Genomic DNA, 144,179 nt, shown 5'->3' with positions numbered 1-144,179 from the left:
ACATTCAAATTGGATTCTCTAAATTTTTTGACCTTAGGCCGAAACACTGTGTTTTGGCAGGTGGAAATGGTACACACAGTGTTTGCATGTGTACAATACATCAAAATGTTAGTTGAAGTTGGCACAGTGTAAATTCCCAGAACTGACGGACCTGAAAAACCAATAACTTACCAAGATGTTTTACAAACAATGGTGTGTGATAATCCTTCTGAAGAATGCTACTTCGGCGAGTGTTCAAACTGCCCAGGAACAGATAGTTTGAGAAATAGTCTGGAAGAATGTTTTTAAGTAAATTCCATTGAAAATGTGACGTACAAACAGTGGGTTCTGATTGATAAGAACACCAGCTTGGAGACTTTTACTAAACCATGTGACGAATTTATAACTGATCTTCTGTAATCCCTTCCGAAACTCCTTAAGCACTCTTTTATAGCAAAGCAGCAATCATTCCTTAATCACATCAAGGAAACAATACTAAAAGAGAGTGAGTTTTTAGTACTCTGTGATTTCAGTGAAAACTACTCCTTTATCTGACAAGATGCTGCTCAGAGATATCACTGGAATAATGCACAAGCCACAATACATCCATTCTCTATCTACTCACAGAGCATCATGGGCAGCAAGTTGCAGCACACCAGTTTTGTAGTCATTTCCAATTGAACTATTCATGACACCGTTGCTGTTTATTGTTTCCAACGGTTACGATTAGAAATCATCAAGTCACACATTACTCCATCTCCATCAAATATATACTTCTTTTCTGATGGATGCGCAGCACAATATAAGAACCGGCTTAATTTCATGAACATGTGTTTTCATGAGGATGACTTTGGTGTCAAAGCAGAGTAGCATTTCTTTGCAACCTCTCATGGGAAAAGTTCATGTGATGGGATTGGTGGCACTGTTAAAATACTAGCAGCAAGGGCTAGTCTTAGTTTTATTTACAATGAGCAAATTATGACCCCCAGGCAGCTTTATGAGTGGGCTAAAGACAACATCAATGCTGCACAACAGAGCAGCACAAGAGTGAGGCAATTTTCTTGAAAGCCCGAAAGCTATCAGCCCGGATTATTGAAGGCACCTTAAAACTACACAGCTTCATCCCTGTGAGAAAGAGTAAAGTGTCCGCTAAACAGTATTTGTTTTCAAAATCATCTAGGGAAGTAGAAATTACAACTGGATGCGATGATGAACTAAACTTTACTGAAATAGTTGGTTTCGTGACATGCCAATATGGTGACTTCTGGTGGTTAGCATGGTCCTCGATTCCTTTGAAGATGAGCAAGAAATCAAAGTAAGTTTTCTTCACCCACATGGTCCAGCTCCACCAAATTACACATAACCTTCGACACCTGACATTCTTCAAGTCCATCGGAGAGACATTCTCACAGTAGTTGACCCTTTAACTGCAACTGGACGAGTTTACAGAGTCAGAAAAAGAAAATGCAAACAAAAAACTTTTGGCTGTAATGCATTTGGGATTTAGGTACATCAAGGTATGTACTTCAATGTACTTCAAATCTTTCATTTTTTTATCTGCAATTTATTTTATGATGGGAATTGGATTGAGTTGAAAATACATAGCATATGTATTAATTTAAAATAATGTGTTTATATGATCCCAATGAAACCCCATCATGAAACTCTCAGAATCCTGTAGCATTGCAGTATACATGCCTTTTCTACTAATAAAATGGTTACTAAGAACGGGTAAGGTTGCCAGTATATTTTATTCTAAATTTATAATTATTTAATAATCATGTTTCTTCTGTCATCCTTTCAACTTTGTTTTGCTACTTATATTTACCTAATATTATGTGTAATGAGTTTTTTCTATTATTTATTTAAATTTGAATATTGTATTATAATTATATATTACATTTTTATTAGAATGCAGATGTTGCATAATGATTCTAAAACAAGGGACTGTGTCTGGGGTGATGTGTAGAAAGAGAGAGGCATAAGAGGCCTGTGAGTGGGAGTGAGATAGAAACAGTGATTCCCCAGTAAGAGAGAGACAGAAACGATATCTCGTCACTGCGTGGGAACTGAGTGATAACTGCTGTCTCACGGTGTTGGAGAAAGAAGGAAAAAGTGAATCCCCTGTTTCTATGTATGAAAATGGTTTCAGTGTATATGTTCTGTGGTCTGATTGGCTTGTGATTTGTAGTGTGAATGAAGCGTGTGTGTGATTGGTCGGTGAGGTCAAGTGACTGCCCTCCCTGCGTGAAGGACACAGTGCCATGATTTCACCGGTCGACTGTCGATCGCTGCACAACGAGGGCGCGTTTGGTGGCTTCTCACTAAATATGTAGTAATTGTGGAATAGAAAATTTAACGTCTGTAGTTCAAGCCAGGCCGAAGATAGTAATATAATCATCGGTTGTTTTTGGAACTCTTTGAACATTTTTAATTAGAAATTGCGGTTACTGACGGCGTTTGGCTCGTGGCGACTGTGTTTCGCCAAGTGCGGCCAGGTTTGAGGCCACACTGATTTCATGTACTTACAGTAAGATGTTACTGAAGGACTTAAGCTACGTTTGTTTTCGTTAATTACCATCGCCCAAGCTGCGAGAAATTCTCAACAGGCGGATATACGTGTTGAATGAGTGAGCAAAACATTGAAAGTGATTAGATGCGGTTGTTTCGTCTTTCGGACAATAAAACTCTGGAACGAAAAAGAAAATCTTTTTATTTCATTAAACGAACTGTAATATTTGGCGGCCCAAATACGGCGGGCACGGATTTTTACACGACCCTGAGAATGAGACGGACATTTTGGCCGTGAATAAAAAATATAAACATTCTTAAAACAGTTCGTGACTACAATAACCTCAAAGAACATAAATTTACAACAAATATAAAGAGTTTATAAGAAAATGGCGGAGAAGTGTATCCAGAACTTTCGGCGTAGCTAGCGACAAAGGGAGAGGTCTACACGGCGGGAATAGACGGGGTGCAACATCAAGTGAAAAATCAGGGTACGACATAGAACAACCAAAGGCAATACATCGTGGGACTTCCAGGACCTCATTGCCAGACATCAGGATCTCTTCGCAGGACATCGTGGGATGGATCGCCGAAAATAGCAAGTGGAAAAATGGAACTAAATTAATTGTGTTCATTTTTTTCTTTTGTTTTGAGCATTCAACTAATATTTGTGTTAAAATTTTTGTACTTTGTATATTTCATTATGGATAACGATAGTAACAGTAATGAAACAGGGAACGTCCTGCAGAACATGGTCAAATTATTGAACAAACTGTAAATAAAAGCCCAATTGAGAAATTTGGGAGGAGGGGTTAGACATGTTGCAGAAATTAATGGAAATGATGCAGGTAATGTCACAAGAAATTGAACAAAACAGTCAGGAAATGAAACAGGGACAACAGGAACTTTCACAGATGCAATATAACATCACACAAAAAATTGAAAATGGTCAAAGGGAAATTAGGCAGGAAATTTCACAGATGAAGGATGAAATCCTTAAACAGGTATGACAAGAGTTAGGGAATACAGAGGCTAAACTTGATAAGATACAAACCAATGTAAACAAAGAAATTCACACTTGTTAACAACGGGTTGAGAGCTGTGAATCACAAGTGGAAAAGAAACTAACTAATGTAGAAATTTGTGAAAATGAATTAATGGTGTCAAAAGAAAATGTTGAATTTATTGGGCATGATGTACATGAACACATAAACATTGGGAATAAATTTGAAATGTTTAGAGATGAGGTGAACAGGGAAATTTTGGATAATTTGGAGAAAAAATTTGTTACAATAACAGGTAATGCACATGGGATCAGAATTTTGTGTAAACAGATGGAAAAAGTAGAGACTGAAATGAAAGCCTTCTCGGAAAAACTTAAGGATGAGTTTGTCGAGGAGGTAATCAGTGAATTGAGTTCTGCAGATTGCAGAGAAGTGATAAAAGGACATATTTTTCGAAACTTAAACAGTAATGTGCCAAAATGTGTTTTGTGTGTACCAATTAGTTTACGAACTGAACTTTGCACACTGATGCATGTGAAATCGGGAAACTATGGAGAGACAAAAACTGTGAAACATGTTCAGAGGTTTTGTGTGTGGAATCATGTGTACAGAACTGTCACCAAAATTGTAAACAGTTGTGTGTTATGGGCACAGACAGAAGAAAGGCATGGCAAATGTACAGGGGTGATGAAACCTCAGGAAACAGTGTCTGTCGACTTGTTTGGCCCACTGCCTAGATGGAGGGGTGGAGTAAAATATAGTTTTATCGTGTTCAATGTTTTTTTTTTTAATTTGTCACATTTTTGCAATTTTTTAATGTTTTTCAGAATTTTTTCTCCTTTGAATTGTGTACTTTTTAATAATGTTTTGTATTTTTTAAGATTTGTTATAGTAGAATATAGGAATGTATACAAACATAAGATTTATGACAGCAAATTTTTAAGATAAATAATAGGGTTTTTAAAGATTAAAAAAAGCTGTACACATACATTTATAAGATAAATAACTATATGTCAATGTGAATGTTTTTCTGTTTTGAAAAAATAACTATGATAATATATCTATAAATTCTTTTGAGTAGACAGTTACTAAATTTTATTTAAAGAAATGCTTTACATTGTGAGAGTTTCATTGCACTTGAATAATGTTTTGTTTGTTTAATGCTGTGTCATGGGAAGAGATTAACTGAAATTTTTTTATGAGTAATGTTTTCATAAAAAAAAAGATACAAAATTTTAAATGGTTAAATGTTTTAAATTAAAGTGCCACACATTTGTAATGGTAAATGTTTGTTTTGGATTGAATGACAGGGTGACAACATCCTATATTAAATGTATGAAATGTAATGCTAAATGTTAATAACAGTCGTCGAGTTTTGAAGCTGCAGAAGCAGTTGTGTGTTCATGATGGCCAGAGTTTAGGTGATTTTTTGTATTGCCCTAAATAAGCAGCAAATGTTTTTTTGTGTAATGTGGTTTGTGAGGCAGCTGGGGGGCCAGGAAGTTAATTTTAAATATGTTTCCCGCATGGTGTCCAATGTTTTTTTTTGGAAGGGTGCGTCCCTTCTCCTTGGTCGCTCCCACCCCTCATCAATGTTAATTTTTTGTGCTGCTGCTGCTGAAAAGGGAGAAGCATACAACTGGATCTAAGAAGTGTTTATGCCATGATTGTAGAATTGTCAACATCTTGTTTGTGGAAAGTTAAGTGAGGTATGTAAAGCTTAAAGTTTGATATATAATGACAAGTGCTGTGTATATTTGGGTATAGCTTTGTATAATTTTTTGTTTTAAATTTCGTAAATAGGTTAGTCGAGCTGACTAGCAGCTAAAAGGGTCATAGTTGGGTGCCCCTTACCTTTTGGCTAGCTCAGGAGCTAGGAATGATGGAGAAGGAAGTTGGTATAACTTTGTGTAATTTTTGTGTTTTCTGGTAATAGGTTAGCCAAGCTGACTAGCAGCTAAAAGGGTTTTAGTTGAGCGCCCCTTACCTTTCGACTAGCTCAGGAGCCAGGATTGATTAAACTGTGTGTAGGATGTAAAAGGAAAAGGAGGTAAAAATATTTGATGATATTTTGTTGTAAGTATTAGAATAGTAAGGTTAAGTATAAAGAAGAAACATGAGTTATGTCACCTAATGAAAATATAACACATACATATGGATTCAAGTTTGTTTATATTATTTATGAAACTGGTAAATTTAAATTTATACTTTAAAAAGTAAAGTTAAATATAATAAATATGGTTAGCAAGGTTTGGTATTGAGAAATGTTAAAATCTTTACACATAACATTTTATGAATTTTGTAAATTATAGAATCCCTTCTCCTTTGCCGACCCCACCACTCATGTGTCGTCGATATTATTGTTTATGGCATTCCGAACCAGGTAAATGTTGAAGAGAATAAATAACACATGTAATGTATCAAGGTAGCTGAGAATTTGGCACTTCAGTTTGTTTTCAAGTAGCATTAGCAGGATCTTAAGGCACAGAAAAAATATATAGTTAACATTCATATTGCTTATAGTTGGTTTCAAGAATTTTTTGCCCCAAATAATTGACATGATAAGGGTTTTACAAATGTAAGAAAACTTGTGTTATGCATTCTAGATCAGAGTGGATATGTTGCAGAATTTAACTGTAAAATGGCTAAAGGTGTACCATTATCAGCAATGTTTGGCTATTTTGTTTTCGAGGCAGCTGGGAAGCAAGGGTTGAATGTAATTTGTATCAGACAACAGGTCTATTTGGTTTATAAGGGCAGAGTCCCTTTCCCCTTCGCCGCTCCCACCCCTCTGTTGAAATGTTTATGTTTATTATGTTTTGCTTATGAAATGGTAGAAAAGCCAAGATTTAAGGAATTCCACTGTAAATTATGAACATTGTTATATTGTACACACACATACACAAGAGGTTATGAAACTTTTACAGCTTATTGTTGATACTGAATGAGATGCATTGCCTACTGTTGGAAATGTGTATAGAATAATGCTTTCAGTTTAAAGAATGTTGTTCCAAGATAAATTTATGTAAACAATTAGACTCTTTTGGTACTTTTTGATTTAATTCTATAAATTTAATCAAAAAGTAGGGGGGTTATGTAGCATTGCAGTATACATGCCTTTTCTACTAATGAAATTGTTACTAAGAATGGGTTATGTTGCCAGTATATATTATTCTAAATTTATAATTATTTAATAATCATGTTTCTTCTGTCATCCTTTCAACTTTGTTTGCTACTTATATTTACCTAATATTATGTGTAATGAGTTTTCTCTATTATTTATTTAAATTTGAATATTGTATTATAATTATATATTACATTTTTATTAGAATGCAGATGTTGCATAATGATTCTAAAACAAGGGACAGTGTCTGGGGTGATGTGTAGAAAGAGAGGCATAAAAGGCCTGTGAGTGCGAGTGAGATAGAAACAGTGATTCCCCAGTAAGGGAAAGACAGAAACGATATCTCGTCACTGCGTGGGAACTGAGTGATAACTGCTGTCTCACGGTGTTGGAGAAAGAAGGAAAAAGTGAATCCCCTGTTTATGTACGAAAATGGTTTTTAGTGTATGTTCTGTGGTCTGATTGGCTTGTGATTTGTAGTGTGAATGAAGCGTGTGTGTGATTGGTCGGTGAGGTCATGTGACTGCCCTCCCTGCGTGAAGGACACAGTGCCATGATTTCACCGGTCGACTGTCGATCGCTGCACAACGAGGGCGCGTTCGGTGGCTTCTCACTAAATATGTAGTAATTGTGGAATAGAAAATTTAACGTCTGTAGTTCAAGCCAGGCCGAAGAAAGTAATTTAATCAACTGTTGTTTTTGGAACTCTTTGAACATTTTTAATTAGAAATTGTGGTTACTGACGGCGTTTGGCTCGTGGCGACTGTTTCGCCAAGTGCGGCCAGGTTTGAGGCCACACTGATTTCATGTACTTACAGTAAGATGTTACTGAAGGACTTAAGCTACGTTTGTTTTTGTTAATTCTCATCGCCCGAGCTGCGAGAAATTCTCGACAGGCGGATATACGTGTTGAATGAGTAAGCAAAACATTGAAAGTGATTAGATGCATTTTTTTTGTATTTCGGACAATAAAACTCTCAAACGAAAAAGAAAGAAAATCTTTTTAATTCATATAACGAACCGTTATCTGTTAGGAAAAAAAAAACAAAAAAAGAATGGAACTGGTTAGACATTTGGAAGATACTTGGCCACGCGGCTGTCTCCTATTGGACTCTACAGGCTGGGGCCTTGGTTTCACAGACTGCAGGCTAGACTTCTTAGACCCGGCATTGTTGGATTTAACTGCCTCGTAGGCCCGACAGTGTTTGTCAAGGAATGCTATGAAGTCTTTAAGATTCGGAAACTTAGAATCCAAATTCATTTCCCACTGTGTCTGAAGAGATGTATCCAACCGTTTACAAACAAGAGGTAGAAGATTGAGATCCCATTTGTCCACCAGATCAAGATTGCGAAGGGCAGATAGGTTTTCATTGAGGACTGTTAACAACTGACGCAAGGAGATATGAGAATCAACAGATGCCGAAGGTGCCTGTAATAGTGCATCAGCATGCACACTGACAAGAAGCCGTTTGTTCTCGTACCAATCCACCAGTAATTTCCAAGCAATGTCGAAATTTCCCTCAGACATTGAAAACAACTGAATCATCCCGAGTGGCTCACCGTGGAGGGCAGATTTCAAATATGCCAACTTTGCAAACAGACTCAATTCGTCGTTGCCTTGGACAAGCGTAGTAAACAGAGTAGAAAAATTAGGCCAATGACGTGGATCTCCTTCAAGACTCCTTCGTAAGACTGATCTTCAGCAACATCACGCGAGACTTCAATTTAGAATGGGTACCTAAAAGATGTTACCGCTTCCTTATGTTCCTCATTTTGGGCATCTAATGTAGCCATTACAAAAAAAAATATTGCTCCTAAACTCCCGGCATGAGAATCTAGGTCAATCCAGTACCTGATGAATCGGTTGCTGCCATTTCTACTGTTACGTAGTCTGCATCAAAATATAAGCGCACCTTAGGAAGATCACGGCTAGTAGCGACAAACAAGTTTTACTTTGTAGGATCGGTGACAATAGCCTACGCGGGATCGTAAGCTCGTGAGGCGGTGTTCAGCGATACGAAGACGTAGAAAGGCCGATTAAGGCTAGTCCACATACCTCGTCCTCGGACAGTGGTCCGCGGACGCCCAACGTCCGCGGACAAATGCACACATTTGTGCTGTCTACATGCTGCTGGTCCGAAGCAGGTCCGAAGTGAAGCTTAGCAGTCGTAACACCAGAGTGCAGTAAATGTGCGAGGCATTTGCTTTTGTCTACATTGAATTGTTTTCATTTAAAGTCGTCTGTTAGATTTACATATGCATAGTTTATTTTGTTTCAATTGTTTTGAAATTTAAGTTTGCAAGTTATATTTTGTACATTAATTTTGACAATATGTTAAATAAATAAATATTACAACATAATAGAATTGAGCTTTTATCATACGTGGCACAATATTAGGTGAATTATTGCCTAAGCAGTTTTAACTTCAGACGAATCTTCATATAGTTTTCAAGACGTCTGCATGTAAAACCAGAGTGTAAAACAAAGAAAATGTTAACAAACATTAACCTCAAGTCGTTCTCTATGCTACCAACTCTTTTTTTATTTCAGGTCAAACAAATCTCTGACTCGTCCGCGGACTAAAAGTTAAAAATTGCGAATGATCTTGGGACATGGGACATTGGGACATTGGGACACGGGGACGTGACGTCAGAGGGTCACGTGCACCAATCAGCAGTTAGCTGTCCGCGGACTACGGTCCGAGGACGAGGTATGTAGACTAGGCTTAATTCCGACATGACAAATACGGGGATGAGAACAAAGACAAACCAAAACCAACGACAAAACAAACGAACTCAAAACCACCAACAACGGCGCACTTTGAGGTTATGCAGCATCAAAAAAGAAAACAAAAACGTGTCCACACAAACTACCATGGTAAAACACACCGAAACGAATTTCCGTCCCGGAGGACCAAAAAATGTTTTTTCACCAACAATATGGCGCGCATTATTCCAAACAAACCACCAATGATTTCACAATTTTATTCGGATTGCACAGCAACGACATGACACGTTTCTCCTACCATTAGGTACCAACAACCAATAAAGAACTGACTGTAGAAACACGTCATTTCCGGGCGGCAGTGAACCAACGAGCATTACTCCTACCAAACGGAAAGAGTGGTAACTTCCATGTTAAATGCGTGTCGCAATAAGCAGACTGATATGGAGCGACCGCAGCGATACCATGTGTGTCGTGGCAAAATAAGAGCTAACGAGCGTGCGGCGCATGCTCATTAGGGATCGTCCATTAATCACGTGAGGCTCGAAAGGGGGGCGGGGGGTCGGGAAAAATCACGAAATATCACAAGGGGGAAGGGGGGGGTTTTGAGAGATATCACATGTATTTATTTTTTCGCGCGATTTATGCTAAACCGATAAGCGACGCCTGACCTTGACTCGCCGTAGCCAGGCAACAATATCCCCTCCTGCCGCAACATGAACCACCCGGCTCGGCTTGCCAATCACCAGTAAGACTGTGATTTTGGCGCCGAATACATGCGTAAATCACATATAAGCCTTTCCTTTATTATTTTTATGCTAGTGAGAATAAACCTGCAACCTTAATGTGTGTCTGGACATTTTTATCACTGTGCTTAATTTTCCAGAATTAAATTAGATTATACCTATATTTAAAGATAATATTCTGAATTTTTTAAAAATATTTTGTACCAAAAAAATACACGTGATTTACTGTGAAGGGGGGGGGGGGGGGGGGGAACTAAGTCTGAAACCTCACCACAAATCACTAGGTGGGAAGGGGGGTTAAAAATTTGCTAAAAAAACATCACGTGATTAATGGACGACCCCTTAGGAGCCCTTTTTTTTTAGCTGTCACGTGCTTGATTTTTCCGCCATACAAAAAATTAAGGATTTGTTTGTAAACAAAGATGCAGAAAAGCAATACTTTATTCACAAAGGATGATACTTTGACGCCAGCCGATAGTGCGCCTCTTAGTCGCACAGGCCGCGATGCCTCTCCGACGCCTCTCAAAGCTGTGTGCCACGAACACGCCAGCGCGTGCAACATGGTGCAACGAGTGTGAGTGCACCGAATGACCCGCAGCTAGCACCACTACCGGCCACCTCGGCGGAAGCACTCCGCCGGGTGTGGCAATGTGCTTCCGCCGGACTATAGCATCAAGGGCACATGTTTTCTCTCACAGACATAAACTATGTAATGTATATTTCATCAAATGTTTTTATTTGTTAATTCCATTGTTCAACGTGCGAATAGGTCCTAAACTTGGCCGCGTCTGTTTCCCGCGCGCTGCGCTTCTGGCGTGCAATTGGCAGGCCTGCTGTAGCGCTGTGCTACACGAGTGAGTCAGTACCCACCGGGAGCTCGAAGAGGCTGGTCGTCTTCGCGCAACGTTGAGAGGCCACCTTCGCGCCAATTCCGCAACCGCATCTAGATCGTGAGTTACAACACCACTGGCCGTGCATCACCGCGCATCACCGCGCAGGTCTTAGCAGCAACGTCCGCCACGTACCGTTCGCTCAAAACTCCCCCCTCTCCATAATAAGCGGGGTCATCGCCGAACAGCCGTACACGCGCAGAGCTCTCTAACCCCGAACAGTCGCGGCCAGGGGATGGATAGCACCATGTAGAGGTTGGTGTGTAATAAAAACCACACTTCACGTAGCGGAGTGCATCATTTGTAGTATAAGGCGTCTTGGGTGGCCTAAACAGCCCAAGGATCACCTCTACGGACACGTCCCTGCCTCCCGCCACTTGGCCGAACCCAAACCCCGAGACCCATCCCGCAAAACTTGATAGCTTTGACGGGGAGGCAGCCGGAACGGTGTCAAAATGGCGCCCACCTAGTGTGGCAACATAACAACGCCGCAAACGCCATCCGAATCGCTTAAAATCCGGCAGAGTTACGCGTAGGGACAGCACAAAGGGGAGAGAAAGCGCGCGCAGACGTGCAGGCGCCGCGGAACGGGACGCGCCGGGGTAATCAGGCCACACCACCCCCCTCCAGCACTAAGATCGTTAGCTCACTCCCTCCCGCATTCCACGGTTCCAACACCCTTCCCCCCTTACACGCGTACAGATCGTTCGCTCACCCCCTCCCGCCTAACCCCTCGAGTGAGAGTGGACTGCCCCGACCGATCGCGCGCCGAGGACCAACGAGCGCGCCCGAAGATCACCGAGCCGTCACCAGCCGCGGCCGCGTAAACAACTGCGAGGCGCGTGCGTGCGGGCAAGACCGCTCGGTCGTAAGAGCAAGGGGGCGCACCCCCGGATCTGCCCGCGCCCGCCACCGACGCTTCATCCCGATGCTCGGGTCGGACAGCCGCGGATCGCGCATGGACAAGAGGCCGGACGTAGCCATCACCATGGAGAGCTATTGCGCCGGGTGCGGCAAGCCGCACACCACCAGCCACAGCACCGGTGAGTACCCCCACCTGTACTGCACATGCGAAACGATACGCGTCAAGACGGAGGGGCAGCCCAGAACCCAAGCGGGTCCCCAGTGCGCCGCTGTCCACTGTCCCGGTTACCGAGGCGAGATAGCGAGATGCCAGCAGTGCGGAACAATTAAACACCGCAGATGCGCAGACGCGCTGGAATTCGTAAATTTCCGGGACGGACTTTTTCTGTGTGGGGGGTGCGAGCGACGCGCACGAGGGCACCCAGGGGGTCAGCTAGCCACCACGTCCCGCCCCCTCACCGGGCCTATTATCCTCCCGGAGTTCGCGGGCCTCAACCACGAGGATCCGTGCGTGTTTTGCGAGCATGCGAGGCGAGGCTCGTGCGGCACCTGATACCGCGGGAAGAGTGGGCGGAACGCGTGAGTTCGCAGCTGCGCGGGGAGGCGCGCGAGTGGTGGGCCCAGGCGGGCAGCTACGACGCAGACTGGGAAGACTTCGCCCGCCAGCTGGAGGCGCGCTTCAATAACACCCGAGCCCTGAACACATGTCGGAGTGAGATGTTCAGCCGTTGCCAAGGGGACGGGGAGGCGGTGGAGACGTTTGTTTATAACAAGCTCAGACTATACCGCCGCCTAACACCCGGGGGTCAAACTAGCGACATAAAGCCCTTCATAGTGGAGCTAGTGTCCCCCGAACTTCGCCCATTCTTGCGCGAAGCAGTGACTCGCGGGCTGGATGTTTTTCTCGCACGAGCACGAGCCGTAGAGCATGACCTCCAATCAGCTCGCAGCGCCAAGGGCGTCGCGACGCCCCGGTCAGCCCCGTCCACCAAGGGGGCGGCGCGCGCAGAGGTCGAACGTGCCGTAGTGCCGTACACGGGCCCGCCGCCGCCGAGGGGCAACTACCGGCCCACCGACCTGTCCGCGATGGGGGAGGGGATGCCCCTACCGGGCCCTCCTCACAGTGGCGCTGTACAGACGCGTCGCGACGACCACCGCGGGGGAACACAGGGCGCCCAGGACAGTCGGCCACCCCGCTGCCGCTACTGCGCGACAGAGCAGTACCACTGGCACACGGTGTGCCCGACCCGCGAGGCAGTCTGGCGAACGCGAGGGGGCGAGGTGAAGCTCCCGGGAAACTCCGTCTAGGGGGCGGTGACGCAGCTGGCCACCACCCCCCAATTAACAGCCCAGCTCCGCGGACAGACGCACCCCGGCACCGCGGAACCACCCAGCCGCCACCCCGCCCACCTATCACAGCTGGAGAGGGTCCGCCTCACCTGGTCGCGGTGTCCGCGTCCCGCCCCAGGTCGCCGGCGAGCGACGCCGTCCACCTGGCGTCGGCGCCGCCCCCGCACGCTGCTGCGGGGGCCACTCAGCTGCCGCCCCATCCACCTGGCGTGGGTGGGGGCGGCCCGCCTCACCTGGTCGCGATGTTCGCGTCTCGCCCCAGGTCGCCTGCGAGCGACGCCGTCCACCTGACGTCGGCGCCGCCCACGCACGCTGCTGCGGGGGCCACCCAGCAGCCATCCCATCCACCTGGCGCGGGTGGGGGCGGCACGCCTCACCTGGTCGCGATGTTCGCGTCCCGCCCCAGGTCGCCTGCGAGCGACGCCGTCCACCTGACGTCGGCGCCGCCCACGCACGCTGCTGCGGGGGCCACCCAGCTGCCGTCCCATCCACCTGGCACGGGTGGGGGCGGCAAGCCTCACCTGGTCGCGATGTTCGCGTCCCGCCCCAGGTCGCCTGCGAGCGACGCCGTCCACATGACGTCGGCGCCGCCCACGCACGCTGCTGCGGGGGCCACCCAGCTGCCGTCCCATCCACCTAGCGCGGGTGGGGGCGGCCCGCCTCACATGTTCGCGGCCTGCCCCAGGTCGCCGGCGAGCGACGCCGTCCACCTGGTGTCGGCTACGCCCCCACACGCTGCTGCGGGGGCCACCCAGCTGCCGTCCCATCCACCTAGCGCCGGTGGGGGCGGCCCGCCTCACCCGTTCGCGGCCTGCCCCAGGTCAGCGGCGAGCGACGCCGTCCACCTGGCGTCGGCGCCGCCCCCGCACGCTGCTGCGGGGGCCACCCAGCTGCCGTCCCATCCACCTAGCGCGGGTGGGGGCGGCCCGCCTCACATGTTCGCGGCCTGCCCCAGGTCGCCGGCGAGCGACGCCGTCCACCTGACTTTGGCGCCGCCCACGCACGCTGCTGCGGGGGCCACCCAGCTGCCGTCCCATCCACCTGGCGCGGGTGGGGGCGGCCCGTCTCACCCGTTCGCGGGCAGCCTCAGGTCGCCGGCGAGCGACTCCGTCCACCTGGCGTCGGCGCCGCCCCCGCACGCTGCTGCGGGGGCCACCCAGCTGCCGTCCCATCCACCTAGCGCGGGTGGGGGCGGCCCGCCTCACATGTTCGCGGCCTGCCCCAGGTCGCCGGCGAGCGACGCCGTCCACCTGGCGTTGGTGCCGCCCACGCACGCTGCTGCGGGGGCCACCCAGCTGCCGTCCCATCCACCTAGCGCGGGTGGGGGCGGCCCGTCTCACCCGTTCGCGGCCTGCCCCAGGTCGCCTGCGAGCGACGCCGTCCACCTGGCGTCGGCGCCGCCCCCGCACGCTGCTGCGGGGGCCACCCAGCTGCCGTCCCATCCACCTAGTGCGGGTGGGGGCGGCCCGCCTCACCCGTTCGCGGCCTGCCCCAGGTCAGCGGCGAGCGACGCCGTCCACCTGGCGTCGGCGCCGCCCCCGCACGCTGCTGCGGGGGCCACCCAGCTGCCGTCCCATCCCCCTAGCGCGGGTGGGGGCGGCCCGCCTCACATGTTCGCGGCCTGCCCCAGGTCGCCGGCGAGCGACGCCGTCCACCTGACTTTGGCGCCGCCCACGCATGCTGCTGCGGGGGCCACCCAGCTGCCGTCCCATCCACCTGGCGCGGGTGGGGGCGGCCCGTCTCACCCGTTCGCGGGCAGCCCCAGGTCGCCGGCGAGCGACGCCGTCCACCTGGCGTCGGCGCCGCCCCCGCACGCTGCTGCGGGGGCCACCCAGCTGCCGTCCCATCCACCTAGCGCGGGTGGGTGCGGCCCGCCTCACCTGGTTGCGATGTTCGCGTCGCGCCCCAGGTCGCCTGAGAGCGACGCCGTCCACCTGGCGTCGGCGCCGCCCACGCACGCTGCTGCGGGGGCCACCCAGCTGCCATCCCATCCACCTAGTGCGGGTGGGGGTGTCCCGCCTCACATGTTCGCGGCCTGCCCCAGGTCGCCGGCGAGCGACGCCGTCCACCTGGCGTCGGCGCCGCCCCCGCACGCTGCTGCGGGGGCCACCCAGCTGCCGTCCCATCCACCTAGCGCGGGTGAGGGCGGCCCGCCTCACCTGGTCGCGATGTTCGCGTCCCACACCAGGTCGCCAGCGAGCTACACCAGCCACCGGGTGCCCCCGGCGACCCTGACAGCACCTGCGGTGCCTCCTTATGCACCGGCGTACCCCGTCAGGACGGACGGGGATGACCAGCGCCACCTGTCAGCGGCCCGCACCAGGTCGCCGGCGAGCTACACCAGCCACCGGGTCCCCCGGCGACCCCGACAGCACCTGCGGTGCCTCCTTATGCACCGGCGTACCCCGTCAGGACTGACGGGGATGACCAGCGCCACCCGTCAGCGGCCCGCACCAGGTCGCCGGCGAGCTACACCAGCCACCGGGTGCCCCCGGCGACCCCGACAGCACCTGCGGTGCCTCCTTATGCACCGGCGTACCCCGTCAGGACGGACGGGGATGACCAGCGCCACCTGTCAGCGGCCCACACCAGGTCGTCGGCGAGCTACACCAGCCACCGGGTGCCCCCGGCGACCCCGATAGCACCTGCGGTGCCTCCTTATGCACCGGCGTACCCCGTCAGGACGGATGGGGATGACCAGCACCACCCGTCAGCGGCCCGCACCAGGTCGCCGGCGAGCTACACCAGCTACCGGGTGCCCCCGGCGACCACGGCAGCACCTGCGGTGCCTCCTAATGCACCGGCGTACCCCGTCACGACGGACGGGGATGACCAGCGCCACCCGTCAGCGGCCCGCACCAGGTCGTCGGCGAGCTACACCAGCCACCACGTGCCTCTGACGACGTCGGCAGCGCCCTTGGAGCAGTCGGGTGAGTCGCCCCACCTGGGACAGTTGGGACCTGAGGCTGGGTACCTACTTAGGATACCGGTGGCCATGAATGGGCAACCTGTGCACGCATTAGTGGACACGGCTGCCAGTCATTCCTACATGTCAGCTCAACTCATACCCGAGGGGGACCTGATCCCGGAGCGTGAGAATGTACAATATTCACCGAGGGGGCGAAGGCACTTACGGTCGGCCGCACCCAAATCACCCTTGCCATTAGAGATCACACCAGTCAAACCACCGCCCTCGTGATGGATGGGCTCAGGGACCAGTTGATTTTAGGGTTGCCATGGTTAGCCCAGGAGGATGCTACAGTAGAAGTGCGGGCGGGGAGGGTGCACGTCGGCAAGCAGGAGAGGCGTACCGTATATGGCCTGGGTCGGCGGCTACCACCTCGGCGAGAGAACCCCATCACCATAGATGAATTGCAAAATGGCGTACCACCCGAGCAGATAGACCTAATTAACCGGGTATTGGCACAACAACCGCAAGTGTTTGCTGCTACTGATATGCTACGACGCACCACGGTCGCTGAGCACGCCATTCCGACCAGGCCACATGAACCCCGGTTCGTCAAACCGTTCGGGTTTGGGCCCAAGGAGAACGAGGTCATCCAGACGCAGATCGCTGAGATGTTGCGCGATGGCGTCATTGAGCCAAGTGAGTCCCGTTACAATTGTTTGATTGTGATGGCCAGTAAGAAGGATGGCTCAATGCGCTTTTGTGTCAACTTCAAGCCAATTAACGCAGTCACCATACCTGCCCCCCCTCCCCTCATCAACATCACGGATGCCTTGGCGGGGCTGGGCGATGCATGCATCTTTACCTCGCTAGACCTAAAATCAGGGTATTGGCAGGTGCCGGTACGCCCGGAGGACCGGCACAAAACAGCTTTCACCGCGCCTGATGGGAGGCGTTTCCAGTTCTGCGCCATGCCGTTCGGGCTGATGGACGCCCCTGCGACCTTCCAGGCCATGATGATCCGCGTCTTGGATGGCTACGCCGGCGAGTTTGCTGCAGCGTACCTAGACGACGTGATCATCTGGTCGCGGTCGTGGGAGGACCACGCACGCCACCTAGGCCTGGTCCTTGAGCGGCTGGCCAGACATGGACTCACATGCGCCCCCCACAAATGCCACGTGGGTGCGCGAGAGATTGAGTACCTGGGACACCTCGTGGATGCCGAAGGCTGTCGGCCGCTGCCCAAACACCTGAACCTCATTGAATCCAAACCTGCACCCAGCACCCGTAAGCAGCTACAAAAACTCCTAGGTCTCTTGAACTGGCTAAGATCCTTTGTACCCCACTTTGCCAGCATAGTTGCCCCTATGACCGACCTATTGTCACCGAAGACCCGGTTTCGGTGGACAGAGGAGGCAGATCATGCACTGGCCACCGTCAAGCACGAGTTCCGGGAGTGCCACCGACTCGCCCGCTTGCGGCCCGACTCCCCGCTATACTTGCAGACAGATGCAAGCCAAGAGGGGATGGGGGCCGTCCTATACCAGGTAGGGGAAAACGGGGAACGCCGGATAGTGGAGTACGCGAGCGCCAAGTTCGGCTAGCCCGAGCGGCGGTACCATGTGAACGAACAGGAGTGCATGGCCGTCGTTTGGGCGATGCGGCGGTACCGACACCACCTGGAGGGCCGGCGTTTCACGTTGAGGACAGACAGTCAGTGTCTAAGCTGGCTGGATTCCGCCCAAGGCCGCAAGTCGAAGTTCACGCGGTGGGCACTCATGCTTCAGAGCTTCGACTTCGCGGTCGAGCATGTGAAGGGGCAGGACAACCAGCTCGCTGACGAGCTGTCACGTCACCCCGACCCTAGGTCCACTTTCCAGGACGACCACAGCTGGGAGGGGCTACTACCCCCACCAGGTACCCTACCTGTCGCCACCGGGGAGGAAGCACCAGCGGTGTTGTGCGCCGTGACCACGCCCCCGGACATTGCCCCAATCCAGGTGTTCGAGACCCTCACTGCCCTAGTGGCGGCCGTGCAGCATGCCCAGCAGACGGACGAGGCCACTCAGACCGAAGTGCAGGCGGGTGAGGGAACAGTCCACCCCTACCAACGGGTAGTAGACGGAGTGCTACAGACACGGGTGCCTGGCGACATGGAGGCATGGCGTCTCTACGTACCCGGGTGTGCACGAGCTGGCGTACTACATTTTCACCACGACCATGACTTGGCTGGCCACCCCGGGGCAGACCAGACGCAGACGGACATCCGCAAAACATTTCATTGGCCAGGCATCACCCGCGACTTTAGGGGTTATGTGCGACAGTGTCAGCGCTGCCAACAGCGGAAGGCGCGGCGGATGGACGGAGTGGAGCAACAGCGCCCCCGTCGACCCCGTGACCCGTTCCACACACTGGCACTCGACATCATGGGGCCATATCCCCGGACCACTCGGGGCAAAAGATTTTTAGTGGTCATCACGGACATCTTCACAAGGTGGGTTGAGGCCTTCCCAGTGTCCAATGTGCGAGCTGGGACCATAGCAGCTCTACTGGACCAGGAAATTTTCCCGCGCTATGGCTTCGCGAGGGTATTACTTACAGACAATGGGTGTCAATTCAGTGGGAAGCGCTGGCGAGCTGACTGTCATTGGTGGGGCCTATACCACCACACCACTCCTGTCTATCACCCCCAGGCCAATCCGACCGAGCGTCGGAACCAAGAAGTAAAAGCACAGTTAAGATTGCGCCTGGGGGACGACCATTCTAAGTGGGATGTACATATACCCAAGTTACTGTATTGTCTTAGGCGCCGTACGAATGCCGTCACAGGCCACAGCCCGGCCGAGCTGCTGTATGGACAGAACCTCGCCCTACCAGGGGAGTGCCGGGTGGCAGCGGCCATCACGGACACTCTAATCCGTCCGGAGATTGAGGAAGGGAGGGAACAGGCCAGGCAACAGCAAAACCAATTCCTATTGGAGCACACACCACAGACCAGTCACCCCCCCAACGCCCCTACAACCTGGACAGTGGGTGTACGTGAGGCAGCACCATCTGTCATCGGTCGCTCGCAATTTCTGTGCGGGGCTGGCCCCCAAGTGGTCGGAGCCAAGGGAAGTGCTCTGGAAATCCGGACCCACGTCATACGCGGTCCGTACCCCCCGGGGACGGCCTGCCAAGGTCCACAGGGATGACCTGCGGTTGGTAGCACCCGGGGTAATGGAAGGCGTGTCACCAGGGCCCAACTCGAGGATGCCTCAATCAGAGGGCCAGCAGGTAACGAACCAGCAGGTTCTGCCAAAGGGCACCGCCCCACCATCTGATGATAACATGGGACTTGAGCCGATACATATTGCCCCCCACCCCGAACTGGAAACTCCAACTGCCCATACACTGAGCCCTCCGATCGACACCGCGGGTGGCTCCCATCAGGACTCCCCGATATGGCAACATAATGACGAGGAGGAGACAGAGGAATGGGATGAGCCATCATGGATGCTGAACATGAGCTTGGTAGATGCCAACCCCCAGATGTCTGTCGACGAGTCAGGTGATGAGTCAGAAGGGGGGGAGGAAGGAACTGACATTGGGGGAAGGTACCCATCACGCACGCGGCGATCTCCAGTCCGGACGTGCTGTCTAGACGAACATGAGTCCATGGATATCACGCCCCTGGACGAGCCCGGGAAATACATAATTGAGGATGTCACCCCCCCGGACGATCCTGAGAGAGACCAAGCTAGCCATGCCTACACCCTGGCCGAACATGGGACATACATAATTGAGGATGTCACCCCCCCGGACGAGCCTGAGAGAGACCAAGTTAGCCATGCCTACACCCTGGCCGAACCTGGGACATACATAATTGAGGATGTCACCCCCCCGGACGAGCCTGAGAGAGACCAAGTTAGCCATGCCTACACCCTGGCCGAACCTGGGACATACATAATTGAGGATGTCACCCCCCCGGACGAGCCTGAGAGAGACCAAGTTAGCCATGCCTACACCCTGGCCGAACCTGGGACATACATAATTGAGGATGTCACCCCCCCGGACGAGCCTGAGAGAGACCAAGTTAGCCATGCCTACACCCTGGCCGAACATGGGACATACATAATTGAGGATGTCACCCCCCCGGACGAGCCTGAGAGAGACCAAGTTAGCCATGCCTACACCCTGGCCGAACCTGGGACATACATAATTGAGGATGTCACCCCCCCGGACGAGCCTGAGAGAGACCAAGTTAGCCATGCCTACACCCTGGCCGAACCTGGGACATACATAATTGAGGATGTCACCCCCCCGGACGAGCCTGAGAGAGACCAAGTTAGCCATGCCTACACCCTGGCCGAACATGGGACATACATAATTGAGGATGTCACCCCCCGGACGAGCCTGAGAGAGACCAAGTTAGCCATGCCTACACCCTGGCCGAACCTGGGACATACATAATTGAGGATGTCACCCCCCCGGACGAGCCTGAGAGAGACCAAGTTAGCCATGCCTACACCCTGGCCGAACCTGGGACATACATAATTGAGGATGTCACCCCCCCGGACGAGCCTGAGAGAGACCAAGTTAGCCATGCCTACACCCTGGCCGAACCTGGGACATACATAATTGAGGATGTCACCCCCCCGGACGAGCCTGAGAGAGACCAAGTTAGCCATGCCTACACCCTGGCCGAACATGGGACATACATAATTGAGGATGTCACCCCCCCGGACGAGCCTGAGAGAGACCAAGTTAGCCATGCCTACACCCTGGCCGAACCTGGGACATACATAATTGAGGATGTCACCCCCCCGGACGAGCCTGAGAGAGACCAAGTTAGCCATGCCTACACCCTGGCCGAACCTGGGACATACATAATTGAGGATGTCACCCCCCCGGACGAGCCTGAGAGAGACCAAGTTAGCCATGCCTACACCCTGGCCGAACATGGGACATACATAATTGAGGATGTCACCCCCCGGACGAGCCTGAGAGAGACCAAGTTAGCCATGCCTACACCCTGGCCGAACCTGGGACATACATAATTGAGGATGTCACCCCCCCGGACGAGCCTGAGAGAGACCAAGTTAGCCATGCCTACACCCTGGCCGAACCTGGGACATACATAATTGAGGATGTCACCCCCCCGGACGAGCCTGAGAGAGACCAAGTTAGCCATGCCTACACCCTGGCCGAACCTGGGACATACATAATTGAGGATGTCACCCCCCCGGACGAGCCTGAGAGAGACCAAGCTAGCCAGGCCTACACCCTGGTCGAGCCCGGGAGATACATTATTGAGGATATCACTCCCCTGGACGAGACTGAGGACAATACCTCGGACAAGTTCTTGCCCCTGAAGGGGTGCCTCCCGCCGAACATCACACCCGAGCAAGCGGCAGCCCCCTCCCCTCCACTGCGGCCACAGAGGACCCGCAGGGCTCCGGTTCACCTTGCTGAGTACGAATGGACCAATCATCAGGGCCAGGCCAGGGACCCTACAGTGCCACCACAGTGCAACTCAATGGAGCTTATCCACATCAAAACATCACTGCCCCTACTGAGGGGGAACGAGCATAGTGAGGGAGGCACACAGTCATTTTCTTGTTTGAAGAGAGATGCTCAGGGCCTAGAATCTCACCCCAGGCATAGTACACCACCCCAGTGCCGCGCTTCGAGTGCATCACTCCCGTGCGATCATTGTGAGGCGTCGGTGCACATAGCGTCCTCAGATAGAGGGGGGCATTTGACGCCAGCCGATAGTGCGCCTCTTAGTCGCACAGGCCGCGATGCCTCTCCGACGCCTCTCAAAGCCGTGTGCCACGAACACGCCAGCGCGTGCAACATGGTGCAACGAGTGTGAGTGCACCGAATGACCCGCAGCTAGCACCACTACCGGCCACCTCGGCGGAAGCACTCCGCCGGGTGTGGCAATGTGCTTCCGCCGGACTATAGCATCAAGGGCACATGTTTTCTCTCACAGACATAAACTATGTAATGTATATTTCATCAAATGTTTTTATTTGTTAATTCCATTGTTCAACGTGCGAATAGGTCCTAAACTTGGCCGCGTCTGTTTCCCGCGCGCTGCGCTTCTGGCGCGCAATTGGCAGGCCTGCTGTAGCGCTGTGCTACACGAGTGAGTCAGTACCCACCGGGAGCTCGAAGAGGCTGGTCGTCTTCGCGCAACGTTGAGAGGCCACCTTCGCGCCAATTCCGCAACCGCATCTAGATCGTGAGTTACAACACCACTGGCCGTGCATCACCGCGCATCACCGCGCAGGTCTTAGCAGCAACGTCCGCCACGTACCGTTCGCTCAAAACTCCCCCCTCTCCATAGTAAGCGGGGTCATCGCCGAACAGCCGTACACGCGCAGAGCTCTCTAACCCCGAACAGTCGCGGCCAGGGGATGGATAGCACCATGTAGAGGTTGGTGTGTAATAAAAACCACACTTCACGTAGCGGAGTGCATCATTTGTAGTATAAGGCGTCTTGGGTGGCCTAAACAGCCCAAGGATCACCTCTACGGACACGTCCCTGCCTCCCGCCACTTGGCCGAACCCAAACCCCGAGACCCATCCCGCAAAACTTGATAGCTTTGACGGGGAGGCAGCCGGAACGGTGTCAACTTTATATTATTTTCTAAACTAGATTGTTCAATTACTTTGATATTGCCTTATAAAACACTTGTAATTAATTTTCTCGGCAAATAATTATGTACTAAATCTAAACAGGCGTAACTCGGACCTATTGCATCTCTGCATGTTTATTTCTAAAAATTACACTCGTTAAATACTTAACCTTCTTTAAGCTTTCAATTGCAAAGAAAGGCTAATATTCTTGTTTAGGTGCCTGATATTATCTGGTTTGTACTGACGTCGTCCGACCGAAGGCCACCCTAAAACCCGACCTGCAACCGCCAGTATTCAACCCCGCTAACGGAATGCGCCCCTAGCCATGGCCCACCCGAGTCAGGCGAGCCACCAGCAACCAAGGTAGAACCCGGCCCCCTAATAAACAGACCGACATTACAGCCGACCACGTTGCAAAAACAAACACAGAATATTAAACAATATTATGTATAAATTATAAGTTGATTAACGAAAGTGCGACGTAGGAGTGCCCGGGCACTCACGTGTTTAAATACGTCGATACGTGTATGAGTGTCCCCCTGGCGGCCTTCTGCCTAGATTAGTTAATTAACCATGTGACATAATTATTGAACCCTTGTGTTCGTTATTAACCCCCACCAGAGCAGTCCGGCAAGAGACGAACAGTCGCTGGTGTGACGTATATTTAGAGGACATAATTCGTTAACATACTAACTCCAATTTGTAGAAGGGACGAGTGATGTTAATTTAGCCTTTATAATTAATGTAGGAATTTAGCGCCCCTAAAATCTCTTATTAACGTGTCACATTAGAAACTAACGTAATGAGGTCAATCCTGGCGCGAGGGCCACCGAGCCTCGGCCGGGCGCCATGACATCACGCCAGTACAGCGCGACTCGTGGACCGGGGCGGACGCACATCCCACGGAGAGACATCATCCATTGTCTGCATTGAACTCACTTCTGGTAATTATAGTCACTCCTCGAAACCTCTTTTTACTTATCTCTCCGTGCGTACCCGGTCCAATTTTCGGTCCAGGACTTAATCCGGCCGCATAACTTTTAAAAACCCCTGCACCACACTTGGTCTGCGGGGTAGTTTCAGCATACGGCATGGGCCGCCTCCTGAAGAACAGAACTTTAACTAAAACCAGTCGCTCCGGCGCTACCACCACCCCGTAAGGGGACTTGAGCGAATTTAGCTGCGTTCCACGCTCCACTACAGTGGACGCGAACACCGCCTCGAGACATTAATATACAGGATTGGCCGCCTCCAATCGCCCTCACCCCTCTTTTGAGTAACTAGGCTCAGAACCGCCTAGTGCCACGCTAATACGTAATATTTAGTAACTTTGTGCGACGCCTTGAATCTAGAATGTTTTCTTTTGTAAACTTGTGCGACGCGCCACCGCGTAACATTCAATAAACTTGTGCAATGCACCTTCGCGTAACATTTTTTGTGAACTTGTGCCACGTCTTATTACGTAACTTTCAAACTAACTTTGTGTAATTGTGTAACTTCTGTATTGTGTGACGTCACCCTCTGTACGACGTGGCGTGTAATCAATGGTAGTACACCAAACCCACAGTCGCATGAATAAACGACACACGTCATTTGTTTCATCACTTCAGCATCTGATTAATTAACCATACGACTCCCAACCACCGCCAAGTAGGGAATTCCTCATAACCCACGCAACACTGCCGACGGTCCTAGTGGGCCACGCAGGGCAACCGACCCCACGACCCACCTATCGACTAGAAACAGAGCTAGTCTGGCGCCCACCCGGAAACACTACATCGACAACCGCCATTCCCGCTAGGAGCCGCACCGGGACTCGAGCCCGAGACCCCGGACGATGGCAGTACCATATGAAACCCTGATATCTGTCATGTTAACCATAATAAATATATTGCCAGAATGGAATCACTTTCGTGAGCATTTTGTTTGGTTTAAGTTACCATGCGCATGTATAAAACGTACCTATATTTTAAAAACATACAGGCCTCTAACCCAGGTGTGAATACATTTAATTACACTTTTGACACATAAGTCAGGAATGTTCTGTTATGAAATGAATCTAGTTATCATGTTTGTTACTAAAGTTTTTTTCTCCTGTAGGCCTGACTAAATCCTACTTTGTTACCAATAAAACCAATTTTATCACAACTGGGTTTACAGTTTCAGGCCAAAATTGCATTTTGTAATAGATTCTCGCTTATAGAATGGGCCTTAAATGTTGGCCAGCGAATACAGCTGGCTTCGCAAGGAGGTGGGAGGGAGAGTTTCACCACAAACTATGTGGCGTTCCTACAGACCATGACATCTTTCTGCACACTGCAAGCCCGACCAAACCCCTGCTTGGCAGGTCCTCACAAGGCAGCAGTAGCTAGGTAGGTAAACTATATTTCAGGCAGAGAAGAAGTATAGCCATACAGACTATACATATTGAGAAGCAAGAACATGTTTATACTTTACAAACTACTCAGTGAAATTGCGCTGTTGCACTGAATTGCCAGTCGCCACTTCTCAGAATATTTTTTTGCAGAATAAGAAGCATGTTGAAGGTTGGTATATAATGTAGACTAACATTGACCCATAATCAACACTGTTAATATTTGTTGAACTATTCAGGTTTTTAATCAGAATATATAAAACAAAAGCAAAATAATTAAATATAGCAGTTTTTGCCTAAGTCATGAGCATACATTTATCCAGACGGATCAATAATGCTGTGTACTCTGTTTTGCAAAAATCTGGCTTCTGGGAGCCCTAGTAGATCAAGCTGTCAAAATAACTGTCCAAAAGTTGGCAAAAACAGTTAACCATGATCACTCTGATGTTTGATATGAAACCTATTTCAATGAATGAATTAATTAATGTCTCATTTATGTGCCATACTTTCTGAAAAAAAGGAAAGGGGAAATTGAATTTGCTGTAAATAAAAAATGTAGGTACCTTCAGACATGTTATACCAATATATTTAAATTTCATTCAAGATAACAAATTAAAAGGTTCACTGTTCACAAGGCACAAAACCTAAACCTGTGTTTACTGGTGCCAATAAAATTTGCAAATATAGTTGTCTTGTTTTCCTATATTTACAAAATTAATGTTAAAATTATATTTCAACAATCAAAAACAACACTGTTACAACAAATTCATGCTGTATAATAGTGTAAATATATACCAAGGTAATTTTTCCAGTTGTTAGGGTTTCACCCACTCACTTTTGTGGTGCTGTAGTGCCATAACTGTCACAGGGTATACTGAAAGCTCCAAAGTCAGGGAATGACCTACTTGGGCCAGATTATTTTCAAATGCAGAATATATTTAATGCAAAGGTAACCTGAATAGGCTATTTATATGTATTACTAGTTTACCTGAGTCAAACAACATAATTTACTCTACTAATTAGTTTATTACATCCGCCAGATCATTTCAGAGTACAATTTTTTACAAATATATTGGACAAGTGAATTTTATAAATTAAATATCATGATGAGAAAAAATCAACCAATATATGAAGAAATGTTTACACTCTTCAGCGACGAGAAGAAAAAAAAGTTGTTATTTTATTTATTTATTTTATTAAAATGTCCAAGCCGACTACAAAAATATACAATTATATTGTACATGTAGTATAGGACTCGTCAAGAATATTAAATATTATAAATACACATTTAAGTACAATCATATACACATAAATGTAAATAATAGTAAAAAAACAAATAATGTACATTATATAATAATAATAATAATCATACATTTTTAGCATAGTTTGCTTCCATAATATCATTAATAGAATAAAAACTGAATTCCAACAGCAAATCTTTCGGTTTATTTTTTTAAATACACAAAGTTGGTTTTCTGATTTAATTTTTTTTTCCTAGCCTAAGTTAATTCTAAGTGTGTAGGGAAGGGTCCAGGTTAGGGGAGGACCTAAGTGTGTCTCAGGCCGAAGCCTATACACTCTACCATGCGGGTTTTTAACCATGCAGGGCAAGGGCGCGTGCATCGTGTGCTATTGGGGTTTACTGGCCAGCCATGGCTGCAATTGGCGCCATGACTGACGCCCCATTGGTCGCCTAGCTTAAAAGCTAGCTAATGTGACCCAGGTAAAACCTGCATAGACACAGGGAAAACCCTGGGCCTGTTCATGCGGGGATCAAATGACATGCATTAAGCAAGCAGGTAACTACTGATGGACAAGAGGAAGAAGAATCCAGGTAAGAAGAGTTGGAGGGGCTGAAAAATCAACCATGCTGGAGTTGGGTGCTTGGGCCTTGCGGCCCGCATTTAAAGGTTGGGAACTCCTGGGTTATTATTAACCAGGGGCGCATGCACCCCCAGGGGCGGGCGACTTCACTCGTCGGCCCAGCCACAGCTGCCCAGGCAGCCACAGTTAAAACAGAAGTGGGCAGACGAGCCAGTAAACCGGCTAGAACTGCTGGCTCTCGGAGCGAAAGGCAGCCTGACATTGCACCATCTTCATCTTCCTTCTTCCAGTCAACAGCCAACGACCTTTCAAGCCAGGGTGGGGGTAAGTCGTTCAGGCGAATGAAGTATCTTGCGAGTCGGACCCTCTTCCCCCCAAATTCCCGGGTCGGTTGAAGGTCGCGCCGCCCAGGCTACCACTGGCTCCAACAGGGCCCCAACTTGAAGGCGCCGCCATCTCTTCCTTCAGAATTCCGATGCTGTTCACTTCCGTTGCGCGCGCGGCAGTCCACAGCTCCGCAAGTTCCAGCCCGCAGTTCGTCTACACTTCGCATCCAGGGCACATCGAGCTCCCCTGCGGTGCCTTCGCCGACGAAGCTGCTTTCTGCCGCGCGCCGAGCTACATTCAGGCTACCTTTCTCCCCGACAGCCGTGATAACGACTCCACAGGCCGGCCATTGGTCCGCGGACTGCTATTGGTTATTCACAGCCACCCCAGCGAGATTGCAACTCTCGAGCTGGGCTCCCGTATCCGCCACCCGCGGGACGCGGTCGGTAGCAGTTGGCGCTGCTAGGCCGCCCCCAGCACGCACACAAAACCCACACGCACTGCCAGCCTTCGGTTACCCAATAGGTCGCAGGGAACTCCCAGCCAACAGCCCGCGAGAGAGATGCGCACGCCCCGAGAGACGACCACCGACCTTTCTGATTTAAAATGTGATTAAAGTTTATTATAAAAACATATAGCAGAGTATCTCGGACTATTTGCAAAACATTTTGTACGATGTTGTAATATATGAAAATTATTTTTTGATCTAGTCAAATAATTATGTAAATTGAAATTCTGCTGTTCATTCAACTGTGAATGAGCAAATATAAGTAATTCCTAAAAGTATAACGATGGTAATGTTAAGACACCTAAGCTTTTGAAAAGTTGTCTGCATGAGGTACGATAATTTACATGCATTATTATACGTACAAATATTTTCTATATTTGAACAATTTTAGATGAGTCCGTGGAATTACCCAAAAATATTATTCCATATCGTGAGGTTCAACATAACCAAAGTAAATAATTTTTAAAGCATTTAGATTAGTCTGTTTTGAAAATGTTATAGCAAATAATATTGAGCTCATTATTTTAGTTAAATGAGCAATATGAGATTTCCAATTAGGGTTCTATTCAATATATTTACCTATAGTATTTTGGTTAAATTTGATTGAGATATATTATCACCATTAATCGATACAGTTGGGTCTTGCAAATTGTATAAGTTATTAAATTTAAAATACAGCCACGTTGTTTTTGTGTTATTTAGAATTAATTCATTAGCCTTAAACCAATCTATGATGTCCCTTGTTAAAATTTTAATATTTGCAATTAAACTTAAAGGGTTATCTCCATGTATATATATATATTAGTGTCGTCAGCATATAGGTAATACAATTTTCCCACTCTTAACATTTTTAGGCAAATCGTTAACGTATATAATAAAAAGCAAAGGTCCTAGTACAGAACCCTGAGGAACACCAACAGATATGTTTTGCCTATCTGAATGAACATTATATTTTATGTTGGTTAAGGGATCTATATGTTGTACTACAACTACTTGTAAATGCTGAGACAAGTGAGATGTTAACCAATTAAGCACTGTATCTCTTACACCATATGTGATTAACTTTTTAATTAATATTTTATGGTTAACACTATCACAAGCCTTACTTAGGTCACAAAATAGCCCAACAGGATGATTCCTTCTGTGTAGGTCCATGATAGTTATAATGCTGATAAATTCATAAAGTGCAGTTATCGTCGATTTACAACGCCTGAATCAATGTTGACTGCCCACTAAAATTTTATTTTTCTCAAAAAATGACATTAATCTATTAAACATTAATAATTCTAATATTTTTGAGAATGAGGACAGAAAATATATTGGCCTATAATTCTGACAGGCGTCACGAGGACCTTTTTTATGCAAGGGAATAACTTTTAAAAACTTCCATAAGGTAGGGAAAATAACCTTGCATAAAAGATTTGACGTCGACCGCCGGTGCTCCCTCTGGTTCGCACAGGCTGTTATGCCACAACAACACTTACTCTTAAGTGCGCCGAACACGCCCGAGCATGATGTCCACCGAGTGTGTAAAAGTGCGCCGCGACGAACACCAAAGCGACGACAGCGCCCGGCCGGGTGTGGCAATGCGCCTAATTAATTATATAATTATTCTGTCAAATTAAAACGACTAAATTAATAACAATTTAAAAGAGGATTCATGTAAGGGAAATTATGTCTAATTGTCTTATAAGTATATATTGTGTAACTTGTCTTTAAGTCCAGAACTGGCCGGGTCGGTTTTCCCGCGTTCCACGTGGTTAGGCGCGAGGCCGCAGGGTGGTCTCGCGCTCAGTTACCGTCGAGAGCTCGCAGGGGTCGGTCGCTCCGCGAACGTCGGGCCATCAACTTTCGCGCTTCATCTACATATCAGCAATAGTGTAAGTTTTTATAAATCATTTAATCAGCTCGACGCCGACCCCACCCAGTCGCACGATATTTCGTGCGACTCGTAACTTATTAAATTCATCCCAACATGGAACTTTACTTATATTACGTAATTCCATGTCCAGCTTAAGGACAGCATAATAGTGGTACGCAGTTTCGGCTCCATGGCCAATTAAATGTCATCATCGAAGACTCTTTGTAACGAGTGTTGAAGGCTAACGGACTAACTTTCGCCTTTTAATTTTCACCATCTTAAATGTGTAACTTGTAACGTGCAATCTAACTGAATAACTTTCAATTTCAAAAAAGACTATAATGTGTACGTCTCCAGCTTACCGTATCTACGTATTTTCGAGACATTATTATTCGCCGCATGTTAGATTGCAAACAATCTTGAACAGAGGTGCTACTCTTCATGTTAATGTGTCTGCCTAAGTTGTTGCAATACAGAAGCTCCGCAACTATCCGCCATATCCTTAATATGGATAAGTAACCACTGTATCAGTTCGTAGATATTACTTTGCAACCTATCCTGGTCGCGCGCACCGTTTACGTTCAGATATACGCGTGTCGCAGCGGTCAGACAACGGACGCTGCCAGTACCGGGACCAATAAGTGTATCGATACTGAATAAAGTGCAGTGTCCTGTTAATTCGTTTACCAGTTATTTACAAGGCGTCCTGGGTGGCCTGAACAGCCCAGGTAGGTTCCGAACCACGACGCGCTCCTGCCTGCAGCCAAGAGGCCGAACCCCCGTTAAAACCCCTGAGATCTTTTCCAACGCTAATATTTAATTAAAAACTTAAACAGGCAGCGGGAGTGGCGTCAAATAAATCAATAAACAACTTTGTTTTTTTCCCCCCATTTCATTTTAAATAAATAATAAATAATAAATACTTCAAAAGCTTCAGAAATTTTAAACCCCGGAGGGCTCCTGCTATGAGGGCTCCAGGATTATTCTTTATTCACCATTTTGGCACAAAAATCTTCAATTTCTTCCCGATTTTTTTTTTAATCAGAAACAGTTTGTTTTCCCACTCCTAAATCTTGCGCGATTCTAGTTAATTATTCACCCGCATCAATAGAAAATAAGGCTTGGTGTTTTTGTTCCATTGTTGCAGTCTATTTCTTAGGTTTAGTAGCCGTTACGTTCCTTTTAATAAGTGCACACAATATGTACAACACTCGCACTGAATAAAAATAACTGTCACGAGCACCTATCACCAGCATGAGTAACCATCGACTGAAGGGAACAAAACAAAACAACTCGCAGGTATATAGTGAGTCACTTCTTGGAAAACAGACGATGAGCGGAAAACTAGCTGTAAGACTCCCGGCAACTGAGGGCAAGAAGACCCTCTCTTAGAAATGTATTTTCTTATTTTCCTTTGTCACAAATTTATTTTTCATCATTTATTTTTTTTAGATCCGCGCGGATTAACCGGATGTCCGGACTAGCGGGTCCGGATTAGCGAGACTCTACTGTATATACATTTGGTGTGCAGGGGGGAGCATTATTTATTAATGAAGGAATAATGGAGCTGATTTTACATAATTAGTAGCAACAAATGCACATACACACACCCACACTGGCAGGAGATTTAGCAACATGGATTTATTCGTAAAGATGGGTCACATCAATCACATAGGAAAGCCATAACCAGTGGTCTACATAAACAAATCTTCAATGGTTCTACACAAATATTAAAAAAAATTTTTAAACATAGTCTGATAAAATAAAGTTCAAAAATTTTTCTAAACAATACTTATAACAAAATCATAACTTTTTGAAAACCAAGTGCCATACTAAAATTTATTTTTAGATTAATACCTAATATTTATAACTTGCTTACTAACACAGTCATAGCCATCCAGGGTGTCCACTCGTCGGGATAACCGGGAATTCAGGGAAAAGTCCGGGAATTTCTCATGTCAGGGAAAAGTCAGGGAAAAGTCAGGGAAAAGAGGATATTTTAGCCAGTCGACAGTCGTTATTTTAAGGAATGGCCGCTGGCACGGAATACAGCCGGCGCGCTCTAGCAAATACAAGATGGTGAAGAATAAAGTGCAGGATATTTGAAGGAAAATAGGCCTAAGCAGTCACAAGTAAATTGTCTAAAACTCAGAAGAGAAGTCATCATGTTTCTAACAACGAGGGAGTTAGGACAGCTGAATACGTGCTGAGGAAGGTTCGTCAGTGCCGCAGGTAGGCCCGCCCACGCTGTACTGGCCGTGTACCACCGAAGCCTCACCGCCCGCCAGATCAGTCTCGACGCGGACAGCACTCTGGTCTCGCTTGCCGTGGCTGGCTCTAGCATGGTTGTTAGTTGATATGCATTACGCAGGCTGTCTGCTACGACATAATGTGAATCAATACTTTTCCTCACTCCTTTCCCTCCTGTAAATACTTAAGCAGCAAACAAATATAAAGGAAGTGAGATATGATAAGAGGCAGTGCCGTGCTGTGCGAGAGCATACAGAAGGGATGTGATAGCAGATGCTGATCCAGCACACACGTGTTCATAGCTGTAGTGGAGTCCTTTCTTTATAGAGACCGCCGTGTGGTGAATGTGATAGCAATGTGGCGTCGGCTTTGGTGCGTTTTAAAAGTCGTATAACTTCACATATTCATGGATGATATAGGTTTCTTTACCACAATATAGTTTGTAATAGGCCCTCTCTAAAATGTCGAAGATGAGAAAGACTTCATTCAACGACCGATGGCTTCTTGACAGCAATTTTTCTTCGTGGCTGCAACCTGTTGAGAAAGACCGATATTCTGCATTTTCTTCTAAATGTAAGACAACATTTTGATTAAGTAATATGGGTAAGCGAGCTGTACGAAGCCACATGGCAGGTGTGAAACATTCACATGCTGTTCGTGATAGTGGATCAAGCAAGTGTGTTAAGGAATTTTTTAAACTGTCATCGCCTTGTGAATCTGACAAGAGTGTTGCAGAACCAGCCACTTTAACTTCAACAACAGGAACTGCTTCATTGAGCTCTGAAAAAGCATCTAATATTGGTAATTTTGCACTTAAGCCTAGATCAAGCTCAGGTTAATCACCTAAAATAGAAGGTTTTGTAATAAAAGATTATGTGACGAAAACAGAAGTCACGTGGTGTATAAATACAGTAGCTTGTAGGGCTGTTTCTGCAATTGAAGAAGATATGAAAAACCTACAGAAATAACATGCTAGTGTTGTATAAAGAAAAGTTTTTACTTCTTTGTCAGTGTGAAACTAATAATTTTGGTGTATTTAAGTTATTTTTTTGTTCATTGTTGTGACAAAGTTTACTTGTTGGCCTATTAACATAGCAACTTTGAAATGAACTGTATAAACGTTGTTGTGACACATCCATGAAGTGTACAGAAGCTCAGTTACAAATGGTAAGTATGCTGCATAAAATAAAATATAAGTGATTTATGTCAGGGAAAATTATATCCCTAGTCAGGGAAAACAAGGAAATGTCAGGGAATTTTGAAATGATGTTTGAGTGGACACCCTGCCATCGCAAAGAAACAATCTGAATGCCAACTTGCGAATTGTATTAAATTTTTTAAACTTTACCTCAAACAATAACCCCCAATAATGTAATGACGTCTGGGTAACACCAGCCAAATAGATGAATCAAAACCCCCGAAGCACTCACACTAAAACACTATCTTCCACAAACAATAAAACTTGATGTCTAGCCATATAGATGATCCACAACCTCTCAAGGACTCACACTAGCACACATCCTTCCTCAAACCATAACCCCCATAACTTCATGATATCTGGGTAACACCAGCTATTAAGGCTGTGCGAACGTTCGAAATTTCTAACTGGAACCGAACTTTAAAATAGTTCTGTTCAAATTCGTGTCAAAAAATTTGGGTTTGGGTTTCTTTTTTATGACACTAGAGCTTGTTAGTTTCCACATTTTAAAAATACCCACAATCCACGTGTATGGTTTTATTATGTAAAATAGACACTCATACATACATGTAAAACATGGTAATTTCGGGCAACGAAAAAATAGCAGGGTATAAAAAATTTACTACGCACGCATGTTAACCTTTCCATTAGCTAAAGCCGTCTGCATGATTAAGTAAAGTGATCGACATATGCAATAATACAAAAATTCACTTGCAGAATAAACTTGTTTAAGTCTTAGAATGATTTTAATAAAAACAGAGTTCTATTTTTATGTGTAAGCTACATTTTCTAAGCACAGAGCACTAAAGACATACAAGTAGCAACACTAGGATAGTGGGATGCCATATTGTTTACATTGAGGCTATGTTCCAACGGTAGAACTTCCTTTCGCCGACACTTCAACTGGTCGATACCTATACTGTGTTTTATTGCATAATTGTCGCACATTTTATAATAAAATTAAATTTTAAAAATAGAGGTGCGATTTTTCTGCGAAAAAAAAAAATCACGTAAAGTTATTCATAAAAACAAAACCTATTCATGGAAAGTACGTTTATTTACAAAGTAGAGTATACAAAAGCACGATAAACTATTTAAATAAAAAAGTTATGCAAAAAAAAAATTTTTGCTTCACTTTAAATAGAAAAATGAAACCCGTGACCCGAATGTGAGTGGGAACTAACGATAACTATTGTTCCAGTACACACCACGAAAGAGTGCGGACTATCAAATGTAGTTAACTCTGCAAAATACAGAGCGCGCGCATGCCATGCGATCTGCGAGCTATCGATATCGACATCCGACGACATGCGCGCGTTCTACATAGTATTCAACATAAGCAAACATGAACTAACGCTGGCTACATTTTTATACTCGATACATAGCGGCGCTGAAAACGAATAGGTAAAAGTTAAAAAGTTTGAAAACATCTTTAAAATAACATCCACAGGTGACACAATTTCGTATTTCTGTAAATTAAATTATTAAGCGGTAACATCCAAATTAATACTAAATTACAACTTTAAAATACATTGTTTTATATGGGGGGAAAACCTACACAAAGCCCTCAGAATCTAACAGCGGGACCAAAAACATCATGCGACTTTTCTGCGATAATTATTTTTTTCTTCAAATTTTGACGCCCTAAAATAATGGTGCAACGATTATTCCCACGCGACGATTACGTGATAAAACACTATATTGGACGTTTCGGGTTACGGATTACCAGTAGAATCGGTAGTAAGGGAACACAACTTGCTTTTGCTTACGTTTGGTTTGTGTTCATTCCAGATATATGTGTACTTAATATTACAATATTGGATTAAAATTCGGTATTAAATACACGTTATTCATACACTGCACCCGAGATTAAAGCATTTTTGTTTTATAAGAAATATGTATGGTGCATTAACGTTAAATTTGGGACACACAGTGCAAGTCGACTATTGTTAGGACTGCCCACATGTCAGTAGAACTTTTATGTGAATTGTTTCTTTAGGTTATAAACTTTATTATATGAATTATTAAATAAATCAATGGAAAAAAACCAGGAGCCACAAGCTTCTGCAAGTATATGGCAGCATTTAAAAAAAAAAGTGAACAAACAGCTAAATGTCATTATTGTCATCAAAAGTTAAAAACACCAACTGGTACAACCTCTACCTTGGCCAGACATCTAAAATCTGCCCACCCGGCAAAATACACGTCATTTGAAACAGAAAGGGAACTGTCATGTACTCAGAAATTAGCAGCACATAAGAGAAAAGATGCAAGACAACCTAATTTAGATACATTTCTCCAAAAGAAACCTAAATTGCCAGCAGATCATCCAAAAACAAAAATGATTGACAAGAAAATGGCCAAACTTGTCTGTGGGAATTTTTCGACATACAATTTGTTGACTCTCCTCAGTTTAGAGATTGACGCTGCCGTCGGTGCTCCCTCTGAGAGCACAGGCCGCTATGTGTCCTCAACACCTGAGTCAGTGCTAATGCAACGAACACAGCCACGCATGTGCCATAGTGCAGCGCCTCGAACGGCGTGACGTCAGTCACGGCCAATTAAACGGTCAAAGCGCCCGGCCGGGTGTGGCAATGCTCTTCAGATATCTATTCATTTAACAGACAGAAATTAAAACTTTTAATATGTATAAAAATTGTCTCTAATTAAGTAATAGCAGTGTCAAATATTTCCGCTCACAAAACTGGCCGGCATTGCCTTCCCGTGCTCCATCGTTTTCCCGCGCACATCCTCCCCTCCCTGGCCCGGTTGCCAGGGAGAGTCGTCAGTCACCATCCAGCACTCACCAGGGCCAGCAGCCCCACGCACGGGGAGCATCCAGTTTTCACGCCGGTTTCCACGTTTAGCATCAATAGGTAATTATCTCCGAAACTACTTTCTACAGCTCCCCGGTCGGCCCTAACCGGCCGTACATGTCGTGCGGTCCTTAGATAAAGTGTGCAACCCGACCACGGGTTTTCCAGCGTTATACGTAATTCTGCATTTTTAGGCGGCCCGCCGAATCGCCTGCGCCTCACGCTATAAAACCTCCCCACGGAGAATAGTAACTTAGCCCACGCAGGGCAGCATTGCGCCAAACGCGGAACTGAACTTACGAACGCTTCAATCCCTGGGACGTGCAACGGACATGAACGAGAGACCACGTTGGGTCCCGTCGTGCCCGTTCCCAGTTTAAACGTGGCTCACGCCACTGTGAGAATCAGTCTCGCATCACGTGATCCTTAGAAGTCCGGGTACCGAACCCACTTTGAGTCCGGGACGTACTCGTAATTATTTAGTGTCAATTGTCATGTCTAGATTAGTGTGTGTCGTCATCATCACGTCCATGTATAAATCAGTATTAATTGTAAACCCGCAAAGAAAGTAGTAGATTCACGTAGTAAGCGTATTACGAACTATCACGTGCCGCGCACCAGACTTGCCGCGCCACGAGCCGTCATCACCGCAGCTCAGGTTAGCCTGCACTCCTCGGTGGAGTAGTCCTCGGAACACCGTGAGACGTAATCAGTGCCGCCATTCGAGGGCCGTGTAGGTGGAGTGAAGGTTGACGATGATATGGCCAGTCACATGCCAGTGCCTTGTGTGACGTTCTGTAACGTGTGCTACCGGAATAAAACACTTAAAGTTACGTGTGTATTTCACTAATACGGCGTCCTGGGAGGCCATAACAGCCCGGGGGCCCTTTGTCGATGCGTCCCTGCCTGCAGCCACGAGGCCAGGAACCCCGCCCTTGAGACCAAATTCACTTTATATCAATTTAACTAACCAAATTTCAGGACAGGCAGCGGGGACGGCGTCAAGATTTAATGACTAAAGTGATTCCAGAATATCAGGTACCATCCCGGACAACACTTAAGAGAAGAATCATTCCAGAAATTGTGGAAAAGGCTTCAAAAAGCATAAGTTTAGAGTTGGATGAGGCTCTACCTGAACTGCAGTCAAAACAGCTATTTGTCCCTCACATTCATTACTTGACAAGTGACTTCATATTGAAGAATCACACCTTGGCCACAAACCATTTCCCAGGAAGTCACACCAGTGAAACTATCCAGCAAAAACTCTCTGAAACATCCCGCAAGGAGGCAACACCATTCTCATTTAAGTAGCTTCTGATAATGCAAGAAACCTGACTGCAGCTGTTGCCATGTCATCATGGGAACACATTTTGTGTTTTGCCCATTTTTACAGCTTGCAGTGAATGATGCAAAGAACAGTGTGGTTGGGATGAATAATGTGTGTGCTAAAGGTCGTTCTATTGTCAGCTACTACCATAGGAGTATTCAGGTACCTTAATGTTTCCATATACAAATATTTATTTTATCTTCATAATACTGGGTTGTCGTGGGTGGTCGGGATGTGGTGTTCGGTGATGGTGGTGCGCTTCAGTGGGTCGGCTACCGCGAAGACGTCCTGTCTTTCTGCCAACACGCGTTCCACTGCTGTGCGGTACTCGTGGGGGACGTTGTGGCGGAACTGGTCTAAGGTTACTTTCTCCCCCTGACTCTCGGGGGTAGTGCCTATTGCATACACCTTGAGCCGCTCGCGAGTGCCAATGTAAACTCGTCTGGGTTTCATTTCGATCACCGCATCTTGTCCCGCTAACCATGGTTGGCCTAGTACTATCCCTTCGTGTAAGTCCTCTACCACTAGGGCGGTTACCGTAGTGACGTCGTCCCGAATGCGTACCTCGAGTTCGGCTTGCCCCACCGTCCTTCCCGGTTGTGTGCTGGTTGCTAACCGCAACTCGGCTTGGTGGGGCTGCAGCGCGCCGGGGGGTACCAGGTGGGGGGCCACGAACACGTGGCTCGCGCCCGTGTCTACCAGGGCCGCCGTGGGTCGCCCGTTGACTTCCACTGGGATGCGGAGTAGGCTGTCGCGTGGGCGGACTAGCTGGTGTAGCTGCGGTGTGGCTGTTTCCGCGGCGGGTGTGGGTTGGCTCGGGTTGCTCGGAGGCGCGGGTTTTACAGCCGTGCCCCCGGGTGGGCGTTTCCCGACGTGTTGGCGGCGGGTGGTGTTTGCCGGCGTGAAGGTCAGTCGACATGCCAGTGGCGGGTACCTGCGGGACAGCCCAACTGGCATCGCGGTAGTGGGGGTTCCTGTTGTGTCGATGTCCCATCAGGCCTACCAGGTGGTGGTGCGTCCTCGATGGCTCGTCGCGGGCGGTCGGGTGGGTAGCCCCCTGCTTCCCGGTTCTGGACGCTGGCTATTCTCTGACCCCTTGGGCGTCTGACCAGGTCCCGGTCGGTGTTCGGGGGGTCGTAGTGCCGCAGTCCCCGGATGTTCCGTTCCGTGTCTATGGCTTGTCGGACGTAGTCCTCGACTTCCTCTGCGCGGTAACACCGCATGAACGGTTGCAGTTCATTGTGTAGGAGGGTGGTAATGGTTGCGAGCGCGGCGGTTGGTGCGGCGCCGGGTGCTACTCGGTTGAACAGTTGCATTATCTTGGCCAGAAACTGTTCGACGGGTTCGCCGTCGCATTGGCGTTCGCCATAGAACTGTGTAGTGCATTGGACCAGTGCGTGGTCCGTGTCAAATCGGCGGTTGAATGATGTTGCAAACTCCTCCCAGGGCATGCCGAAGCATCCCCAGATGCTCCACCATTGGCGGGCGGTCCCCTTCAGCTGTTCGCTCGCTCGCCCCGACCATTCGTCGGCCGGTATTCCGGACCGCGCTAGTCTGACCTCGCAGTGTGTTAGGAAGTCTCTGGGTACTTCGTGCCCTATTCCGCTGAACTCGGGTAGTGCTAACTTCCCTGTGTAGTAAGGGTTGCATGTATGCATCCCCGTGTTTGGTCCGGTGATTGCGATTGGTGGTTGGCTGTATTTGGGTGCCAGATTGGTCCGGGCACTCGTGAGGCCCGTAGTCGGTAGTATGCCTCCTAGTGTGACGTTAGCTGGTGCCTCCGTCTTGAGCGGTACCCATGACCACGGTACTTGGGTGTGCTGCTCACCGAGTAACGTCTCGCTCCAGGGCTTGCCCCAGGTATGGTCGGTGACGTCCCGGGTGTTCGCGCATTGGCATGTCCTATACCACGGCAGTGATCCCGTCAATAGGTCTATTTCCCTTGGTAATAGGCACCGCGTGCACACGAGGTCTGTAGGTGGTGCCTGCATGTTGAGCTGTATGTTGTACGTTCAAGTTCGCCGTCTGTGACGGGCTGTTTGTAGTCTGGGCGTGTGTTGTAGCACACGGGTTTGAGATCGGCGGCGGGCAGGTGCCAGGACAGCCGCACAAAGAGGAGGCGAAAACGGTCCGCGCGGAGTGGGGGTATCAGGATGGTTGCCCGAAGTGGGGAGTGTGAAGCGGGGTGACGAGGTGGGGGTAGATGCCCGGACAGCCGCACAAAGAGGAGGCGAAAACGGTCCGCGCGGAGTGGGGGTGGTGACGTCGCTCCGTTGCTCGCCTCGCCGTGATGACGTGCGGGGGTGGGGGTGGTTGGAGTGTCCTTTGTCCGCTCGCCTCGTCGCGTCGGTCTGTCTGGCCTTCGACCCTTCCTGTGTCCAAAATAGCCGTTTCGTGTCTCCGCTATCGCCTGTTGGTGAATTTATTTCGAAAATGTCCAGAAGGGGGAAAAAAAAATTTTCACGTTATTTTCTGCCCCACGCAGCGGGTGCCAAATGCCGTCGTCCGGGGTCTCGGGTTCGAGTCCCGGTGTGGCTCCTAGTGGGAAAAGGCGGTTCTTGCTACGTATTGTCCGGGTGGGCGCCAGACTAGCTCGGCTCTAGTCGTGAGATTGGGGTCGTGGATGTATGTGCCCCTGCGTGGCCCACTAGGGCCGGCGGCGGTGTTGCGTGAGATGATTTTAAATAAGAGGCGTGGAGTTGAGGTGGTGGTGTCGTACCTTTTATTCGTAGGAACGAGTCGTACACAATACAACACTCTACAGAGGTCCCCGGGGGGGTTTACTCGTGGTTCCGTGGCGCCGTATGGTTTGTGTTCCGCGTTACGTGGCCTCGGACGCTGTTACGTCTCAGACGTCTCACTGGGTACGCAGGTAACGTAATTTCGTAACACAAAGGCGGGACACAAAATACACTGAATTAAGGGGGCGCGCACAGGTTACGTGGCACTCGTTACTCGGGTAACGTAAGTTAGCAATACAAAGTACGGGATACAAAAATACACTGAATTAAGGGGGTGCGCACAAGTTACGTGGCACTCGCTACTCGGGTAACGTAAGTTAGCAATACAAAATACGGGATACAAAATTACACTGAATTAAGGGGCGCGCACACGTTACGTGGCACTCGTTACTCGGGTAATGTAAGTTAGCAGTACAAAATCCGGGACACAAAAATACACTGAATTAAGGGGGCGGACGATTGGAGACGGCCAATCCCGTATGCAAATGTCTCGGCGCGGGTGTTGTGCCCACTGTGGTGAAACACGCACCGCAATTAAGTTTGTCCAAGTTCCCTTGCGGGTTTGTGGTCAGCGCCGTGCGCGTGACCTTAAATAAAGTTCTGTAAGTTACGGGAGGCGGCCCGTGCCGTAGACTGAAGAACAGCCCCGCTGACCAAGTGTGGTGCGGGGTGTTTTTAAATTAATGCGGCCGGATTAGGTCCTGGACCGAAAAAAGGGACCGGGTACTCACGGAGAGGTTAAGTAATAAAAGGGGTTCTGTTAATTAGTGACTATATTTACCGGACGTTACTTTCGATGAAGACAAAGGATGTTGCCCCTCCGTGGGACGTAGGTCCGCCCCGGTCCGTGAGCTGCGCTGAACTGCCGAACTGGCATGGCGTCCGAGGGAGGCTCGGCTTCTCTCACGCCAGGCGTGACCTCATTACGCTAGACTCCAAACGGGTGTGTCTGGAAGAGATTTTATTGTCGCTAAAATCCTAATTTAATGTTTCAGGAGGAATGGGTACGGTTCTTCTCTTGTCTACTCAGGTTTCCGCGGCTTTGCGTTTAATTGCTGTTCGGCTCGCCTGACTCGGGTGGGCCATGGCCAGGGGTGTGTTCCGTTAGCGGGAGCGTATACTGGCGGGTGCAGGTCGGGCTCTGGGGTGGTCGTCGGCCAGACGACGTCAGTCCGGCGTCATGTTCGGCAAAGAACTTTTGAAGATTATCAAATCCAGATTTCCTATTCCAAAGGGAATCAATGAATACGCATTTTCAATTATTTTAGATCCTCGCTTCAAGGATGTACTGTTGAAATTTCATGAAAAATCCCTAATGATTACAAAAATGAAGCAATGATTTTAAAACTAATGCCTGCTGATTCTGAAAATACTTCTCCAAAGCCATCATCATCATCATCATCATCCGTGATGAGTACTGACAACATACTCCAGACATTGTCTATTTGGGAAAGTTTTGACAATCTCTTTGAAAGTAAATCAAGCACGAGTGATGGAATTACAATTGATGATGAATTTCTGTTGTTTTTCAAAGAGAAAGCTGAATACTCTCTTGATCCTTTCACGTTGTGGCAAAGTAATAAAACTACATATATACCCACGACTTGCACTGCTTGCAGTCAAGTATTTAGGTATTCCTGCTACATAAGTCAGCAGTGAACGTGTCTTTTCAGCAGCTGGAAATGTATAGTTTCAAATAGACGGGAATCACTGACCCAGTTCCATGTTGAAGAACTTACATTCTTGCACGATTTTATAATAAAGAAGTAAAGAAAACTAATGAACTTATGTTGAGTACTCATGTTATGCCTGAATTTTTTTGTCTATTTTAAAGTGTAAACTATTATTATGTACTTGAAAAAATAACTTTAAAAACAATTCAAATAAATGTTACTTTTATTACTCAAAGTTCAGTTTATACCGAAAACCAGCATTTGCCTCGGCACCAATTGGCCTTTGGCTTTCTACCCGTTAATTTTTGTAGGCCATCCATAGGCCAAAATGTCTTTTTTAATTAACTCATGGACCTCTTTCATATTTCGGGTCGGTCTGGACAGCTAGTGCGTCGCCATTTTCATCAGGGCTGGGAGTTCCAAAGCAGGACTCGCTCCCATCGCTTTTGGGCTGTCAGCTTCACATAGCTCTCGCTTCGCCTCACGTACGAGATAGGCTTGTTTATGCCTCCTCAGCACCTGCAGTCTTGTCTCCCGCTAGTATTTCACTGGTGCCCAGCATACCTAATCAGTTCTCTTGTCTTGTTTGTCCCACGACGGGTCACGCTCATTGGATAACGTATCGTGCTGTCTTTGCAAGCGCACGCAGTTTCCCTCGCCCACCCCCCCCCCCCCCCCCCAATTAAAGTTTCATGCTGAGTCTACAGGAACCATGGCTCTGCCCAAGAACCTCTGAACATCCCTCCTTTCCCTCTGAAGTCTAGGCCTTTAACTGAAGTCATGCACCATCTCTTGGCAACCTTTAGAACAATCATTGGTAACCCCTAGGTTTTCTCACCAGGTGGTGACACCTTCTGGAGTCCTGTATGCTGTGCTAATAGCTTAGAGCACCCACCTAGTGGCACGAGCCAGCGGCAGCCTCGCGAACCAAGTTGCACAGCCGCGGTTTGTTTTAATTATCTTGTAGGGCTTACCCAGGGTGTACAACTGACCAATCATAAAGAGTTTCTACCCCCGGTAAGTCCTACTAGCTCCACCTATTTTGGTTCTCTCCCCTCCCTTCAGGTCTCGACTTCCTGGCGGGCAGTTCCTTTTGGGTACTTGTGACTTTTGCTATCATTGGAGTCTTGGATCAATGACCGCCACGACTACCAATCGTTTTCTACCGCGACGAAGTTCCGCGACCCATCGGCTCGAAAATATGTAGTTACCTAAAGAAAGGGTGTTATCCCAACTCACTTTACAATCTGTAGTAGTATTAAAGGTCGTCACCATGTTGCGTGCGGTAGTGTGTTTCGGATCGGCTCCCGCGGTGCTCCGATCCCCATCCATGGAGTAAATCTTCTGGATCGTGCCCACTTTTGTGATAAGTGTTCTCACTCTCTTTATCTCTCACTAAGATTTCACTACCCCCCTTAGGCCTTATAATTAACCTCTCACCCTTCTGGTTTAATTATTTTTCCTTTTTCTACCACTGTGTGACTTTCTGTTTCACAGTGGGTACCATGTCACGAGCGGGAATCGTTTCCACTCCAGTCCGAGGACCAGTTTTCGGACCTACCCCTACTCTCCACCTGTGCCATCCCCGGTGCTTCCGTCGTGTACTGGCTGGCAGGGTGAGTAAACAAAAAAATTTGAAATGTAAAATTTATTATCTGTAACCTCTAAAAAAAAACCAAAATAATCAACAGATTGCCACAGAGCGAAGACCTTTCATAATGGACCTTGTAGGATTTTAAGAAATTAGAAAAATAGACAAATATATGTCTGTAATATTATACAGTAATAGCCTCGAGTTAATTTAGTATCATGTAAAAATTGCTTAATGTATTTCCACAACTAACAGGCCAGCCTGAAAAAAATTATGTAAAATTGAAAAAAAAATTATTGTGTTCTGTAAGAATGAATTGTCGACTGTTACAAATTTAGCATGTATAAAAGGTGATTGCCTAATTCTAACCATAACTAAAAGTAACCTGTTTTTTTTTTATCTGATATATCTTTGTATGCTTGATTATAGTGACAACTAGTGATGGGTCAATTCCTGTTTTTTCCCGGTTCTCGGTTAGGTATCGGTTCTTAAAAATCGGTTCTCGGTTTTCGGTTCTGACTTAAACAATAAAATAAATATTATTCACACATTATTTATAAGGTGTTTCAAGTAATAAACTATTTATTGTTTTGGCTACAAAAAAAAACACTGTTTCAAGCTTCAGTAAACAAGTAGGTAAACACACCAACCTATTAAAAATGTAGGGTTACCAACCGTCCCGTTTTGTACGGGATTTCCCGTATTCTGTGACTAAAAGAATTATCCCGTACGTAGGCAGGACGGGACGTGATATTTCCCGTATCTTGTTTAAAGTTCAATTCAAACACCTGCATAAAACTGAAAAAGTATTTTCCCGCCTGCGCCACCACCTGTTATAATGTATTGCGACATTGCGAGGCTCCGTTTACTTCGCAGTTCACTGGCCACCAAATATTTCATGTTGACGCCGACTGGTGGCATCACACGTCCGCGCTTAGTCTGTTATGTTTATGTTGATATTGTGTTGAGTTGAAAACGGATAAAGTTAAGTAAATCGGGTAAAGTTGAGTTGAAAAAATGTACGATTTGCCACCGCGAAAAAAGAAACGGCTGTGCGTTTATTTAGTTCAATGGGAACATAACCATAAGTGGCTAACATATAGTGATAATAGTTACAAAGCCAAATGTGTACTTTACAAAACAGAGTTTTCAATAGCACACAGCTGCGAAAACAAAGTAAAACAGCATGCTTCAACATTGTTACATAGAAACACGGTTCAACAAGCAAATGCGAGTGAAAAAACTAAGATAAACAGTTATTTCGTAAAACAAGGCACTAGCGATCAAAATTCTGTTGTAGCATCTGAACTAGCTCTATGTTATCACAATACGAAGCATGGTTTAAGTTATAACAGTTTTGATTTTAATACAAAACTGATACGGCATGTTGTTAAGTTTTTTTGTGAAACATTGTTATTGTGTACTATATACCCGAGATGACATTAAATTCAAAGTTGGGTTTGTTTGGTGAAATGAAAAATGAGAAAATATATGTTAGGCATACATTCATTAAAATATATATTTTTTAAGTTGCTTGTTATGGTGTCCCTAGTGGTGGTTCTAATCTAAGGGGGGCGGGGGAAGGGCTAAGTGGCTTTAGCAACCTCCCCTTCCACCACTTTTTTCCTGATCACATTTCGCATTGGAGAGAGTTGAAGTTATAGTTTACCAATGTTCAAACACATGAGTTGTCTGGAATTTTTATACTTTAACTAAAAATATCTTTATGTATTAAATTCATCACTCAAAAAATTATTAGGCCAATACAAAAAAAATTGATATTTCAACCAGGTGCATAATTTACTTTCAGATACAAAAACTGCTAAAATAGCACCAATTTGCATCTAGAAATTCAAAATTTTCCGGGGGACCTCCCGCTCTATTAGGTGGGGTTCAGTGTCCCTTATGGTCAGATGAAATAGTTGTTAACCCTATAAAAATGTAATATGTATTAATAAAAAAATTAATTCGAAATAATATAGAGAACACTTTATGAAACTAAAATTTACTATATCAATCTAGTAATTACCTCAAGAAATCTACATACACCCTCCTTTAAAACACAGGAATAAAAAAAAAATTACAATAATGTTTCGTGGTCTGGTCGACTAGTTCCTGACAATGCTACTGTACGGCCGGCTACTCAGGGTTCGGTAGAGAAGGGGTTCAGGCCGCGTGGCCGAGGAACTTAGTCTCCAGAGATTAAATGAGAACAACTGTAATAAAGTTTGATGGTCCTTTATGCTCAAGACTCCGAACACTTTACATGGGGCTGCCATGTTTCTGCCTGTGACTATTTTTAGGTGGGTCGAAACCCGGTTCTGCGCACTGTTCTGGTTAAGAAAATTACGGGACGTCCCGCCGTGATGACTATCACTCCCACAGTAAGGAATATAATTATTATGACCGCGCGTGATAGGATGTCTGTCTGACTGTACTCCGCACTGGCCAGGAAGAAATGATAGAACACAGAACCTATGACTGCGAATTACCAGTTTGAAAAAATGAATCGCGACTCGCCCGAATTGAAAGCAGAACACGCGTGTGCGAATAATAAAAGGAAAACTCGTGACCGTAACTGCAAATCAACAAGCTCGACTGCAAAGTTGAGAAAACGTCTCCGCACGGCAAAAGTCTAGAACCTGTGCTAATACCGCGCCTGCTTGTCTCACCGTCCCGGAGCGGCGTCACCAAGACGTCCGTCGCCTCTCGTGCCGAGTTCACGACTGCGTCCCACTAGCGCGGAGCGATGACACTCGCGTGACCGCTGTCTGCCGAGTCCTGGCGACGACTGACTCCCACTCCCCTGCCGCGCCTCAGCGCCCGCATCACCCCCCCCTTCTCCGCGAGCCCGCGGAACATGCTGATTGGTCACAGGCGGAAGCCGCGGCCTTGGCGCCCGGTGAACAATTAAAACTTATAAAATACAAAACCCTTCAATACAAAATTAATTATAATAAAAATATACAAAAACGTAAAGCAAAAATATATTTATAATAAAATAATAAGTCATATCCTGTAAAGAAAACACAAGGTCACACGTCACCGTCACTTGCGTCGCACCACACACGCAAGAGATGGCGCTGGCGAGGCATAACGGCCTGAAGGAGTCGGGGAGACACTTGGGTCGACGTCAAATGGAAATATATACAATGATGGTGAACTTTCAAAGAATTATAATATTAAATTGTCCATCAAACTTATTGCCTACATTGAATTCAGTTTGTTTGCATAGTCAACAGTAAATTACCGGTACTGCCACACTTCTGATGCAATTTCTTACACAATTTGCTCTATTTAACCAGAATAATTATACTTTAGAAGTGTCAACAATAGGGATGGGGAATATTTACTGTCACGGCGACTGCAATGTCACGTGTCACGATGGTGACTTTATCTATAAGTAACAGGGCCAATGTCTCAGTCTCTTCGCGCTTCCTTGCAATGCGGTTGGCATATATTGGCACGAATCGCATGTCGCTGCGATGCGTGTCACGGGTCACGGGTCAGGTGTCACTACGAGTGTGTCACCGCGGTGCAAGTGGCTGCGGCGTGGGTCGCAGGTCGCTAGGAGTAACGGCGCAGTTGGCATGTCGCTGCGTCACGGGTCACGTGTCGCTGCAGAGCGTGTCACTGGCGCGAGTCGCTGCGGGCGTGTCACTGCGGTGCGAGTCGCAGGTCGCTAAGAGTAACGGCGCCGGGAAATTAATGGTGACTTGCCGCAGTAGCGACACGTGACACACGAGTACTTTCTCGGCGAGGTATGCGACACTGGTGTGTCCAGTTACTCTGTTCAAAATCATTTGTGAATCTGAACTAAATGTTACTGTCCAAATTTAAAAAAAAGCCAAAGAAACACTGTTAATTCACTTAAGTAGGATAAATGCCCAGTTTTCGCATTGGTGTAGCTGTGTTCATAAAGTTGGGGGGGACAAATAATGATTTTGATGTCATGTAAACCCATTCCCCTCCACCGTAAAAATTTGATTTTAGAAGTGCAAAATAGCACTTTTAAAGCAGTTTTTGTATCCAACCATTGGATACATCAATGTCAAAATTATTATTGTTTCGTTCAGATAAAATTTGATGAGTGAAGAAATTACAATAAAGTTGGGCAGAATAATATTATAAATTAAAAATATCACAGTCTAGAAAGTTAGGGGGACAGTCCCCTCCACCCAAAAAGTTCAGAGGGACACGTCCCCCCTGGTTCCTACGCCCCTGAGTTTTCGTGTGTTGAGTATTATTAAAAAAAAAGTGATGATTATTGTTATATTTTAATAAAAATATTTTATTTAAAAATGTTTATAAATAATATAGAAGATATTTATTTCATTTGTAAAAATGAATATAGAAGATATTTATTTCATTTGTAAAAATGCATAGTTAATAATTCCAATAAACTATGAACTAATTTGGTTTATCAATGATTACATGTTGTATGTCGCATATATAAAAATATACAACTATTAGGAGATTATGTTACACTATATATATTAATAAAAAAACTCAGGGTTTACAAAAAAAAAAAGCAAGGTCACTAACAGTGACAATGTCACAGTGACTTGACCCTGTGACTTTCATGTCACTGGTCACGGCGTGTCACAGGAACAAAATTTGTCACTGCTCCCATCACTAGCCAACAAGCATTTCGTTTGACCAGCCAATAGTAAAATACATCTACACATCCATACACCTTTTTACTTAAAAAAAAAAAAAACTTCCCCCTTCAAAGCGATCCCATTTACCTAAAAGAGAAAGTTACTAGCCATTAAGCTAGATGGCAGCAGATGCAGTGAACTTACAGTCCAAAGCACTGCACAAAAAGCATAAAATTTTAGAATGCCGAAATTACGGAAAATTTTAAATCAATCATTAATTCGATTAAACAAATATTCTGTGGAATTTTGCACTTTTAATTGTTCTTTATACACCAGTCACCCTTACTTACGTGTCAACGACTCAATTAACTATCTATTTTTAAAAACAAATTGAAACAAACATGGCGTCTTTCTGCTTTCACATCTCTGCTTAGGCACGTTATAGAGTTGCACACATCTATGAACTACATACATTTATGGCACCTTCAACTGTTATATTTTGATTGTGAAACGTACTTTGTTTACATTTAATATTTTCACGTGTAATTTATTTTATAGTTAGAGATAAATATTATTCCACAAGAGTCGAAAAAAATAATTCATAAGTGAACAGAACGTGAGTAGAGCCATTTCATGCTGCAGTTAAGTTGTAGTGAAGGACTATTTTCGTAAAGGGTTTTGCTATACTGTCGGTACCGGTACCGGCACCGACATTTTAGTTGCGGTTCTCGGTGCGGGTTAAAATGCTGAGAACCGTAGGAAACAAGAAACGGAACCGACCCATCCCTAGTGACAACGAAACTAGATCAGTAAATTAGATCCTGATATCGAGTGTTTTATTTAGTGTGCTTTTGCCGATCTACATTTACACTCAACCTGAGCGGTGTGTGTGCTAAATTTATGTGCTCCTTCAGATCTCCTCTGGATAATTTACTGTTTCTGCTGAGCACGTTTCAAAACCTCTCCATGGGGGTTGCATATAAGATGACTTTGTTTATATCAATAAAAGGAGATCAAAGCGTAGTTACAGGTTCGAGTTCGAGTTCGAGTTCGAGTTCGGCGAACTTCAAGACCGATAGTTCGAGTTCAGTTCGAACTTGAAAATTGCAGGTTCGCACAGCCCTACCAGCTATATAGATGATCCACAACCCCTGAAGCACTACCCAAGCACACGTCCATCCTGAAACGATAACCCCCCGTAACTTGAAGACATCCCGGTAACACCAGCCATATAAATGAATCACAACTCCTGACGCATTCACACTAAAACACTATCTTCAATAAACGATAACCGCCCAAAACTTGATGATGTCCAGCCATATACATAGATGATCCACAAACCCTGAAGAACACTTACTAGCACACATCAAGTCTCTAATGGTAAACCTCCCATAACTTGAAGACGTCCAGGTAACACCAGCCATATATGATACACAACCCCCAAAGCACCCACACTAGCACACGTCCTTCATATAATGATAACCCCCCATAACATGTTGATGCCCAAACTACACCAGTCATACAGAATTATAGATGATCCACAACCACCAAAGCACTCACATTAAAACAATACCATCCTCAAACGATAACTACCCATAACTTGATGATGTCCACGTAACACCAGCCATATAGATGATCTATAACCCCGATTCACTCACACTAGCACATTTCATTCCTAACTGAATATTACATCAGTAAAGTATAGTGAAAACCACCAGAATGTCACAATTCTTGTTCAGCTACTACCACTCACACATTTGCATCTAGAGACTAAATTAATTCTGTTCTGCCATTTCAGTTTTCAGTTTATCAATTTAAAATTTGAACTTTGAATATCTGGGAATCATCATTCATAGTTATTTAAAAAAAAACATATTATACCGTATTTACTCGTGTAAAGGCCCCACCTTTTTTTTCCAAATTTTCGACTCCAATCGACGCGAATTTGAAGGAAAAAATAGATTTTCTTTTTTTCAGGTATGAAAAAATAACATTTAATAAAAGCAAAATGATATACGGCCACAACTTATTTAAACGCCAATTAAATTTTGATTAAATGAAACAGCTGGCGGAATGAATGGCAAGTAGTGCGTCTTTGTTCTAATGAGGGAGGGTGGGGGAGGCAGCGACGCGGCAGGAGGGAGAGAGAGGCAGCGAGTCCGCAGGGGGGGAGAGAGGCAGAGGCGTGGCTTAACCTCCCTCCTGCCAGCTAGCCAGCCAACCAGACAAAAGAGTGTTAGAAATACCACTTCCCTTCCTCCTTCACTTCCCCTCTTCTTCTCAGACAACACTGCACATCAACACAAGCGCTTGAGTCCAGTTTTCTTTATCTTTATGTCGTTTGAGATACGACTAACTGCGTACGTCTGTCACGCCTCACGACAGTCCTACTGAGAGCGGACAAACTATAATACCAGTCTTTGTATCACTGCCGCTTACAAAATCACCTCCCGCCACTCACAATACATGGCTTGCTGTTTGATGCATGCCAAACTGCCCTGCCTTCAGATAAACTCAGAAAAACACGTTTTTAAATTTTTTCTCCAAAAATTTCACACAAAACTAAATTTAATAAACACAGACTATTTTATTATAAACTATAAAAACAATCAAAATAGTATTTTTTCTAAAATACAGAACAATAAGACAAACTTTCCTACATGCTAAAAACAATTACATGATATCCACACAGTCTCTAATTTGGTGGAAATGGTACAATAAAAATAATCCATCCAAATGTAATTTAAATAGTTAAAAGTTTAAAAATCACTTAGTAATATCCTGGTTATAAAGTTAAAGCCAAACTTACTCGTAAATTAGTTTTTTTCTGAGGAAGGAATGTGTGGAGGGGGGAAGGGGGTGTTATTTCTGGTTTCCAGGGTTGTATTTATTTTAAGGTAAGTAGTCACATAAATTACAATTCCCAAAATAAAATAAAAACAATTCTTGGGCTAAAGCAAGCAGGTTTACAAACATTCCTGCACCTGAAGTAGCTTGGCTTCTGGGTTGTAGCCGTGTCCTTGGCAAATAATTCACCAACGTTTCTGTCGACATTGCAGTCACCATCATCAGGGAGCTGGGAGCATCAGAGAGTCAGCTCCCTGATGATGGCGACTGCAATGTCAACCGAAACGTCGGTGAATTATTTGCCAAGGACACGGCTACTGCAGACAATGGCCGTGAGAAAGCCTGCACCTACCACATCTCACTGATACATGTGTCGGGGCAAGTTGTACCTCCAGCCAGCATGCAACTGGCTGCTCAGGCGGTCGACCAACTGCCCGAGCTGCGGTCGGTCGACCAAGTTGACGTCCTCGCCGGGATCCAGCCGGTGGTCGTAGAGCTCCCGGGCCAGCACGTGGTCCCAGGAGCCACGGCCGTCGGCAAACTGCACCCACTCCGTGTAGCGGTGGTCGGGAGTGCGCAGCGAGTAGCCCATCACGGCTATGTCCTTCAGCCGCGGCTTGTCGCTGTTGGGGCGGCGTGTCGGGAACGTGCCCGGCCGAGGGTACTGGCTGAACACTCCGGCCTTCCAGCCGCGATCAGGTCTTCCTCCCCGACCAAAAGCCTGCAGACAGGAGTTGATTGCTTTTACAAATGCCAATATCCATTACATACTATGTTTTAACACTCAACTTAGCATATGATAACACCATTAAATAGTCACATAAATCTAGTAATTCAAATAATCATATTGTACCTCTATTAAAATAATGTTGTTCTATAATATATTGTATCATATCCAGGGCCGCAACTAGTCTCTGGCACTCGGGGCATGAATGGATTCATTCGCCCCCCCCCCCCCCCCCCCCCCCCTCGATTTTTACACATACCACACAAATAAAGCGGGGAGTCCGGGGGCCCTCTCACAGAAAAATAGTGCTATTTAAGCATTTTCCATACCTACATGTAACAGTTTCTGTGCTACTGTAACTTCCATGCATGAACCCACTATGTCCATAAAGTAGTCCGTATAATCACTAGACTTGTTCATTAAATATGTTGAGACGTTATATTCTAAATCAGATTAGACATTCCTGGCAATGCAAGTTAAAAAACGTTTTATCAGTTACCAGTTGTAGTAGGAATTACAATGCAAGCGATTTCGGCGCCCCCACAGCTTTGCGCCCAGGGCGTATGCCCCGCTTGCCCCCCCTTAGTTGCGGCCCTGATCATATCAACAGATATAGCTAATTGCTTTGCTTGAACCCAAAGAGATAACAGTAACCAAGTTGTAACTTGATGTAAGTTTTTGGACATACGCCAATGCTAAGAACTTTTTCTGTTGAAGAAAAAATAAAAAATAAAAATAAATAAATAAAAAAATAAATAAAACCCAAAAAAGACAAAAAACACAAAATAAGCAAAAAATTGCTGTTGTCAACAAGGATATAAATACCACAAAATATTCTGTAACAGGAATATGGTCAACAAAACAAAGAAAATTAAACTAAGAGAACGAAAAAAAAACCCACAAATGATGACGACACAGAAATATTGAACCCAAAAAATTCAGCACAACGGTTGAAACGAAACAAACACAATAGTTTTTCAAAACAGAATAGAATGATAAAAAACCCCCACAAATGATGACAGCACAAAAATATTGAACCCAAAATAATTCAGCACAACAGTTGAAACGAGACAAAAACACGAAAAAAGGAAAAGACAAAAAGAACACAATAGTTTTACCAAAACAGAAACAAGCGACGTTTTGGGAACTGCTATCTGCTCCCATCCTCAGGCAGAGACGCACATGGTACAGAAACATGGTACAGAAACACAGGTGCGACTGAGTAGGGTCTGGAAAAATGAGGGTATTTATCAGAGAAAGGGCTACATCTTGAGCAGCCAATGGCAGATGAGCTGTCTCCCCATTGGCTGTGCACCATGGAGTTAAAGCGGATTGGTTATGATAGGTTGAGTATTGGCTATTGTTTTGTGCTGCAGGGATGTTTCTCTCTTTATCAAAGGGATCCACATATTTTTTAATTCAATGCTCTGCTGGCTGAAAATATTTTTATTGCTAATAATGAAGGCTGATTCTTTGATTTTCCTTTTTATTTTATCGGATTCCTGTATGAGTGGTGTGGAGTCTTCCCAGAGATTTTGTGGCTATGTTCCCATGTATGTTCAGCATGTCTGGATTTTAGGGTTTCACCCTTCTTGCAGTTGTTTTTGTGTTCTTTGATTCGGGTGGATAGAGCTCTGCCAGTTTCACGTTTGTACATGTGGCCACATTCACAGGGAATCTGATACACACAGTTGTGAGTTTGTAATTTTTCTGTGGCTGGTTTCACCTTGGTAACAATACTTTTAATAGTAGATTTAGAACGGAATGCTGTTTGAAGTCCATATTTGTTTCCCAGGCGTCTTATTTTTTCTGAAAGCCCTTGAACATACGGAATGACTAGGGTTCCTGCAGGTTTCTCAGTTTCTGATTTTAGTGTGATTTGAGTGTTTTGTTGGATTTCATATGCTGTTTGATGGTGTTGACAGGGTAACCATTGGCTATGAGTTCTTTTTTTATATGATTGTGTTCAACCACAATAGATTTCTCATCAGAACAAATAATCTCAGCTCGGTTGGTTAGTGTGTGAATTATGCCAATTTTTTATTGTTTTGGGATGGTTGGATGCAAAATTCAGGTATTGGCCTGTGTGCGTAGGTTTCCTGTATACTTTAGTTTCCAGGCTGTTGTTTTTTATGCTGACTAGTACATTCAGGAAAGGAATGCTACCTTTGGTTTCTTTTTCATATGTGAATTTTATTGATGGCCTCAGAGAGTTGAGGTGGTTCACAAATTCCTCCAAAGTTTCAGGTCCATGTTGCAAGACAGTGAAGGTGTCGTCCACATAACGGAGCCAGATTTTAGCAGGGCTATTACTTTTGCTAAGTGCTTCTTGCTCAAAGTTTTCCATAAATATATTGGCCATAAATGGTGAAAGAGAAGAGCCCATTGCCATGCCATTGGTCTGTTTGTAGAAAATATCCTTGAACTGGAAATATGTTGTGGTGACACAGAGGGTAATCATTTCCATGATGGATGGGATTGGTATTATAGTTCTGTCCTTTAGGGTTGGATCAGCTTCCAATTTGGCCTTCACAATGCTGAGTGTTTCGGCTACTGGCACATTAGTGAAGAGGCTTTGGACATCAAAACTCACCAGGGTATCATTGTTTTCTATTTTCAGTGTTTTGACTATAGAAATAAAATGATAAAAATCTTTGACAAAGGTATCTGTCTGTCCTGCTAGTGGCTCAACAATTTTCAGGAGATATTTTGATAGTTTCTGGCATGGGAAATTACAACAACTGTAGATCGGGCGCAGAGGCATGTCAGGTTTATGAATTTTTGGAAAACCGTAAATGTGGGGTGCTTTACTGCTGTGTGGTTTCAGTTCTGATCTAGTTTTTTCTGGGATGTGATTCTGATGTTTTTTTAGAGTTTGGTGCACTTTTCTTTCAATGCTGGCTGTGGGGTCTTTTACCAGTTTTGTATATTAACTGTGGTGATCAAATAAGTAATTTTTTGGTCATAGTCTGGTTTGTCAAGTATGACTGTAGCACGACCCTTATCAGCTGGAAGGATTACAATAGTATGGTCGGATTTCAGAGTTTTGATGTCCTTGAGTTCATCAGGCGGCAGATTAGGTTTAGGCGGACCAGCTGAGGTGATTGCTGTACGCACATTCCAACGAAATTCATCTTGTTTGGCGGCAGGAAGTTTGTATATTGCGCTCTCAACTGATGAAACTATGTCAAAAGAACTCATAGACAATGGTTACTCTGTCAACACCATCAAACAGCATATGAAATCCAACAAAACACTCAAATCCACAGAAACTGAGAAACCTGCATGAACCATAGTCATTCCGTATGTTCAAGGGCTTTCAGAAAAAATAAGACGCCTGGGAAACAAATATGGACTTCAAACAGCATTCCGTTCTAAATCTACTATTAAAAGTATTGTTACCAAGGTGAAACCAGCCACAGAAAAATTACAAACTCACAACTGTGTGTATCAGATCCCCTGTGAATGTGGCCACATGTACATAGGTGAAACTGGCAGAGCTCTATCCACCCGAATCAAAGAACACAAAAACAACTGCAAGAAGGGTGAAACCCTAAAATCCAGACTTGCTGAACATACATGGGAAATAGCCACAAAATCTCTGGGAAGACTCCACACCACTCATACAGGAATCCGATAAAATAAAAAGGAAAATCAAAGAATCAGCCTTCATTATTAGCAATAAAAATATTTTCAGCCAGCAGAGCATTGAATTAAAAAATATGTGGATCCCTTTGATAAAGAGAGAAACATCCCTGCAGCACAAAACAATAGCCAATACTCAACCTATCATAACCAATCCGCTTTAACTCCATGGTGCATAGCCAATGGGGAGACAGCTCATCTGCCATTGGCTGCTCAAGATGTAGCCCTTTCTCTGATAAATAACCTCATTTTCCAGCCCCTACATCAGGCGGCACGGACGCAATAAATTACGAAACACTTAAAAAACTCCCTCTAGAGGCACTCGAATATTTACTGGCAAATTCAATGCAATACTAACACACAAAACTTACCCCGATTCCTGGAAACTTGCAAAAATAATCACAATTCCTAAACCAGGGAAAAACCCAGCCATTCCAGAAAACAGGCGACCCATAAGCCTTTTAAACAGCATGAGTAAAATTTTTGAAAAAGCCTTACTCTCGCGCCTTCAAGCACACGCAGAGGAACACAACGTGATCCCAGACATTCAGTTTGTTTTCAGGAAAGGTCACTCAGCAATACACCCTTAAATTAAAATCGTTGAAGATGCTACCGACGGATTCAATAACCCATCTAAAGCCTACACAGTAATGACAATGCTCGACGCAGAAAAAGCATTCGACAAAGTCTTGATTCCAGGCCTTATTCAAAAATTAATAAACTTCAATTTTCCAGACACATATATATACCTGGTGGCTCACTATTTATGGCGTCGTAATTTTTATGTTGCTCTGGACGGGGCTAAATCGACTACTCGCGAACTTACAGCTGGGGTGCCGCAGGGCTCCCCTCTCTCTCCTTTCTTCTATAATATTTACACAGCCGACATACCGCACGCAAACGCCTACATACAGATGTATGCGGACGATACAGCCATAATTAAACAATCTGGAAACTTAAAATATGCCATGGTATGCGTCCAACGACAGCTGACAGCACTTGAGCAATTTTACACTCAGTGGCGAATAAAAATAAATGCAGCTTAATCAACCACTCTTGTAATTTCAAAACGTAGAGGCAGACCAGACAGGGAACTAGAAATTTTTCATCAACCTATTCCTAATGTTACACAGGCAAAATATCTAGGACTCACGCTAGACAGAACACTACTATGGGGAAAACACATCACTCGAGCAACAAACATTGCAACAGGATCCTTAAGAAGCCTGTACCCAATGTTAAAAGCACCTAATTTACCACGCAGGAAAAAACTCCAACTTTACACTCAAATTGTACGCCCGCAGTTGCTATATGGATGCGAGGTCTGGGGCTATGCTGCAAATCACCATATAAATTGGCTACAAGTTGAACAGAATAATTTTCTAAGGGCCATATTAGATTGCAATAGATTTACGAGTAACGAAGCTATTCATAACGCACTTAAAATTCCGTACATCCGCGAAATAATATCAAAGCATGATAATAAAATGTACCTAGATTTACCACAGCACGAAAACGCACTGATAAATTCAATAGCGATTTACGACCCGTCTGAGCAACGTAAACATTAAAAACCTCGTTTAAATTAAAACAATAAATATTAAAAACAAAAGCGACATACATTCAGTTTTTAAAAAAGTCTTCAATAACTTTAAAATTACATAATATAGCATCCCGAACACCTCGTGCGGGGGACCGACCAATCACGGGCCTTGGAGCGCGCTTTTTGGTCGGGCCGCCGAGGGTCGCCAAACAAAACTATTTTTCCGTCTGTCCCCAGGACAGTCACACTCCAGCTCCGGGCGTGTTCACACCGCGCGGAGCCTACAGTTTAAAGTTTAAAGTTTACACTGCCTATACAATTCAAAATGGTCTGAAGCACGCAGGTGCAGTATCGGCTCCCGGGAGTTCTCTCCCTGTTGTGTTAGGGCTGACTCCCTATGTCTGAAGGGCGAGATCCGCCTGGCAGGCTTCACCTCCAGTGCCGGCCGCGTTTCGGAAGGCCATGGGATTTTGAATTAACAAAGCTAGTTCCGTAAACTTATCATCACCTAATAAATATTTTTCCCTTCCCCGGGGTACGTAAAATTTTACAGCCGCACCACTGCAACACGCGCGACAATCCACACACATGTCGTAGCACCTTGTCAAGGCAGAATCATGCAGGTGAACTGGTAGAGGGAGCTACCCCAGCCCTTGCTGGGGATCCGGGCCGAGAGGCATGCATGCATGTCAGGGCAGGGCTCTGGGGGCATGTACAGTAGTTTAAGTCTAGATTCAATATTAAAAAAAAAAAAATCAAAAACAAAAATTAAAAAAATAAATTTTTTTAAAAATATATAAAATAAAACAAAATTTTTTTTTAAAAATATATAAAATAAAACCAAGAATTTTTGACGAGGGCATTTCTCCGCCCAATTAATAAAATAGGACGACCTTCATTGGGCATAAAATTCACTAACTCCACTTTTTATTTTACAGGTTCAAGCAGACAACAGCCAGGCGGCTAGCTACAGCAATACTGGCTTAGCCTAACTTTGACCGAGCTATGTTGGAACGCAACAGTTTGGTAACTAAGGCACCAGAAGTTTACTAATCCATGTAATTTTTTTTACCGTTCACCAACACGACCACACGATTATATGCCTGCGCGAGTGTCGGCCAGAACTTCCTGTTACATGCACATATGAGCTGACTACTCATGCATGTTCTGTGTTCCCAGGTGTTCCAAGGAGCGGCTCGTACAGCTTTACAGTACACGCCACACCCGAGTTTAACTAGGTCACTTGAAATTACAGCACACAGACAAGCCTCTAATGCACACCAACATGACACTAAATCACGCCAGCTAGCCGATCTAGCTGGTGGGGAACTTCTCTCCCCCGCCGATGACAGGTACACGTAACTTTTTATAGCATTACAGAACCTAGCAGCGCACACACAGGCCCGTGTGCCAAACTTATCCAACAAGACACACGCCCCGCCCGTTGATCCAAGTGATTTTACAAAAGTGTGGGGTGCACGTGATTTACAATGCATTAAGCGAGTTATAGAAACTTCGGTTTCTGGTCTCGCACACACTAACTGCCCCGGATGGCAATATGATGGATCGGCGGCGGCGGCAGCCCCTACTCAGTCGCACCTGTGTTTCCGTACCATGTGCGTCTCTGCCTGAGGACGGGAGCAGATAGCAGTTCCCGAAACGTCGCTTGTTTCTGTTTTGGTAAAACTATTGTGTTCGTTTCGTCTTCTCGTTTTGTCGTGTTTTTGTCTCATTTCAACTGTTGTGCTGAATTATTTTGGGTTCAATAGTTTTGTGCTGTCATCATTTGTGGGGGTTTTTTATCGTTCTATTCTGTTTTGAAAAACTATTGTGTTTGTTTCGTATTGTTTTTGTTTCGTTTCAACCGTTGTGCTGAATTTTTTGGGTTCAATATTTCTGTGTCGTCATCATTTGTGGGTTTCTTTTTCGTTCTCTTAGTACAATTTTCTTTGTTTAGTTGACCATATTCCTGTTACGGAGTATTTTGTGGTGTTTATATCCTTGTTGACAACAGCAATTTTTTGCTTATTTTGTGTTTTTTGTCTTTTTTGGGTTTTTTTTTTATTTTTTTTTAATTTTTTTTTCTTCAACAGAAAAAGTTTTTAGCAATGGCGTATGTCCAAAAACTTACATCAAGTCATGCACTCCCATTGCACAAATCTTTCATAAATAAAACCAATTTGTAATGTAAGTATAGTACAGTAAAACATTCTCACCTCTTTATAACAAACATTTTCTTTTCTTTCAGACATAAACTCCCTTATAACAAAGAGACTGAAATATCAAATCAAATTTTTCTTTAAAATAGCTAAAATATAAATAATGCTTTTTACAATTATGTTAATGAAAGAAACAAAACTGTTTTAAAGAGTTTGTGAAAAAAAATATACGAATTAAGAATATTCCGTTGAAAATTGCTGATAAGAGTAACTGGAAGATGAATAAGAAAAATACATGATCTGATCATCAGTTTGATATTTTGCTTTAAGAAAATTATTTTTAACAGCATATGAGCTGAATGACTGACTCAAATCGGTGGCAGTTGAGAGATTGGCAGGTCTCGAATATGGATAAAATAATTCTATAAATTATTTTATCCATAACTGTATTAATATACAAATCATGCATTGCCATTTTTGTGACAAAGTCAGTCTCAAAAATTTTTAATTTTAGCTCAGAAATAGTGTAAAAACTGATACTCTACAATTGCTACCTTTGTTTCGTTCCATGCATTTATAAAGAACTTCTTTATAAGATACACACCAAAATTCAGTCCCATGAGTTTTGCAATCTAGAGGTTTTACTATATATATCATACCTACACAAGTGGTGACATAATTGATTGTAAAGTAAGTATAGAAAGTGGTGTCTGTATTTGCAGCCAGTTGCATATTTGTTGGTCACACGAAATTAATGATTTCTCACAAACATAAATAAGTTTAGTTTATACAAAATAATACTGTATGTTCGTAAACAAACAATCAATTTTAGTAGCCAGCCATTTTGAATGTAACATTTTCAATTAAATGTAAGCATGTGAAACTACTTTCCTTGATTTAAATCATTACTTTGGACATACGCCCTTGCCAGTTTGCACTGTGTGTCATAGAGAAAACTCAAGAAATGGAGAAAGAAAGATAAAATACATAAACATACAGAAAAAAAGCCATAACTAGAGACCCGGAAAATTCGCATATGCAAAACAACCGCGATAAAATGCGAAATGAATCAATGAATGCGATAAAATGTTAAATAAGAGTTTTTCTGCGATAAATGCTAATACAGTGGAACCTCATAATTACGAGTACGGGATACTACGAGACCTTCGAAGTTACGACAGTTTTGTAATGCACCGTCGATTGGACTACGTAAATCATGCTAAATTAAAATGGCTAGAGTGATTTAAATGGCATCTTCAAACAAGGAAAAACGCCTGCTGTTAGGAAAAAAAAAACATTCACGTAGTATTAACACAGACTGATTATACATTTTAAAATGCTAATTTTCCGGGACTCTAGCCATAACCTGCCTATGTCAATTGTAAATATATTGACAGCACTGCACATCCAGTGAAAGGAATTCATCGAAAGAATATCACTGCACAGCCAAACAAAGTGGGCTGACGAAGACAAGACAGTTGAAAAACAAACAGAAAAAACAACCACCTTGGACAGAGGAACCCAACGATGATACTAAACAGATTATATGGGCAAAATACAAACAATATAGGGTCATTGTGTTGTCAAAATACATTTTTATTTAATTTGATTGCTGGGTTCAAATGTGCATTGCTGTATTGTTGGTGTGTTATCCAAGGTTGTTGTTTGTCTGTATTTACAGTTTCTGTTGCAACGGTCTCGTTTTCAGCCCACTGTGTTTGTAGGTGCTGTGAAATTGTTCTAACTGAATAATTACATTGAATTAGCTCTGCTTTCTATACATTTACAATTGATATTGCCTGGTTTTGGCTGATTTTCTGTGAATTTGAGTATTCAGCTTCTTTGTCTATTCTTTGGACTTTACATACAGTGCAAATCAGCAATTTTGTATAAGCCAAATAATGACTGGCAGCACATCAAGAACAGCATTATTGGAATAAATCTTGCAATGGGGAAGAATATTTTAAAGTAACAGGGTGCACACCTGTCTAACCACAGTATTCAGTATTCAGATGTGTTGAGGTACACAGGAATTTGCTGCATGCAGGATGGTCATGACTGACCCACCTGCTCGACGAGGGGCCTGAGGCTGACGCCCTCCGTGCACAGCTGCACGGCGCTCGAATCCTCCGGGCACAGCCGGGGCAGGGGGACCCCCGCCAGGTCGGCCAGCGTCGGGAACACATCGACCAGCTCCGCGAGTCCTGGGCTGGATGAGGGCCGCCCCCGGTGGGTGTGCAGCAGCGAGGGGCTGGTCACGCCTGGCACGAACAGGATGAACGGCACCCGCACAGCCACCTCGAAGTTGCTGTACTTGGACCACTCCCCATGCTCCCCCATGGACCAGCCTGCCACCAACAACCAGTCACAGTTCTCAAATACTAGCATCCAATGAGCTTCAATGAAATGGATGAGAGTATCGGACGTATAAGACAACACATCAAATAAATGATTAGCTTTGCAAGATTGAAAAATAAAAAAAAAAATTCTTCTTTATGTAAGATGGACATACGATTTAATTGTTTGAAGTAGGTAGCACAGTGTGTGCATCTTTGTCCGAATGTGTTCATAAGTAGAGTGCATTCCTGCTAATTTGAAAAGTTTGTTATAGACATCTGACCGTCACTCCGGTTAACAACAGTACTAAATGACATTAAAACATAGCTTGTGTTAAAACTGTTCAAACATAAATAGTTTAATATTTTAATATTTTCTTGACTAAGAGTAAATCACGAATGCAAGTTCACAAATGTTAATATCATCTTTAATGTATTATATTAGCACAATTGAAAGCATTACCTTAGATGGTGTGCAAGTTTAGAGCAAACACAGGCCTATAAACAACCTGGAATTGTTTATATCTAGGCATGATATCCTCCCTCAGGCAGGTTCAATGAGACGGAAGCAAGGAAATCATGTAGGAGGCCATACTTACATGGCATTACAAATCAACTGGAAAATACTTGCCAAATACCATACATCTAGAATTCCTTAAAAATATATTTTTTTTATGTGTTGTTGCCTCAAAAGTTGACAGTTATAAAACTTCCAACACAACAAAAATTTTGCTAAATTAGATAGAAGTAGGCAAGTCTGTTGCCAAAGAATCATGTAAAAGTGCCATTTAGTTATTCTAAACCATTTTTAAATTGGTACACACACACAGTTACAATTACAAAGCACAATCACTGTGTAAAACTTGTAAGATTCCGGCTGACGTCATGTGTAGGGACCCGGGAAATTCGCGACTCGCGAATTCGCAAAAATTGTTAAAACCATTTAAAATGTTGTTGTAAAAAATTTAAATGCATTATAAAAATGATTTAGTATGTTTTTGAATCAAGAAATACTCGCAAATTTGTTAAAATTTGGTAGTACCCACAAATTTCTGTATGTATTCAAGATTATCCGCGAATTTTTCGGATCCATGAAAGAAAAAAAAGTTTGTGCAAGCGCGAGACGGTTGTTTACTACTTATCCGTCAACAATCTCAGGTTGCAATAGCCGGGTTGGCGGAAGTTGAGAAGGCGGAAGGGGGGAAGGCAGCGGCGGAAGATGAACAGTGAGTGTGTGACAGTGTAAAAGGGGAGCAGGCGTAGTGCCAGCTCGGTCCAGTCAGGTTTGAATAGTCGTAGGGTGGACACATATTCAAAACGTTCGTTTATATATGCGGATATGCCGCCCAAAATAAACATTGACGAAAGAGTGAAACAGTTTTCCCAAGATGGAATGGTTAAATCACAAAATATTATGATATGCCGTTTTTGCAATAAAACAGTGGCGGGGGAAACTTCCGACGGTGTGAAGAAACACATACAAAGTAATGGTCACGCTGAAGCCGTCAAGAAAGGAAAACGGCAGAAAACGATGTTTGAAGCTGTCGAAGGCGCCAAGGAAGCGAAGGTACAGTAGTGTTACACGATAATGCTGGCATGCATTCATTATCTTTCACCAATATTGGAAATGTACATCACAGAACCATTAACAAATCCTTTTTATTTTTTATTGTTTTATAAAAAAAAAAAGTACGTAACTTCAGGAACACAAGTAGCTACAGTAAACTCTCGGTTATCCGGGGCCCGGAATATCCGGTTTTTGGGTTATCCGTGCATGCATTTAGATTAATTAATAGTTATTCTGAAGCTGTAAAAAAAAATGACATCGCTCCGACGTACATATTTATTTTCTTGGCCGTTTAATATTTTTAACCACTCTGTCTCTGTGTCAGAAAGCTGTTTGGTCTAACCTTTGAGTCGTCCTCCCTTTCAGATGTCACATTTGTCACTCTTTAAACCCGAGGGGGATACCCTTACTTCTACTCCCCCACCCCCCTCCGTTGCCTCTTCTGTTTGTTTGTTTCAAGTGTTACTTTCCGCTCGGCCCAGCAACACGGCAGGCGCCTGGCGAGTGACGTGTCTGGCTGGCATTCGGCTGGAAGAATGGCCACGGGTTGTGAAAAACCTTGCCTGAATTTATGTGTGCATTGTCAGCACAATCCTATCTTGCGCAGTGTTAACTTTCTCTCTTCCAACAACTGTTGTAAATGACCGTGAACGAGCAACCTACGCGAAGGAAATCTTCACGAGTATATCACGACAGGTTTTCATGATGCAAAGAATGTTGTTTTTCTCTAGCGACAAGGAACTGTAAAGATTAACTTGCCGCCGAGTTGTAGGAAAAATAAATACAAGAAACAGTGGGAGTGGGTGACTGCCGCGTCGCCAGCAGACGGAGAAAGACCACATGGCGAGGCAGTGCTTTATTTTTTTAAGCCGAGACACTAATTCGAGGGCGGCTCTTACCGTGAAACGAATTATCCTGTTTTTTATTTTTTTTATTTTTTACAGGATTTCAATTATCCGGGAATCGACGGGTCACAATTAAAATGGATAATTGGGAGTTTATGATAAAGCTGCCAGCTACATAATTTTGCTACTTAGTGCTAAAGCACAGTTTAAATAAACCTGCATGTCCTTTTGTTAAAGCTTAGAGTTGCATATTTCTGTTAAAAATTTTTTATAAAAAACTAAGTCCATGTTTTACTTTTAGGTTGCTAAAATGGACTTCATCACATCGACAGTGGAAATGATGGTATCTGCAAACATACCACTTGAGAAAGTGTTGTAAGTTTCAATAAATGATGTAGCCAACCTTTTGCTTTTAACTCAATCTCTATTTACTAGTATCGCACAGTACACACAGAGCCGACATGGCTGCAACGATAACAACATTTGTACACATACAAAAAACAAGATGGCACCTAAACAAAGGAAGTCAAATCAAAGCCTATGTAGCAAATACAAATAAAACATTATTACTTTCGTGACTTATATGTCTCACAAAACATATCCAACACTTCCCCTTGAGACACTTAAGGTTAGAGAAACTAAGATTTCCTTCAGCACAGTATGTGTTCGTTGAATAAAACCTTCGGTATGAACTTACAAAAAAAACCATCAAACACTATTTGACTTAACTTCAAAACATATCCCAGTTCACGTCATTCATAGCTCCTAGTTAAATCTCAAAATTTAACAATCATGACAGACACTCAAGGAACACGTGCAAGATTCAGTTTTTCACACAGGTACTTGATGCGCGCACCATTCACTGCCTTGGTGAACAAATCAGCAGGGTTCTCCCTGCCAGTGATGTGCTTAACCTGTATCTTCCCCTTTTCCATCATGTCCCTCACAAAATGATATTTGATATCTATATGTTTCGTCCTTTCAGACACTTCCCATGTCTTACACATGGCTATGGCCGTCTCGTTGTTAGAGAGGATCACGGCAGGGCTGGGCGCAGAGCCATCTTGCCCCAATTCAGACATGAACTGCGATAACCATCTTGCTTCCTTTGTTGCTTCGTAGATTACATAATATTCCGCAACTGCAGTGGAATCAGCAACACAGGTCTGTTTTCTCGAAACCCAGATAACAGGACCTCCCGCTAAGGTTGCCACAACTCCTGTTATAGACTTTCTGTCATGCCTATCATTGGCTAGGTCTGCATTACAGTAGAATATGGCAGCGCCATTTTGTTTGGTAAATTTCAACCTCCAGTCTTTGGTTTGTCTCAGGTATCTGAGCACATGTACAATATCTTGCCAGTCCCGAAGGGTTGGGGTCTCACATTTTTGACTAGACCTGCACACTGCAAAGCTAATGTCCGGTCTTGTTGTTTGCGACAAATGTAGTAGGCTCCCAATCGCTTTGCGGTATAAGTGCTTGTCAAAAGCTTTGTTTCCAGCATCTGTTCCATCATCACGGTTGATCTCTATGGGGAACGCTTTTCCTCTTGCATTTGTCATTTGAAAAGTACGCAGCAGTTGCTCGATGTAGTGAGACTGATCCAGTAATACAGAGTCACCTGTGGAAATGATGTTCACTGAAAGAAAATTGGTCATCTCCCCCATGGCTCTCACTTCGATAGTCCCAGACAGCTTCTTTTTCATATACTCCACTTTCTCACGCGTCCCGAATATGCCTAGGTCATCAACGTAGACAAATACCCAGGCGCGTAGGAAGCAAATATTTAACAGGGGGGCAAAGGAGAGTATCATTATAATTGGTGGATTTAACAAAGGACTGTCCGGGGGCTCTCCCCCGGTAGAAAAAAAAATTGTATTCTAAGGAGCAAAATGGTGCTATTTAAGCATCTTTCGTATAAAAATAGAATGTACTACTAGCAGAAATTTTAACTTTCAGTTTTCACCTCGTAGAATTCATTAGGCAATTTGTTGAATTTTCCCACTGCACAGAGTATACATAAATTTCAAGCACCTTCAAATTTAGTTCCCAGACATCATAAAGTTATCTAGAGCTGTAGAAAAGGCAAATATGTATTTCTAATTAAAAATATGTTTGACTAATTGCATCATAATTACATGACGGTGGTTGAAGATTAATATTTGTAGTGTGAGATAGTATATTTTGCCAACTATCTATAGCTATAAGTAGTTACATTTTCTTAGTATGTGCTAACAAACAACTGCAATAATCAAAACAAGCTATAATCAAATATTTAAGTGAGGCTGAGCCTTGAGTAAACAATTTAACAAAGACGGCATTATCCCACTCATTGCCCACTCTTAAAAAAAATTCATTTGAATATTAGATGATGCCAATATTCAGAATTAATTGACACAAGCATATGGTGTACCTAATGTCCACTGAATATTAATTTGAAACGTGACAGAAAAACTGCTTTACCATTAATAAATCTGAAAATATAAATATCTTATGATAAGTTATATGACATAATAACACATTCAAATTGATAAAGTAAAATCACAATATAACAAAACTTGGAATAGTGAGCCGTTCGACATATTACTATCATACCATTTTTATGTTCTTCATAATTTAATTTACAATACATTAAAACATTCTGAAAATTCTCATAATTATTTGTACGAATAATCCGTATTTTTTCATTGACAACTACACAGCTACTAGAAATGAAAATAAAAATTAAAGATGGAAAAAACATGGAGGTAAGAAGTTAGGGAGTGGTTGTTTGGCATGGATGCTGGTCATTTTGCTTTTTGGGACACGCCCACTAATGCGACCAAAACAAACGGCGAATACAAGTTTGAAATGGTGTTTTTAATGAAATAAAACAATGTCGTGTTGTGCTTATGGTTGTACGAATAGGCTAGCGAAAAAGCAGACGGGAATTACATTTCACAAGTAAGTTTATATCAAACCAGGAGCTTCTATTATTGAAGTGGTGAGATGAATAAGAGAAGACAAGACATGTCTCAAGAAAGATGAAATAGTTATAGTAGCAGGTGGAAATTACGTGTTCAAGAAAGAATTAAAAAATTCGTGTTGTGCTTATGGTTGTACAAATAGGCTAGCGAAAAAGCAGACGGGAATTACATTTCACAAGTAAGTTTATATCAAACCAGGAGCTTCTATAATTGAAATGGTGAGAGGAATAAGAGAAGACAAGACATGTCTCAAGAAAGAAGATGAGATAGTTATAGTAGCAGGTGGAAATTACGTGTTAAAGAAACAATCAAAAACTGTGTATCTCAGTTTGAAATATGTATTACCTTCATTATGTAACACAAAAGTGGCGGTATGTACAATCCCACACAGATTTGACTTGATGGATAACTCATGTGTAAATATAGGGATAAGGAAAACTAATGAAAAAATTCTGACTCTGCAGTAAGTACAATTTTGTACGAGTAGCATAGGCATACCCAGGGGGGGGTTTTGGGGGTTGAAACCCCCCCCGAAAAGTCTTGGCGACCATTCCCGTCTCAACGGCAACTCTGGAGAGGACATTTTCTTGCTTAAGAAGATTAAAATCCTATCTGCGGAACACCATATCTCAGGACAGACTGAATGGATTGGCCTTACTGAATGTCCACTACTAAATACACATCGGCCCGGAAAATGTGGTTACTGAATTTGCCAAATAATAATAATAATAATAATAATAATAATAGAAGAATTCTTTTGTAAAAAGTTTGGAGGCTTAAAAAAGTTTATTATAAACAATTATTTTTTGGTGTTTATGGATTTTTTCTTTAAAAATCAGAAGCCCCCTTCCCCAAACCCCCCCCCCCCCTTCCCCGAGAAATATCTGGAAGAACCCCCCCCCCCCCCCACCCCCCGAAAAAAAATCCTGGGTACGCCTATGACGAGTAGGTATCTTTTGCTGATGAGACAAATCTTCTTATAACTCCAGAAAAATATTGGAATTAAAAAATAAAACTGAATTTGAAATAATTAACTTGAATAAGTGGTTTGATGCAAATAATTTAAAACTTAATATAAATAAAACAAAATTTATTAAATTTGGTAATAAAAGACTGCTCGATCAAGTATTATCTGAATTTCAGAATCAAGCGATAAGTCAAACTGAATCAACTTAATTCTTGGGCTTACATATTGATGATAAACTAAAATGGAATGAAATATCAATCAAACTATTCATAAATTAAGTAAAGCTTGCTACGCCCTCAGAATTCTTAGCCAAATTATAGACAGAAATTTTGAACGAACTGCATACATTGCACTTTTTCACACACACATGGTATATGTAATTGAAATATGGGGTAAGTGTAGTAATAGTATTAAAATTTTTAGATTGCAAAAAAAAAGCCATATGTATTATATGTTTAGCTGATACAAGAGCCTCATGTAAACCTTTATTTACTGAGTTGAATATATTCCCTTTTTTTTCGTAATATATTTATAGGTTGCTCTTATTTGTAAAATTGTAAATAATTTTGTAGAATCTGAACATACTGGACCATATATCACAAGATATAACTATAAACTGAAACCAAAATTCCACACTTAAGAGGTATAACACTATTTAATAAACTACCTAAAGAAATTATATTACTACAAAATTTTAATGAATTCAAAAAAGTTGTTAGAGAATACATCAAAGGAAAAAAATATTTATTTAGCTGGTGAAATAACACCTTGTAATGACAATATAAATAATATGTAATTTGCTGTATAATTATTGGACACCCTACAAATGATTCAGAGTATATTAAATGAAAAATATGTACTGTTTGTTGTGTTGTGTAAATTGTGAAAATTATAAAATTTGTGATTATTTGTTGAAAGTGTAGATTAGCAAAATTCATTATAATTGTAAACTTAATTATTTTATTGCAATTTTAACTATGTTTAATTTTTGTTTATAATGTGACAAGGTCAATATCCCTTGAGCTGTTGGCTCATGTAGGGATCTGCAGGTGGATTGAAAAAAATAAAAAAAATGAAATAAAATAGATTGTGTTATCTGCATGAAACCATAATATATTTTCCATTGATTTTTGTTGTCCAAATTATATACATTTATGTAATGTCTTGTTATTTGTTAATAAATTATAGTTTTTACTTCAGTACGTCTTGTTTTGTAGTTGATTTCGCATAATTTCACCCTATTTTAAATTTGCAACACTGTGCTACCAGCTTGCTTTTACCAAAGCCCAATAATGTACCAATTTTATCGTCGACGATTATAAGACTTAACTTAAAAAATATGGTGAGGAAATGGATGAGGAGAAGTGATTTAATCTGTAAAACATTTCACTTTTAGTTTTATGCAGTGTGGTTTAGTATCATTTTGTTCTAAAATTCCCTCGGCGTAACTTTTCCGTAATTAAAGTAATAAAAATCAATTTCGAAAATATTTCTTTCGATGTAGTCAAATGTGGATAGTGTTTGATTAGGCTAGGTTAGTAACAACACTAGATTGTAGGTTAGGTTAGTATAGCTACATTAAAAATGCTGTAAAATATTTTTAGTGTTTTTCAGCAATTACCAATTTAAGATGTACCAGTTGCCAGAGGGAAATGCTGAAAATTCATTAATTGCACAGAAAGATAGAGGTGGAATAACATACCTGTCTAAGGACGTGCAAAGTATTTGTAAGACGAAAAGACATTTTTTTCCTCTTTGAATCAGCATATGCATGACATGTCCCCATTGAATAATCATATTGTTTATTTGACAAAAGCAGTTTCTGATAAGTATGTTTGTATAAGGTTCAATTATTTTGCTAAGAATATAATTTAAACTAGTGATTCTGTTCAAAAGATGTTTACGAAGACAATTTTGTTTAAGGGTCAATGAGAATTTTTGCAGTCATACTTCTAGTAGCTATGTATGCATTCTTCCTTTTGAGCTTCAAGTGATCTTGTTATTCCATTCAAGAATAACTGTTTTACCTATTACAAATCAGAAACATAAGTATTTTTTGTATTTATATGCAGTCTTAGTAAGTATTGATTGGTTATTGCTACATAGTATTTGTGTGTGTCATCAAGTAAGGGAAACCAAGAAAAAATCTTGACAAAAATAATTAGGTTTCTTAGAAAAAATTTCTATGAACTAATTTTTGCAAATCTATAGTTGAATGGATATGAATATTAGGGAAATTGTGGGTAAATATTGCCCCCTATGAGAACAAAAAATACAAAAATATAATTTTCGATTTAAATATATCTTCACTAGCATTTTATAATCCTCACTGATCTCAAAGAAGCTTAAGGCACACATTCAAGGCTAAAATTATGGGATGAAAAATAATTAAAACGTAGACAGTATAAATATATAACACTTGGAATCGCTATAGTAAAAAAAAAAAAGTTGCAAATGTAATCACTGCAACATTGCTGCAGGTGGGCATGTGTGCCCTCTGTTATTACTGTTACTTTACAGTACTGGCTTCTAAATTGAAATATTCGTGCAAAGGACTAATTTAGCTCTGAAGAAACTACTGGTATGTTTACTATTGCGTGGCCACTGCAATAAATAAATAAATATATAAATAAAATGCAAAAGTTGTAGCATGTACAAGTTAATATAGGCGAGTGGGCTCGTGACAGCTAATCCATCCATACACATAGGCCTAATAATTATGACGAGAATTTAAATATCAGTTAATTTGTTCATTTCGTTTACAGTAACATGTAGGTAATAAGCTAATATCTTTAACATTGTAATAGTCCGATAAATGAAATGACGAAAAAAAACCTTCTTTAAGCACAAATAATGTAAACAAGGGTACTATAATGTTATTGACACAACATACTGCCTAAATAACATCAATGCACCCTACCTGAATGCTGTTAAGTAAGCAATAAATTAATTTTATAACCCATTTCGTCATTACATATATCGGGATTTATTGCCTTATTTCTACTAAAAAATCACACGTTACAGTCTTGCAACACAACATTATATTTCATTTCATAATCTTAACAAGATAAACTTGCACATATACGCCGTTGGTAGCTAATATCGGATTAACAAAATACAGTACTCTGCATTTAAATGCATTGCAACCAGTGATGTTTTGCTCTCACAAGGGGACGTGGTCGTTTTTTGTTTTGACTTCAACTGTTAACACAGCAGAGATTAAACACACCTACTCCCTAACTTCTTAACTCCATGGGAAAAAAGCTTTTCGCAATAACACTCATATCACTTTATTCAGGAAAGTCGAAATTTTATTTTGGTATTAAAAATTAAAAAAGTCAATATGTTAATTTTTTTACTGTCAGACTCCCCTTAAGAATAAGTTTAAAATGCGAACCCCACAGAATAGGCGAGTGAAGATGCTTAAAAATAACTGCAAATCTGCTTGATAAATTCTTGTTCAATGACTTGTAGATTCAAATAAATTTTTTTATTACGCGAAGAGCGGAAAAAAAAATGTACCGATATACTAAACTTTAATGTTAAATAGGTATATTACATATGTTTTTCGGGATCATGTAAAAATTCGTCTCAGTCTAAACTGCTGAGTTAAAGGAATCCAACTCTTCTTTAGGATCTTTGTCTTCACAGGCATTACAGCCTAATGTGCACTGCTTTTTAGGTGGTGGTTGTGATGAACTGCAGGACTGTGCAGAACGGTTGTTAAAGAAAAAGTTGATGCTTTTCTGAGTCATTGTACGCCGCAAAAATTAAAATACTGTTATAAATTTTATCCTTAAACCCTAAATGTTTTTCATCACTGCCATCCCGCACTACTCACTCACGATACTACAGATAAATACGTTTATTTTAAACAGTTCTGTAGTACGGCTCACAAAGTTTCTTGGACTTAAAATCAAGACGTACAGCAGTTGAATGATGACTGATGTGGAAAGCGCTCTGCACTTAAGGTCATTACCTTTAGGTAGAAACGAGGCGGTGTGAATGCAAGGGTCTGAAGGTCAGGTAGACAAGGGTGGACAAAAACGGAGCGTAAGCTACTGCAACGAGCAGAAACATTTACTGGTCTTATATCCCACAATAATATTTCCGCTATCAGCACTGTGAAACGTGAATATTTAGAAGAAAACAAGAACAGTTGCCGTATTTATTGTGCCTGTACACTTATCGAAAAGTCTTAATTTATTTAAAGAATAAAGTAAAGCACAGACAAGAAAATCCCACAACACCACTTAGCATTGCAATGAAGACAATGCCTCTTGTTCATCTGATGCAATGGCCGGGCAAAACCATCACTTTGCCCGGCCATGAAATGTTATGGCCGGGCAGTCGCCTGGGTCGCCCCCCCGGTTCCTACGCGCCTGCAAATACCACTAGTTCCTTGTGGTCATCTATATATACGCAAGGGTCTTTCTTCACCCTTCTCAAATCCCAGCCAGTTAGGATACCGTCAAGGGTGTCATGCAACTCCTTACCACTCTGTTTCAGGCCGTAAATACTTTTTAGCAGTTTACAGACCTTGTCACTCCCTTTTTGGTACATCGACGGTTGCTCCATGTAGATTTCCCCGGTGAGGACCCCATTCAGATACGCAGCCAAGACGTCCAGGTATCCTCTGACCCAGCCCAACTTAACTGACAAAGCTAGGAGGACACGAACTGTCTTTTTCTTAACCACTGGAGAGTAAGTTTCAGTAAAATCTATCCCCGGTATTTGGGAAAACCCACGAGCTACCAGTCTTGCTCTATACCGTACGGAGCTTCCATCCGAGCTCTCCTTTAATTTCAAGACCCACTTGCACCCTAAAACATTTGTTTTTTTTTTGGGCCTGTCAACAATTTCATAAGTGTTTTTGCTTGTCAAATTTTCGATTTCTTCATCCATCGCTCTTTTCCAATTTATCGCATCACTGCCCCCTAAAGCTTCTTTGGCACTCTTTGGTTCGTGGGAGCAAGACTCTGTAGACATAGTAATGCACCCGTATGGACAAGAAGGTGCTTCCGAGTGTCTTGACAGGAGTCGAGCAGACCTCCTGATTTCCACTACCGGTTCCTCTTCCCATCCCAAGAAGGGTTCTTCGTCTTCCGACAGGGTGTCATTGGAGTTTGGCTCATCGTTTGTTCTTGGTTCAGTGCCTTCTCTTACCTCCTCGTTCTCATGATGTTTCTCAGTTTCCAGCATGCCCTCGCAGTTTTCTTCCAGTACCACAATGGTTTTGTTCTCTGTTGACATACCACACGCATTGTACGGAAATTTGCTCTCCTGGAAAATAACGTTGTATGCAATTTTGACCTTCTTAGCTTCTAATTGCCACAGTCGGTAACCCTTAATGTTTGTTTCATAACCTATGAAAACGCACTCGACACCTTTGCTATCCAACTTATCTCTCCCATTCACATACATCCAGGCTCTGCAACCGAACACCCTCAGAAAATTGAATGTCTTCAGTTTCACCGTTCCCCCTCGCCACAGCTCCAAGGGTATCTGAAAATTTATGGACGGGAAGGGCTTAGATTTTTCACGAATGCCACAGTATTTGCCGCCTCAGCCCAAAATTCCTTTGGTAGGCCTGATTCTGCAAGCATACACCTGGTGGAATTTATAATTGTTCTATTCGCTCTTTCTGCGACACCGTTTTGTTGCGGTGACGCAGCAACGGTTTTCCTGTGCACTATCCCACATTTTTTGAGATGCGCCTCGAATTCCTTGTTGCAATACTCTCCTCCTCCATCTGTCTGAAGTCCCTTTATCCGGATATCATGCTGCAGTTCAACTTCATTTTGGTATTCCTTGAATGCAGCAAACACATCACTCTTCTTCGCCAAGAATTTCACAGTAAGGTGCCTAGAGTAGTCATTTATGAAGGTTAGTAAATATTGAGCCTTTCCCAAGGACATAGGCAGTTTTCCCATTAAGTCAGAGTGTATTAGCTCCAGTGGTCCTTTAGATTTTCTTTCGCTCATTTGGGGAAAGCCCATTTTTGTCATTTTTCCTTTTATGCAAGTGTCACAAGCATTAAGCATCTTCCCCTCAATCTCCAGTTCAGGTATTTTTCTGATACTTTCTTCATTTAGGTGGCCAAGCATTTGGTGCCACACCATTACACTCTTCAACGCTGTAGCATCCCTAATTTCACCGTCATGGTTTGGCATATTTACAACATTTGCGATACTGTCCAATTTCTTTTCAGAGTGTAGTACATATAAGCCTTTTGAGACTGGAGCCTTGAAAAACATTTCGTCATGATCGTAAGCTATGGCTTCTCTGACATTCATTTCCAGACGAATACCCTTTTTTGCCATCTTGCTTACCGAGAGCAGATTGAAGTTAAATTCTGGCACGTACAGTACATCCGATACAGTGAGAGTCCACACCCCACATTCATCAGTGATTTTTATCTCTACCATACCACATCCACTGACCTTCGCTGTACCTTTACCCATCGTTATTTCCCCTTTGCAGTCTTTCATGTTGAGGAACAGTTCCCTTTGATTTGATATGTGGTCAGTTGCAGCGGAATCTACAACCCAGTCCACAGTGTTTTTCATGGGTGAAACCAAGCCACATGCACTCACTAATGCCTTGTGTTTTAGCTTCCTATCCTGTTCTTTGCCAGTTGTGTTGTTATAAGGCTTTGACTGGTCATCCTCATTGCAGTCACTTGCCCAATGTCCATTATTTCCGCATCTGTAGCACTTCACTTTGTCACAAGTCTTAGCCATGTGACCCCACTCGTTACACCTGTAGCACTTTCTATCAGTGGGGGTACCAAATAACCTATCACTTCCTTGAGTATTTCTTTCAACATACCTGTTCTTCCAATACTCCATTCTTTCATTTCCTTGTCTTCCTCCTCTTCCACGCCTTCTGAACGCTTGAGCACCTCCTAGATGACCATCGCCTTTTGCTGCAAGTGCTGAAACTTCATTTTCTTCCCGATCTTCATTACCTTCTTCTAAAAGTCTTGCTTTTACCAACCTGATCGATAGGTTAGGTTCCTTTCCCAACTCTTCCACCAGTCCGCCATATTTATCCCACTGGAGTCCAAGGAGGATGATACCCGCAATCTGTTTGTCCGTGTACACCCAACCAGCCGATTTCACTTTCTGGTATTGTGTTTGTACACAAGCCACATATTCATGCAGTTCCTCCCCTTCACCTTTAGAGATCAAAAACATAGCTTTTAGTGATCTCAATCCCTGCAAAAAACTAACCTTCGTATGTATGTCCGCCAGTATTTCCCACGCTTCTTTCGCCAGTACACATTCCGCAATATCGTTAAGATATGAATCGGACACGTTTTTGTACATAAATGCCAAAGCCTTCCTGTTAACCCTTTCTTGATCCGCATTCATTGGTGGCACAAATCCTTGTTCTATAGCATTCCAACAGTTAATTTGTATAAGTTCGGCCTTTGCCCGTAACTTCCATGCAAAGTAATTTTTGGAATCCAGCCGCGGGATGTTGCTTCTATATGCTGTATTTTCGTGCAAAGCCATCTTGAACCACAGTTTGCCACGCGCGCCGATCGGCAACTTTACCGACTCACTGCCAATCACAGTCACAATCTCATCACTCGCAAAAAACGTCCTGGGCCCATAACCTGTTGTAAGTTTCAATAAATGATGTAGCCAACCTTTTGCTTTTAACCCAATCTCTATTTACTAGTATCGCACAGTACACACAGAGCCGACATGGCTGCAACGATAACAACATTCGTACACATACAAAAAACAAGATGGCACCTAAACAAAGGAAGTCAAATCAAAGTCTATGTAGCAAATACAAATAAAACATTATTACTTTCGTGACTTATGTGTCTCACAAAACATATCCAACAGAAAGCAGATCATCCAGCATTCAGGCAGTGGGTGAAAAAACAAATAGTTGGTGGTGGAGACCTGCCTAGCAGTGATACCTTACGCCGAGATTACCTGCCACATTTAGCAAAATTTAGAAAGGACGAAGTGATTACAGCACTGAAAGAAAAGAGTGTTGCCATAATGTCAGATGAAACTACAGACAAGTTAGGGAGAGCAATTTATGTTGTTTTTCTCTCTACAGTTGAGCCTTGTGACTCTCAACAACAGTATGTTGCAGCTGTGTCTTCATTAGAAGCTGTAAATGGCAGGACATGTGCTAGAGCTATTTCTGATGCCTTGCAAGATATGGAGGTTGGCTACGATCAGGTTTTGGCATTTGTAAGTGATGCAGCTTCTTACATGAAATCTTGTTTTGATGGTCTTTCCATATTGTTGCCTGATTCAGTTGTGCAAGTGCAGTGCTGGGCCCATAAAGTGAATCTTCTTGGAGTCCTCATGAAAAACAGTATTTCAGAATTGAACCAAGTTGTAATATCCGTGAAGCAGATATTTTTAAATGCCAGGAAGAAACGTTATGCTTTCCAGCAGTTTTTGCAACAGGAAGGCTCTAGTGCTGGATTTTTCCCTATTCCTGTTGTAACCAGATGGAACTCCTGGTTGACAGCAGTTGAATGGCTTTCTGATAACTGGGAGATCTTGTTTGCTTTTCTGCGATCAGAGACAGCAAGGGAGAACAATTTCAATGGTGGTTCATCTCATCTACAGACCCTTGGCTAAGAGGAACTTGGAATGTTGCATGTACAATCACTCTTTGTGAAATCAGTCAGTTCCCTCATTAAACCATTCTTGGTAAGCTTGGAAACTAATTCTAAGCCTATGGCTTCAGTAGTCTATCCAAAACTCCAGTTTGTGAGAAGGAGACTGCAAATTTTTGGTGAAGGTGTCTTCAGTGATGAAGTGAAGGAAAGTGCCAACAACAAGCTCAAGAGTCTCCACAAAGGAAAAACCAGCAAATTGTTAACAAAAACAGCACAACACATGTCGCTGAAGCTGGACAAGTTAATGGCAGAGGATCCTGCTCGCAAGTACTTGCAACCAGTTGCAGAGTGGTTTCATAAGCAAAATATACTCACTCAGGATGTTACTAGCAACAAACTTAAAGTTCTTTTCTCAAAAGTTCCATTACTTAATGACATAGAACTTGATCAAGGTGTACATGCATATGCTGAACTCGCAGAGCTATTGAGAATACACACCAATCTTAGTGTATTTGAAGCACTAAATTCAATGCAAGATGACCACAGATCCTTTGTGGCAGGTGCTTTAAGAGCTATATGGATGCCTGTGTCAAATGTGGATTGTGAGCGCTTCTTCTCGCAATTTTCTGGTGTTATCACAAACAGGAGAACAAATCTAAGTCTAACAAACCTTGAACTTCTGTCTTCCTATGCATGAGGTTCTGGAAGTTGTCATTTAAGTATACGTATTTACAAGAAATTAATCTTAAAAACACTAGTATCTACTAGACATTTTACTCAAAAACACATTATTTACTGATTACACATGTGTATTTAAGTGTCTGCCTAAGCTACATTATTTTATTGATTTGCTTGTTAAAAATGTGAATTACCTTATTGCGCATGAACACTGGTTTAAAAATTGGTTTTAATTTTTTTTAAATTAATTTAAAATTGGATATATGTAAGCTTTTATGCAGCAAATTTAAACAGCCTTTTCGATTTATTTTGATCTTGTATACATTTGCTACTCAAGAAATTTGCATTTTACTCAAGAGTATTGGTAATTTTACTCAAGAATTTTTGCTTTCCTCACTCAAGAAATTTGGCAGGTGCTATTCAAGAAATTCCCAGGTCCCTAGTCATGTGTAAGACAAGCCCTAGTGGAATGCCAGGCAGAATGCAGAACTAGACACAGTCAAGAAAAAATAGCTTGACAGGAGAGACATACAATTAGAGCGAGTGAAACCAGAGGTGTTGTGTCTTTTTACCCAGCTCACGAAACCACACCCCTTGGCCTACGACTCCTCAATACTTGGGCTAAAACTCTTTACCCCTCTGCTTTAGGCTCTCCACCCTCTTCCTTCTACTCCTAACTGCTCATCCTATTATTCCTCACCACTCAAGACTCTACTCATGCCCTCAGCCTACAACTCCTCACCATTTGCTCAACAACTCCTTACCCATCAGCCTACAACTCATCATCACTCGGTCTATGATTAGGCACACCAACCTCATCCTTCAGACTACCACTCCTCATGCCTCAGCATTTGTCTCCTCGTATCTTGCTCCAAGACTCCTCACTCCTCAGCCTACAATGCCTCACTGCACTGTCTAAAACTGTTCACGTGTCAGCCTATAACTCCTCACTGCATGTTCTAAGACTCTACACCCATCAGCCTACCACTCATCACCATTTGATCTATGATTTATCACTCCTCACCACTCGATCTGACTTATCACTCAGCCTAAAAACTCTCACAGCTAGGTCTACATCTCCTTACCCCTCTGCTTTTGACTCTTCACCACTGTGCCTACAATTTCTTTTGCTAAGCCCATGACACACTACTCAGCTTCTACTTCTCACCTATCTGCCTATGACTCCTCACCTCTTAGCATACTACTCCTCATTTCTCAGGCTACAAATTCTCACCTATTAGCCTACAACTCCACACTACTCTATCTACAGCTCCTTCCCCCTCAGCCGACAATTCATCACCTCTCTGTCTAAAATTATTCCCCTTGTCTACTGCAGACTGCATATCACAAACATCACTATTCAAATATAAGAATCAGTTTGACGAATGGAAGAGGAAATTTGATCCGGCAGCTTCATGAACACAAAATGTTCTGTTTTTACTACCACCAAAAACGACACTCACTGCGTTTTTTGACCTGTGCAGTAGTGACGGATTTGCTAAAACACTACTCTATCACGAAGTCCCTAATTACTATACATGGGATAACAATAAATTTTCTAGAAGGAAACGTGGCCAATACGTAGTTGGACACCCCGGCATAAAAAAAAGATGCGGCATTGGGAAGTGTGTACAGCATTCATCCTTCCCAGTCAGAATGTTTTTATCTCAGGATACTACTTCATCATGTACGTGGCCCAACATCGTTTCAGGACTTAAAAACAGTTGATGGAATTGTTAAAGAAACTTACAAAGCCGCTTGCCAAGATAGATGTTTGCTGGAAAATGATAACCAATGGGAAATAACTTTGAGAGAAGCTTCGATTTCTCAATGTCTGTTAAAGCTGAGAGAATTGTTTGTGGTGATATTATTATTTTGTTTCCCCCCGGAACCTCTCAACTTATGGGACACTTTTAAAGACGATTTGTGTCAAGATACCAGACACATAGCCCAACAACAAGGTCAAGATTTTGATGTTTATAATGAAGGCTTGATACAGATCGAAAACAAACTTTAGAGAATTGAATGACAAAAATTTAAGATCCTGATAAACATTTGGTTGAATGTACGGGATCGTGTCTCACGGTTATGGTAGCTGTGGAGATAATTTAAATTGGCCGACAGATATTGAGGGTATCCCAGCCGCAGTGTATTGTAAGCAAGAATCAGCATGTGCATATCATGCCCTTGTGTGAGTCTAAACTATTTCAACTGCTTATAGTGACGTCGTCCGGCCGGAGGCCGATTCAAGCCCGACTTGCAACCGCCCGCCAGTAAACCCACCTCTTTCTGGAACAGACCCTTGTCTGAAAGACATTGTACATGTCTCCGACCTGGTGCTTCTATGGAATGTTAGTTCAGCCAGCGCCCATAGATGGCAACTATAATTTATACACATACAGACTAAACAATGATGTGTCTTGGCCTCTATTAAACTGTGGCACCAATTAGCATTCATCTTTAATATAGTAATGTTGTAAAGTATTTGTTAAATTAGGGAATTGTGCCGAGATCTTATGGGTAACTGTATTTTGCCACTGTATACCACTGACCATTGTACCAGGCTGGGGGATATATTACTCCAGCAATGTTGACCTGGCGAGAGTGCTACAAGGCTCCCCTCTCTCTCCTTTCTTCTAGAGATGTGTGAAATCGTTACTTTTCAATACCGGTAATGGCAGTTACGGTTCCATCTCAATAACCGGTTATTTAATGGTTATCGTTACCAGTTATTATACGTGATAATCTGTCTTTCATCCCACACTAATCCATCAAATTATGGTAATTTTATATTTTTAATGATAATTTTAGTTACGATTGTATATGAAATTATATACAATTTGATTCAAACACATTGATTATTTGCATGATTATGAAGCATTGTCAGAGTGACAATGATTGAAACCTTTAAAAAAATTTAGCTCATATTTCGCTAAAATTTGATGTGTATATGCTTTATTTTAACCTACCTGCCACTTCCTAATAGTGTTAGATAATCAAGAATTGGTTAAAATGTCGACCGCGAGCAGATAAGTCCGTCGATCGCGGATAAAGAACTATTTCGGGCTATCGGGAAATAAGAACTGTTTCGGTGGATCGCGAATAAAGAACTCTTTCGGGCTATTGGGAATAAATAACTGTTTCGATGGATCGCGAATAAAGAACTGTTTCGGGCTATCGGGAATAAAGAACTGGTTCGGGCTATCGGGAATAAAGAACTGTTTCGGGCTATCGGGAAATAAGAACTGTTTCGGTGGTACGCGAATAAAGAACTCTTACGGACTATTGGGAATAAATAACTGTTTCTCTCGATCACGAATAGAGAACTGTTTCGGTCGATCGCGAATCGAGAACTGATCTGTCGATCTCGAAATTAAAACTGTTTATGAGATTGCGAGTACAAAAATGTTTACTTCAAATAATAGCAGATAGCTCTGTTCGGTTTATAACACTGGAATCTAACACTTGTAATTTTAATTTCAAAAATAATTATTACTTACATTCGCTGGATTAATAATTGTTATATTTACAGTGCTGGTAGTTGAAGTAGGTCTGCTCACTGGTAAAATTACGAGATGTTTCAGACGATAGTGTTTTTGTAAATTATTTGTTGTACTTTTGTAACACAACTTATGCTTGTCTCAAAAGCTCTTTAAAACATCACGTTAGTACATTACCGAAAATAATAATACTTTAAAAAAAACTGAAGGCAGTTTGTAACTGGAACTTAACTATTTGAAGAAGATAAAAAATAAACTGCTAAACGAATATTGTATAAACGAGAAATGTGAAGGGGGAGCACCTGTAAATAGATAATGTCTATTAGACAGTTTAATTAAAATACTTGTAGCTGTCTGAAAATCGATACTATCGATAGCAAGAACTATGTATGTTCAACAATTCCCAAGAACTTCTAAAAGCTAAACGGTTATTAAATACCGAGAACTGTTAGGTAAAATATGGTATCGACATTTTCGTTATAATCGATATAACGGTATGAGATCTTTATATGAACGTTTTCCAAGAAAGACTTTTAACTATTCGTAATTAAATACAGCAAATAAGTTTTGATTACTCGACATGGGATCGTAAATTAATAAACTGTGATTAGTGTTATTATGTCCAATCATCATAACTCTTAATATGAAAAAACTTCGTTTCAGTAGGTTTTACGCAAAATAAATGCACATATGGCGACATCTAGCCACCTCCTTGCTAGCTACTTCACAAAAGTTAGAATCATAGTATTGTATTTTGACGCTAGATCGGGCGATGTGCTCAACCACGCTCAGTTTGTATTCTCTCGTTCTTGGTAACCGGTTATCAGAGATCCAGGAACGTAACGTAACGGTTATTTTTTCGTAACCGTTATTTTTACCGGTTATCGGTAATACCGCTCATCTCTACTTTCTTCTAAGTTTAAAGTTTAAAGTTTACATGGCCTATACAATTGAAAATGGTCCGAAGCACGCAGGTGTAGGTTTTGGCTCCTGGGAGACTCACTGCCTGTGTTGTTAGGGCTGACTCCCTATGTCTGAAGGGCGAGACCCGCCTGGCAGGCTTCACCTCCAGTGCCGGCCGCGTTTCGGAAAGGCATGGGATTTTGAATTAAAAAAGCTAGTTCCGTAAATCCATCATCACCTAATTAATTTTCCCTTCCCCGAGGTACGTAACATTTTACAGCCACACCACTACAACACGCGCGACAATCCACACACATGTCGTAGCACCTTGTCAAGGCAGAATCATGCAGGTGAACTGGTAGAGGGAACTACCCCAGCCCTCGCTGGGGATCCGGGCCGAGAGGCATGCATGCCTGTCAGGGCAGGGCTCTGGGGGCTTGTATAGTAGCTTTAAGTCTAGATTTAAAAAAAAAATTATAAAATAATAAAATAAAATAAAAAATATATATAAAAATTAAAAACAAAAAAACAAAAAAAATTAAATAAAATAAAAAAAATACTGGACGAGGGCATCTCTCTGCTCGAACAATAATAGAATAGGACGACCTTCATTTATTAATTTCACTTTCTATTTTTCAGGTTTAGAAGACAACCGCCAGGGGGCTAGCTACAGCAATACTGGTTTAGCCTAACTTTGACCGAACTATATTGGAACGCAATAGTTCGGTCCTTAAGGCGGCCAGGGGTTTACTAATCTATGTAATTTCTTTTACCGTATCACCAACACGACCACACGATGATATGCCTGTGTGAAGTGACGGCCTGAACTACCTTGTTACATGCAATAATGGGCTAACTACCCTAGCATGTTTCTGTGTTCCCAGGGGTTCGTAGGAGCGGCTTGCACAGCTTTACACTACACGCCACACCCGAATTTAACTAGGTCACTTGAAATTACAGCACACCGACAAGCCTCTATTGCACACCAACACGACACTACATCACCCCAGTTAGCCGATCTAGCTGGTGGGGAGCTTCTCTCCCCCGCCGAATTAGGTACACGTAATTTTTTTTAGCATTACACAACCTACCAGCGCACACACAGGCCCGTGTGCCAAACTTATCCCACAAGACACGCGCCCGCCCGTTGATCCAAGTGATTCTACAAAAGTGTGGGGTGCACCTGATTTACAATGCACTAAGCGAGTTATAGAAACTTCGGTTTCTGGTCTCGCACACACTAACTGCCCCGGATGGCAATATGATGGATCGGCGGCGGACCTGGCGAGATCCTTACCCCAGAGAAATCTGGGGAAATACAGCAGTAATATTGCATTGGTGTTTTTTTACTGCTCTCCTCTCCTCTCCCTTCTCTCTCTCTCCCTCTCTCTCCCACTCTCCTTTTCCTCCGGAGCAGCCTTCGGGATTACGCTCTGGAATCCTTTGCTGGAGCGGCCTTCGGGATTAAGCTCTAGCATCCTTCCTCCCCTGGAGCGGCCCTTCGGGGATTTCGCTCTAGGCTCCTGTTCTCCCCCCCCTCTCCCCTATCTTCGCTCAAGCCCAGCAAGAGGGCAGGCAGACGACATTCCAGGCAGGGCAATCACCAGCTGGACAAGAAGGAACTCTTCGGTAGCGCCTGAACCCGCTACACCTCGGGGGTTTTCAACCCTGGGACACGTCAGTACTGGATAACTAGCTCTACGAAAACCCCCCTCTTAAATTCAATCACAGCCGAAGGCCTAGTGGGCCACGCCGGGGCAGAAAGTATCCACGCCCAAAACCATTGGTTAGCGACTGTGCTAGCCTGGCGCCCACCGGAACATACCCACACACCACCACTTCCCACTAGGCCCCGCCCAGGTCTCGAAGCCAAGACCGCGGGTGACGGCAATAGTACTGAGTTATATGGTCTCGTGATTTTAGGTTAAAAAAATTGGTTGTTAGTAAAGTCGGTTTACGGACGATAGTTTATCGTGACGTCATAACAAAACATTGATGAAATGATTGCATACTTTTATGAATAAAATTGAATCATTTTTATTGAATTATCACTATTTGGTATGGATACAAAGAAGGATTGAAATGAAATCTACAATTTAATTGATAAATTTACTTTTATTTGCACTCATTAATTCAAATATGTTTATTACTTTACCGAAGAGATTATTTTAACTATAACTTTTATACATGTTTGCTATTTAACTTCAAGATCGTCTAGAATGTTTTACGCTTTTTCGCAATTACACATTTAACGACGAAGTTTGTTCGTCGTGAAATTAAACGTAGAATTTAATAAAAATGCCCTAGCAGTTAATAAAATAAGTATTAGTAAGTTTAAGAAAGAATTTCGGCTTTAATCTCCAACCCAGACGCTCGTGGAGCGCTGGGGCCGAGATTAAAATTCGTCGAGAATATTTTACGTTTTTATGTCTTCCAGTGCTCAAAATGATATGCAATTGTGGCCCCGGGCACGAAATTTTATTTATAATTCATTAATAATAACGCTCCTCGCGATAAACAAAGGAAAATATGTATTGACAAGTGCCTGGTTACCGCGGAAGCGGGTAGATAACACGATTAGTTCGGTTCGCGTCCGTCACCGTAGATGACAGCACCGTAGGGGAATAATATTATTTCGTTTTTATAATACGAGTTTATAACAAATACGCATCCCAAATACCCCAAACGTATTTATGATGTATCACAATATTTTTTAAATCATTGTGCAAAATATCCCGGGTTTAGTTTGAATTATTATGTGTAACTGTAAAACACCATTGTTCGTACAAAAGAGGATAGATAGCGCGATTCGTTCGGTTCGCGTCCGTCACCGTAGATGACAGCACCGTAGGGGAATAATTTAATTTCTTTTTTATAAAACGATTTTATAAAAAATACGCATCCCAAATACACCAAACTTATTTATAATGTGTTACAATATTTTTTAAACCTTGTGCAAAAGATCCCGGGAGTAATTTCAATTATTATGTGTAACTGTAAAACACCATTATTCGTACAAAAACGTATTTGAAAATTCAATATTACTTCTAAATAACCGTACCGATTGTGCTGAAAATCGGTGGACGATCGTTAAATTACATAATATTAATAATTCAAACGACGAAAACATGATTGAAAAGTCAAATCGATGGTTGTTCCAATCGAGTGGAAGAGAGATGCGGCGCAAGCGTACAATGAGCGTAACGGGTCACATCGTAGTGGGACAATGTGCGTTACGGGACACTTTTTCGTGCGTGCAATCGGCGTTCATCGATTTATTAGACGTTTTCACGTCAAAAATTAATCTTACACAGGAGTTCTGGAGATTCTGAAGTCGTTTTGCTAATTTATCAGTCAAATCAGGAAACAAAAGATCGCAGTAATCAAAGTGCGGCATAATTAAGAATTGAATAAGGATGGTTTTAATGCTGGGAGGGGGGTAGGGGAGAAAAAATTTATAAGCATCATAAGCAATGCACGGAGATCTCTATTTTCTTGCTAATTTGCATTACCTGATCCTTCCAGGTTAAAGTTGATTTTATCATAACTCCCAGGTTTCTCACAACCTAAGAGAACTGAATATGTATTCCTCCAAGCGTCAAGTTATTACGTTTAAAAGAAGTTACTTTGGATATCATGAGAGCAGAGTCGATTATTATGGCCTGTGTTTTGTCAATATTCAACATGAGTTTATTGGCACTTACCCATCTCAAAATAGAAGCAATATCATAATATACAAAACTAATCGACTGATTAATATCAGTTGCTTTGGTATGAAGATAAATCTGAACATCTAAACATCATCTGTGTACATGTGATATTGGCAAGTAATGAGGCATTTAGGTAAGTCATTAATAAAAATTGCAAATAAAAGTGGACCAAGAATCAAACCCTGAGGAACTACCGCTTTTACAAGGAGCCAGCAGGACAATTCACTATCAAGGACGACACATCGGCAAAGAACGTTAAGATGGGATTCGAACCAAGCCAAACTCTATGAGAGAAGTTGTAGAGAACTGAAATTTTACTTAGTAATAGGGCATGGTCTGCCGAATCAAAAGCTTTACTGAGGTCAAGCAGCGTTAAAATCGTTAGTACCCGCTTATCAATAACACGACGTATATTATCCATAGCATTAATTAAAACAGTAGTGGTACTGTGACCAGGTCTGAAACCTGACTGGAAAGTATCTAAAAGATTTCCTTTTCATAGGTATGTACATGTTTGCTGATGCACCCGGTGTTCAAGAGCTTTGGAAACAGCAGGTAGGATGCTTATAGGGTGGAAATCTTTGGATTATTCTGGAGATTTAATTTTTGGAATTGGTTTAATAAACGAGTACTTCCATATAGTCGGATATTGACCTGTAGTAAGTGTTGCATTAAAAATATGCTCCATAACAGATACAACAAATGGTGACATTATATCCAGCATTTTAATGGATATTTTGTCATTACAAACCGCATCACTTTTAATGCAAAGCAGGGCCTTCGCAACATCTAAGCACGACATAACCGCACGTTTTCTGTGTGATGCACAAGGTTTGCAGTAGAAAACTTTTGATATGTTACTAAAAAAATGTTGATTCTACCACTGTTGAAAAAGACAGCGTTTATATATTTTTTCTTACATTAAAAACCTTAGTTTCCTACGACCGAAATTTGCCCCAATCCGAGCAACTTTAGGTTCCCGCAGTACAATACACACTACGTCGCTCGGAACCTTTCACTGGTCAGATCAATTGAGTCAGAGCAATATACCATTTTAATGCTTAAGAATCATGCAACAATCTTTTCTAACGTATTTTAAGTCGGTCCATTCAGGCTTATGTTATCTGTATTTTCATTCATTTGATAATTATATTTCATAATATGAAACATTTTTCAATTATATCATGTTGAATAATATATTTAGATAAATTTTGTTTGGTTCACTACAGTAATAACGTTTACGGAATGCAATATTGTGGAGCACTCAAGAAGCTATTATTCAAAGTTTCACTTTACGTTTTTGGTGTAAAGCACAAGGTTTGCGGAGGTTAATTTAACATGTAACTAGAAAAAGATGATATTACAACTGTACCAAATCTCAGTTTGGGGTGAATATTTCATAGGTTACAAAACCTCGATTTCATGGGAGCGAAAGTCACCCCAGCCTTTGCAGCTGTAGCACTGTCGCAATACGTACACAACAATGCTACACTCGGATCGCTCTAGCGATTTAATCAATTACTCAAGCCTCTTCAAATATATATCACATTTTAGCTTACGAAATATGCACAATTTTTTTTAACGTAATTATTACATCGGACCCTTTATTTTAATGTGACTCATATTTTTATGTCATTGACTGAGATAAAGAAAAAAACACATTTTTTATTACTTCATCGATTTCTATCATACCTTTTATATTAATATTTGGCACATGTTTTAACATAAATGTGTGAAGTAGTGTTTCTAGATTATTTTGATGCATTTATGGAGAGGCTATGTTAAAAACTGCGTAAATAAGAAACATTTTAATGGACTGTTGTGAGTCGCTGTCATCTAGGACGTAACTGCACGTTTTCGGTGATACGCTAAATGACTACAGCGGTAAACATTCGGTATATATTTAGCATAGTTGACTCTACCACTGTGCAAAAATTCATCTTTGGGCAAAGTTTTCACAAACTTTTGTTTCCTGGGATATAGCTTTCCTGTAGTCTTGTCTGAACCCAGTTAACTAGCCCCGGGGGAAGGTCAGTGGGTGGCCCTGAGTGAATAGGCGACCGTCGCACGAACAATGAGTGACGCGACTACAATGACGGACTGCGAGGCCCCTTCAGGGCCGAGCACGAGCGAACAGCCGGTTACCACGGTCGGGAGGTCTCTACGACCGACAGACCCCCTCCCTCCATAGTGACGAGGGGCACCAGTACCCGCGGGTATTTCATGGGCTCAAAGGAGCACACGTGCCAAAACCGCGGCCGTCACGGCTCCATCACCAAGTATCACCGCGTGGTCAAGGCGCCCAACACTCGGGCCCCCTTCAGAGGGATTCGTGCTGCATAAACCCCGACCAACTTCCTCCAGGAGGAATTTACAGCCCTACGACTGTCTGTCTATAACTTGTGGTTTCTGGAAAACCGCGGGACCAGGCAGAAGAGCGAGCTCGCCTCAGGCCTGCGATCCTGAGCGCATCCGCACCCTACGCGAGCTCGCAGGCGGATCATAAGAGTGGACGACTACAGGCGTCCGGCGCCACACGCAGTGCAGCAGGTGCCAGCGCTTCGGCCACTCACAACAGAATAGACTCGAGCTAGTTATTATTTCAACCATGACAATACAAACAATTTAAACATAATTTCCAACATGGCCTGCATTCCCTTTCTCTCATGTTTGCTGGCGACTCGTTGGCCACTAATCTCAGGGCCGCAACTAGGGGGGAGCAAGCGGGGCATACGCCCCGGGCGCAAAGCTGTGGGGGCGCCGAAATCGCTTGCATTGTAATTCCTACTACAACTGGTAACTGGTAAAAAGTTTTTTAATTTGCATGCCAGGAATGTCTAATCTGATTTACAATATAACGTCTCAACATATTTAATGAACAAGTCTAGTGATTATAAGGACTACTTTATGGACATAGAGGGTTCATGCATGGAAGGTACAGTAGCACAGAAACTGTTACATGTAGGTATGGAAGATGCTTAAATAGCACCATTTTTCCATGGGAGGGCCCCCGGACCCCCCGCTTTATTGGTGTGGTATGTGCAAAAAAAGAGGGGGGGGGGGGGGGGGCACATGAATCCATTCATGCCCCGGGTGCCAGAGACTCTAGTTGCAGCCCTGACTACTCTGGTAACAAAATAAACTCAGTTCAGGCACGAGTAGGAAAAAACCATACACTGCTCCCAGTCCACGACAAATCTCTCTCATACCTTGGCCATAAGATAAACACAACAGGTCTTAAAGAACAATCATCCTCGGTGAGCTTGACGTCATCTGGCCGACGACCACCCCAGAGCCCGACCTGCACCCGCCAGTATACGCTCCCGCTAACGGAACACACCCCTGGCCATGGCCCACCCGAGTCAGGCGAGCCGAACAGCAATTAAAGGCAAAGCCGCGGAAACCTGAGTAGACAAGAGAAGAACCGTACCCATTCCTCCTGAAACATTAAATTAAGATTTTAGCGACAATAAAATCTTTTCCAGACACACCCGTTTGGAGTCTAGCGTAATGAGGTCACGCCTGGCGCGAGAGAGGCCGAGCCTCCCTCGGACGCCATGCCAGTTCGGCAGTTCAGCGCAGCTCACGGACCGGGGCGGACCTACGTCCCACGGAGAGGCAACATCCTTTGTCTACATCGAAAGTAACGTCCGGTAAATATAGTCACTAATTAACAGAACCCCTTTTATTACTTAACCCCTCCGTGAGTACCCGGTCCCTTTTTTCGGTCCAGGACCTAATCCGGCCGCATCAATTTAAAGACACCCCGCACCACACTTGGTCAGCGGGGCTGCTCTTCAGTATACGGCACGGGCCGCCTCCCGCAACTTACAGAACTTTATTTAAGGTCACGCGCACGGCGCTGACCACAAACCCGCAAGGGAACTTGGACAAACTTAATTGCGGTGCGTGTTTCACCACAGTGGGCACAACACCCGCGCCGAGACATTTGCATACGGGATTGGCCGTCTCCAATCGTCCACCCCCTTAATTCAGTGTATTTTTGTATCCCGTATTTTGTATTGCTAACCTACGTTACCCGAGTAACGAGTGCCACGTAACTTGTGCGCGCCCCCTTAATTCAGTGTATTTGTGTATCCCGTACTTTGTATTGCTAACTTACGTTACCCGAGTAACGAGTGCCACGTAACTTGTGCGCACCACCTTAATTCAGTGTATTTTGTGTCCCGCCTTTGTGTTACGAAATTACGTTACCCGTGTAACCAGTGAGACGTATGAGACGTAACAGCATCCGAGGCCCACGTAACGCGGAACACAAACAATACGGCGCCACGGAATAACGAGTAAAACCCCCCCCGGGGACCTCTGTAGAGTGTTGTATTGTGTACGACTCACTCCTCTGAATAAAAGGTACGACACCGCCACCTCAACTCCACGTCTCTTATTTAAACACCATCTCACGCAACACCGCCGCCGGCCCTAGTGGGCCACGCAGGGGCACATACATCCACGACCCCAAATTCATGACTAGAACGGAGCTAGTCTGGCGCCCACCCGGACAATACATATCAAGAACCGCCTTTTCCCACTAGGAGCCACACCGGGACCAGCTGGGCTGCCCCGCAGGTACCCGCCACTGGCATGTCGACTGCCCTTCACGCCGGCAAACACCAACCGCCGCCAACACGTCGGGAAACGCCCACCCGGGGGCACGGCGGTAAAACCCGCGCCTCCTAGCAACCCGACAACGCCATAAATAGTGGGACTTTTTAATAAGGCCCGGAATCCAGACTTTGTCGAAAGCTTTTTCTGTGTCGAGCATTGTCATTACGGTATAAGCTTTAGATGTGTTATTAAATCCGTCGGTAGCAGCTTCTACGTTTTTTAATAAGGGGTGGATTGTTGAATGACCTTTCCTGAAACCAAACTGAATGTCTGGAATCACGTTGTGTTCCTCTGCGTGTGCTTGAAGGCGCGAGAGTAATGCTTTTTCAAAAATTTAGTCATGCTGTTTAAAAGGCTTATGGGTCGCCTGTTTTCTGGAATGGCTGGGTTTTTCCCTGGTTTAGGTATTGTGATTATTTTTGCTAGTTTCTAGGAGTCGGGGTAAGTTTTATGTGTTAGTATAGCGTTGAATATCGCCAGTAAATATTCAAGTGCCTCTAGAGGGAGTTTTTTAAGTGTTTCGTAATTTATTGCGTCCGTGCCGCCTGATTTGTTGTTCGGACTGGCTTTAATTAGTTTTAAAAGTTCCCTTAATGTTATTGGTTCAGGGACAGATTGCGTGCCTGTTTGTAGAAAGTTATTTACTGCTTGTGTTGTTGTTAGGGTGAACTGCCTGTCATTTACGTCTGTGTTCGGGGAGAATTGTTTTTCTAGTAGGTCTGCGACTGCGTTGGCCTTGTCTTCTGCGATGTATTTAGCCCCGGTGGCTGTTATAATAGCTGGAGTTGAAATAAATTGTTTGTTACCGCGGAGCCTGCGGGATAGTTTCCACATTTCCTGCGGTTTTGTGGCTACTTCGTTTATTAAGTTTCCGAATTGATTTATTTTTTACTGTTTTAATTTACGCTGTATGAGATTATTTAGTCTTTTGTATTCGTTTCTAGCTTCTGGTGTGCGGAGTCTATGTGCTCTGTTTCTGGCTTGCCGCCTAAGAGAAATGTGATAATCCAGATTGGGGTAGTGTGTTCTAGTGAACTGCCTTTTTGTTTCAAAGCGGGAGTGTTTTTTTATGGCATTTTTTACCGTGTCTGTGAAAAGTTTTACGTGAGGATTTATTTCGTCAGGTGAACTTATTTGGGGGGGCTGATTTAGTGTGTCTATAAGTTCTTCCTTAAACCCGTCCCAATCTGTAATCTTTAGTTTATTATTAAAGAGTTGTATGTTGGATGTAGCATTAAAAGTTATTTGTGTTAGCACCGGTAAGTGATCGGAGTTTAGTTCATCTAAGGTTTCTGTATTTAGCTGAGCGTTTGGTATATTTGTTAGGGCTATGTCTAAAATTTCTGGAGTGCCACCACTTACTGGATAGCATGTCGGGGAGTCAGGCGCAAGAATGATGTAGTTTCCTGCTGCCGCGTGGCCATGTAGAATGTTCCCGTTGGCGTTTGTTTGTGTGCAGCCCCAGTCAGTGTGTTTGCTGTTTAAGTCCCCTGCTATAAAAAATTGATCCTCGACTTCCATTAATTTATTGAGGTCCTGTGGTGTGAGTGGGTCTTGTGGCGTCTTGTATACCGCAGCAGGGATACCAACGTCTACGGATTCTCCGTATTTCCCACGGACAGAGTATGTAAACTACGAATCTCCGGACGGTGTATGGCTGACTACGGATGCGCGGCAAATTAGTTAGTAGTCCTCTTTTTTGGCGTTCAGTAAATTTTTAATCGGCAGACAAACATTATTCTGAGAGCCGTGTTCCTTGTTTTATGTATTTATTAATTACGTTGTATTCATTTGTTAGTGAAGAATGCGGACTACAGGCCAGGCATCGCGAAGATGTTTATTGCGTTCTTTGTTTTGTGTAGTTCACCTTCACAAGGCTGGCGCGCGCGCGTCGCTATCCGTGCAGCGCTGCCATTAAAGTGATGCGTAGACGTACCGATGTTTCGGTACTCGTAGCAGTAGTTTCCAGGATGTTCTGTTACGTGCGTACCTGTCTTACGCGGCGAGCGTATCATACTCTCTAAGCGACTAACTTACTTGCACTGTTGCCACGCACTTCAGTTCGGGACATTGTTGTTTACACCCGGTTGCCAGTATTAGTTTGCCTTTGCCGGTTTTATTTTGTGTTTGCGTTATCTGTTGAAATGTGGAACAGTGGTTGTTAAAATAAATTAGTCATGATATAAGGCGAAGTAAATATTCAACAACCATGTCGGGCGATGAATGCACGACCACGAAAAGACAAAAGGTCGCAGCGCAGCGGTTTCAGACTGAGTATGCACGCGAATGGCAATGTTTGAAAACCAGCGAGGTGTCGGAACATAGTGCTTTTTGTACCGTGTGTAATTGTGACTTTTCAGTCAAACATGGAGGCCGTGTTGATTGCAGGCGACAAATCGCTTCCAAGAAACACATCGAACTTGCGAAGGTTAAGGCGGGAACGAAATCATTAAGTTCGTTTTTTACCAAGACAGAGAATTCTCACAGCATCATGAATGTGGAAATGATATTTACATGTTTTATAGTAGAACATAATTTACCACTATCATCAGCAGACCACGCCGTAGATTTATTTAGGGCCATGTTTCTGGACTCTACAATTGCTAAGAAATATGCATGTGCGCGTACTAAAACAACTGCAGTTCTCAAGTCGATGGCGCAAGATACAACACGCGATGTTGTTTCCATCCTGCAACATGGTAAGTTTTCCATGGCAACTGATGGCAGTACAGACCAAAATAGTGTTAAACTCTACCCCATTTTGGTCAGTTACTTTGACAGTTCTAAAGGAGAAATAGTAACTGCTTTGCTCTCCATTTTAGAAACAGACGACAACACTGGAAAAGGAATTTTCTCTGTTATTGATTCAGAGATGAAGGCAAAAAATATACCTTGGAAAAATTGTGTGGCATTTGGCAGTGACAATTGTAATACAATGTTAGGGCATTTGCGAGGAGTGGCATCCTTCTTGAAAACAGCAAATCCTAGCATAGTAGTTCAAGGTTGCGTGTGCCATTTATTGCATATTTGTGCCCAGAAGGCTGCAAAACAGTTGGGGAGTGACATCGAAACATTAGTTGTTGACATTTACTATTACCTTGAAAAAAGCTCAAAAAGGAAAAAGGAATTAGTTGCTTGCCAAAAGCTGTGTGGTTTGAAAACACACAAAATTTTGAAATATGTTTCGACCCGCTGGCTGTCATTATTGGATGCTATTAACAGACTTTTGGAACAGTGGGATGCATTGTTAGAGTTGTTTGGTGTCGAAGATGAGTCAGTTAACGATAGCCATAATTCTCTTTCTTAAGTGTAAGGAACATTTTAAAATCTCCTCTCACCAAGCTGTACTTTTTGTTTCTTAGTAGTGTATTACCCGCTTTCACTTCTTGCAATGTAAAGTTGCCATCTGAGGCTCCATCCATACACATTGTTAGCAGAGAACTGTTGGCCTTGTTCACAGATCTGTTGGTTCGTTTCATGAAACCAGATGCAGTTGTTTCAACTAATTCTGACATAACTGAGGTACAGTTAAAAAAACGGCATCAGAAATCAGATAAAAACCTTGTGATTGGAGCCAAAGCAAGAGTTTACTTAAGGGAAAATGAAGAAATACTTTCTACATCACAGTTGAAGTCATTTTATGAGTCTGTCAGAAATTTTTTTTGTTGTAGCTTGTGACTATATGATTTCTAAACTGCCCATGAAGGATAAATTTTTGAAACACACTGAGATAGTGGATGTCAATCTTAAGAAAGAGAAGAACTTTTCATCTGTAGAGTATCGTATGTCTCAATTTCCTGGGGTTGTCAATGAAAGTGAGATGGATGAAATAGAGCTTGAATTCAGTAGGTACCAGATTGACGAACTAAATCAAGAAATCCTAGGTTCACCAAAAATGGACGTATGTTGGGGAAAAATCTCCAAATTGGTAGATGCGAGTGGCAGTGTTAAGTACAAGGTTCTCCCAAAACATATGCTGACCATATTATTAGTTCCTCACAGCAATGCTGCGACAGAGCGTATTTTCAGTATAGTAAGGCAAAATGCTACTGACTTTCGTGCAAATCTTGGAACTGAGACATTAAATGCTTTAATGGTTGAAAAAATAAAAATGGGTGCACACGGAGATAAATGTTACAAAAAGAAGTTTTCCAAGAAGCAACTAGAAATGGCTAAGCATGCTACTGTTAACCAGTTGAAGCAAGGAGGGGTGCATAAGGAGGATTTATAAATTAACTTGTTGGCACACTGCTGAAATGAGACGATTTTGTAAATATGTGTGTGTATATAAGTTAAATGTATATAGACATTCCAGAAATGAGTGTACAACTTAAAAAAAAAATAGTAGGCCTAGGCCTATTTCATAACTTTCGGAAATATGTGATCAGAAATTCCTGTTGAGGTGAGCTTGCAATTTTTTATTTATAATTTAGCCATAAATGAGATATTTTAGTTGTGAGTGCAGGTAAATGTAATGTACCATGTTTTAAGTGTTCTGATTTATTTGGTCTCTCATTGTGTTTGCATGTGCGTTGTATGTATACAAAAAAACAATTTTGGTCATTTGTGAGTTTTAGAGGGCAGATAGCACTTAAGGTGTTCATTGTTTTCTCTCTTTCCCTCAAGGCTACCAATGTGTATAATTTTTAACCTGAAATATTATAAAACAATAGCAAATTTCCAACTGGTAGTATATTTAATATTCAGATACAAAAACTGCGTAAATAGCAGTTTAAACCTTGAAATTCAAATTTTTCCGGGGGTGGGTCTCCGGACCCCTCTCTTACAAAGTGTGGTCGATGATCTATTGGCGAGGAGGGGTGACTACTGATGAGACTACTCAGAAGTTGGCATCCCTGCCGCAGACATGCAAACATGTGAATTATTATTACGCACGTTTATGCTGGTGGCCTCAATGTGTTGTAGTCCATTTATAGTTATCGGGTGGTGGTGAATTCCGTGATTAATTAGTATGGCTGTACCGCCGCCGCGGAGTGTGGGGCGGTCTGTTCTGTACATCGTGTAGCCACATATGTAAGCTCGCATGTGTGGCTTTAGAAAAGTTTCAGAAATGAAAGCGACATCAATTCCGTATACAAAAAGTAACTGTTCCAGTTCATAGATTTTATTTTGGAGGCCGTGTGCATTGAATATTAGGACCTGTAAAAGCTTCCCCGGGTTCTGTGCCATTTTAAGGTGTAGCGAGATTCAGGATTGCGGATAGTAAGATTATCTGTCGCTTCGATGCGTCTGTTTCAGCTCGGATGGCGGCGTAGTTTGGAGAGAGTGTAGCGATGAGCTGTGAGAAATTGCAGAGTTTCAGAATCTCTGCCAGCTCAAACAGATCACCGACGGTGTTTCCCTCCATCCTGTCCTGCGCTGGAGTGTGTGTGGTGCGAGGTTCCTTCACGGCCTGCGAGTATTTGCGCTCCGGTCGTGTCAGCTCGGTGGTGGTTGTTGTTGTTGTTTTAGGCTTGTTGACCACCTGGGCGCGCGGCTGTGCGTGAGCGGGGCGGGTGGGGGGGAACTCCACCTGGCTGTTCGTGGCTGGGGCTTGTTGTTGAGGCTGTGCCTGCACGGTTTGTTTTTGTGACCTACACGCCACCATCTTCAGGAAAATTGGACACTGCTTCCAGGCTGCAGTGTGCCCCCGCACTTTACAGTTGAAACAGAATTTTTCGGAGTCGTCAGACTTTTGACAGACCTTTCGGGCGTGGTTTTCGCCACACCTTACGCATCACGGTGGTTTGCTGCAGCGAGTGTGGGTGTGGTCAAACTCTCCGCATCGCTTGCACTGGGCGATGTCTTGTGGGCGGGCCTGGTATTTTTGAATAGTCACCATCGTATAGTGAAGTGTACGCACGGCGAGAATGTTGACGTCTGAGGCCGCGACGGTCGCGCAGAACGTCCCTGACCTAAAACGTTGTTGCTGCCCTGTGGCGTCTGTCCGGGTGACCTCGAAGTTACGGACGTCATGCACAACGAAGCCCTTTTCTGTTAATTCAGCGGTGATGTCGGCCTCGGCGACCTCTGGGTACAGTCCCTTAATGACGACCTTTGTATTGCGCTCGTCCGGATGCGCGAACGTGTGGTGGTAGATCCCGTTTGTTTTCAAGTATGAGAGGGCTTGAGAGAAGCCCTCTCTGTTCTCAAAAGTGAGTCGCAGCTCTCGCCTGCGCGTGATCGTGTTCCTGAACGCGATGCAGTATGTTCAGGAAAGTTGCGATCTCCTTGAGCTTTGCAACTTCCCTGACCATGATCGGTACTCCCTTGTACCTGTTTCCGGTCACGGTGGTGGTTTTTTGTTGTGTTTGCGATGTCGTGTCTGTAGGCAGATTTGCCAGCGCATCGTAGCTGTTTTTGAGCGGGATCGCGGATGTCCCTGCTGTCTGTGATTGTACTGAGTCGCGCCTAGCTGGGCGCGCATCTTCATTGTTACCGAGCACCCTCTCCCGTCGCCTACCGAGGGAATGGCTCCGGTCATGTGTGTGTTTCGTACGCGGGGCTTTTTTCCCCCCGACCTGCAGGAACTCGGTGTCATCGTCGGTGCGTTCCCGCTTGGCGTTCGTCTGTTGCGTCTCCATTTCCTGTTCGGTTGTGGTTGTGTTCTCCATTTCCCTCCCTGTCGCGGTACGCGGTTCGCGGGCTATCCGACACGCCGGTCGCCTAAAACCTAAGAGCAGTGGTGGCTGACAAACACTGATATGAACAGTGAAGCTAGGCCTAAGAGAGGCTGTCCTGTCTGCACCACTGCCTGGTGCGAAGTGCTGCTGTAGGGGCTGGCCGCCGTTTCCTCATATGCTCGGCCGGGAGTGTGTGACAGCGATACCGGGAACTATTACGTTCCCATAACTCGCTATGTGGTCGCCAATATAAATAGTGCAACCCCGTCACTTTGATCGAATCATTGGAAACGTCGGCGGGGCGCGATGTGTGCGATTTTAAGATTAAAGGTGGCTCACGGTCCAGAAGAAGTAAAATAGCTGTCGCATGTTGCTTGGCTCTATTTTTAATAGTGTAGGTGTCAGGCGGGGGGAGGTCACCCTTTCCCCTCAGTTAGTTGGCTAACTGATGCATGAGAGTGTCGTGATGTCTGTATTTAGAGGCGTGTGGAGTGTGCGCAAAAATGGCCTAATTAATTTCGTTGTGTGAGTGTAGTGTATAGCTCCAAGGCCGCACATACCCAGCTGACCAAGCAGGCATATCATCGTGTAAGTTTACCGATGTGTAGGAGAAATTACATAGATTAGTAAACACCTGGCCGCCTTAAGGACCGAACTATTGCGTTCCAGTATAGTTCGGTCAAAGTTAGGCTAAACCAGTATTGCTGTAGTTAGCCCCCAGGCTGTTGTCGTCTAAACCTGAAAAATAGAGAGTGAAATTAGTAAATGAATGTCATCCTATTCTATTATTGTTCGAGCAGAGAGATGCCCTCGTCCAGTGTTTTTTTTTTTTTTTTTTGTTGCAATTCAAAAACCCATGCCTTCCGAAACGCGGCCGGCACTGGAGGTGAAGCCTGCCAGGCGGGTCTCGCCCTTCAGGCATAGGGAGTCAGCCCTAACACACAGGCAGTGAACCTCTACGTGGGTCAAAACCTACACCTGCATGCTTCGGACCATTTCGAATTAGCAAGAAAATGAAAAGTTACATTAATGAATTAATTAATAATGGCTGGGGAAAACAACTAGCAAGGACTAGTGGAGGAGGTGGGGGAAGGAAAGATTTGGTAATTAAAGGAATTTGGGCCTGCGGTCGAGTTGTCGCTGGTTTATAATTAGAGCCCCGCTGGGTCAAAGGTAGTGTTGACGCAATAAAATAGAGCCCCGCTGGGCCAAAAGTAGTGTTGACGCAATATTTACGAGTCCTGGGCATGTCAATCATTGGCTAGACCAATGTTGATTATTTGCACCGCAGGACGTAGACAGGCACATCGGGGCCAGAGAGAAACGTCTGCTATGTTTGCTAAGTTGCCCTGCGTACATGGGATGTGTGGATTCTAGTATAACCTGGCTTAGGCAAGTCGCGGTTTTTTAATCTGTCGCTGTGCAGCTGGGTCGTAGTCCGGAAGTGAATTCATATAAGTATTGGCATGTTCAGGGAGCTGGCCATAAAAAGACCTGTTTTGCCGTTTTATATATTCCTCTACATACTCTACTTTGAGTAGCTTGTGTACTTCTAGTGTGCTGGTGTACCAGCCGCAATCTGCAATGGCTCTAAGAAATTTATTTTGAGTGACCTGTACTTTATCGATATGGCATTTTGCTGCATAGCCCCAGATTTCGCAAGCATATAATAATTGAGGGCGAACTATTTGTAGATACAGCTGTAATTTTTTCTTTCTAGGAAATTGGGGAGCCTTAAACATTTGAGTATAGGCTGCGCAAAGTGCCTCGCGCAAACTGTGTCACCTTAGTGGTGTGAACTTTCCAGGTGAGCTTGGTATCTAGAGTTAAACCTAAATATCTAGCCGATTTAACAAATGGTATGGCTTGATTAAAAATTTTTAATTCGCGGTCGGGGCGGTGTATTTTTTAGTTAAAATTAAAGTTGTGGATTTGGCTCCATTTATTTTAATGCGCCAGCGAGTGTACCATTGTTCGAGTGAGGTAAGCTGCCTCTGAACTTTGGTTAAAGCAAACTTCAAATTCGGGGATTGATATATTATTGCAGTGTCGTCTGCATATAATTGCACGTGGGCATGTTCCCGCGGGATGTCGGCTGTGTAAACATTATAGAAAAAGGGTGAGAGTGGGGACCCCTGCGGCACACCTGCTGTCAGCTCCCGAGTGGATGATTTCGCCCCCTCTATTGATACAAAAAATTTTCGACGCCATAAATAGTGGGCCACCAGATGAATATACGTGTCTGAAAAGTTAAATGTAATTAATTTTTGAATTAAGCCAGGTATCCAAACTTTGTCGAAAGCTTTTTCCACGTCTAGCATCGTTGCGACAGTAAATTTCGCTCGTGAATTAAAACCGTCAGTGGCCTCTTCAATGAGCTTAATTAGGGGGTGAGAGGTAGAGTGGCCCCTTCTAAAACCAAATTGGTTATCTGGAATGACTTCGTGTTCGTCCGAATGGTGTTGAAGTCGTTTGAGTAAAATTTTTTCGAAAATTTTACTCATGCTATTTAGGAGACTAATAGGTCGCCTGTTTTGTGGTAGTGACGCATTTTTTCCCGGTTTCGGAATGGTGATAACTTTAGCTAGTTTCCATGACGATGGGTAGGATTTAAAAATAAAAATAGCATTTATTATTTTAAGAAAGTATTGTATAGCCTGAAATAATAATTTCTTTAAAGTATCAAAATTTATTCCGTCAGGTCCGCCTGCTTTATTTTTTGGTCGCGAGTGAATAGCTTCTAAGAGCTCTTTAATTGTTACGAGTTCCGGCTCGGCTTGTGGAACAATTTGTAAATAGTTATTAACAGCTACTGTCGTGGTCCTAGTAAACCGAGGCTCGTTTATGTCCTCGTTTGGTGAAAATTGTTTTTCAAAAATGTCTGCTATAGCATTTGCTTTATCTATCACGTCATATTTAATGCCCGCGTTTGTAACAATGGCAGGTGTGGAGATAAATTTATTTTTCCCTCGTAAATTGCGTGTGAGCCGCCACATTTGCCGAGGTTGAGTTGCGCACTCTGTCATTAAGTTTCCATATTTTTCTATTTTTAAATCTTTAAGTTTTCGCGAGACTTGAGCTTTAAGGCGATTGTATTCAGTCCTAGCTTGCGGTGTTCTCGTTCGTTGATAAGTGTTGCGCGCCTGCCGTTTTAAAACGATTAGCATGTCTACATCTGGGTAATTTATTCGCGTAAATTCTCTTTTATTCACGATTTTCGTGTGTTTTTTGCGCACGTCTGTAATTGTGTCGGTGAAAAGTTTTACGTGAGTTTCGAGCTCATCTGCTGTGTCTATCGCTGGAGTTTCTGTAAAAGTTAATTCCAGGTCTTCGCGAAATTTGTCCCAGTCGGGAATACCAAAAGTGCGGCTAAATATCGCTGCGCAAAATTGAGCATTAAAAGTTAATTGAATTAGTACCGGAAAATGGTCTGAGTCAAGCTCATCTAATTTTTCTGAAATAACCTGCGCACCTGGTATGTTTGTAAGAGCTATATCTAATATGTCAGGCATGCCACCATGCGTTGGATAGCAAGTTGGCGAGCCTGGAGCAAAAATTTCGTAATTATTTGCTACCGAATGATCTAATAATTTTCTGCCTGCTGGGTTAGTATTTTTGCATCCCCAGTCTTCGTTTTTGCTGTTTAAATCGCCTGCGATGAAAAATTGTTGCTGTGCATTAATTAATTAATTTAAATCCCTAGAAAGTAGTGGCTTATCTGGGGGTTGATATACTGCCGACATGCAGACATGCGCATTTTTATTACGAATATTTATGCTGGTGGCCTCTAGGTGCTCTAAGCCAGTTATTTCTATCGGATGGTGATGAATCCCGTGTTTAATTAATATGGCTGTGCCGCCCCCACGAGTGGCGCGGTCAGTGCGGTAAGTGGTGTAACCACAAATATTAAATCGATGATGCGGTGATAGGTGAGTCTCGGTAATGAATGCCACATCAATCCCATATATTACAAGGCACTGTTCCAACTCGTACGACCGAAGGCGGAGACCACATGCATTAAAGTTTAGGAGTTGTAGTGTTTTCCCCATATTTACTGCCATTTACTGGAGCACTGTCGCGAGTGCTTCCAATAGAATGGTTTGGCGGTATTATATGCTCTCGGTGGAGCGGATGCGCGCGTAATACGGTTCGAGTGCCTTCACTAAATTCCAATAATCTCACATGCGTAAGATCTCTGCGAGTTCCGCGAGGCTAGTGATATTATTTGTTGGCTGTGCTTCTGGCGCGGTTTCTGCTCTATGTTGACTTTTTTCGACGCGAGCCTGCACAATTTGCTCCGCCGTGCGCCGCGGTGCGCTTACGCCTGATGTAGCTGCCGCGTATGACGTGGAAGCTACTGCCTGTGATTGAGTTATGCCCGGTTGGCTGGCCTGCTCGCTGGGCCGTGCGTTTCGCGGACTGCGCTCTGTTGTTGTTGTTGTTGTTGTTGTTGTACGGTGCACGTGTTCCCTGGTGGGCGCGGGGGGAGGGGGGAAACTTTCCTGCGTCGGTGTGGCCGGCTGTGCTCGCGAGGCTGAGCGCGCAGCTTTCTGTGCTGCCTGTTCCGCGGCGGCCTGTCTCCGCGACTCTACGATCTTCAAAAACGCGGGGCACTGTCGCCAGGCCGCGGTGTGGCCTGTTTCCCTGCAGTTCGAGCACACCTTTGGTGCCTCCTCTGGGACGGGACATTCGCTGCGGGGATGCAAACCCGCGCACCTAATGCATTTCGGAACCTCCGCGCAGTTCTTTGTGGTGTGTCCGAAGGAACTACACCTCTTACAAAGCGGGACGTCCTCCGCGCGGGTCGTGTACCGCTCGATCTTTATTCCACTTGTATAGTACAAGTGTTTTACGGCGTAGATGTCGTGCGCGCTTGGTGCCACGCACACCACGAATGACGGAGTTGGTTCAAAAATTTCCTGCCCTGAGTTGCGGTCTGTGAGCCGCCGACTAAGCTGTTTGATGAAGTTTACCTTGAAACCTAGCGCGGTGAGCTCCTCGGAGATCGCGTCTACTGGCGTGTATTTACTAAGGTTTTTTATTACAACCTTCTCGCCTCGCTCGCTGGGCTGGGAGAAGGTGTGGTGGGGCACATTGTTGGCCTTGAACCACGCGGTCGCCTTGTCTTGATCGGATTTACCGTCAAACGTGATGCGTATTTCTTGTCGTTTCGTCAGCGTCATCCGGTTTTTGACGCCGAGTCGCGTGAATGCAGGGCCCAAGCTGCCGATTGCCTGGCTGTTGCGTACGACGAAGGGGACGCGTTTGTAGCGCGGAGCCTCGTCAGTTGGTGTCCGTTGTTGCGGTGTCGGTACCGCTTGTGACGCATCGCTATTACGCCTGCGTTGTCTACGCTCAACAGTGGTGAAGCCACTGTTGTCGTCCTCGGTTGTGTTGGGCTGGAGCCCTGACGGTTTTTTAGACTGAACAGAGTGTTCAGTCTCTGAGTCGCTGCCTTCATGCGTGCGCTTCGTCGCGGTGCCGACCTCCATCTCCTCGTCGCTACTACTCATCGCAAGTAGCACAAAACAATAGCCAATACTCAACCTACCATAACCAATCCGCTTTAACTCCATGGTGCACAGCCAATGGGGAGACAGCTCGTCTGCCATTGGCCGAGCAAGATGTAGCCCTTTCTCTGATAAATACCCTCATTTTTCCAGCCCCTACTCACTCTTTACGGCGCACTGGTTGGAGTAGGACGTCCTACTCTTAGCCTAGCCTGGTTCTCTACATAGGGAGCTCAGGTCAGTGGCCAGTGTGAAGGTGTTAGGTCGGGTAGGAAGGCTGCGATAGTGCGGACTGTAACTGTGACGCGCGACACCGCGAACAGGGCTACCACGGTGGTCCCTGCTTTTTTCAAAGCAAGGTGCCAACCCACTGCGATGGGAGGAGAGGAGGAGGAGTGTATGGACTGCGGCACGGCCGTGAAACGATCTCATGAAGGCAGCGAGCCGGGAAGCAGTAATGCAAAAACACTTTCAGGGGTGCAGGACCCCAACACTAGGGAAATCAGTGGCGAAAGCGAGGACGACGAGGGCTTCACTATTCAGAAGCGCCGAGTCCGCAAACCAACCAATGCAGGCGCGAGCAGTGAACAACCTCAAGGGCACGAAGCCCCGCGTTACAAGCGAGTCCCGTTTGTAATAAAAAATTCACAAGTAATCGGCAATATCGGTCCTGTGTTCGCGCAGCTCGGTATTAAGAACCGTTTAACGATATCAAAGAGACAAGAGGTCAAAGTCTCGTTTGACTCAAAGGCCGATGAAGTAAAAGGCGTAACTTGGCTCAGAGCCAACAACATCCCTCACCACACCTACTCCCAGCCAAGCGAGCGCGGAGAGAAGGTCGTGATAAAGAATCTCAGTCGTTTCACACCAGTGGAGACACTCAAAACAGAACTTCGGGCCTTAGGTTTCGAGGTTACTTTCATCAAGCAATTAAGCTTCAAATTCACCGATAGAATCACGGGACGCGAATCATACGAACCTTCATCGTCATTTATTGTCACTGTCGCCCAGAGTGCGCAGGACATTTACGCGATAAAAACTTTTTACTACACGAGTGGTATCAAAGTAGAAAAGTACCGAAACCGTCCGGAAGACATCCCACTCTGTAGGCGATGTGGTGACTTTGGCCACACAACAGGGAACTGTAGACAGGTCCCTAAGTGCATCAGATGCGCGGGCCCGCATCCTCGCGACGAGTGCACACTCCCCGAGGAGGCGGCAAAGGTGTGCACAAACTGCAACGCGACAGGGCATACCGCGGCCTGGAAACAGTGCCCGTTCTATTTGAATCGCGTAGAGGCTAGAAAACAAATTTTAGCCGAGCAGGCCGCGCAGAAAGCAGCCCGTGTTGCGCCGCGAGCGCCCGCGCCAGAGGCGACACACGCGAACTTCCCCCCCCCCCCCCCCCCGCCAACCCCGCGACGGCCCGCACAGGTGGCCGGGCAGGTAGCTGCGCGCGCTGACGTCACGCATACCGGGGCGCAGGGCAGCCAACCCAACAGACAGGTAGCTCGTACGACCTTCGCTTCCACTGTCGCTGGGCCTAGTGCACCGTGCCGCACTGCCGAGGAAATAGTTCAGGCGCGAGTAGAAAAGAGCGCACAAAAAACAACGCGATCAGACACGAACGAAACCAGCACCTTGACAGGCCTCGGGGAACTCGCTGAAATTCTCCGCCTCTGCGACTATTGGAACCTTGTTCAGTCCCTGGAACCATATTACGCTCGCATCCGCGCCGCGGAGACAACAAAACAGCGTCAGACCATTTTGCTGGAGGCCCTCGCGAAAGTGCTTCAGTAAATGGCTGTAGACATGGGGAAAACACTACAAATCCTTAATTTTAATGCAAATGGCATTCTTGCCAAATCTTACGAGCTAGAACAATGTCTTTTCGTATACGGGATAGATGTGGCATTAATTTCGGAGACAAAATTAAGGCCTCACCATCGTTTTAATATCAGTGGCTATACAACCTATAGAACCGACCGCGCCACTATAGGGGGCGGAGGAGGCACAGCCATCCTTATTAAGCACGGGATAAATCATCATCCTATAGAAATAACTGGCTTGGAGCATATTGAGGCCACCAGCATAAATATTCGTAACAAAAATGTGCATGTCTGCATGTCGGCAGTCTATAAACCACCGCAAAAGCCTTTGTTGGTTAGAGATTTAAATAAATTAATTAACCCAATGCAACATTTCTTCATAGCAGGCGATCTCAATAGTATAAACGAAGACTGGGGTTGCAGAAATACCAACCCAGCAGGACGCAAATTAACTGAACGTGCGGCTAGAAATAATTACGAAATTTTTGCTCCAAATTCGCCGACTATCTACCCAACTAATGGGGGCATGCCGGAAATTTTAGATATTGCTATTTCCAACATCCCGGGAGCACAAGTAAATTCCGAAAAATTAGATGAGTTAGATTCAGACCATTTTCCTGTGTTAATACAACTAACTTTTGATGCCCAGTATTGCGCGGCCATTTTTAACCGAACTTTCGGAGTTACCGACTGGGACAAATTTCGCGATGATTTAGAAACTATTTTTATTGAACCACCAACGATAAATACTCCCGAAGAGCTTGACACACATGTTAAACTGTTTACTGACACGATTACAGATGTGCGCAAAAAACACACAAAATTAATAAACAAAAGAGAATTCACACAAATTCACTATCCAGATGTTGATATTTTAATCATTTTAAAACGTCAGGCGCGAAACAACTATCAGCGAACGCGAACACCGCAAGCTTGGACGGAATACAATCGCCTAAAAGCCCAAGTTACTCGAAACCTTAAACAATTAAAAATAGATAAATTCGGGAATCTAGCTACGGAAGTCGCTACACAACCTCGGCAAATGTGGCGCCTCACGCGCACATTAAGAGGCAATAATAAATTTATTTCTACTCCCGCAATAATTACAGACACGGGCATAAAATATGACGCGGCTGACAAGGCAAATGCGATCGCGGATATTTTTGTGAAACAATTTTCACCGAATCAGGATGTAAATGACCCTCAGTTTACTAGAACCACTACAGTCGCAGTAAATAATTATCTACAAATAGCCACGCAAATAGAGCCGGAACTCATAACAATTCACGAGCTATTAAGAACAATTCAATCGCGACCTCAAAATAAAGAGGGCGGACCTGATGGAATTAATTTCGAATCACTCAAAAAATTACCATTTCCAGCACTCGAATATTTATTAAAAATTTTGAATGCAATATTTGTTTTAAAAACTTATCCTTCCGAGTGGAAACTCGCGAAAGTAATTACGATTCCGAAACCAGGGAAAAATGCGTCTTTACCGCAAAATAGGCGCCCTATTAGCCTTTTAAATAGCACTAGCAAAATTTTTGAAAAAATATTATTAAAACGACTTAAAGAGCACTCCGACCAACATAACATTATCCCAGATAATCAATTCGGTTTTCGGAGTGGCCACTCCACATCTCATCCATTAATCAAGCTTGTTGAAGATGCCACTGATGGATTTAACTCGCGAGCGAAGTTTACAGTAGCAACTATGCTAGACGCGGAGAAAGCTTTCGACAAAGTCAGGATTCCTGGCCTAATTAAAAAATTGGTGACTTTTAATTTTCCGGACACATATATTCACCTGGTGGCCCATTATTTATGGCGCCGAAAATTTTTTGTCGCGATAGATGGGGCGAAGTCTTCTACTCGGGAACTCACAGCTGGGGTGCCGCAGGGCTCACCCCTCTCTCCCTTCTTCTATAATGTGTATACAGCCGATATACCACGCGAACATGCCCACGTACAGCTCTATGCGGACGACACTGCGGTAGTTTACCAATCTTCCAACTTAAATTTTGCAATGACTATTGTCCAAAGACAGCTCACGTCACTTGAACAATGGTACACTCGCTGGCGCATAAAAATTAACGGTGCCAAGTCTACCACCATAATCTTAACAAAAAAACGTACAGTTCCTGATCGCGAACTAAAAATATTTAATCAAGCAATTCCATTCGAAAAATCGGTGCGATGTTTAGGCCTAACTCTCGACCCGAGTCTTACCTGGAAACATCAGGTTACTAAAGTTACAAGGATTGCTCTCGGAACTCTAAGAACTTTATACCCAATGTTTAAGGCCCCTCAATTCCCTAGAAGGAAGAAACTTCAATTATACTTACAAATAGTTCGCCCTCAACTTCTCTATGCTTGCGAGATTTATGGCTATGCGGCCAAGTCACACATTAAGAAGCTCCAAATAGCACAAAATAGATTCCTGCGAGTAATTGCCGATTGCGACTGGTATACTAGTAATTTAGAAGTACACCAGCTCCTTAAAGTCGAATATGTGTCGGACTTCATAAAACGTCAAAATAGGTCTTTTTATGGCCAACTCCCGGCTCATCCTAATTTATTTATAAATAATATCCCCGATTACGACCCAGCTGTCCAGCGACAATTAAAAAACCGTGACTTGCCTAAGCCAGGTTATACTAGAATCCACACATCCCGTATACGAGGGGCAAAATAGCACGAATATTAGACTTTACTGGCCCCGATGTGCCTATCTACGTCCTGTGGTGCAAATATTCAACATTGGACTAGCCAATGATTGACATGCCCAGGACACCCTTTTGGCCCAGCGGGGCTCTAATGAAATTGCGTCAAAGAAATTTTGGCCCAGCGGGGCCCTAATTAAACTGCGTCAAAGAAATTTTCGGCCCAGTGGGGCCCTAATAATAAATTGCGTCACAACTACTTTTAATTCCTTATAATAACCAAATCTTTCCTTCCCCCACCTCCTCCACTATTCCTTGATAGTTGTTTTCCCCGAGTCTCTTTTAAAAATTAAATCTACAGCCATCATCGCAGTGTTACTAATAATATGTGTTCGTTCACTCACCGGACATTACCTACACGATGATATGCCTACTTGGTCAGCCGGGTATGTGCGGCCTTGGAGCTATACACTACACTCACACAACGAGATTAATTAGGCCATTTTTGCGCACACTCCACACGCCTCTAAATACAGACATCACGACACTTTCATGCATCAGTTAGCCAACTAACTGAGGGGAAAGGGTGACCGCCTGACATCTACACTATTAAAATTAGAGCCAAGCAACATGCGACAGCTAATTTACTTCTTTCTGGCCCGTGAGCCACCTTTAATCTTAAAATCGCACACTTCGCGCCCCGCCGTCGTTTCCAATGATTCGAACTAAGTGACGGGGTCACACTATTTATATTGGTGACCACATAGCGAGTTATGGGAACGTAAGAGTTCCTGGTATCGCTGTCACACGCTCCCGGCCGAGCATATGAGGAAACGGCGGCCCCTACTCAGTGGCACTTGTGTTTCCGTTACATGTGCGTCTCTGCCTGAGGACGGGAGCAGATAGCAGTTCCCGAAACGTCGCTTGTTTCTGTTTTGGTAGAACTATTGTGTTCGTTTCGTCTTTTCGTTTTGTCGTGTTTTTGTCTCGTTTCAACTGTTGTGCTGAATTATTTTGGGTTCAATATTTTTGTGTTGTCATCATTTGTGGTTTTTTTTTTTCGTTCTCTTAGTACTTTTTTTTTGTTTTTATTTGTTTGTTGACCATGTTCCTGTTACGGAATATTTTGTGGTGTTTATATCCTTGTTGACAACAGCAATTTTTTGCTAATTTTTGTGTTTTTTTGTCTTTTTTGGTTTTATTTATTTATTTATTTATTTTTTTATTTTTTAGTTTTTCTTCAACAGAAAAAGTTCTTAGCAATGGCGTATGTCCAAAAACTTACATCAAGTCATGCACTCCCATTGCACAAATCTTTCAAAGATAAAAAGTTTATTGAAGTTTGTATTATGATTTATTCTGTAAGTGTTGCATTGTGTTTGTTTTCTTCAGTGTTTACAAATTGTTATGCATGTAGTGAAGCCAGCTTATACTACCAACAGTGTATATAATTTTCTTTATGGTTGTAAATATAGGCATTTAAAGTTCAATAATTTTTTTTGTCATGATATCCCAATAGTTTGGTTAATACAAACCCTCGTTATTACATAGTGCTAAAATTATGGTCTCTTCAGGTTTGTAATAATGAGGTTTGACTGTAATTCTAAGCGTTAAAATAAATAATGCATGTAGAACTTGCCAATACAGATATTTCCAATTAATTTGACTCATATGATAAAAATTAAATATGATATTTTTACTTTAGTAATGTTTTCACTTTTAAATGACTAATTGAATATAAATAAATGGGCATTAATTGTAAAATTACAGAAACTAAAAGTGTAAACTACGAGAGAGCTTAAAGCAGAATTCGTGTCCCAGTAATAAAACCTGAGCAGAACTTGAACAGGATGACTAGACCATAAGAGCAAAATTATAATGGCTTTTAAATTATTGTTCCTGTTTTGTGCAAAAAAATGTATGTACAATCGGACAGTTTGAAGGTTATGAACCATCTGTACAAAATACGGGATCTTTGAAAATGATTGCATGAATTGTGAAGTGTCATTGTAAAATAAGTATGTCATGCATATGCGCATGTGGTATCTTAAACTGTTTAGAAAAGAATAAAATTTTAAATTAGCTAGTACTTTTCGATATTCGTGCCACTTTAGCTCTGGGTGATGTCTAGATGGTTTTCAATCTCCTGCCATTACTTCTGAATCGTGTCTGCAGTTACAGTTGCAATTGCTGCAGCGACCCTCTTTTTAAAGTGCTTAATATTCGTTCCCAGTAAACGCAATGTGTTTAATGTACAGTAAAAGTCAGTTATAACTTAAATTTATAACGGCGCCAAAAGTTTATGTAATAGCGAATTTTCGTTATAGCCACAATTTTAAAAAAATCTTATTTTTGTAGTATTTTTAAAATATATTATTTTCTGGCTTGTTTTTACTATGGAAATTCACAACAAAAGTAAAGGAAATATACATAAAACTTACTAAAATAACATTTTTAAGCTATATCTGCACTTGCCGACTGCGAAATATGAGACCGCGTGGCCATGATAAGGCCGTCACGCACATTGTGGCTAAGCGCACAGCTGTTTGTTTACATGGAGACGGGCAGGCGGGGTCACGCAAGGTCATGCCGGCCGCTTCCTGTCGCTTTGACCGCAGCTGGTTTGCTGGAGACATGTGCGCTAAGCTGATGATATCGGGTGCATATTTGCGAGTTTTGAATACTTACTAACAATATGTTAACTCAAAGATGTAGTGAAATTTATTTTAAAATTTGTCACATCATATTTCACGTTGACACCTATGAAAAATGTCAAACACAAAAATTTTTTTTTAAAAATCTCTTATTACATTGGACAACCATACAAATTATATAAAATAATTTTTCCGACAATTGGTCAGTAACACAAAAATAATCACTCGTACAGACCCTTGGAAAATAGCACAAAATTAAAAATCACTTTTTAAAAAAATGAATAAATTTTAGTTTGCCTTGATTTCACTAGACTTTAGGACAAAATAAACGACTGGACCTCTAGGAAGTTCATCAAATCTTTTGTCGAAATATTTGTATGCTGATAAAAACGACTGATTGTGTCAAGTACCTCCATCATTGACGTTTTCGACGGAACAGATACGTCACTTGGTTCGTCCTCATTATTGTCATCATCTTCAGACGCCGCTTCATTTTGATTAGAAGAGACGAGCTCGACAAGTTCCGTCTTCGTCAACTCCCCGCACACGTCAACATTATCATCAGCCGTGGCAAATTCGTGGAACGTGCATGGCACATGCAGTTGTTCAGCAACGGTAGGCCAAACACCGGGCTCATCTGCTGAACCATCCGGCAATGCAGAATGCATGTAGAAGCATCAGTTTCACATTTATGGAAACCTGCATGCCTGAAAAACGCAGCAATCACTGCCGGCGTGATCTTCTCCCACGAAACTGCCATAGCCTGAGTAGCTTCCAATACGTTCCACTTGCAGACAGTTTTCCCAGCAGCAAGTTTCCTCATCACTGCGTTCACAAGCATCTTGCGAAATTCCTGTTTCAATAAATTAAACACACCCTGATCCAGGGGTTGAAAGATGCTAGTACAGTTAGCTGGCAAGAACACAAACTCCAAATTTTTCAGCTGAATGTCTGGATGTGCCGGACAACGATTGATAAACAAAACAACTTTACGATTTTTCATCCCCATTATGGCGTCAAAGCTGTGAAGCCACTGCATGAAGAGCTGCGACGTCATCCATGCTTTTCTGTTTGCTTCGTAAACACATGGAATGTTGCGTGCACCTTAAAAGCCCTGGGATTCTTTGACTTTCCAATAACAAAGGGCTTTAACTTGTCACTTCCGTCCATTTTTGCGCACAAAAGTATTGTCAGTCGTTCCTTGCTTCGTTTTCCCCCCTTGCAAGGATCATTCCTTACTGCCAAAGTCTTGTCAGGCAGTAAATTATAAAAAAGCCCAGACTCATCTGCGTTATAAACCTCGGAGGGTTTGTACCTATCCAGTATCGATGCAAGAATAGGTTGCCAGTTGTTGACTGTTTCTTTGTTGACACTTTCCGACTCCCCAGAAATTTTGTGCAGTGTTATTCCTCTTATTGCCTTAAATCTGTTCAGCCAACCATCACTGGATTTTAAGTTTTCGTCAATGTTCAGTTTTAAGGCTAGTTGCACAGCTTTAGCCTTTAACATAGCACCGGCAACCGGAATACCTCGTGCGGGATTTTGGTAAAACAATGTAAACAAGCCTTCCTCAAGATCAATATGTTTTGCAGCATGTAATTTTTTTTTTTTTTACCTAGTGCACAATCTTTTAAAGCTGCCGACTGGATTTTTTCCTTATTTTTCAAGATAGTGAATAAAGTAGATGGAGTCAAACCGTAGCGTCTACCAATTTCACTTCTGCTGACGGACGGATTTTCACTCTTGTAAAATTTTCAATTTAGTAGATAGTTCGAGAGATTTTCTTTTTTTATCCATGTCTGAAGCTAAGTACGTAGTTAAACGTGTCGCGTATAACTAGACGTAAACAACAATGCCCGTAGTGCCGTACACTGAAACTACACCGTACGCAACACTTACGATGCAAGTGTGAGACGAGTTATCCTCATTTACGGGCTACAGTCAGCGTGATTCTAAATAAGAAATGCTCGCAGCGGGACCCTGTCTCAGTGGGTTAACGACACTTGCTTTCGTCGCCGCGAGGCAAGCTATGCTCACTGTGGGGCCCCACCTTGTGCGGTGTTGCCAAGGCGGCCACATCATGCGCGTTGTTTCATTTGCGGACGCGTGGAATTGTGCAAAGCTGTTTCTCATTTATTAAGGAAATTGTAGATGTTTTCTCATTGTTTTAGAGCAAAATTACAGGTGTGTAATCTATCGCTATAGCGAAAATGAGCCCACGCTGCATTCGTTATTTCCGAAATTTTTATCCTACGCAGCATATGTAAAACTGACGGCGCCGATGGCAATTATCGTTAGAGCGGACTTTACGTTATAGACCGTATTCGCTACAACTGACTTTCACTGTATCTCGGTAGAAAGTAGTAAAGTTTTGTGAGATTGTGTGACAGAGAGGCTTAAAATCCACAAGCATAGGGAGTGGTAATGCAACAGCAAGACTAGCATGAGAGGGCGCGTGGCAGGATGTTGGCCATTTACAGAAAGCTCAGATTGTGTTGGGGTATGCTAAATTTAAATTAATTGTAGTAGGCAACAAAAGTTGTGATGTTAGCATCCACAAGAAAAATCTCCTGATGTCAAAGCTTTCAGTTGGTTGCTGAATCAGTTCAGAAAATCTGTGAAGAGTGGTTCACTGCATCAATTGCAACTATTACTGTAGACACGATTGAGAAGACGTTTCAGAAGATTAAATATCGTCTGGACATCACCAGAGCTGAAATGGCCCACATATTGATATGTACTAAGCTAATTCTAAAACTTAATTCTTCTCTGAACATTATAAAAGACAAAACATTTATTTTCGTTTAAATAAATATTTAGCAAAAACTCTTTCAAATCCTAACAATAAGTCATAATAATTTTGTATATTGCACCTCTGTATTTAATGCAATATTTAGGGTCACGATAAAAGGTTAAATTGGATAAAGCCAAAGTAACACCGACAAATATATCAATACATACATTATATAACACCAAAATGCAAGTTAATATATCATAAATTTAATTAAAACTCAACTCATGTTAGGTAACATAATCTTAATATATTAAATTAAATGAATTGAATTATTTAACATATAGTTAGTACCAAAATATGTGTATTAAATAGCTTGGAAAAAGGATTGCTTTTTTTGTCTGTAGTGCAACTATTTTTAGTAACTAATTTTTACAGTTCAACATTGAAACATTTTATTGATGCACATATACTTGCTGATTTATTTTTATTGTTCACAGTAGTTAGATATGCTTATTGCATCATGTATCAAAATGACATTGTTTTGGTGATGTAAGTATCAAGAAACAAGTAAGTTTCATATTTGTTGGAAATTGTGCTATCTGTATGAATAAACAGAGTTCATATAAAATAAAAGCAATAACACCAAAATCTTTTGTTTTAAAAATGAAAAATGGCTTAAATGTTGTCTGTAGCAGTATTGCATTGCACCTGACTGGAGTAGGCACAGGTGTAACTCCATGGAGACGTGCTGCGTGGGACGGCAGGTGAAGCTCATCAAGCAGGAGCTGAGCGACGTGCCGGGACTGGAGGTGCTCTCCGTGGACGGCTACCAGGGCCGCGAGAAGGAGGCCATCGTGCTGTCCATGGTGCGCTCCAACCTGGACGGGGACCTGGGCTTCACCGCGGACAAGCGCCGCCTCAACGTGGCGGTGAGCCGCGCCCGCCGCCTCTTGTGCGTGGTGGCCGACACTCGCACCCTGGGGACGTGCGAGCTGTACCAGTCCCTCTTCACGCACATGCGACGCCACGGCGTCGTGCACAGCGCCCACCGCTACAGCTGTGGTGAGGGGCACACCACCATCCATTGTAGCAGACATTCAAACATATCTAATCCTGCTGACATTATTAGTGGTGTTTTAAGTTGGTAATTAATTTTTTTTAAACTATATTAAGGAACCATCCTATCAATGCTGTGACTGTGTGTTGCAGTGATCCCGCCCCATGGTGCGAGCGGGGGTAACAAGAGCGCTGGGAAGAAGAGTGTGCCGGGAGCGAATAAGAAGGACTTGGGACCGGATATGGAAGAGAATAAGTGCTTGAGTGTGCTGCGAGAGTTTGTGGAGGATGAGTCACGGAGCGTGCACCGGTTCCCTTGCAAGCTGACGTCATATGTCCGCATGCGCCTGCACTCTGAGAGCGAGAAGCTGGGCCTGAAACACTACAGCGAGGGTGTGGGCGACCGACAACTGGTGGTGGAGAAGGTAGCCGGCAGTGCGGCTGCTGCATCGTTGGGCAAGGGCAATAGTCAGGGTGAGAGCAACAGTCAGGGCAAGCACAACACTCAGGGCAAGAGTAACAATAAGGGCAAGAGCAACCGTCTGGATGAGGGTGAGGGCAACAGTAACACTAAGGGCAAGAGCAACAGTCTGGATGAGGGTGAGGGCAACAGTCTGGGCAAGGGCAACAGTCTGGATGAGGGTGAGGGCAACAGTCTGGGCAAGAGCAACAGTCTGGATGAGGGTGAGGGCAACAGTCTGGGCAAGAGCAACAGTCTGGATGAGGGTGAGGGCAACAGTCTGGGCAAGAGCAACAGTCTGGATGAGGGTGAGGGCAACAGTCTGGGCAAGGGCAACAGTTTGGATGAGGGTGAGGGCAACAGTCTGGGCAAGAGCAACAGTCTGGATGAGGGTGAGGGCAACAGTCTGGGCAAGGGCAACAGTCTGGATGAGGGTGAGGGCAACAGTCTGGGCAAGAGCAACAGTCTGGATGAGGGTGAGGGCAACAGTCTGGGCAAGAGCAACAGTCTGGATGAGGGTGAGGGCAACAGTCTGGGCAAGGGCAACAGTCTGGATGAGGGTGAGGACAACAGTCAGGGCGAGGACAACAGTCAGGGCGAGGACAACAGTCTGGGCAAGGGCAACAGTCTGGGCAAGGGCAACAGTCTGGATAAGAGCAACACTCTGGATAAGAGCGACACTCTGGATAAGAGCAACACTCTGGCCAAGGGTAACAGTCAGGGCGAGGGAAGCAGTCTGGCCAAGAGTAATAGTCTGGAGGAGGGTTTGGGCAATGGTCTGGTCCCTTCTCCTCAGGTCAAACTTTCGAATTTGGATCGTGATGGTTATGTTTCACATGACGAAGACATTCTCTGTGTGAAATATGATGTACTGGATGATGTAGATGTGTCCTGTAAAGTCGGCTCTAGTGAGGATATGCCACAGTGTAATTTACTCATTGATTCATCGAAACCTAAGAGTGATAGTACTGTAGGGATTGGGGCAGCTCAGTTACGGACTATGGATTCCAACACTTCTGCCGACGAACCGACCGTCAAAAATCCGCAGAGCCCCAAGAAGCGACGCCGTGGGAGCAAAAAGACAGATGCAGCCTCCAAGCAGTCGGTGGAGGATGGAAACGGGAGGATGGAAAGGAGGGTGGAAGAGACGGATGATGCAGTCCTGCACAGGTTTCAGCAGGACAAGAGAACTTGTGGCCAGGCTGGCTGCGGGAAGGGCACGGAGCTGTTCGGGCAGTTGTGCCAACACTGCCGCAGGATGTACTGCCTGTCGCACTGCGTGCCAGAGGTGCACGGCTGCGCGGAGGCAGCGCATGCACATGCCCGCTCAGCCTTCCTGCACCCGGCACCGCGCCCCGCCGACCCCATCAAGCACGGTGGGCAGTCCCCACTCCTCATATATATATATATATATATATATTTTTTTTTATTTTTTTTCTGAGCTCGGAACTTAACCTTATACTTCAGCTTACAGAATTAATACTTGAGTATGGTAGGTGATACCACAGAGGTGAAGAAAATGTTTAATCTGTGGTGTTGATGACTCGTTGACATATTTAAAACTAATTTGTACTAAAACCCTTGAACACTAAATACATTAAAATAAATGAGCCAACAACGAATGACTCCTGTTGCTGATAAACTGTAAATGATATGGTCAGTATGCTATGGAACCCTATACTATAGTATACTGGTAGGAATGCAGTTAGAAAAAGAAATAACAAGATAATTATGATGAGAGAAACAAAAATATTTAATGGTGGAAGATTTATTATTTAAAATTAAGAGCAGTCTGAATGAAAATGTAGTTGTGAAGGTGGAAATGGTATATAAAATGACTATAAACAGGAGGCAAAACACAGCAAACACTTTCACTAACAACAAAACACTGACACACAGAACCAAATAATTATTACTGAAAACCTTCAAAATCTTACTTAAACAATATTAAGATTAATAAACATGAAAATCTTACATTAAGTTTACAATTCTCTTTGGTGTATGACGTAATTGAGGATTAGTAGAAAATTTATTATATTTTACAGGCTTTATTTCTGAGCAAAAAAAAAAAAAATAATATATTATAATTATTTTGAATATTTAAAATTTACATGTGATCAATCCCTTCTGGAGTCTAATTGTAGCTAAACTCATTGGGAGATACGGAGGCACAGATAAATTTCAAATGTTTGTAGATACTTTAATACAGTTTAAATTCAAAGAGATAGTTATAACGAAAACAGAAAATAATAGTTACTTAAGGTACACGGCATTACTCAGTAGAAGCAATTTTTAATCGATCTGAAGGACCACTGAGTGTTCGGAAAACGTACTTCTCTTTAAAAAACAGCCAAAAATATTTGATCTTCGTTCCAAATAATGTTTAAGGTTACATAGTTTACGTGACGGTACAGTTCAACAATTAACGCGGGCGTAAAATCACTTTTGCTATAAGCCCCTTGCTTAGTACAATGGCGACGCTATTTGCTTATGGCGTACCTTTACTAGTGAAACTTAAGTCAATTTTCATCTAAAATAATTTCCTTAGTTCCAGAACAACTTTACTCACTGTCGATGTCTGGGTCTAGATGCACAATTTTACATTACACCATATAAGCAACAATAACAAGAAAACCATATTTTATAGATTTTAAATCACCAAGGCGTTAGGCCTCAGCCTATACGTGGTAACCCAAAAAAAACCTTCCAACTCAATTTTTAATCTACTTCCTGTTCCGGTGCTGCCGAATCCCGTGAAGACCCTGTCTGGGAGATCCAGAGCAGCATCTCATGGCCTTCGGTCACAACAATAGTGTTAAATCACAGGTAAGTAATATCTCGAAAAACAATAAGATTCCAAATAAAAAAATGTGAACAGGATGAAACATACATGGAAAATTAGTAGGACTTCCAACAATACATAGGAAAAATAAGTTCATAATAATAAGGTTCAAAATACTTATTATAAGTTCTTGTTTTCAGGTTAGACCTATAGTGTTTTTCAAGTTAAGGTAAATCAACAATAGCGTGCTCGTAAAAATACATTGACACGAGAGAAGGTTAATTCAAACAAAAGAAAGTATATAAATAATACTGAAAATACATTTAAATAAGAATTAAATGTCTGTACGGACACTTTGTGGTAGTACAGAAGCTGTCCCATGGGGTAACAATAAAACGCAGTGGACACAAACTACGTGGCCGCCGGTTTAGTGATAGCCCATCTGTCTCTGTCTTACGTAGCATGCGCTTCAGGTTCCCGCGCGACGGTTGAGAATTGGCGGAGGGGTGGGGGTAACTGGCGCGCGACCGGCGACCAACCCAGTGCTGGCGCTCGGAGTGACTCGTTGTCTCCCGCCGGCCGTCCTCGAAGCAACACCTCGCTGCTCCGCGCTCCAGAAATGGCGCGAAAACTCCGTCGTCTCGTCGTCGTGCTGGTGGTAAGGTGTTGGGAGGGTGTCTAGCATCAGGCAGGCTCAGGACACTGGTGAGTTTACTTACAATTGAATGCAGTGGACGGCGATTCAGTGTTAGGTGTACCATTAACAACCCTCAGTCGTTCTGCAGGTGTGACCACGGCGTTGTGGTGTGCCGATCCACGCCGGGGCAGACGGCAACGTCCTCTCCACGCCATCGCGGAGGGTACCTGCTACCGAGAGGGCAGCAGGACGTGCCGTGCCGGGGTCACCCGCGCTCGTGGGGACGAGCGGCTGACGGCGGCGGGTCCTGACAGGCGGTCCGCAGGGCAGCCCTAGAGCCGTCCCAGACGGGGACCAGTGGTGTACAGCAGGGGGTGGACGGAGGTCCCATGCTGACGCAGCTGCGTCAGCGGACGTGGCGTCGACCGGACGTCCCGTTGGAGCGGGTCCAGCTCCGTCGTCGCACCGCTAAGTACATGGCCGTGTCCTACACTCGTTTTCACTTCCGCACTAAGCACATGACAGGCGTGTCTCTAGTATCTCGCGGTCTCATAACTTACTCCATAAATAATCATAACAATGTTCTGTGCTTACTGGTTGCTTTCTGGATTCGCCCTCACTGTCGCATTGGTGTAAGACAACAATAGGGATGTGATCACATACAAAAAAAAAATTATCATTATTATGAAAAATATGAAATTATTAAGAATTCTTATAATTAATTATCATTGACTTATGAGAATACAGTATAGTATGCAACAATCGCATAACATCTGATTACTTCTTAAACACTAATATTTTGCTATAATTATTAAATATGATAGGAATACACTATTTACACAATGGTACTGCTAGTTTTATTCTTGGTTAACTAGTCTTTCAGTTGTACAGTGGTTTAACTGTCTTGCTGGCTTTGTTTACATATAGTACTTTAGCCTTGGTACTGTACTATAATACTATAACTTGTTACCATAAAACTTGCAATTACAATAGAAATACTTATCATGGTTGGTTGGCATTTTTTTCCTTTCAGAAAAATTATTAAAATTGTTTTCATTCTAATTATTATCCTTAGACATCATGATAATATAGTATACAATTGCTATCCAGCTTATTTTACTGACATATAACAGTCTTGTGATTTGAATCATAACAAACATAAAATTTTTACAATACTTAAAATGTTTAAACAGCATTTTGTTTACTATTAGCTGAGTAAACTTGTTGACTATTAATGCAATTAGCAGTATTATTACAAATTTTACAACATATTTTAAGAGTTTTTTTGTTTTTGTTTTTACAATTTGATCTCAGTGATTTTGGTTTTGTTTACACATGGATATATCACTTTCAAGTGATGTTAGGTGTTCATACATCACAAATAAAAATTATTTATTACATGGAAAACAATTATAAGAGATTATTAAATAATAACATAACACAAGAAAAATATTTACACACAAAAATAACCAGTTGAAAAATTATATACATACTTAAGCTTATACATAATCAAATATTATCATTTCTTATGATACCTTGACATTTATTATTAGTATTCAAGACTAGTATTATTATTTCTTGCCAGATGAATAATAATTTATATACAGTCTTTGAAAGGTTCAGTATTCTCTCTTGAATATGGTGAGGCTTTCAGCTGATTGTTCACAGTCTCTCACTCTGTTACTCTGGACACAGCTGCACAGTAGATTACTTGCAGAATGCTGTTGTCTTGTTAGGTAGGCTGTCAGCTACTGGCTGATGCAGAGTCTCATATCATTTCAAGAATTTTCATGATCTTCCAGTCAGGTGTTACACCTATTTACACTGACATATAAAAATTTCTTGCACTTTTATACATTTGTCACACTTCTGTTACAGTGACTTCATACAACAACTGGGCAGCATAAGAGCAGACTTTCTCTCGCAACACCAGTGTTCCTTGCTACTGTGGATAACAACTCAGAAGACAATCACATCATCATGTGCTGCTGAACAACAGTGACGTCACTCGCGTGACAGTGTGATCCTCAAGATGACAGTGCTTCGAATTATGTGTTACACATCAAAAATAATATTTGGCGTTCATAAAATTAATTTGTGCCCATAATTTATAAAATCAAATTCCAAAATAAATCAGTTCCAATGCAGTTTTTTTTTTCTTTCATTCTGATTGAGCAAAATAAATTCCACAAATTTCTTCATATCAAGCTTCCATAAATTTTCCTTTTTTAAATTGCAAAATATTATTAAATTTTTAATTTTTTTTTTTTTTTTTTTGCAAATAAGATAGCTTTGTGGGTGATACAACAACAAGCTAAGGCTCAGAGTGCTACAAGAAGGAGTATCATATCTGCAGGTAACTAGCAGTTAGAGTGTGCATGGCTTAGTAGTTGCAAGTGTTCTTGTGCTTGTAGTACGCAATGTGCATGTACTGCTTAGGAGTCACACAGCTGGTCGGCGAAAAAATTAACACATAGTAGTCACTCTTGTTAGGTTGGTTAGCTCACACTATAGTGGGTCAGTAGGTTTTTTTTTCTCTTCAGAGTAAACAACATGATTACACTGTTAGTAGACATCTATTCCTGCTCACATGTGTCACCGAAGCTTCATACCCATTTAGGTAATGCCATAGCCATACATTACGGTACCATAATAACCCTAGGTTAGTGCTGGACAACAAATCCCAGTGCGGCAGAGCCTTAGTCTTAGACCGTCACGAGACAACACACTGGTTTTAAGCTCATCAGGCTACCAGACTAGTGCATTTCCTTACACTAACAAATACAGCATACCGTACAACCTTGGCTAGCACAGGTCCTGACTTGGACACGAAACATTGAGCTTCACACACTTAACAGTGTTCGATGTACAGGTCCTTGATCACATAGGACTACACAGTGTAGACAACATGTACACCAATGTTGTTTCTATACTTCACATGGAAAAAAAACAATTATACTAGCTAACACACAAACAACACATGTTACTGTGGGACAATAGTCTTGTGGTAGGCCCTTAGTTGGGTTAGGTTATACCTGCCTATGATGATGTTGGTGGCAGGGTCTGCCAACTCATAGCAGTTGTTGTGAATTCTGTTTATGACCACATAGGGTCCCTTGAACAGCAAGAACAACTTCTTGGTAACATGGTCCCACTTCTTGCTCCCGCTTGCACTCCTGCATAACACTAGGTCTCCTATACTGAACTGCTTGATTTTAGAAGCACTCTTCCTTCTTTGCCTTGCTTGCGCCTCAGACTGTAGGCGGTCGTTGATCAACTGTTCTACCTCACTACCTGTGGGTAGTTCTGCCTGATCAGTTTCCATGTCAAATTTGGGCATATAGAGCGGGTCGATCGCCACCGATCTATCCAGATACAGAGCTTCATAAGGGGTGACATGTAGGCTCTGGATAGCGGGTATGAGTTCGGGGCGATGCAAACCTGACCCGTTCTAGTTTAACGCTCTATCCTGGTTGTTCTGGCTGCACTGCTGGGCAGCTGAACCTGCTGGGTTAGGCCCTGTCCAATTACTTGGACCATTAGAAGCCCTGTTTACTGCTGCCTGAAACTCTGCAGCAACAGGATTCACTGGCGCATTGCGCTGGAAGTAGCCCTGTTGAGGCTGGGAATTGTCTTGCGATGAGAATGAGGGTGGTGGGTATGGAAAATGATTTTGGATGCCGCCAGATGAGCCGGTGTGATACTGTGGTCTGCAGCTTCTCTCTGGACTGGCAGGGGTCTTGCGGTGTGGCGGGCGGAAGTAAGGTTTCCCACTAGCGTAGTCAGAATAAAACCGCTTCTGGCCCTGGTGATGGTAGTCAGCCTCACCATCTGACTCGGCGTAGCGCTGCGGGTAGGTGAACTTCCTGGGTGGCCGTTCAGTTGATGTCTTCCCCTGGAACTGGCTGTTGGGGTCCTCCTCACCGTCGCTGCAGGTCTGCTTGCTTGACCACCAGGTAGTTTTGTGGTAGGGCTTGTTACGATTGCTTTTGCGGTTGTACTTGCCCTTGTGATTTTTCCCTTGCTGCCCTTGGCTGAGGTACTCGTCATTTTTACCTGACCTCTCCCATGTCAGGGTGTGCACATTTGCCTGGCGGTCATCCCTGGGCCGATTTTGCCAGTAATTGTGCACTGGCACATTTTTACTGGGAGGCTGCTGAGGTGTTCGTTCAGCCTCATCCTTAGCTTCTTGCCCTCGCTGCAGCTTCTGCAGCTTGTCTACTGCCAGAACATGATCTCGGAATTCGGTGACATCTCTGTATGTGTGTCCCGACATCTGGATCTGGTAGGCAAGTGGGAGCTGTGTCAACATGGTTGCTATGAACTCATCATCTGACATGGTTATATCTAAGTACCGGGTACGCTCATACACAGCTGAAATGTGAGCTTCCAGGCTACTCCCCTTGCGACAGTCAAACCGGTCCGTGTGCAATTGGGCCCTCAAATTGCCTTGCACTTTTAAGTTCCAGAACTGTGCTCTGAACTTTTCTCTGAACTGTTCGTAGGAGGTGATATGTAGGCTCTGGAGCTCCCACCAGAAAAAAGCAGTGCTTTTGAGTGCTACATTCAGGCACTTCAATTTTTCACTGTCACTTAATGAGAAAGTCTTTGCGTATTCCTCAAATTTATTGAGGAATCTGACTGGGTTCTCCAATGACTTGCCAGAGAACATGGGCATGGACTCGGCCCAATGTTTGGCTGGATGATGCAGTAATGCGGCTTGGTCAAGATGTGGGGTGCTGCACGATGGGGTAGGATGAGGTGGTGTGACAAGTGGTGAGATAGCTGGGGGTGGTGGTGAGTCTTGGCTGGCTGTCACTGCAGGCTGCAGGCTGGGTAGCTCGGTCATGGAGGTGTTTGTTGTCGCCATCCTGCTGTGCAGCTCTTCCACTCGCTGTTGGACTTGTTGCTGGAGAGCGCTGGCACATGCCTGTGCAGCTTGTTCGGCGGCTGCTCTTGCTCCTGACTCAACAGTTTCAATTCTTGCCTGTAGAGTGACTGTGGTTTCTTCAATGCGTTCGAGCCTCTGGTGGATCACTTGCGACTGGCCCTGTCCCTCCATCCGTACTCGGTCCACAGATCTAATCAGAGACGTGGTGTGGGATTCCAAGTTTTCCACCCTTTCCTGCTGTGTTTGCACTTGACTGGCGAGCTGTCCCACTGACTGAGATTGCTCTTGCAGTCTGGCATCCAATCGTACCTCCAGGTCACTGAGGCCTGTTTGCAGCTGGCGATCTAAGCTCTCTATCCTTATATTCAGCTCACTCTTTAACTCGCAGAGGTTAGCGTCCAGTTGCCCCGCGACTGCATCAATCTTTTCACTCATGTTCTGGGCATTGGTGTCCATCTTGCTATTCATACGTTGCAACATCAGCAAGATGCTGGTTAAATCAGCCGATGGTATGTCACCTGTAGGAGTGGTGGGGGCAGACATATCCGATTCCCCTGCTGGTGCCTTTTCCTCTTCAGTAGCAGCTGCAGGTGTGGCTGCTGCTGTCCCACCTTCCCTGTTGGTTTCACACCTCTCCGGCGTGTTGTGTTCAGTGAGGACCAGTATACCTTCAGGTACAGCTACATAGGACTGTGTGTCCTGTCCAGGCTGTACATCCAGTAGATGTTGGTACACCTGCTCGTACTTTTCTTGTTGGCAGGCCTGTGCTGTGGTCGTATGTTCCTGGCCTGGCACAGGTGGTGCAGTCTCGCCCACATTACTGCTGGTCTCAGACCGGTTCCTCAACTCATACACCTTGTTGAATGACATTTTGGAGTACAACAGTAGAGAAGTCGTTTCCCTGGTGCCAACACGTAGAATGCACACTTACTCTTGAAGTTGCTATGTTCGGCACTATTTCTTCGGAGCCACCACGTTGCGGGCGCCACTTCCCCTTCTGGGCAGTCCCCACTCCTCCTATATATATATATATTTTTTTTTATTTTTTTTCTGAGCTCGGAACTTAACCTTATACTTCAGCTTACAGAATTAATACTTGAGTATGGTAGGTGATACCACAGAGGTGAAGAAAATGTTTAATCTGTGGTGTTGATGACTCGTTGACATATTTAAAACTAATTTGTACTAAAACCCTTGAACACTAAATACATTAAAATAAATGAGCCAACAACGAATGACTCCTGTTGCTGATAAACTGTAAATGATATGGTCAGTATGCTATGGAACCCTATACTATAGTATACTGGTAGGAATGCAGTTAGAAAAAGAAATAACAAGATAATTATGATGAGAGAAACAAAAATATTTAATGGTGGAAGATTTATTATTTAAAATTAAGAGCAGTCTGAATGAAAATGTAGTTGTGAAGGTGGAAATGGTATATAAAATGACTATAAACAGGAGGCAAAACACAGCAAACACTTTCACTAACAACAAAACACTGACACACAGAACCAAATAATTATTACTGAAAACCTTCAAAATCTTACTTAAACAATATTAAGATTAATAAACATGAAAATCTTACATTAAGTTTACAATTCTCTTTGGTGTATGACGTAATTGAGGATTAGTAGAAAATTTATTATATTTTACAGGCTTTATTTCTGAGCAAAAAAAAAAAAATAATATATTATAATTATTTTGAATATTTAAAATTTACATGTGATCAATCCCTTCTGGAGTCTAATTGTAGCTAAACTCATTGGGAGATACGGAGGCACAGATAAATTTCAAATGTTTGTAGATACTTTAATACAGTTTAAATTCAAAGAGATAGTTATAACGAAAACAGAAAATAATAGTTACTTAAGGTACACGGCATTACTCAGTAGAAGCAATTTTTAATCGATCTGAAGGACCACTGAGTGTTCGGAAAACGTACTTCTCTTTAAAAAACAGCCAAAAATATTTGATCTTCGTTCCAAATAATGTTTAAGGTTACATAGTTTACGTGACGGTACAGTTCAACAATTAACGCGGGCGTAAAATCACTTTTGCTATAAGCCCCTTGCTTAGTACAATGGCGACGCTATTTGCTTATGGCGTACCTTTACTAGTGAAACTTAAGTCAATTTTCATCTAAAATAATTTCCTTAGTTCCAGAACAACTTTACTCACTGTCGATGTCTGGGTCTAGATGCACAATTTTACATTACACCATATAAGCAACAATAACAAGAAAACCATATTTTATAGATTTTAAATCACCAAGGCGTTAGGCCTCAGCCTATACGTGGTAACCCAAAAAAAACCTTCCAACTCAATTTTTAATCTACTTCCTGTTCCGGTGCTGCCGAATCCCGTGAAGACCCTGTCTGGGAGATCCAGAGCAGCATCTCATGGCCTTCGGTCACAACAATAGTGTTAAATCACAGGTAAGTAATATCTCGAAAAACAATAAGATTCCAAATAAAAAATGTGAACAGGATGAAACATACATGGAAAATTAGTAGGACTTCCAACAATACATAGGAAAAATAAGTTCATAATAATAAGGTTCAAAATACTTATTATAAGTTCTTGTTTTCAGGTTAGACCTATAGTGTTTTTCAAGTTAAGGTAAATCAACAATAGCGTGCTCGTAAAAATACATTGACACGAGAGAAGGTTAATTCAAACAAAAGAAAGTATATAAATAATACTGAAAATACATTTAAATAAGAATTAAATGTCTGTACGGACACTTTGTGGTAGTACAACGGCTTTGCGGAGCGCAAGCTCAAGGCCAAGCTGGGGGACATGGCACACAAGCGAAAGTCAAAGAAAAAGTGAAATAACTAAATTCACTTCAATACTCCTTACCTGCTGATGCTGTTTAACTGGTTGCTGCTATGCAGTGCATTTTACTAAAACATTTGTAACAGAACATCGATATCAACCTTAAAGATGTAATTTTAAATCATGTTTTTTCTATGTAATTTCTTAAGTATGTACTGGCATAAGCATTATGGCATAGTGCCAGCATCTTGTTTTTTTTAAATTTTTTTATAGGCCCTGAATAGATTTTAGAAAACTAATACATACGGAATGTTTACAGTAAGCTACGTAATTTTTGCCTTTTATAGAATATATATGGTATCTGCAAAAGTTGGATTTTTGTTTTTTCCAAAAAATTTAATATCAGATTTCCTGAACCCGAAAAATTTTTTCATCTTACCTACCCTCATTGAGCTGTACAACTGAAAGTTCTTATCTTGGTAAGTGAAAACATTTGGCTGAATGTAGCAGCTGTTTGGCTTACGTAATTGGCAACTGGAATGCTGATAAAATTTAATTATTACCTTAGCTAATAAATAATGCTCAAATTTATTTATTTTTGCAGAATAAAATGCTGAAGTAAGTTCTTCAACTATACAGTAAACAGATTTTCAAATGTGATATTTTACATTTGTACTGTCATAGAGGCAAAGCTAATGGCAGTTTTACTTCCTGGTTGTAGAACGCTCCAAAAATGAGAGCTCTTGTATTCCCAGACAGGTGGCAAGGAATTAACTATTACCAGTAATTCTTTCTTGACATGGGTCGGTTGTTTGAAATTAAGTTATGGAGACAAAGTTTTTTGTCTCATAGCTTCTTCTATAAACTGTGTTCTAATTTTCTAACTTATGCTTGCATTCACAGTAGCTCGATTCAGAAGTACTGGCACTATTGTAAATTTAAAAAAAGGCAAATTCTAAAAGTAATTCACTGTTTACTTGCCTTTTCTATCACAAGTTTACATTATATTTGATGAACGTGGATATGTTAACTATTCAGGGCTTGCAAGTAGTTTGTGTGTGTGTGGCATAGAACTAAGGTTTTCCTTGCTTCTCATAAATATTAACAAGTCTAAAGAGAAGCGGTCACCTTCCCTCAAAAAGAATGGATACCTTCCCTCAGAGTACCTTTCCTTGGACTAACTCTTAGCTTAACACCTATGTGAGCAAACAAATTAATGAACTCATTAATTATCAACAAATGCAGAGCTAAATTTTAAAGTGGACTCATAGCATTTTGTAGCAATTCAAAAAGAAAATGCAGATTAAAACTCTTTAATACCATTAAACAATAAACAATGAGTTTGAGTTTATTACACAAGAGCATACTAATATTACTCTTAATCACAACCATTTTTTACCAAAATAAGATACTAAACATTTCATTAAATAGACAATAAATAGTTAACTTGTAAAGCCAGTGCTCACAGGCCCTAAAATATTTTGAATAATAAATATTATATGGTACCACCATTTTAAAATTACTGCAGGTACAATAAATATTTATTACAATCATAACCTTGGTACATTATTATTAATAAAATTTTCAAAAAATCAAAACCTTATTTAGATACATTAAACTACCCATATTATTTTTTGGGGGTTAGCATGTGACTAGCTTAATACAAATACAAAATTTTACTAGTCTCAGTCCTAGTTAAGTAGTCTTTAAAAGTTTGGGTCTTGAAATAATTTTTTCTGCTATTTAAGTACTTATATGTTGCTGGCACTCTCCGATATGTTTTTCCATGTTGTAAACATCTCTGAGAAAAGTTATTAAAAGTTACCCTAAAGCCCTAATTAAAAAAAAAAGAAGTAAGTTCAGTATCTGTAAAATCTTGGTCTGCCACAACACATTTTAAGGTTACGGGGTACACTTGAATATGCTGATTATAGCTGGTGCAGGTCTCTCGTCCAAAGCCCTTACAATTTTAAAGGCATATTTAGCAAATATGTTACAGACTAAACTGGCCCATTACCAAAAGGTGTAATCTGGACATGCCATCAAAACTTAAGGTACATTTCCAATCACCCAGTACACTGCCGATGATTAGTAATATTCGCAAAATCTTCCATTGTGAATATCAACAACGCAGCATTATCACTGGGCATTCACCATAGCCACATCGTACTTAAAGTAGAACTTCATTACGTTTAACAAAATTCAACTTTGTTCCGGGCCTAACCAACATACATACTCATATAAAACATTTTTACAAGCAGTATGACATGACCACATTCTCTCTCATGTGCCGCCCAAATGCAAAAGCCACAGCTGTCTCACTCAGACACTCCATCTCTGCGACTCAGCTGGCTGCCTGCGAGATAAACCACTTCGTCTATTTCGTCTTTGTTTTATCGCACACACACCGCATGCCTTTTAACATCTTGCGATTACACACTTATTTGATTTTAAATGTATACTAGCTTATCACAATTATCATCTAATATAAACATAACTTAAAAGTTAAATAATTACATAAAAATAAATCTAAAACTAAAAATTTTACCTCAGAATCCAAATTTTTGTGGCTACGCACAAGCATATGCCACACAAAAAATGGCAGAAAAGGGGGAAGAAAAAACAATTCTGAGTTATCAGAGTACCTGGTAATTCTACCCTAGTGATGGTGACTGCAATGTTGACCGAAACATTGGTGATATATTCGCCTTGGATGCAGCTACAAACCAGAAACCAATGTAATTGTTAAAAATAGTGAGTTTTCCGGGAAAAAAATCTAAATGGTATTTTAGAGTCCTTCTGATGTTAATAGATTATATTACAAAGGGTATTATTTCAATTCAGGCTAGTTTTTGAAAGAAAAAAAAAACTGATTTTGGGAGGGCAATTGAATTCTATGGAAATGGTAGGGTAAAAATCATTAAAAACTAGAAAAACAGATATGAAAATGACAAAAAATATGTTCTAATTTTTTTTACTCTCAAAACCACAAAATATTTCTTGACTTTAATCATTCACAGCTATGAGTTTTTCTGAATCCGTGGGGGTGAAAGGTCTTAAATTTTGTATGAGATTGTATATTTTAATGTAATAACAATGTGGTGAATATAACTGAACTGAATTAGCCAGTCTTCTGGCTAAACCAATAAATTATAAACATTTTTTTGCAAGATTGAAAATATTTTAAAACCATCTTACATAATATTAATCAAATTGTCTTAACTGTCCTTCCACTTAATTATGATTCCTAGTCATTCCAATCTAGCTATTAACTAAATGTATTTATGAGCAAATCATAGGCTTCCATTGTTTTATTGGTTTGCAAAAATGCAAAGCTTCACATCAGATGCGAAGCTTTGCATCACAACCAAAGATTCAAATAAAACAAACAGAAAATTTCCTGGCGAAGTCAGATCAAATATAAAAAAGAGCTTTGATTGATTCGCTTAGTTGAAGCTTCTCACAGGCCTACCACTATATCCCAGGAGTGTAACAGCAATCATGACAGTGGATGGGGACATGGCGATCCAGCTCCAAATATGTGAAATGCGTTCTGTTTGCTGAAAAAGTGATGGTGTCAATTTATATGGCAGCAAAAGGAATTAACTTCCTTGTAAAGGAAGAATATCGGAGAATATTATGCATCACTTTTGGACCGATAAAAGGTGATGATAGCAGAGAAACGCCTTGAAATGGCAAAAGCAAAAAGTGTTTCATCAGACAGAGCGCCATGTTGCTCAGAAAAAATTGGTCGAGCTACGATTTTAACTGCTTCTGCATCCTGCCTACTCACCAGATCTAGCCCTCTTGGACTACCATTTATTTTCGAAACTCAACTTGGCAGGTATGAAATTTCTTTCAAATGAAATGTTCATACAGGAAGTAATTGAGTATTTTGTAAGCCTCAAAGAAACTCATTCCCATGAAGAAATCGCGAAGCTGGTGAAACATTGGGGCAAGGGCATTGAACAAGGGTACTGTTTCGAAAAATAAAGTACGTTAAGAAACTCAAATAGTTTTCCTTGATATTAAACCAAGTAATTAATCAAACTACCCTTGTGTTTAATAAATACATGTAATGATGTAATAGCATTAAAGAACACACAATAGTTGTCACATTAACAAAAACAATTTTTTTTTATGAAATTTGGGCTTATTTTTAAAATTATAAAATTGGTTCACTTGATTATTATACCCTCCTTATTCACACTACACAAATGATACTCACGTAGAATACATATATCAAATTTAGTGTGGTGCTAATAGTACATTTACATTAACAAACATAAGTAATGTAATTCTCAGGTAAAAGTTTTGTAATATCATAATGCCCCATTTACAGGATATTGAAGCTTAGTATGTTTTTAAAGTTTCTATTAATTTTTTATTAAAGCTAATTTTTACAATAATTACCTAAGAAAAATTCTGCAACTTTGACCTTGGCTTGACATTCAAGGACTTAATATTTAGTGTAATGTTATGGTAAAAAGAACCATAACAATTTTTTTTATTATTTTTATTAGTGGCTGATTAGGCATAGATAAATGCAGCAAATAATCTGCTGTGCATGTACAGAATCTTCACTACACTCAATAAACTTATGAATAATGAATATTTTAAAGTGTTAGTATTAAAAATTGAATCCTATAATAAGCTATTTGTTATTGGAAAATTTGTATCTTCACAAATACCTTATTATTACCGAATTCGCCTTGGCTCTTCTCGAGCCAAAAACTTACTCTCTCGTCCATCTCTAGTGGTTTTGTGTTGAAAGCTTTTCAAATGTTGATAAATATAAATAAATTTCAACATTATTTGCACTGTATGATAGCAGATGAATACTTTTATGTGATAAATGTACTGTGCTGGACAATAATGATTGCAAATATATATACACTATTTAAGTTGTTGGTTTAAGATTATTTAATATTGTGTAATTATTTACATTGTACAGTCAATTGTTTTTGAGTTTAAAAAAAATTATAGAATATTTAAAAAACACTTTTCTTTTAGTTTATTATATTTAACAACATATTATTTATAGTTTGTTGTGATTAATAATTTTTTATATGAATTTTTATTATGTTCACAAAGTTTTTCAGTTATGTATTTATGTAATATTTATTTTATTTAATGTAAAAAAAAGCTCAATTAAAATGTGTTCATTTTAAATTTAAGAAGTATGTGGTAGTTATTAAACCATTAAACTCACTCTAGTCTGGGTGTATACAAACTTATGCAAGATCTAACTCCTCAAGAAAGTACAAGTAAAATGTGTTTTATGTCTCTTTGTATACATATTTACATGAGGGAAGGCAGTCTCTGAGATCACGCTTAGATCCACCTGGGTAATAACTCTCAAAACATTTATCAGGGAAAATCTGTGGCATTGCAAAGGGCCACACTCCGACATCTTTTTGTAATATGTAATTTTGTGAATATAATAGGCAGGAAAACATATTGTGCAGGAATGTCTTAAGCAAGATTTATTGTATATTTTATTTTGAAGTTTATTGGTTTGCTACATTGGTTGAATTTCCGTAAGTAGACTTTTTAAAACCCACTAGACAAATTCATCAACTTTAGGTTCCTTTTATTGTTAGGTGGACACTAGGGTGTCCCTTAAATTTGGAATTTCATATTTTTTGATGCATATCCCCTAAATTTTCTTTTTTTTTTCCCCCTAGCCTAACTAATAACTAAGTGTATTTGGGAGGGGTCTGGGAAGGGAAGACTCTAAGTGCATCTCAGGCCGAAGCCTATACGCTGTAAGCATGCAGGTTATGAACCATGCAGGAGAGGAAGCATGCATCATGTGCTAGGAGGGGATTGGCCAGCCATGGCAACATTTTAGTCATGACTAACTCCCCTCACTAGATAAGTTGGGCCCAGGTAAAACCTGCGTAGACACACTGAAAACCCCGGGCACTGACATGCGGGATGCAAATTTCATGCATTAATTACAAGCAGGTTGGTTACAGGAAACAGAAGGATGGTTCTGGAAGAAGAGTTGGACAGAGTAGAAAGACTACTATGCAATTGGGCGGGAGCTTGGACATTTTGTCCGCATTTGAATACATTTAAAAAAAAGTAGTTGCACTCAACGCCGCCAGGTTCGCCGACATCACTTGTCTCTCGTATTTCTTACGAGTTGCCTATATTGTCCCTATTACAATATTTTTTCTGTAACTACGTGTTTTATTTGACACTTCTTGCGTAATTTTTGTATTATAACTACGCTGTTACTGTTAGCATAAATATGTCAGTTGAATCACGGAGTGATAAAAAAGTATTTTTCTTACTGGACTGCCCAGCCATCAAATAAATGGTGCAAAATTACAGACTAATTCACAAGTACTCGCTGTCTTGTTTTATAATAATCGCGAATTCAAGCTGATCTTGTTATTAGGTAGTGCATTATATTTTGGGAAAAAGCAGGAATTCCCACAAAGGGTTTTCCAACTGCATGGAGAAACTCATTTTATATCATGTTATGGAGAGACCTGCTAAAAACTTGTAAGAAAATTCAGGAAACTTTTAAGAACCATGAAAATAATTTAAAAAAATATGTGGACAACTTATTTGATATTGCACATGCTGATGCCTTTGAAAGAATAAGAATAGAGGCAGGGCCGCGTCTAGGGGGGGGGGGGGCAAAAGGGGCATTTGCCCCGGGCCTCACATTCAAGGGGGCCTCAAATTTTATCAAAAAAATATATCATTATTTAAAGTGAATTCCCATTTTATATCTGGCGGAATAATAACTTGTCTTTCAATTTAGATACTTATTTATTTAGTTTTGTTAAGCATGATTCCACAATAAAACCACACCGTGCTGTAACTTGTATGGTGTTATTTATAACTACTGAGTAAGTCACCGACATCGACGCCGGTCCATGAACCTCCTCAAACACTAGAACCATGTGATTGTGATGGTAAGTTGCCTTTGACTTTACCACTTTCAAGCTCTGATGAAGTTAAAGAAAACACAGAAGTAACTAAAATAGATAATTGTAATCTTATTAACACAACTCCAAAAATTCCCATAACTTCTAGAAACTGTGCTAGGACTGTAAGAAGTGTAGAGTTTGATAGTGCAGTGTTAATAGAAGAAATCCAGCAAGATCATGCGGCATGGCCTGGCAATATCACTGACGAAATGATTAGTTATTGTGTTGATAAGGGGCCGGACTTTTTTTTGTAATAATGATGGAGACTACACAGCTTCTGCTAGGCAATATCCAAAAAAAACTCGTCAACTAACATCATCTGCATTTGTGAGAGTTCTTGAAAATGGAGAGTGACAGGAGATAAAATGTTATTGTACTCTAAATGTGCGGGAAATGTGTTTTGCTTTGCGTGAAAACTTTTCAGTAATTTTAAACTATCAAAATTTGTAAATGATTTTTCTAATTGGAAGAAAACAGAAGAAAAATTGAGGGAGCATGTTCTTTAAAATGGGTTTCAAGAAAAAATAAGAAAATTTCAATTTCATCACATTTAGATGCACAAGTGACTGAGACAAATTACTGGAAGAATGTTCTTGTTAGAGCAGTGGCAGTTGTAAAATTTTTGTGCAGTCGTGGTCTTCCTTTTCGTGGTGATAATCAGATGCTTGGATCACCTCGTAATGGTAATGACCTAGGAATTTCGGAACTCCTTGCTCAGTTTGATCCTTTTTTTACAAGAACATTTAAGGATACATGGGAACAAAGGAAAAGGTCATGTATCGTATATTTCTTCTGATATATGTGAAGAATTCATTGAGCTAATGGGCAACGAAGTTCGGAAACACATGCTAAATGAGATTAGACAGGCCAAATATTATTCACTGATAGTTGATTCTACACCTGATGTTTCCCATACAGATCAGTTATCTTTTGTGTTTAGATACTGCCTTAACAGTAACATTTAGGAAAGGTTTTTGTGTTCCATTCCAATTTACAGACACACAGGAAGAAATTTAAGTGAAGTTGTAACCTGTACTCTAAAAGACAACAACAATGATATCCAGGATTGCCGAGGTCAGAGCTATGATAATGCAGCCAACATGTCAGGAAAATATGAGGGCCTACAAGCGCACATTAAATCAATAAACAGCTCTGTGCTGTATGTTCCATGTGCAGCACATTCAGTAAACTTAGTAGGAAAAAACAGCGTTGGTGAATGTATTAATGCAACAAAACTGTTTCTGTTTTTAGAAAAGCTGTACTCATTTTTCACTGCTTCCACTCACACGTGGTCAGTTCTTGAAGGAGTTATTTCGTAAAGCACAGGAAATAGCGGAAAGCCAAAAATCACTGTCAAGAGCTTGTCAGAAACAAAGTGGTCATGCAGAGAAGAAGAATTGAAAACTCTCGTCATTCATTATGATGAGATTTTCTGTGCATTTAATGATATGTTCAACGACAAAAATGAAACGCAAGTCACAAGGATGGAAGTGAACTCCCTCATGAAGAAAATGCAATATTTAGAATTTGCTTTTATGGCCGTTTTTTGATACGACATTATGGAAGATTCGGTGCAGTAACCAAGCATCTACAGAAGCCTGGACTCGATGGTCATCAACTGATGAATTCTTTGAAAGATTTTGTTTCCGATTTGCAAAATAATTTTTATGAAATTGAAGTTAAAGGAACACAACTAAGCAACCATGTGTTACAAACTTTTGTAGATACTAGATCTACCAAAAATAAAAAGTTTTTGGATGGAAAAGACGAACTTTCAACTGTTGTAACATCCCGCGAGAATTTCAGAATTTCCACATTTCTATGCATTGCTGAGAAGCTCCGCATGGAACTGGAGAAGAGAGTTGCTTCCTACAAAGATATTGCCTCAACATTTGGGTTTCTTTGTAACTTAACTACAGCAAGTGAAGATGAACTCAAATGTAGTGCTACTGAGTTGGTCAGAAAATACAGAAAGGATCTGCAGCCTGTTATTACAAATGAATTATTACACTTATCATCATTTCTCAGAGAGCAACAAGTTGAAGACAGCGTTACATCATTCACTCCACAAAAGGTTTTGCAGCACTTATATAACAGTGATATAATTGATGTATTTCCAAATGTATCAATAGCACTGCGCTTGTATTTGACACTACCAATCACAAACTGTGAAAGTGAAAGATCATTTTCAAAACTGTCAGTTCTGAAGAATCAATTCCGACCTACCATGTCACAAGAGAGATTAAACTCGTTAGCGGTGATTTATACAGAACATGATCTTGTAAACAGCATTTCATTTGATGGACTCATTAACTTGTTTGCTGCTAAAAAGGCAAGGAAGAAGTTTATTGCAAAGTGATTTAATAAATATGTAATTTTGATTGGTCGGGATCTGCAACTCATAAAATTGTGTAAATATTTGAGAACGATTTAAGACTTTCGTAAATGAAGCAGAGAAATATTGGGGGTTGGTGTTGGCTATGAAATATTTCTACATTTCAACTAGAAAATTTGTTGTTATACATTATTTTGTTTTCCCTGCATAAATATGTTAAATATGAGTTTTTCATATCTGAAAATTATCACTACAATAAAAAAGGAGGGGGCCTCGGAAAATTGTTGCCCCAGGCCTCCCATTCTCATAAAACGGCCCTGAATAGAGGAAGACAGCATTTGTGAAGAAACAGAGATATTTGGTCAACCAAGTTGCTTGGATAGCGTAGAAAAAAAATTGCCGGACAAAGAAGAGAAATCTAGGGAAAGACAATTACATGAAGAGGAAAGAAATATAAGACAAAGAGAGTTATTGGCTGTTGCATCTACTACTTCTGCACGTAACTTGGAACATCCACAAGATTCAGATTAAGAAGAGATTCTTATGCTTTTATCAAAGAGATATTTTATCATTATTTTCTATTATTGTGTACATGTCTTCGATGGGTTTCTTATATGTTTTAAGTTTATATATTATATTACGGTCTCTTATTTGGTAATCTATGGGAATTATTTTGTTCATGATAAGTGTAGAGATGTATGAGGTTGTTGGACAGATGCCTGTTAGTTTTATTAAGTTATGACTTTGGGCTGCGTGAAGGGTTCTGATTATGTTGACGCCGACCGCCAATGATACTCTATGTCGCATAGACCGCTAGGCCTCATCAACATCTCGCAAAAGCTTGTGCACCGAACGCGCTCGTGCGCGCAGCAAAGTGTAGTTCGTGCGACAAGGCGAACGCCATGCAACGAGTGCTGCGCCGGCGGAAGGATCCGGCCGAGTGTGGCATATCCCTCCGCCACACTACAACAAATTAATTTATGTATAATTTTCACAGGTTTTATTTAACATTATTTTTCATCAATTAATATTTCAGTCCTTGCAAAATCATGTTTTACTGTGCGATTTGTCCCGAACCTGGCCGGTTCAGTTTCCCGCGAAATTCACACGTTTCCGAGGGAGGGCTGGCGGGGAGGGGGGTCGCGCGCGGCGACACCGTGAGTGTCCTTCAGAAACTCCGACAGGCCGGCAGCCTGCGCGCAGTGCGGAACCATCAACCTTTGCTTTCACCGACATGTAGTTTTCAATAGTGTAATATCTTTTCAAACTTTTACGTACAGTTCCGTGGTCGGCCTCAATCTACCATGAGGTATTTAACTTAATTAAATCAGTGCTCCAAGATGAGTGTCCTACGTAATACGTAAGTACTGTGGGAAGTTTACGAGACTTTACGTCGGCGCTTCACGCCCCAACTTAGCTTACCGGCTACTTAGTTTTGGCCTGCACGGGGCAGCCAGCAGGCGACACGTGCCATCGAACGTAATAACGAATCAGTCCCTGGGACACTTCTAGGTATCACGTAGAGTCGCCTGAGACACGGGCCTACATGCCACTAGCCCAGTTTATTAAGTGTTATGTAGTAGTGAAATAGTTGTTCGTCTAAGTGTAATCTGTCACATTAGAGTTTAGGTATCACCGTTGTACGGCATCGTGCCGCCAAATGTATTAACGAATCAGTCCCTGGGACACATCTAGGTATCACGTAGAGTCGCCGGAGACACGGGCCTACGTGCCACTAGCCCAGTTTATTAAGTGTTAGGTAGTAGTGAAGTGTATTGTTCGTCAAAGTGTCGTGCGTCATGTTAGAGTGTATTTTGTAACCGCCGCATCACGTGTACAAGTCCGCCCCTCACGCGAATTAAAATCGTGAGCCGCCACTGAGGAAGTGAGCTGCGCGTGTGACTAGTCGCGTTGTGCAAACCGTTACGGTCAGAACGGGCAGCACCATGTATTGGGCTGTACTGTAATAAATTCATCAAATATCTTCCAGAAACTTTGTGTTATTCTTCAGGCGTCCCGAGTGGCCATAACAGCTCGGGGGGCCCTACTGCGTTAACCCCTACCCTCTAGCCACAAGGCCGAACCTTCCCTGAGATCACGGACCCAAGCAAAAATCACGTCTAAATAGTCAGAGGTAGCGGGTACGGCGTCAATGTGTGTGTGTTTTAATCTGATGTCATAATTATGTTGATGCTGCGTGTTTATGTAAATAGTGCAGTGCTTGAAGAGAAAAACAAAAACTGTCATGTTGGCCTGCCTGCCAAATAGTTGAGGAATGTTCGGTTTAACAGTTGGTTCACCTCATGGGGAGGAAACTGGAATAGGAAATTGTTGCACAGGCTTTTTTTTTATGATGGACCCTTTTTTTGTTAGTTCGTCATTCGCCATGATACAGGTGACCGCGCTAAAAGCAATATCACACAATCACACTAAAGATTTCAACAAGTATAGCATAGCTACTTGTACTCGTAACGAAGTTTCTACATCAATTTTTAAAATTATTCAGTATTATAATAAAACTAATTTGCTTTGAATTTACTCCGCTAAAATAAGTAGGATATTTATTTGACTCGCAAGGGTTGACTTGCTGGTGCCATGTTGTGTTTAGTGGTAAACAACAACTTGCAGTTGGTAAATTAGAAATCATTTTAAAATATTTGGTTAGCAAGAAAACGTGAAAAGATAAAAATGTCTGGACGATATGCCTATGAGCGAAAATGTGCAGTAAGATGCTGTCGTTCAAAACCAGAAGAGCAAAGATTTTTTCTAATGAGTTTAGTGAATATTTTTATAAAATAGTGCATAACCAACTCCGTGTTCATCAGATTATCATTTCTGGCACAACCTATACATCGTCTTCTATTTTCATATTTCCTGTAACTAAAATGGAGTTATTGTCAGTAGTTTATAAATCATAAGGTAAACATTCATCAGGTTTAGATGCTGTACCTGATTTTTTTATTAAAGACTTGTATTTATTATATAGTTGACCCATTGTTATATCTTTATAATGAATCTTTTATGCAAGGTTATTTTCCTTACCTTATGAAGTGTTCAAAAGTTATTCCCTTGCATAAAATATGTCCTCGTGACACCTGTCAGAATTATAGGCCAATATCGCTTCTGTCCTCATTCTCAAAAATATTAGAATTATTAATGTTTAATAGATTAATGTCATTTTTTGAGAAAAATAAAATTTTATTGGGCAGTCAACATGGATTCAGGTGTTGTAAATCGACGATAACTACACTTTATGAATTTATCAGCATTATAACTATCATGGACCTACACAGAAGGAATCATCCTGTAGGGCTATTTTGTGACCTAAGTAAGGCTTGTGATAGTGTTAACCATAAAATATTAATTAAAAAGTTAAGCACATATGGTGTAAGAGATACAGTTGTCGACGTAAGGACCGTTCCCATGGTTCGGAGTCGCTGCCCAGCTGCTCTGGTAGAGAGGGTACGTGCCACGTGGCAAGGGAACTACCCTAACTTGGGTGAAATAAATGAGTTTATGACGTTAAGCTGGGTTTAATGCACACGTCACACACTGTACATGGGCTGTCACGGCTCCCCTCTGTGACATTCCATCAGGGCGAGGCCCGGATCCACGCACTTTGAGCGCGCCACGACACTACCAGTGACCTGACTGGCGGTGACACGACAGTGACGCGACTGACAGTGGCCTGAATGACGGTGACGTGACTGGCAGTGACGCGAATGACAATGACACGAAAGACTGACGTAACTGCCGACGCGAACGACGGTGACGTGACTGACGGTGACGTGATTGACGGTGACGTGAAAGACAGTAACATGACTGACAGTGACGCGAATGACGATGACATGAACGACTGTGACGTGACTGACGGTGACGTGACTGACAGTGACGCGAATGACGATGACACGAAAGACTATGACGTAACTGCCGACGCGAACGACGGTGACATGACTGACGGTGATGTTCAACTCTCACTCACAACTTCGCGACTGCACTCTCTCATGCCACTCAGGCGACTGACTCGACCCACGCTCCGCGACGTCTCAGCGGCCTCCCCCCTTGCCGCGCGCACATGAATCCCCCCTCTTCCCTTCGTGTGCGAGTGCGTGGATCCACATGGTCACAGGCGGGGAGACGCGACTCAGTCGCCCGGGAAACACATCTACAGGTACACAACAAGACAAATAGATATTTACACCCTCATATAATTACATAAACAAAACCTTTGTTACACTTTTGCGCACGGGCGCCGGCGCACAAGCAAGCCTGAAGCAGCAACGGGCAATAATGGCCTCAGCGAGCCGGAGGAGCACTTGGGACGACGTCAAATACACCCCCCTCCCCGAGGTCATTTTGCCTGCTGATGCTACGATCACACACACTTCACCATTAACACTCGGGCACTCGGGCGTTCATTTTGGCATCCCATGGGCGGAAGTATGAGTAACCTGCTGGGTGAGTACCCATGGCCAATAGTCTAGCAGGTAGGAGGGAGGCCTGCGCTGACGAGTGGAATGGCGGGCTATTTCCAGAACCGGGGAATTCGGTGCAGTGTCTGGGTGCATAGGTGGGGATCAGTCCCCTTCCTTCACCTCATCAAGGAGTTCAATGATGACCCCTTCCTCGGGACCACAGGGCCCTTCAGGTGGATAACCTATGTGGTGGTGGTACCCATCCCTATTTAACCCTTCCATTACTTCCTCGGGGAATACTATTTTAGGGATGGTGTCAATGGTTGGTAACTCAGGGTCCTATTCATCAGGGATTGGAGTAAGGGATGTGTTAACGACGGAGTTTTGGGCATCCCTGGAGTCCAGCCTGTCAGCAAGCTCATCAGGTGGTCCATGGTGAAACCGTTGGGCTCATACCCATATGCTTGTTGGGTGGGCGTAGTTTCTCGGGAAAATACTGGAGCTTTGGTATTTAAAGAAACCTCGCAACCCGCTGGGTTGGTATTGCCAGTGACCATTTCGTCACCGAAGTTCGTCGGCACCTGAGGTGAGTCCGATATCCTTCCTTCCCTACTGCAGTGGTTTCTTCCAGGGTCGGTGTCTAGGGGCATCGGGTCAGAATTGGCACAACGGCCTCCTCGCGGTGTCTCTGGTTGGTCCCTGGGGCTGTCCTGGTCTGTAAAACTATCCGCGGCTCCTGCGGTTGACGGCTGCTGCGGCATCGGGACCGTGGCTAGCCGCAAGGCATCACAGTGTATTTTGGCCATTCGGCCATTCGGCTGCTGCACCAGGTAAGTGGTCATCCCCAAGCGAGCCACCACCTCCCTGGGCTCGGACCACTTGGGCGCGAGGCCCGCGCAAAACCCACGGCCCTTGGCTGACAGATGCTGGAGCCTTACATGCACAAACTGGCCTGGAATGATCTGCGGGGGTAGATTTAGGGACTGGGGCGTTCGATGATCCAAAAACTGGGCCTGATGTCGGCGTTCCCCAGCCCGTAGATCCTCTACCGGGAAAGGTTCTTCTGTGTGAATGACGCCCAGTTCGGCTGGCAATGCTAAGTTGTGACCATGGAGCAGCTCAGCTGGGGAATATCCCGTGACCTAGTTCGTGCGCCGGCGGTGGCAGTACAAGAGGGTGGGGAGGTGAATGTCCCACTTAGTGTGGTCCTCATCAAGGCAGATACGGAGCTGGGTCTTAATGTCTTGGTGCGGCGTTCAGTGGGATTTGATCTGGGATGATAGGTAAGGGTGGTGTGATGATGGACCCCCCACTGCCCACATGCCTTCCGTAAGCTGTGACCCGTAAATTGGACTCCATTATCGGTGAGCAGCACTCTCGGATACCCATACCGTGGGAACACCTCTCGGTCCAGTAGGGCGATGATTGTTCCCGCCCTGACATTGGCTACAGAAAACGCCTCGGTCCATCGCGTGAACACATCAGTGACTACAATAATGAACCGCTTTCACCGGGAGGTGCGTGAGTAGGGGCCCATAATGTCAAGGGCCACCTCGTGGAATGGGTGGTCAGGGCGTCGGGGAACCTGTTGCTCCACGCCATCAGGTCGACGTGCCTTACACTGTTGGCAGCGTTGGCACTCACGTACGAACTGCTTAACGTCGGCCGTGACCTCCGGCCAGTGGAACGTCCTGCGGATTTCTCGCAGGGTCTGTTCAGTTCCAGGGTGCCCCGCCAGCTGATGTGTGTGGAAGAACATTAGGATGGCTGGCCGTGCAGCAGGGGGTGCATGAAAACTCCAGCGGCTTCCTCTGCGAGCACCATGGGTCTGAAGCATGCCATCGAGACTACGCTGATAAGGAAATGCTTGGTCGCCACACTTGGCCAGTCGGGCTCGTGTTTGTGGGTCGTCCTGCTGGGCGTCACGCACGTGAGCCAGCAGCTCTGCCAAGGTGGCGAATTGGGTGGCCAGCTCTGGTGTGCTGGGCCCAGGCAGCGTGTACAGTAGGGCATCGTCGGGGGCCGGGTCCGAATAGTTGGTAATCGGAACCGAGGGTAGGAGGTTGTCCCACCCCTGGTCATCGTAGACTATGGTTCTGGGGTCCGGGTGCCGGGAAAGCTCGTCAGCGAGCTCATTTTCCTGGCCGGGAACATGTTCCACCTTGAAGTGGAAGCTCTGGAGGAGAAGGGCCCACCGGGTAAACTTGGACTTGCCCTCCTGCACGGAATCCAGCCATTTGAGGCACTGGCTGTCCGTGCGGAGAATGAAGGGGCGCCCCTCGAGGTAGTGTTGGTATCTTTTTAGTGCCCACACCACAGCGAGGCACTCTTGCTCATTGACATGGTATCGTCTTTCCGCTTGGCCAAACTTGGCACTCGCGTACTCGACAATACGTCTCTGGCCTTGGCCGTCCAGCTGGTACAGCACCCCCCCCCATGCCTTCCTGGCTGGCATCGGTCTGCACGAACAGTGGTTCGTCCGGCACCAGCCGCGAAAGGGTGTGGCAGTTGCGGAGATGTTGTTTTACCTCGCCCAGGGCCTGGTCGGCGGCCTGGGTCCACCGGAATTTGTGCTTAGGTGAAAGTAGGTCGGTCATGGGCGCGGTAATCGAGGCGAAGTGGGGAACAAATGACCTCAACCAATTCAACAGCCCCATGAGTTTCTGGAGCTGCTTCCGTGTCTTGGGTGCCTACATGCCCTCAATAAGGGACAGCTGTTTGGGCAGCGGGCAGCATCCCTCTGCATCCACAATATGGCCCAGAAACTCGATCTCCTTCGCCCCAATGTGGCACTTCCTCGGGGCGCACGTCAGCCCGTGCCTGGCGAGCCGCTCAAACACCAAGGCCAGATGGTGTGTGTGTTCCTCCCACGAACATGACCAGATGATCACATCGTCCAGGTAGGCTTGGGCAAACTTGCCGATTTAGCCATCCAGGACACAGACCATCATGGTCTGTAAGGTCGCAGGAGAATCCATCAGGCCGAACGGCATCGCACAGAACTGGAAGCGCCTGCCGTCTGGGGCGGTGAAGGCTGTTTTGGGGCGGTCGGCCGGGCATACTGGCATTGCCAGTACCCCGACTTGAGGTCAAGCTTTGAAAAGATGGTGGCTTTCCCCAAGCCAGCGAGGGCATCCGTGATGTTGATTAATGGTGGTGGTGCCGGAATGGTGAGGTGATTTATTGCTTTGAAATTTACGCAAAATCTCAGCGTTCCATCTTTCTCGGTGGCCATTACGATACGACTATTATAAGGTGAATTACTAGGTTCTATGACGCCACTCGCCAGCATCTCCTCGATTTGCGCCTGTATGGCATCCTGTTCACGGGGTCCGAACCCGAACACTTTCTGGAACGGAGGGGTATGGGGCACCAGGGGTATGCAATGCTCTGTAATTGTCCTCTGTAACTGGTCCGCAGCTGCAAACACTTGCGAATGAGCCCTTATCACCTCATCGATGTCGACGTGGTGCTCGGCTGGGACTCTGTGGGTCAGCTCATCCAAACCTACAACTGTGATAGGTGGGGATGGAATAGGCCGGTGGATACCGTAGACAGTCCAACGGCCGCGGGTACCAAGGTGCAAGCGCCCGGCACGGACTTCGATTGTAGCATCGACCTGTGCAAACCAGGGGGCTCCCAGGATAAGCTCCTCTCGTAGCTCATGCAGCACTATGGTGTCCGTTTGGCTAACATGGTCCCTTATGTGGATTTTTACCTGGGCGCGCCCAGACGTGGGCGCGCAAGCTCCCCTGGTGGCCAGCAGAACTGTCCCAGCCTCAGCTGTCACGTCAGCACCGGCGACGAGGTGGGCAGCAATATAGCTGTGGCTGGCGGCGGTGTCCACCAGCGCCTCCAGTTCCCGGCCGTCCACCCAGACAGGTATGCGCAGTAGACTGCCTTCCTCGGGACCCATGCGCCCGAGCCAGGACAGCGTATCCTCTAGCCCTGCATCTACCTTCGAGGCCCCCAGCGATGTAGGGCGAGCAGCAGAGCTCACCTAAGACTCGGGGCACGGCCCATCGGGCCGGTGAGTACCGCCCCCGCCGACGTCAGGTGGTCGGGGCCGTAGCTAACTGGCGCCCACAGCTGCTGGCGGGGACGCCGACGACGTGGGGCAAGCGGCAGAGCTCGCCGAAGACTCGGGGCACAGCCCGCCCCCGCCGACGTCAGGTGGGCGGGGCGGTAGCTCACTGGAGCCCGCAGTTGCTGGCGGGGACGCCGACGATGTGGGGCAAGCGGCAGAGCTCGCCAAAGACTCGGGGCACGGCCCGCCCCCGCCGACGTCAGGTGGGCGGGGCGGTAGATCACTGGCGCCCGCAGCTGCTGACGGGGACGCCGATGACGTGGGGCGAGCGGGGGAGCTCCCCGAAGACTCGGGGCGCGGCCAGTCGGGCCGGCGCTGACCGCCCCCGCCGACGTCAGGTGGGCGGGGCGGTAGCTCACTGGAGCCCGCAGTTGCTGGCGGGGACGCCGACGACGTGGGGCAAGCGGCAGAGCTCGCCGAAGACTCGGGGCACGGCCCGCCCCCGCCGACGTAAGTTGGGGGGGAAGGTAGATCACTGGCGCCCGCAGCTGCTGGCGGGGACGCCGATGACGTGGGGCAAGCGGGGGAGCTCGCCGAAGACTCGGGGCACGGCCTGTCGGGCCGGCGCGGACCGCCCCCGCCAACATCAGGTGGGCGGGGCGGTAGATAACTGGCGCCTGCAGCTGCTGGCGGGGACGCCGACGACATGGGGCGAGTGGCATAGCTCGCCGATGACTCGGGGCACAGCCCGTCGGGCGGGCGCGTACCGCCCCCGCCGACGTCAGGTGGGCGGGGCGGTAGATAACTGGCGCCCGCAGCTGCTGGCGAGGACGCCGACGATGTGTGGCGAGGGGTAAGGCTCGCCGAAGACTCGGTGCACGACCAGTCGGGTCGGCGCTGACCGCCCCCGTTGACGTCAGGTGGGCGGAGCGGCGTGGCTGGTTGGAGTTTCGGAGAGTGGGGCCCAGCTGTCTCATCGCCCTTACCTAGGCGTTTCCCGATAGTGTTGTGTCACCTCCGTTTCCCCCTTCTCCGGCGGCCTTGACGGGGCATTCACAGTGCCTGTGGTACATTTCTGTTGGACAGTTACCTGCAGCGGGGAGGCCGCTCTTCGCGGGCATTCGGGCCTCCACGTAGCTCCCCTCGGTCAGCCTGCCGCCAGGTCAGCCGCGACTGGCCCTGTGGCTCAAGGTTGCGTCCCCGCGACCCCGGCGACTGGGCAGATTTGTCCAGCGGTGCTGGCGGGCCAGTGTACCGCACCATCGCTCCAGCATCTTCTGGTGACAAAACCGCCGGGGTGGGGTTGGGCCTCCACGGTATCATGGTCTCAGTTGCACTCTGTACGGCCTGGATGTCTCTCTCTGTTTCTCTCGCCATGGCTAGGAAATCGTCCACGCTTCTTCCCGCGGTGTTACGCATGAAAGGTCGTAATTCTGGTGACAGTAGCTCCACAATCACTGGCAGTATCTCGGTGACTGAGCCGCTTGTCGTCAGACGTCGGTGGAGGCGTAGCTTTTGATAAATAAAGCCTTCCACGCTTTCCCTGGCCCGCTGTGTTTGACAGTACAGCTGGTACCGACAGCTGGCACGGGAACGCGCGTCATCAAAACGGGATTCGAACCGGGTAACGAATTCGGTCCAAGACATCCGGTATTCGCCTGCCATCGCCCACCAGGCTTGGGCACTGTCCCGGAGCTGTCCACTAACTCTGTCCGTGAACTCGTCCTCGGGCACCGCGTGTCTTGATAGTCTGTCCCAGCATGCTTGCAGAAATGTATGCGTATCTTCATGTGCTCGCCCCGTGAATACAGGTAGTGACACCGCCACGCTTGCATTTCGCGGTACCGGTTCCGGTTGTGCCTCCCCATAGCACCGCACACCGTCGTTTCAGGCTGCGCATAGAAATAGTACATCCCTGAAATTAGCGAATTCGCTTGCAGTCGTGCAAATCCGGTGTCTGACAGTGCCGCACACATAGCACCGCGCCGTCTCGCCTGGTCGCCCGGGACAGCCTACCATCGCGCACGTCACGCACTCCCTTATCACGGCCCGCTCTGTGTCATGGTTATATATTTCCTTTTTTACAGTCTTTTCCTTAGGGGTACACGAGCACCATAGTGTAGTGCCCTCCCCTCGCAAGCTGCCCTCTCCGTGTGGCTTATGACACACCTGGCAGACCCCATCCATATTCACGCGCACAGGTGTGTAGCATTCCGCGACCTGCGCGGCTGACCGGCCCGAGCGGCGGACCGGGACGTCAGGTGGCAGGGAACAGACAGGCCGGGCCCGCCTTCCCCCCTCCACAGTCGGAGATCCCGTTTCCGCACGCTCTTCGTCCCGCGGAAGTTGACCCGGCGGCGCGGTGATCTTGAATGGTCCGACTCGGCTG

General features: G+C 43.7%; 1 protein-coding gene and 1 long non-coding RNA gene across 9 annotated transcripts; one reads left to right on the top strand and one right to left on the bottom strand.

Moving 5' to 3' along the window:
* Positions 1-50,386: 50,386 nt before the first annotated feature.
* Positions 50,387-128,919, bottom strand: LOC134535788 (iduronate 2-sulfatase-like). 8 transcript variants are annotated; one of them, XM_063375061.1, is made up of 5 exons: positions 128,477-128,597; positions 126,709-126,782; positions 112,165-112,513; positions 60,808-61,088; positions 50,387-51,387 (listed from the first exon to the last, which is right to left on the bottom strand). In XM_063375061.1, exons 3-5 carry the CDS (start codon positions 112,229-112,231, stop codon positions 51,025-51,027), a joined length of 711 nt encoding a protein of 236 aa, XP_063231131.1. In that variant the 5' UTR covers positions 112,232-112,513; positions 126,709-126,782; positions 128,477-128,597; the 3' UTR covers positions 50,387-51,024. The 8 variants fall into 8 exon arrangements, with proteins under 8 accessions (XP_063231131.1, XP_063231128.1, XP_063231129.1 ...); XM_063375058.1 differs by lacking the exon at positions 126,709-126,782 and adding an exon at positions 124,148-124,191; XM_063375059.1 differs by lacking the exons at positions 126,709-126,782; positions 128,477-128,597 and adding an exon at positions 128,755-128,919.
* Positions 116,208-118,538, top strand: LOC134535789 (uncharacterized). The gene is made up of 3 exons (XR_010075708.1): positions 116,208-116,459; positions 116,540-116,863; positions 118,270-118,538. It is a non-coding gene; the product is annotated as an uncharacterized LOC134535789 (long non-coding RNA).
* Positions 128,920-144,179: the final 15,260 nt, after the last annotated feature.

This window comes from Bacillus rossius, chromosome 10, assembly GCF_032445375.1.
Source record: "Bacillus rossius redtenbacheri isolate Brsri chromosome 10, Brsri_v3, whole genome shotgun sequence".
Lineage (NCBI taxonomy): Eukaryota > Metazoa > Arthropoda > Insecta > Phasmatodea > Bacillidae > Bacillus > Bacillus rossius.
The sequence above is the reverse complement of the archived record's forward strand: the minus strand, read 5'-3'. Positions and strand labels throughout refer to the sequence as shown.

Coding starts and splice junctions, on each gene's coding strand:
- LOC134535788 (XM_063375059.1), bottom strand. CDS start 112,231: ATGAGCTTCACCTGCCGTCCCACGCAGCACGTCTCCATGGAGTTACAC. Junction 61,089..112,164: donor CCTGTGCCTACTCCAGTCAG/GTGCAATGCAAT, acceptor TGTTGGTGGCAG/GCTGGTCCATGGGGGAGCAT. Junction 51,388..60,807: donor TCAGGCCCCTCGTCGAGCAG/GTGGGTCAGTCA, acceptor TCCTGTCTGCAG/GCTTTTGGTCGGGGAGGAAG.